At 52.1% G+C, this 135,381-nt stretch overlaps 4 protein-coding genes and 1 long non-coding RNA gene across 8 annotated transcripts; 1 reads left to right on the top strand and 4 right to left on the bottom strand.

Annotated features, from left to right (window-relative positions):
* Positions 1-4,660: 4,660 nt before the first annotated feature.
* Positions 4,661-13,123, bottom strand: PURB (purine rich element binding protein B). The gene has a single exon (XM_082846945.1). The coding sequence runs from the start codon at positions 13,103-13,105 to the stop codon at positions 12,188-12,190; it is 918 nt and encodes a 305-aa protein (XP_082703071.1). The 5' UTR covers positions 13,106-13,123; the 3' UTR covers positions 4,661-12,187.
* A 21,209-nt stretch (positions 13,124-34,332) lies between these two features.
* Positions 34,333-49,117, bottom strand: MYO1G (myosin IG). Its single transcript, XM_082846946.1, has 22 exons — positions 48,985-49,117; positions 47,323-47,531; positions 47,056-47,149; positions 46,121-46,286; positions 45,792-45,845; positions 44,972-45,067; positions 44,597-44,716; positions 43,752-43,976; positions 43,512-43,657; positions 42,942-43,056; positions 42,610-42,780; positions 42,330-42,400; positions 41,202-41,276; positions 40,869-41,001; positions 39,994-40,160; positions 39,578-39,785; positions 37,580-37,803; positions 36,863-37,007; positions 36,054-36,158; positions 35,733-35,846; positions 34,620-34,774; positions 34,333-34,544 (listed from the first exon to the last, which is right to left on the bottom strand). Exons 1-22 carry the CDS (start codon positions 49,074-49,076, stop codon positions 34,388-34,390), a joined length of 3,042 nt encoding a protein of 1,013 aa, XP_082703072.1. The 5' UTR covers positions 49,077-49,117; the 3' UTR covers positions 34,333-34,387.
* A 3,361-nt stretch (positions 49,118-52,478) lies between these two features.
* LOC309966070 lies at positions 52,479-55,947 on the bottom strand. 2 transcript variants are annotated; one of them, XR_014326427.1, is made up of 6 exons: positions 55,827-55,947; positions 55,444-55,492; positions 54,105-54,198; positions 53,555-53,778; positions 52,723-52,826; positions 52,479-52,604 (listed from the first exon to the last, which is right to left on the bottom strand). It is a non-coding gene; the product is annotated as an uncharacterized lncRNA (long non-coding RNA). The 2 variants fall into 2 exon arrangements; XR_014326428.1 differs by lacking the exon at positions 52,723-52,826.
* Positions 55,948-62,360: 6,413 nt separating this feature from the next.
* Positions 62,361-121,656, top strand: CCM2 (CCM2 scaffold protein). Of its 3 annotated transcripts, XM_082846942.1 has the most exons (13): positions 62,361-62,536; positions 63,700-63,757; positions 64,990-66,403; positions 80,112-80,267; positions 86,363-86,536; positions 110,430-110,513; positions 111,216-111,399; positions 114,810-114,946; positions 115,848-115,983; positions 118,881-118,938; positions 119,286-119,424; positions 120,130-120,268; positions 121,224-121,656. In XM_082846942.1, the coding sequence occupies exons 4-13, from the start codon at positions 80,169-80,171 to the stop codon at positions 121,502-121,504; spliced, it is 1,431 nt and encodes a 476-aa protein (XP_082703068.1). In that variant the 5' UTR covers positions 62,361-62,536; positions 63,700-63,757; positions 64,990-66,403; positions 80,112-80,168; the 3' UTR covers positions 121,505-121,656. The 3 variants fall into 3 exon arrangements, with proteins under 3 accessions (XP_082703068.1, XP_082703069.1, XP_082703070.1); XM_082846943.1 differs by lacking the exons at positions 63,700-63,757; positions 64,990-66,403; positions 80,112-80,267; XM_082846944.1 differs by lacking the exons at positions 63,700-63,757; positions 64,990-66,403; positions 80,112-80,267; positions 86,363-86,536.
* Positions 121,657-121,808: 152 nt separating this feature from the next.
* On the bottom strand, positions 121,809-132,609 carry NACAD (NAC alpha domain containing; the record flags this gene model as incomplete). The annotated part of the gene is made up of 8 exons (XM_082846246.1): positions 121,809-121,862; positions 123,473-123,595; positions 123,704-123,850; positions 123,928-124,074; positions 124,459-124,533; positions 124,615-124,727; positions 124,873-130,422; positions 132,543-132,609. The coding sequence occupies 8 exons, from the start codon at positions 132,607-132,609 to the stop codon at positions 121,809-121,811; spliced, it is 6,276 nt and encodes a 2,091-aa protein (XP_082702372.1).
* Positions 132,610-135,381: the final 2,772 nt, after the last annotated feature.

Genomic DNA, 135,381 nt, shown 5'->3' with positions numbered 1-135,381 from the left:
CTTATTAAGCCTATTTAGTTAATACATTTTTTTCAATATATATCAATACATACATAAATGTGATTCGCCATTTAATACTGTTGAGATTTTTTTAAACTCAAAAAATTTCAAAAGGATGTACGCTAAATTATAACAGTAGTTACCTTTAAGAAGTGGGTTCGGAGAAAGAGAGCACATTCATTTTTATTTCTTTACAGTGATTCTCTTCTGTTCACATTTGTTAAAATAAGTATGCATTAATTTTTAAAAAAATATTTATTTATTTGACTGCGCTGGGTCGTAGTTGTGGCATATGGGATCTTTTTTTTTAGTTCCAGCATGTGGGATCTAGTTCCCTGACCAGGGACTGAACCCAGGCCCCCTGCATTGGGAGCACAGAGTCTTAACCACTGGACCACGAGGGAAGTCCCTGCATTAATTTTTATAATGAAGGAAAGTTTGGAGATTATAACTGCCAAAAACAATGCCCGTCAATTATGAGGGGTAGTGAATAAATGAGGCCAAGGACAGGGCAGTTTTGAGGGTGGGATATCTAGGGAGAGCTTCCTGGAAGAGTCTCGAAGTTGAGAAGATAGGGAAGCCTATGTGATGGTTGTGTCTTGGCCAGTCCTGTACCGATGGGCTCGAGAGCTTTAGTCCATCCTCCCCAACCTCTGTTCTATAAACTACCCATGGGAATCCTGATCTATAGTTGAGTAAATGGACCACTGCTCATTCTTACTGACTTGGCTATTTCTTGGTTTGACATCTAGGATAGGGAAAATACAAAATGACATAAAAGGAGCTATTTTCAGGTCCACATTGCTTTATGTCACTGATTTCGTATTGCGTACCTATCTGGTTCCAGTCCACTCCGGCAATGTGACTTGTGTAACCATTTGTGTTCTGGCGAGGACATGATTTTAACAGATAGAGGGTGTGCTGTTGGTACTTATGATTGAATTGGGGATCCTAAGCTGTTTGCCCTGATAGAAGACTAGCATTTTATTTTTTAATCGTTGATACAAATGAATCAAATTGGCATGTTTTTCTTTTATCTTTTTTAACTTGGGGAACTATTTTAAATTTTGTTCTCAGATACGTATCCTGAAAACGATGAGTGTGACCCACAGTTTCTACATCTGACTGCCTTCGGGCAGAAATCACATGAGGTTCTGCAGAGCTTTGTGGAATTCCTGTGGATTCATCATGTGTCATCTTAGGCTCCTAGCATAGGAGTGTTCTCCTTTCTGTGGCAGTGTGGTATAGCAGATGAGAGAACCAATTTAGATGTGTGTTCACTCTTGCCACTGACTAGTTTGGAGCCCTTTATTGGGCCCACTGAGAGGTCTACCAGAGTACTACAGAAAAGAAGTTACCTCTTGAGTGGGGAATACCTTCTTTTATGGTTTCACTGCTGCTGTCTCTTTAAGGAGTAAAGGCCTGGGCCAGGAATGATGTTGCAAATCTAATTCTTTATTTCTCAACTGCCTGGATTGAGGCTTGGTTACTAGTGAGGGAGACTGGTTTACTCCGATCTCATTAGGAACCTCTCACTTAAAAAAAATTATTTATTTATTTATTTTGGTTGTGCCGGGTCTTAGTTGTGGCACGCGGGCTCTTCGTTGTGCCATGTGGACTCCTTAGTTGCGGCATGCGGGAATCTAGCTCGCCGACCAGGGATCGAACCCGGCCGCCCTGCGTTGGGAGTGTGGAGTCTTACCCTCCTGACCACCAGGGAAGTCCCTCTTCATCTTTTTTTTTTTAGACAATTTTTAAAATATTTTATTTATTTATTTTTGCATTGGGTCTTTGCTGTTGCGCGTGAGCTTTCTCGAGTTGAGGCGAGTGGGGGCTACTCTTCATTGCAGTGTGCGGGCTTCTCATTGCCGTGGCTTCTCTTGTCGTGGAGCACGGGCTCTAGGTGTACAGGCTCAGTAGTTGTGGTGCGTGGGCTTAGTTGCTCCACGGCATGTGGGATCTTCCCGGACCAGGGCTCGAACCCGTGTCCCCTGCATTGGCAGGTGGATTCTTAACCACTGCACCAGCAGGGAAGCCCCTCTTCATCTCTTCTTGATGGAAGCACGAGCAAGGAGGAGCACCTACTGGACCCAGTCAAAGCCCAGTGCTAGTGCTCACTACCCGTGAGCCTGGAGCCCGTGCCCCGGCGACGGGACCTCGCCCCTCCCAGGTCCTGACTGTATGATGAGAACACGGACCAGGGCTCTGAGCTGATTCTCCTACTCCTTCCTTCCTCTGTCCACCTACGCTGGGCCCACTTCCTCCCTGGGGTCTGGGGAAGCGACTTCTCAGGACTTGAGATTGCACAGAGGTGTTTTACTGAGGAGGGAGATATGTCTAGTAAGTTTGAGCTGCAACCCATCCTAGCCTCCTGGAGACCCAGGGTCACGTAAACCAGGACTTTTGAACCCTAAATATACCTCAGCCCAATGTGACTTAGTTCCTTCTAGTTCTTCCTAAAAGCTTTCTATTCTTTCTCCGGACTAAACTGTAAGTTCCACTCGGACCGTGGACCATATTTTCTACACCTAGTATATAATACATGGCATATAGTAGCTACCTAATAATGAACTGAATGAATGAATTTACAAATGGTATGACCTCACAAAGGTTATTTAAAAAGGTTTCATCACTGACCACCAGGTGGCTCTCATTTTCTTGAGAACCAAAGGCTTGGCTTCTCTGGGGAAACTAGACACTGTTGTAGGACCTTAGGATTTTTAAGTGTTAAAGATACTAGCTCAGTCACGCTATTAGTTTATGACAGATTCGGGGATAGTACCTAGCTTACAACATCCACAATACCGAAACTATGAAGTAAAACCCCTATTCCTTGAGGCGCTGGCTCCAATAGAACTCCTCAGGTTATAGCCTGGCTGCATCTAGTCCTTAAATTTGTTAGGTGACAACTTCATACCAAGCTAAAAAATTCAGCGGGGCTATGGCAGAACTAATGCGTCAGGGTAAAGGCTTCCTGACCTCTGTCAGTTGGTGGCAAGTGAGGTAATTTTTACCAGAACTTTTGTGATTTCTGCAGCGAGTCTCAAAGAGTGATCCTCAACTAGCAGCATCAGCATCACCTGGGAACTTGTTAGAAATGTAGCTTCTCAGGTTCCACCCAGACCTGCGCACTCAGAAACTTGGCAGGGTGGGTGGGTGGCAGGGGTAGGTGGCTCAGTAATCAGCTCTCCAGGGGACTCCAGTGCACACTCAAGGGTCCTCTGTGCTAGTAAGAGCCCCAGATTTCCCCAGTGAGGGGGCTACCAATACAATGCTCCATGATTCCATTTGCAAACTTTTCCCATGATTAGTTATTTGGGGGTTTAAGTGGTAGTGCGGGTAACGTGGGCAACAGGAGTCACAAGGTGAAAGCCATATGTTCAGGGAATGCTCTGCCATCCTGAGTTTCTTTTATTCCCTCTAGCAGATTCCCAGCCTTTCATCCCTTTCTCTTCGTACCGCAGGCCACTGGTTCTCATCCCTGACTGACTAGACTCCCTTGGGGGAGCTCAGGAATTAAGAGGTAGAACAGAACACACAAAACACTGGGTTTATGTCCCCCAAATTCTGATCCAGTTGGTCTGGATGGTGCCTGGGCATGAGTATTCAAGGCTCTCCAAGTGGTTCTGCAGTCAGCATTGAGCACTGCCAGGTCAAAGAAGTGGACAGTCACAGGAAAATTACATACGTGTGTGGGCTGGGGTGGTGATAGGAGTAATTTATAGTAAGAGCCTCTAATACAGAGATCGATCATAGGGAGAACTAAAGGATTAAGCTATCTTAGGTCTTTTCCAACCCCACCCCTTATCTTCAGAAAAGCATGATTTACATACCAGTCTAGTTCAATGGTTCTCAAAGGGTGATCCAGAAACCTCCAGAGGCCCAAGACTTTTAGAGAGTCCAGAAGTCTAATCTACTTTCCTAACAACATTGTTAGCTGCCTTGTTCACTTTCATTCTCTCATAAGTTTTGAAGTTTTCCAGAGGCTAAATGATGCGAGGTCACTGCTCTATAGCAGATGGAACACGTAGTTATGTTGTTTTTGTCTCGAAAACAATTCAGTTTCTAATAGATAGGTATCAATTGATAAAGCCCTGAAAGATAAAAGCTCCTTGAAGGTCTTCAGTAAATTTTAAGGACGTAAAGAGGTTCGTGAAACCAAAAAATTTGCAACTACGGCCAGGATGCATGGACATAAAATTTTTATTTTTCCTTTAGCTTGGGGTATAGGAGACTGGCCTAATCTACTCTCTAAGCAGTCAGTTATGATAAATGAGTGAACACATGGGGTAGCAGTTTCTTTACAGCCTTTGGAAATGATAGGGCCTAAAAGCAGGTAGAATAGAAAGAAATTAGGGGAAGCAACAAGTAGCCCGTCTGGAATATGAACCAAAGTATGAAACTATGTGCAACTTTGATTTACTCCATAGATTGCTTACTAACTAGAAAAGGGTTTTGGGAACCCAGAGGGTCTAGAACTGGCTGTATTTCAGATGAAATGTGCAACAGCTTTTAAGTCATTTCAAGTGGGAACTCACCCAATTCCAGACCCATTTACGAACCCCAGCAGATGGTGTGTGGTATTTCCCTCCTGGTCACCACGTAATCCCTTAAATTAGAGACACCAGCACAAGATTATCATTCACTTTTTCGCATACTTTATTTGTTACAAACATACAATTTTTTAAATATAGACTGTAAAACTCCATCTGCAAAAGTCTGCTATTGTAAGGAGTGCACACCAGCAGTAAGGATTTTTTCTCTATGAGTTTTTCTGTCAGTTTTGCTAGTTAGTGGTAAATACGGGACCCGCCATTTTACAGACCTGACTGAAGCTTCTGGTTGTATTCACATTGCTCTATTGAAGCAGCCCTGCTCATCTCTAAATTGACCGGAATCTGAGCTTCAACCTCCAGGCAGTGAGATCAACAGCCCATCTACACTCTTTGAACGGTTTCCAGGAAGTATGATTACTGAATGGGTACTGCATTTCACGGATTTGTTTGAATTGCCCATGCAGCTCTGTGTTTGTTAAAGTGCATTCTTCTTTTAAAAAATAAGAGGAATAATCTTTACTCTTTAACCAAGGTACTTAAAAAAATGAACTTTTTGGTCTCTCAGCAGATATTCCCAAATTGATCCTATCACTACAAATTTTAGTGTTCTATTTACAAATATTTATAGGGTAACAGGCGTAGGGGACCTTATAAAATTAAAGGTGCATTTTCTCTTGAAGCAGAAATCAGTTCTACAAATTCATACATAGGAGTACACACTTGGTTTACAATGCACAAGCATATGGATATTTACAGAGACTGAAGACATCCTCCAAAACCCCCTTTAAAAGTAACTTCTAAACTCTACTTGTAAATCTAGATCAGGAAGCTCTGTCTCCTGCTATCAGGATTTGGTTTTAATTCATTCAAATTACTTCTATAGATTCTCTACTGGCAGGACATCAGTCCCAACTTTGGAGTGAAGAAAAATCTAGTTTAAGGAAGCCCCTGGTAGATATGACTGGCAGTGAAGGTTACTATAGAAAGTGTGTCATCTGGAAATATATATCAAGATGGATAGACTTCTAGAAATGGTCTTGGAAAAACATCTGCATGAAGGTGCAAAAGGAAGAATAAATTCCTACTAATCATTCTAGAACTTTAGAAAAAAGAAGTCCAAATACACTGATAACTTTAGTTATTATTCAAATATTGATAATCATTGGAAAAATACTCAAATTTACTTGCCTGCTACCATAACATGCAAAACTCTTTTTAAGTGTGCCCTGTACTGATTTAATATCAGTTTCTGGACTTTTCCCAATCTATTAGCTTCTAGGAATCCAGAGAGCTTTTGACACAGAGGTGACATGTGGGCTGGGAGAAAAGGGTTTAACGCCTCATATCTGAACAGTTTAAAATGAAATTCTCAAATTCCTACGATACAAACGTACCTGTTTTTCAAGTTTCTTGGGACTCTCCCTGCAGTTATATGTCCCTGAAAAAGGAATTTAAAAAGGGAAGAAATCTACTACTTGCCACTCTATTTCCAAATATGTGTAAAGATTTTTCGAGCCAGCCTGATCTTGAAACATAGGGCAAGACTGGGGATAAGAGTTTGCCTTTAAGAAATAAGAGATGATCTAAATCAATTTTCTTGAAAGGTTTACCCATTGATGTCTTCGAAATAGGGAAGAGAAAAAAAGACAAACTCCTTCTTTTGCAATATGCTAGTGGACAATGAACTTGAATAGGTCTATTGCTTTCTCTTCAATACTCTGGGCCCACATTTCATCATACTAAAGGTATGATCAGCCCTCTCTTATCCATGTCAATGGATATTTTCCATATAACAGGGAAAATGAAATATGTTCCTAGATGCAAAATCCCACGTTAATCAAAAGTAGTCATACTCTTTCATCAAATCATTTGTTAGAATCACCTATGGAAAAAAATAACATTTTTGCATCAAATAAAGCTCTGCCCTCTTGTTATTAGAAGTCCTATTGAGCAGTGACACTACCAATTTGGCATTTGCTATTGTTTTAACATGGCTTTACCTATCCCCACTGGAATGTCTAATCTGAGAGGCGTGAGTTAGATTTTCAAATGAAAAGTCAAAGATTGCAAATAAAGGTGATTACATTGATGGCATATTCTCTATTTCATTAGGAAATATAAAATACATTCATAAAGGTCTTACTTAGATCAGGGGTACAGATATCAATTGGAAATTACTAGAGTAATAAGTCTTCATGATGCAGTAGTATTTTCCAAATTTAATTTTCATACTGACAATTGGACCACATTTACTGAAATAAGAGTCTGTTAAATTCATCAGTAATGAAACTAAGTTTTAAGACTGAGGGCTGGGAACAGCAACTTTAACTAAATAGCAGACAGATACTGATATATCAAGAGAAGTCATCGTTCAGTCTATCTCTTGAAACTTCTGGGGGCTAACACTTGAAAATTAATGACTTTGCTTTTCTAGATTAAAAACAGGGAAATGAGGTTATAATTTGCCATTTCCACCTTATGTCTGGAATTTCAAATGAGGCATTGTCATGTACTTCTTTCTTCTGTGTCTATATTTTTCTTTAGGTAAATGTGGTTTTTTTTTTTCTTTTTTTCTTTTCTACAAATAATCCCCCCCTCCCCCCCGCCCTGTCCCACCCACACACCCATTATCCAGTTTATTCAATGGGAATAGTAACTGTTTAGGAAGACAGCTAATTGATTTACAGTACTCTAAAACCAACCCTGAAAACTGGTAATCTCATTCATTTACTATAACTTCAGTGCTGTTATTGACAGAAAAAAAAGTTACCTTAAGGCTCAAGGGAAAGTAACTTATTATATTGTGAATGCAGCATTATTTACTCTCCCATCCATTGGAAGCTAGCAAAATGCATTCTAGATCAATAATACAAACTTTCTAACATTAGCAAAGATTTCCACTCTTCTTACACAGTTAGAATGATATTCATAAGCAAATTACCTAGGGGAGCCTGAGAAACCATGATCCATATCACACAAAGATTCCATGTATTTCATGATCAAAAAGTGCTTTATCTTTGAGAAATATGTCAGGGTTAAAATGGAAATATACAATGTAAAATCACGCGACACTTTCTCAAGTGAAGTACAAAGTGGAAAAGGAGCAAAAAGATGGGAGGCTCTGCTCTCTGAACAGGCCTTATGCAGGTGACGTTTAGGGTGTACTAAATTAAAATTGTTTTAAGAGTTAACAGTGGAATTTTACACCACTATATATATTCTAAAACCTGAGATTGGACATCAAAGCAGTCAACTTTTTTATCACAGCAATTCTGATACTTCCTAAAAACAGAAGACAACTCAATTGAATTAATAACTCCAGGGTCAAAAACATTAACTTTCCCCAATCAACAAGGAGACTGATCACAAACGCATTAGACACTAAGAGTGCTGCAGAATGACTCTCGGCAAACGAGTCATTTTACATAAGCAAAAAGTCACTTGTTTCCTTCCCCTTCTCACCGATCAAGGCCACACTATTTTCAAATGAATATCTACTGAGAGATCAGTTGTGCATTGGACAAAGTACCATAATTGGGTTAAAAATGAAAACAAAATTTACAGTGAAGAATACCTATGTGCATGGCTTACACACTCAAGCTTCTTAATTTCATCCACCTCAAGAGCAAGGTAGACACAAATGAACAGTTACCTTTTAATACCTTGTGTAGAGCACATTCTACCCCCTGTAAAGCCAGTCAAGGTCATATTTAACAAAGCATCCTCAGCAACTATAGTGCCTGAAGTGTGCAGCCATTTACAGACCACTCAATATGAGGGCATTATTATAACCAGCCTCTTTTGCCCACAACCCTGCATTTTCAGATAAGCCAGGAAAATTGTTTTGTTTTTTGAGAAAACTGAAGCTTGAATCTCTTAAAAGACCTGCAATTTATTGCAAAGTGATTGAGAGGTAACAAAGGAAGTAGTAGGTTAATAGGCTGCCTGCACCAAAGCCTCTCAATCATTTTGCAGTAAATAATTATGGAAAGTGACTTGACAAGTAGCCATGTGTGCATCACAGCTACAGTCATTTACACCACCTACATGCCTCCCATAGTAACATAGGGTGTCTGGGTTTTTGGTTTGGTTTTCACTTTGATTTTTTGGTGCCATACAGATTTACATTTTGTACTGTGCAGCATATGCACTGAAAATGTTCTTTGCTGGCTAGAACTGCCATTCTACTTGAATGATAGGTAGGGACAATAGAAACCAGAAGGGAAGAGGAGTATCTTGACACAGATTTTTGCTCTTTTGATTCTGTTCCTGAAGTTTGATTTCTCATGTCTGTAACTGCAGTAGTTTGAGAAACAAACATTCTACCAATTATCTGAAGAGGAATTTTAGTTCCCTACTTCTCAAGAATATGACTGTTTTGAACATGTGATTAGCTGGGATGTTTGCCAAAGCTGAAAAACAGCCCTAAATCACTGTTCATAATAGTGGTTGAAAGACAAAACAAAAAAATTGGTTTCCCATAGTCTGTACAATGCCATTTTCTGACTGGAATTAACAAAGATCATTTCCTTTAATAAGCAATACTTTGAATGAGTTCTAAAAGCTAGCCTGTTACTATCACCTTGTTTAACAAACCACACACCAAGTGTAGTCTCTATGCTTTGCAGATTTCTATTGTCCCTAGTACTGGAATGAGGATCAGTGAATGCTACAATTAATCCACATCCTCCTGTAATCTTCCTGCAGTGAGAAGAGGCCGTGAACCACCCCCTGCAGGAGAAACAAACCTTTGAGATTGGTTAAGACTTAAAAACCCACCACTATGACGTTTACCACTTAATCTTACATAGGCAGGTCAAAATTTTAATATAAATTACTTTTTCCAACACATAGCTTATGCATTCTTTGCTCCTTTTTTTGGAGGATTCTCAAATTGATATCTAAAGATTTACATATGATATACTACTGTTATATGGTCTAATGACTAAGAAAATTTCTCTGGTAACCAAAGCTGATGCCATATATGGTAGTGTTCTTGGCATATACTCTATATGCCTCAGACCACTTCCACATTCTTTCTGTTCAGCTAATTATAGCTTAGTAGCCACTGGTGAAGGATTGTGAAGACCCTGTCATTTCTACAGAGTAGAAAGGGCAAGGCTAGTTACTGCAATTCAGCCAAACAAAAAGAAAAGAAAAAAGAATAAACCAACCCCTTAGAAAGGAGAGGTACTGCACCTTTGCAAAACTGAACTGGCTCACAGCAGCTGAGCAACAGAACCACCACTGAAGCAGGAAAACAAGTTGGTCTCTACAGGAATTATACATGTTTTGAAAATGAAAAAGTTACAGCTATCAACTAAGAGCTGCAACCTTAATTTTCATTGCTGCCTCAGAGTTTGAAACTTAAACAGTTTCTGCAAACCTAATAATGCTTAGTTTCTCAGCTCCTTTACTAAAACTATTTAGGGATTTGTTCTCCGCAGCAAAGAAATAAACACTCAAAACACATAGGTAAATACAGCAGGACATTATTGAAAACAGCTGCCTTGTAGTACAAAATACAGTACAAGTATACAGATGTCATTAAAACATCAAAAATACTATTGCTCCCATACAATTTAGGAAACATTCTTTGCAACGGAGAAAAATTTTTTAAAAAAAGAAATGCTTTAAAAAAAATCTGTTTAAAAAGTCTACTGTGGATGATGAGAGTAGAGAAATAGTCTGAAAAGGGCACCAATGTTTGTGGCTCTTCCACTATTTTTTAAAAATCTAAGATGAGATATTCTGAATCAAATCTAATTTTTAAAAAAGCCTAATTTTATATACACAATTATTCCCTCCCTCTCAGCCACTAATTCATGAAAACGACCTTTTTGTATATTACTCATTTCCCAATAAATACAAAAAGATTGTATAGATTGAATACCAAAATAAGATAATAAAAAGGGTATGCAATAAATTAAAAGGCAGCTCAAATAAAGGGCAGGCATGCAGTTAAAAAAAAAATACTAAGATTGTGGAAGTGGGGTTACTTGCCTCCTGGTTGAGAAGGTGTTGCACAAAGTATACCTGAAAACTTTGGAAAGAACATTAGCTCCCATTCAATTCAGTTACCTAGGTTCTGACACTTCTAGGAATACCTTTTGATGGGGTGGGATTAACTTGATTAGTAAAGATCATACTGAAAATCCATTTAAAATATAGAAGAGGCGATCCTTGAAAACCCCAACTTTTATTCTTGAAAGACAGCTGGATAAACTGGCAAAAGGCAGTTTGTTGAAATTTCAAGATGGTATAAAAATGCTTCCAGGATATAGTCAGCATATTCACGTTCACTTCAGCTCCATTCAGATGGATTTCAGCTTCCAAAGGGCACGCTGCTTGAATCACTCATCCATCGTTTGCCAACTTGATTGTGAGGTACTGATACAATGGATCAAGTTCTTAAAAATTTATTTTAAAAGAATAAACGTTGCTGGAATTCTGGACCTGAGGATCTTTAGTGTTTAAACAAATCCACAGATTAAACTGAAGGTAGATGAAGACTTCAGTTTTGGTTATTTCGAACTTTTCTCTGAGGACTTATATTCCATTAAAGCTCAGGCTTGTAGCCACTGTTCCTTTTGTAGATATCTTCAAGTTTTACGGTTTAAAATCCAGCCAACCAGTGGCTGAAACTGCCGAATTAGCCATAATTCACTGGCTCACACGGTGGAGCCACGGGGATCTGGCTCTCATTCATATCTAAGACATGACCTCCATATTTGGAGATCGGGGAAGAACTTTAGTGAGCAGCAACCAATCCACTCAAACAGTTTTCCTTGTGCTTTATGCCTGATTTCTGCTTGTGCCTACCTCAGCAACCCCCAATGTAAAACTGCTTTTATCTTTGAAAAAATTTTGCCAACTTCCAAAATATTATAATAACGGATTCTAGTTCAAGGACTGACACCTGAATCCATCTGCATCCCGGAAAATAATTCTGCAAAGACAAGACATGGACCTTGTTCCAGGTTCCATGCAAAACCATTTTAAAAAAAAATGGATCCGATTTGTTTCTGTATTCCCTGGTGGCTTCTTGAATTCTTATTTTGCCCTGTCTATGATTACTTAAAGTTGCATTCCTTTTCATAAAACTTGTACCCTCAGAACTGGGTAACTGCAAATGCCTCTCTCTTCACAAGAATTCCATGAAGATCTAGATCCAAAACGCTGATTTCAATGGAGGTGAAGGGATAAGACACTATCTTAAGACCAGGTTACCCCAGGTATAATACAAATTCAGCTGTCATCAGTGGGTCTGGGTAACTCAAGAGGTGTTCCTTGGCCAATGTGCAAGGATCTACCCCACCCAGGATTATCCTGATGGATTTAGGAACCTCAGCTGGGAAGCAACAGAAGTTGAGACTTTTGCTCAGGTGAGGAGGCGCTGTCGTCCTCTCTTTGTAGGTTGCTGTCAATTCCTTGGAACTTTACTGCTTTTCTCTAATTGTCCGTGACTGTTCTCTCTTATGGTTATTTCTCTTAATTAACTATATTATTTTAAATTTTGTCTTCTCCTTCTGGGGCCTCCCTTGCTCCCCCTCCACTAGCTCACTGGGATGAACAGGAAGGGGGGCTCTCTAGTGGTGGGGTGGGGAGGCCCGTAGGGGAAGCTAGGCGTTTCAATCCTCATCCACCTCCTCTCCCTCTGACTCGTCCCCGCCGCGTCGCTCATAAAGCTTATCCCTCTGCCGCTCCTGGATCTCTTTCATCTCATCCGCATACCGGCAAAAGGCGCCCCCGAACTTGCCCCAGGCCTTGAAAGGGACGGTAATGGCGTTGCGGTAGGACGGCTTCACCTCGCTCACGCGCAGGAACACTCCGTACTTGTTGCAGCCCACGTCGAAGAAGAAACGCTTAGAGTCCACCGTGATGGAGGTGCCTTCCGGGAGCTCCCCGTACAGGCCGCCCCCGGGGCCCCCGGCACCGCCGCCCGGGCCCCCAGCCAGCTCGTCGTCCTCGCCGCCGTAGTCGTCGATGAGCTTGGCCAGCGCGTCCCGGAACTCGATGAGGCCCTGCGCGGGCAACGCGATGGTCTGGCCGCTCTGCAGGCCGCCGGGCCCCGGGCCGCCGCCGCCGCGGTTGACCGTCTGGCGGATGCGCAGGAAGCGGCCGCGCTGGTTCTCCTTGAGGTCCAGGTAGTACTTGCGGTTCTCGCGCACCAGAAACTCGCTCTTGAGCGCGCGCCGCGGCCCACCGCCCTCCTCAGAGCCCGCTGCCGCTGCCACCTGCTCGGGGCTGCTGGGGCCCAGCTGCGCGTAGTGTTCGATGAAGTCGCCCAGGTAGTCGCGGAACTCGGCGGCCACCGCCATGGACAGCGTGAGGCGGCTCTTGGAGCCGCCCGCGCCCACCTCGGCGATCTTGAGGAAGCGGCCCTTGGCGTTCTGCTTCACGTCCAGGTAGAAGCGTTTGTTCTGGATGTCCAGCCGCTTCGAGGCCAGCTCCTGCGTCTCCTGCTCGCCGCCGCCGCGAGACGCGGGCTGGAAGCCGCCGGGCCCGCCACCGCCGCCGCGCTCGCTGCCGCTGTCGCCGTCCGCCATCTTCTCGGCCGCCGCCGCGCCCAGGCCGCCGCCCGCCGCCCGCCGCGCTCGCGCCCCCGCCCTCCGCCCTGCGGCTCGTTCTCCGGGGCCCCCCAGCCTCGCCCGCCGGCCCGCTCACGCACTCCCGCTGCTCATCGCCGGCCGCCGCCGCCACCCCCCATCGCCCCCGCGCCCCGCCCCGCCACTTCCGCCAGGCCCGCTTCCGGCGCACGCCTCCGTGACGCCACCCAGCCCCGCCCCCCACGTCCTCGCTGCCGGAAGCGCCGCGCACAGCGGCGGCGGGGCGCAGGGCAGTGACGTCACGGGCCCCGCGGGGGCCCGGGGTCAGGGCGGGCCAAGCTGGGAAGGAGCTCGGGAAGTTTATGAGCGCAGGAACAGTCTGCGTCCTGTTTGTGGTGGTGGTTTCACAAGTATGTCAAAACTCACTGAAATGTACTCTTTAAATAAGTGCGGTTTATTCTAGGGAAATGGTACAGTTATTAATTTTATATGCAGGGAGGAATTAAAGGAGGGAGGATATGGGGTCATCTGTACTCAAAACAAAACTAACCTTATAGGATTGCTGGATGATAAGCCGTGAGTGATATTTAGCGTAATACCTGAGTTATAGTGAGTGCTCAATAAATGTGCACTCTTATTTTTAGTTCGTGAAATACCGTACATAGTGCCTGGAACATGCATGATAACATCGTCACCGTCACAGCAGCATAAGAAAAAATGATGGCCTGAACTAAGCAGTGGTAGTGGGGATGGAGCGCTTAGGAAAGGAGTTAACTTTTAGCAAACACCTATGTAGAGGGACTGACAGCCATTTTACAGGAACAATACGTGTTTCATGTGTTACGTTGAAGAAACAGGAATGGATTTAAAAAGTATGTCTTTCGGTGGGAGGAGGTGTGTGCTGAGAGTCACTCTGCCTGGATCTGAATCCCATACTAGCTGTGAAGTCTTGAGCACTTCAGTTAATCTCTTAGTTGCCTCATTTTTAAAATGGGAATAATAGTACCTATTTTGTAGGGCTGCTGTAAGAATTAAATGAGATAATGCACATAAACTGGCACAGAAGAAGCATGCACCGAGGTTTTTTTTGAGGGCGGCGGTTCTTTTGGCCATGGTTCGGCCACGGTGCAGGGATCGATCCCGGGCCCCCTGAAGTGGAAGCCCAGAGTCCTAACCACTGGACCGCCAGTGAAGTCCCTCCCCAAGTATTTAATCACCCTTTCTCCTGTTTCATAAAAAAGACCCAATCAAACAAAATTATATAATAGCTATCAACCAAACACAGGAGAGTCCAGGGGAAAACATCAAATCTGGGCCTTGACCATTTCAATCCTGGAGAGGATTTGGACATTTCAAATCCCTAGGGAAGGAATGTGATGTCAGGCATCACTTGGCCTTCATAAAAGGTGTCCATGAAGCTCCTTCTCTAGTTTCTTGCTAACCAGACCACTTCCCTGCATAGGGGACGCCAACAGTCAGTTCATGGGAAGGACTCTCTACCCTTCTGTTCATTTTTTTTTTTTTGAATGAGCCTGCCCATCCATTCCTTTGTGAGCCTTTTTTTTTTAATTTATGTATTTTATTTATTTACTTTTGGCTGCGTTGGGTCCTCGTTGCTGCACATAGGCTTTCTCTAGTTGCAGCGAGCAGGGGCTACTCTTCGTTATGGTGCTCAGGCTTCTCATTGCAGTGGCTTCTCTTGTTGCAGAGCAGGGCTCTAGGCGCGTGGGCTTCAGTAGTTGTGGCAGGTGGGCTCATTAGTTGTGGCTCGCGGGCTCTAGAGCTCAGGTTCAGTAGTCGTGGCGCATGGGCTTAGTTGCTCCTTGGCATGTGGGATCTTCCTGGACCAGGGCTCGAACCCGTGTCCCCTGCTTGGCAGGTGGATTCTTAACCATCTCGCCACCAGGGAAGTCCCCCCCTCTGTTCATTTCTTATCAGTTTGGTTTTAATGAGTCTGGTTCTATTTAATGAGTTAAATCTATTGCTTTGTTTCCTTTGAAATTTCATTCTTGCTCTTTAAGCTGAGCATCTTCTCCCTTTTAATCTATTCGACAACCATACTTTTTCAGACTTTTTACAGTTCAATTTTTTTAATACATGTGATTATATCATATATTTCTATTGAATATATGATACTCGATATTTTATGTTTAAGTCTAGTTTATCTAGAATACATTTTGGTGCATAGTATGAGGTAAGGAATCTAAAAAATTTCCTCCCAGTGACCAATTGTCCCAGTACTATTTATTGAATAACGCTTCAAGGACAGATCTCGACAGGTGGAGATGAATGTAGGTTATTTTGGGCAGAGGGAACATGTGTTCCCAGATGGCGAGAAGTCTAGTTTGGCTGGAGCCCAGGGTGTGTGAGGAGGGGGTGGTGAACAAAAGAGTGGGAGGCAGCTAAACCTGGGCCCGGCAGGGAGACCTTCATTTGGGGGCAGGGGACTGGGCTGGAGTCGAGGGCGAGCCCCTGGAGCCGTGTGAACAGGAGCATGACGCCTCCCCTCTGTGCTTGGATGAGGTGACCACGGCAGAGGACAGCATGGGTGGGCTTGGTCAGGAGGCAAAGACCACATTGCCCACCCAAGCCAGAGGGGACTGGACGCAGCTGGTGGAGCGGCAAGGAGCCAGTGGGGCTTTTTGGGGCAGGAGAAGGGTCCAGATTTAAAAACCGAACGTGGGGGGACTTCCCTGGTGGTCCAGTGGTTAAGACTCCGTGCTCCCCATGCAGGGGCCCAGGTTCGATCCCTGGTCAGGGAGCTAGATCCTGCTTGCCACAGCTAAGAGCCCATGCAGCCAAATAAATAAATATTTAAAAAAATAAAACATTAAAAACCGGACGTGGGGATGTGAGAGAGGAGTGAAGAGTGGTTTCAGAGTGTGTGCTCTGAGTGACTAGAGCCGAGGCCATTGTTGGAGATGACAGGGGCACTGATGTGAGACTTCAGAGATCCAGATGCTGCAAACCTTAGGTGCTCTTCCCCTCCGTAATTCACAGTAAACAGTACCCAACAGGAAGAGCTGCTCTGATGCATTTTGGGAATATCAGATTCTTCCCCCGGAAATTTATTACTTCTTGGTGGCCTTAAGCACTTGCTGTGACTGCCTTTTGGCAAATCCAGCACGAGTGAGTGTGAATCTTAAGTACTGGCATCTTAAGTTTGAGGAACCAGCTGGGTGCCGGAGGAGGGGTGTCTAAGCAGCTGTGGGACCCAGAGAAGTGGAGTCGAGAAGAGGGGCCTCAGCGGAGACGCAGGTTTGGGAGCCGCCAGCAGACAGCGTGGACTTGACAGCAGCTCCCAGGAGGCTGCATAGAGAAAACAGGGACAGGTGAACAAGTGGGGAGGGAATGAGGCCAGGGGTCAGGTGTCACAGTTCATAGGGAACCTACACAAACACTTCCCACCGTCCTGGAAACGTGCCTAGAATCGCACAGCTCTTAAGGGGTGGAGCAGAGGCTGCAGCTCAGATCTCCAATTCTGAATTCTGTCTTTGACGCTGCCACCTTGGGGGGAGCATGGAAGCCATTTGTCACAGTTTGAGTGAGGGCAGGAGTATGGGTTGAGGGGCTGCCCCGGTGACAGAGGGGCTGGTAACTGGCAAAGAGAAGCACGAAGCTGCCTTGTTCAGAGATACCTGAGCCAGCTCCGAGGCTGCGGGAGCTTTGAGGGGGACTGGTTGTTGAGTGAGGTCCTGGAGATGGGTACGGGGTGGGGGGGAGTTGGGGGCTGGCGCTGGGAGGCGAGAAGGCATCCTTTGGCTTGTGATACCAGGGAGAGTGGAGGAGGGGCACAGGAGGTTCTGGTGGAGAGGAGAGCCGTTGGAGCCATTCCTGCGTCTGCTCCAGGGCCCAAGAGTGAGGCCACGTGCTGAGAGGGAGGCCGTGAAGACTTGGGAAGCTTGCACGGGACGAGAGTCCCTGAATAACCCAGGATCCCGCTAAGGCCGGGAAGAAGCACACTTTCTCGAGTCACTTAGAACAGCTTGGAGGCTGGGCAGGAGGCAGCAGATGGGAGCAGGCCTTGCCAGGGCTGGGGAGACCCCTGAGGCAGTGGGGGACAGGGGCCAGTGTCCTCAGATGGCCAGAGCCTTCTGGTTTCAGGCCAGGAGAAGGAGGAAGCGGTCAGACATTGTAGGGCACACGTTTGTTTTCCTGTTATTTTTCCTATTAAGCTTAAAATTGAAACTCAGAACAATTGAAGAATAATCCTGCTCACGCAGATCCCCCAAATGTTAATATTTTACCATATTTGCTTCCTCATCTCTCTGTATAGTTCTTCTTCCTCCTGAATCATTTGAGAATAAGTCGCAGACATGATGCCCCTTTACCCTTCAGCATCTTTTTCCCAAAACAAGGGCATTCTCTTGCCCAACCAGAGCACAGTGATCAAAATCAAGCAATCAACAGAGATCTGATACTCTTCTCTAATCGACAGACTTGAGTTAGATTTTGCCAAATGTCCCAATTATGTCCTTTGTAGCAACAGAAGTTCCCGTTGCATCCAGTGGGCCCTCATCCTTCTTTGCTTTACTCCGGAGCCGCTTCTCCCTCAACCTGTCTGTGTCTTTCCCAGAGCCGACGTACCCGAGGGGGGAAGGGGCACTATTTTGTAGACTGTCTCTCACTTTGGATCCGGAGAAACTTCTTGACTTCAGTCTGAAAACCCGCCCCGCCCTGGCTAGCTCAACTCCCCACGGCAAGCGAAATGCTGCCCGCCACCCCGATGAGCCTTGGCGCCAGAGCAGGGGGGAAGACGAGGTGGCAGAAGGTTCCAGAGTCAGCAAGGAAGGCAGGAGTGGCAGGCGAGACTCGGTGGGGGGTGGGGAGTCAAAGTGTGTTCGTGACCAAACCTGCAGTGGAAACTGCCCGCAAGCCTTCCTGCCGCGCGCTGCGCGGAAGCCGCATGACCCCCTCGCCTGCTCCGTCCTTTCCCATCCAGAAGGAAACTGGACTTAAGAGAGGAAGGCGGTCTGGTGGCTTAGGAGAAACTGGTATCGAGGGGTGCCGTCCCCGAGGGCACTGGCACTGGGATTCCCGGGCCGGGAACCCAGCCCTGCAGATGCATCTCAGCTTGACGCGCTGGGGGCCGGTATCCAGCTGGCGTGCGTTGAAGCCTCCAGTGACATTTTCTTGGGTTTGCTGGAAGCAAGTGTGTTCTTCTTGCACAATCTAAAGAGATTGCCTCATCTGGCCTGGGCAGAAGGCCTGCACCTGCTGTTTATTCTAGGGATTTTTGTCTTCCAAGAGGTAGAAAATCAATTCCTTGCATTGGTGTTGGGGTCCAGGGGGCACAGTTTCTCGGCCTTCGGACTTAACTCAGTAGCCCCACCTCCCTGCCCCCCGCCATAATTCATAGCTCCTCTTGGCCTTAAAAAATAAAATGCTTGGGACACTCCCAGAGGCTGGAGGCGGCTTTAAGCACACCCATCAAGCCCTCTGTACCCCACATTCGCCACCTCCCACGTGGCCCCCGATTCCCTGGAAGGGGTACGTGTTCCTTGGAACGTTCCAGGCCTCCACTGCTTCAGTCCCGTTTCCCAGCTGTGAAATGTGTGCAGCCCACTCGGTGGGTGCAGGTGGCGCGCGAGAGCCCCAGACAGCGTTGCCCCGTAGGTGTGATTCATGGGTGTGGCTGAGCTTCCTGTGGGCGTTTCCCTCAGGCTCCGTGTTCTGCAGAGGCCCAGTGTGGAGTAGAGAGAACACAAAACCCAGGAGGACTTCTGTCTTCCTTTGGGAGGCACATTTGTTGGACAAGAGAGTTGAAGCCCCAACACAACCATCTTAAAAGGAACGGGATCCCTAGAAATAGGACAGTCGGAAAATGTATCAGCTGATAATGGATAAGCAGGCCTGAGGAGGCTGTAACTCGGGTCACTAGTGTTTGAACCCACTCACGTCTTAAACAGCCGGGGGCCGGCCTCCATCCCCATGGTCTCTCCTCAGTGACAGGGGGGTGTGAGGGGCCTCCTCCCAGCTGCCCCGGCGGCGCAGTCAGAGCCAGCTGTGCCCACAAAGCCTCTAGTCAGGCCTCTCCTCCCAGCTGCCGTGGTGAACAGGTTTGCCCTTTCCAAGCGCCTTTAGGTCACTTGTGGTCTTTCCATGGAGCTGGACAACAGCCATCTGTTCTGCTTCTTATTTCGTCCAGAAAATCCCAGTGTTCTGTCCCCCGCCTCCTCCTAGGGGTTCTGTTTCAGCTCCCCTGTCCAGCCTTCCAGAAGGCTGTCTGGCTCTGAACCGGGCCCTGCTGGGTTCCTCCGTCTGCCCTTTGTCCAATTAGACAAAGACTGGTGATGCCCAAGTCCATGCTGAGCACAAGCAAGGCCATATGGTCAGGAGATGAAGGTTTCTGAGGCCAGTGGTAATGATGATGACCTGAACTGAATCTGCAGCTTTTAAAGAACCTTTACCTGGTGGAAGTTAGGAACATGGTCTGGGGAAGATGAGAACAAGCCCTATGGGACTGGATTAGAATTGGAGGTATCAACATGAGCTGGTGGTTTCATTACACAGACCTGTGTGTGTGTACATGCACACACACACAGGCAAATAAACACAGAAACACACACATACACACACATATAGATGCAGAAATATATACACACACTCAGACATATAGGTATGGGTGTATGTATTTATACACATACATTTCCTAGAAGCAATGACACCCCAGTAGCAATGAGCACACCTAGCACCCAGACCTTGGTTTCTTAATACCATTCACTACTAAAAGGAACCAGAGCTCCTTGGAGAAATGGCTGGTTTCAGGGCTGGAGGACAGAAAGCACAAGCTGAGCCTGGAATATCTTGTGTCAGAAAGTAAGTAAATGCTCAAAAAATAAGGGGAAAAAAAAATAAGGGGAACATGTCAAAAGGACGCCCCTGTTGGCCAAATCTGAGACAATTTAAGCATCAAATAAAGAATGATAGTAACAGACTATAAGCCACTGAATAAAATAAGGTTCCATGTATACATGCTGATATAAATGAGTAATTGAGGGAAAGGAAAGCTCTTCTTTTTCTTTAATATTTATTTTTTTTTATGTCATTGTGCTGGGTCTTCGTTGCGGCTGGTGGGCTCCTTAGTTGTGGCATGCAAACTCCTAGTTGCAGCATGCATGTGGGATCTAGTTCCCTGACCAGGGATCAAACCCGGGCCCCTTGCATTGGAAGCGTGCAGTCGTAACCGTGGCGCCACCAGGGAATTCCCAAGAAAAGCTCTTCTTTTCAGTAGAAAGCAAAGTGACAAGTATAGAAGAAATGATGGAATCTGACAAGCATCAATAGCAATTATCCCAGTAATAATTGATTCCGGCAAGAATCATCAATGGATATTAAAAACAGTGGGTGAAAATTTGCTGGGTAAACTGAATATTGACCTAGTCTCAAAGAATCTCACTGTAAGTACGTGTTAATTACAAAAAGAAAAACAGTGACTCTGCAGTGGAGAAACCTGGCAGCCACCACCCTAAGCCTAGTGATCGCGGGTAACATCACCAGGAATGGGACAAATCGACCTCAGGTGTCATATGATCACAGAGAGGGACACATGTCACCTCTGTAGTATTCCTACCAAAAATGCAGAACCTGCATCTAGAGTTGAGAAAACAGCCGACAAACCTACACTGAAGGAACATCCACAGAATCACAGACAACAAACTAACTTCACGAATGCCAATGCCATGAAAGACGACGACTGCAGAACCGCTTCAGATTAAGGGAGAATGAAGAGATGTGACGGCCACGTGATTTCTTCGCCATAAAGAACATTATTGGTGAGATCTGCATAAGGTCTGTAGGTCAGAAAATAATGTGGTGTTAATTTCCTGATTTTGACAATTGTACTTGTGGTTGTGTAAGAGGTTATCCTTGTTTTTAGGAAATACACCCTGAAATATTTAGAATTAAAACAGACATCATGGCTGCAATTTACACTCAAAGGATTCCGAAAAAGACGGACCTGTACAGAGAGCAACAAAGCAGATGTGGGAAAACTTTAGCAGTTGGAGGATGGGTGAAGGGTATACAGGAGTTCTTTGTGCTAGCCTTGCAGCTTTTCTATAAGTCTGAAATTATGTCCCCCAAAGTTAAAAATACATCTTCAAGTTGTCAAAATGTTTTAAAAATCATCCAAAGTAAATTGTGTTGGCCCTCCTTGTCCCATTGTACCCTTTTCATATTCACTGCCTACTTCAGCATGCAGTCCTCTGGGACTGGTCACTTGCCCATTTAGAATCTGCGTGAAGGTTTTCGAAGCCTTTCTGGGCAGCAGGGAGTCCTCGCTAGGCTGAAACACACAGCTCGCGGGGTATTCTCACAGCTCCTACATGCTCTGCCCTGTGGTCAGTTATTTCCCAAGGCTTATTTTACTGCTGGTCTGCAAACTCCTTAAGGGCAGGGACTGTGTCTTATCTTTGTGTCTCCTTTACAGTGAATACTCAGTAAATATCTAATGGAATTAAGTTGAAAGGAAGTATGCATCTTTGACTCTCCGTGTCTCGGTAAATCATGAAAATAGCACACAGTGAGCAATTACAATTGAGTTACAACTGGGCATCCTGGTGATGTTACTGTGTTTTCCCTCCTATTAGAAAATGTGTTCTTTTTTTTTTTTTTTTTTTGCGGTACGCGGGCCTCTCACTGTTGTGGCCTCTCCCGCCGCGGAGCACAGGCTCCAGATGCGCAGGCCCAGCGGCCATGGCTCACGGGCCCAGCTGCTCTGCGGCATGTGGGATCCTCCCGGACCGGGGCACGAACCCGCGTCCCCTGCATCGGCAGGCGGACTCTCAACCACTGCGCCGCCAGGGAAGCCCTAGAAAATGTGTTCTTTTAAAAAATGTCTTTATTGTAGAAAATTTGGAAAATACAGAAAAGCAAAAGTAGGAATGTAAATGATTCAGAGATGGCAGCATCAGCTCTTCCCTGATGAAGAGCCACCCACTACCCGAAGATATCAGTGTCTGTCCTTTCGAGCGTTTCCTATGCAAAGTTTTAAATGCGAACTTACACATAGGTGTGTGTATATACATATATTCATATTATGCATACTGATGTCTGACAATAAGTTTTTGTTTTTGTTTTTATTGGCCATACCACACGGCATGTGGGAATCTAGTTCCCTGACCAGGGATTGAACCTGCACCCCCTGCATTCGAAGTGTGGAGTCTTAACCACTGGACCGCCAGGGAAGTCCTGACATTAAGTTTTTATTTTATGCACAGAATTAGATTGATCAAAATCTTTGATTACCATGTATTTTTATTATTAGTCCATGCGTCACAGCTCTCTTTTATCATTCATTCATCAATTCATTCAATAATAATATTGTAATAAAACTCAAGAATTAGAACACTGACAATAATTGAAATCTACCCTATGTATTCCTCCCAGGGTTTATCCCCCCACCTCTCAGAGGTGACTGAAATCCTAAAGTATAAAAAATACATTGTTTATTTTTATTTTTTTAACTTTATAAAAAGGGAATTATACTGTAAGTTGTATAAGTCAGGGTTCTCAAGATAAACAGAACCAAAAGGATATATATATATATATATATCCCTAAAAACAAGGGGGTTAGGGGAGCCAAGCCTCCCATAGTTGAAAATCCAAGTATAATTTAGTCTGCCCTCTGTATCCGCGCGTTCAACAAATCACAGACAGTGTAGTACTGTAGTATTTACTATGGACAAAAATCTGTGTATAAGTGGATCCACGTTGTTCAAGAGCCAGTTATATATATACACGGAGAGAGAGAGAGAGATTTTAAGGAACTGGCTCACGCTACGGTGAGGCCAGCAAGTCTGAAATCTGTAGGGCAGGCAGCGGGCTGGAGAGCCAGGGAAGAGCTTGAGTCCAGAGGTCATCTGGAGGCAGAATTCCCCCTTCCTCAAGGGAATCCAGTCTTTTTTCTTAAGGCCTTCAACTGATTGGATGAGGCCCACCCGCATTATGGATGGTAATCTGCTTTATTCAAAGTTGACTGATTTAAACGTTAATCTCACCTAAATAACACCATCACAGCATTTAGACCGGTATTTGAGCAAATATCGGGTACTGTGCCCTGGCCAAGTTGGCACATAAATTAGCCATCACATAAATAGCCTCCTGGACTTGATCTTTTTCACTCCACATTATGTTATGAAGATTCCCACACTTTTTTGGGTTTGCTTGTTTAACTGGAGTTGATTCATGTTCACTGCTGTATAATATTCCATCACCCTGTTCCATCTTCTGCTGGTGGGCATCAGGGTCATGCCTGCTGTCACAAACAGCCTAGGGGACCCTCTGGCACTTGTTTTCTGGGGTAGAGGTGCAGGGCTTTGTCTTTGGTATATACCCAGGTGCGATTTCCTGAGCTGTGAGGCACGTGAATGTCCAAGTTCATAAGGAAAAGCCAGATGGTTTTCCCGAGTTGTTACACTGGTTTCACTCTCCTCGGCCGTGTTTAAGAGACCTCTGATTCACAGCCTCTCCAGACCTTGGCATTGTCAGATTCTTCATTTTTGTCATGAAATGAATGACAAACTCTTCTTTTTTGCCGCCTTGGTTTATGTTTCCCTGATTAACAAGGCCGGGCATCTCTGTGTGTGCTTCTTGGCTGTAGGCGTTTCCTCATTGGTGAAATGCCTATTCGTGGCTTTTGTCCATGCTTCTATTGGGCTAGTAGTTCTGTATATGTTTTTAACACAATTATTTGTGCTCCTGCCCTGCTTACCTCCCACTGCCACCCCTTTGGGGTCCCAGTGTTCCCTCACGCCTTGCCCTTGAGTGTTGAGGGACTCTGAGCCCTCGCTGCTTTCCAACAGGTCATGTCCTCACCACAGCCCTCGACCTTCTGTCTCCTTTGGGTTCTCTCACTCGCTCTCCATACGGGCAGCTCTAGCTGGCCATCTTGCCTGCATCCTGGACTCCATGTGGCTGAGACCAGCCCTGGCCCCGGCTGTCCCCACTGTTGGAGTCTCAGCCACACCATCTGCCTCCAAGTCACCGGCTCTAGCTGAAATTACCCTGCAAGGGAACCCGACACTGAGAGGCAGAGCCATGGGTCAGCGTCTTGACTATGCTTCTATTTGCAAAGTCTGGATCCTCCTGTTTTCAGAGTACAAAAGGGTAAACTTCAGGTCCAGGGAGGGGGTTATAACTCTCTCCCTCTTTCCAAATAATTCGTGTTTTCCTGCCTGCCTAGTGGCTTAAGCAACGAGACATCCCCTTTCTTGTCCTCGGATTGAGTTGCTTCTTTGTTTAACACAAGCTTTAGTTCAGGAGATAGAAATACTTATAAAGTATCATTTATTAAAACTTTCCTGAAATATTAAAGGAAGTTTAAAACGAAAAAAATGTCCTACATAATCCTACCAATTCCCTCCGTTTTCATTCTTCTGGTTCCCTTCTAGTTTCTATCCACATGCGTATCTATTTTTATGTTGTAATTACTGGGTGTAGTTATATATAGTATATTGAAAATGAAATAGTTTCTCCTCCCCCCCCGCACTCTATATTACTTTTACATGGCTTGAACACGTCTCCATATTTTTATTGTTATCTTAGTGATCACCAATTTAGATGAGCCGGTAGAATTACGTGTCCTGTGATGGGGGCTCTAGGTTGTTTCCAGTTTCGTGTTTGTTATAAGCAATGCTCCTATGAATAGTTATTTTTACTTGGGAAATCTGCAGGGCTGGCCCACTGGGTCAGAGGTGACGCTCGGACGTCTGCGTTTCCAAATCGGTTTCCTCCACGTAGGTGGCTCACAGTGTAGATTTCTGAAGCTGCTTCCCCACAATTTGTTTTATCGTTTTCCTCTAAATATGGATTTTAAGAGACTGGAAAGTGGGGGAGCTAAGATCCCGCAAGCTGCACAGTGCGGCCAAAAATAATAAATAAATAAATAATAGAAATCTCAAAGGACTTGAAGAATAGATGTTTCTCCAAAGAAAAAATATATATAAATGGCCAATAAGCACATGAAAAGATGCTCAAAATGACTAATCATTAGGGAAATGCAAAACAAAGCCACAAGAGATACCACTTCACACTCATTAGGATGGTTATTACAAAAAAAAAGGAAGGAAAATAAGTGTTGGCAGGATGTGGAGAAATTGGAACCCTGTTCTTTGATGGTGGGAATGTAAAATGGTGCAGCCCTTGTGGAAAAAAATCTGGTAGTTCCTCAAAAAACTAAACCATAGGGCTTCCCTGGTGGCACAGCGGTTGAGAGTCCGCCTGCCGATGCAGGGGACACGGGTTCGTGCCCCGGTCCGGGAAGATCCCACATGCCGCAGAGCGGCTGGGCCCGTGAGCCATGGCCGCTGAGCCTGCGCGTCCGGAGCCTGTGCTCCGCAACAGGAGAGGCCACAACAGTGAGAGGCCCGCGTACCGCAAAAAACAAAAACAAAAACTAAACCATAGAGTTACCATATGACCCAACAATTCCACTCCTAGGTATATCCCCAAAAGAATTGAACACAAGGTCATGCAGAGATATTTGTACACCTATGTTCATAGCATCATTATTCACAATAGCCAAGAGGTAGAACCAACCCAAGTGTCCATCGACAGATGAATGGATAAACAAAATGTGGTATATACACACAATGGGATATTATTCAGCCTTAAAAAAGAAAGGAAATTTTGCTATATTCTACAACGTGGATGAAATGTGAAGATATTATACTGAGTGAAATAAGCCAGTTACGAGTATAAGTAAGGACAAATACTGAGTGTTTCCACTTACATGGGGTCCCTAGAGAAGTCAGACTCATAGAGATGAAAAGTAGTATGGTGGGTGCCAAGGGCTGGGGGAGGAAGGATGGGGAATTAGTGTTTAATGGGTAGAGTTTCAGTTTGGTAAGATGAAAAAGTTCTAGAGATGAATGGTGGTAATGGCCGCACAACAACGTGAGTGTATTTAACGCCACTGAACTGTGTACTTAAAAATGATCGAAATGGTAAATTTTATGTTATTTGTATTTTACCATAGTTAAAAAATATTTTATAAAAAGAGGAAAAAGAAAGAGAGAGAAGAGCCCATGAGCTGTGCTGGTGAGACCACGTGTATGTGTTGGTTGGACAGAGCCCCGAGGCCACATTTTCAATGGTTTAGTGACAGGTAAACCCTTGAAGAAGCCTGATGAGGCTGGAGAAGGGCCTAGAACTTTGGAGGAGCTAGGTTAGGAGTTTTGGCCCAAATTTGGAGCTGGGTAGCTGTGGGAGGGTGGAGAGGATGACCGGCCAAGGTAGTCCCAGACATGGAAGGACAAACAGAAAGGGGCTTCTGTGTTGGGTGAGGTGTGCATTAGCCCAAGAAAGGCTGATTTCAGCTTAGTAGGAAGGAAGACTTCTCACAGTCTTGAGCTCTGAGTCATGAGAGAGTTGCTTTGTGGCACAATGACCCGCCTGATGTGGTCTAAGTAGGACCCGGTGACCAGCTGAAAGTCCCACCGCACCAGAGAGTAACCCCCTGCCAACCACGAATACCTCTGCGGGGCCTGCCAGACGAGACGCACCTCCAGTCCCTGCAGGGCTCTTGTTCAGCAGTGCTAGGATTCCTTTAGTGATCCCAGGGCCTCGGCACCTCTCAGAGGCTGAACTACAGCCAAGCAGCTGTTTTCACCAGGCCCTGTGTTTGTTTTTTTCTGACATCAACCAATTCTCCGACACCAGGTGGGTGTCAAAGGATTCAATTCATTTCTCACATTCACCTCCCGAGTGAGCACAGACCCCACAGGGGGAGGGCCAGTCCCACAAGGATACCCACACCCCGAAAGCAGTTGGTACAGGCTGCCCACACTTCTGCCTAGCTGACTACAAATTCAGGGGCTCCTACGACCCTTTCTTTCATGTTCCACACATGGCTAGAATGACTCACAGAACTAGGAAAGCACTGTACTTGCAGTTGTAAAGGAAATAAATGAACAGCCGTATGAAGAAGAACAAAGGCAGGTTTGGATCCTCTGGGTGGGGCGGCAGAGTGCACCACCCTCCCAGCACACGGGAGCGTTCACCCACCCGGAAGCCAGCCCCTCACTGTCCAAGAGCGCTACGGACATTTCATTACGTGGGCCTCAGTGATGAAGCCACTGCCACAGACGGAACTCCAGCTCCAGCCCCCGTGCCCCCGGGTGGGAGCTGATGGTTCTGGGTCTTTCTGGTGACCAGCCCCCCATCCTGAGGCGAAGTGAATAACAAGAGACACTCCCACCACTCAGGCAATTCCAAGGGTCTTAGGAGCTCCAGGCTGGGACAGAAAGTATACACCAAGTACATATTTCTACTATGTTACACCATGGGTTCAGATCCACTGAGAGCACCTGGTGGAAAGTGCATTGAGGCAGGCCGGTGGTCTCAGAGGGGTGGCTCATCTCCCTTCCTGTCTCCCCAGGGTCCGCAGGCAGACAGATCCCCATTTCCCTCAGTTGAGAAATGAAGGCATTCACTTTAAGGTTAGTTGTGAAGATCAAATGAGGTGTGTGTCAGAGTGCTTTAGAAATGTCAGAACTAGTGTCTGAGTCTGCCTTTGGGCCATTTCTGCACTGGTGCTCAAATACTGAGATTGGGCTTAATGGCAGATGTGGAAATCATTCATTCATCCCACCAGAGCCTTTGGTGAGAATCATTCATTCATCCCACCAGAGCCTTTGGTGAGAACCATTCTTTCATCCCCTGTGGCCTCCCACTGAGCCTGGCCTTCTGTTAGGTTATGAATACCCGCCCACCACCTGCTGAGTGTGGCCTTCTGGAAGGGTCCTCAACTTTAAGAAGGGGAGTTCAGAGGGGGCAGACCACCTCCAGATGTCTGGGAGTTTTTCTTCGGGTGGAGATGCCACCAGGGTATTTGCATAAGAGCTCCCCAGCCCGGGCCAGAGCTGCACTGCAGAATCCAGTGAGGGTTGAGCAGAAAGGCGAGAAACCGGGCAGCCGGCAGAGCGCCCGCGCCCCCTGGTGGCTGCCGGCTGCACCTCGCTCCTTCCCGGACAGGATCTGCGGCCCGGCAGTCTGGCTCTGGGTTCCCTGGTCCATTCACTGGTTGCTCTTGAATGGCTTGCGAGTGCCTGCGGGCCTCCAGAACTCTCGGGCTGTGCTGTGCGCCACCAGCCACAGGGCTCTGAGCACTTGCAGCGGGGCGAGTCCAAAGTGAGGTGTGCAGCCAGTGGCAAACACACCCTGGGTGTCAAAGACAGTACTCCCAGAAGTAAAACGTGATGTTGATAATTTTATATTGGATGCCTGTTGAAATAATAATATTTTCAATAAGTTATGTTAAATAAAATATGATTTAAATGTATTGTGGCTGTTAGAAAGCTTAAAATTCCATATGTGGGGTGAATCCCATTTCTTTAGGTTGGATAGTGCTGTTCTAGACCCTTGGTTCCCAGGCTTTGGGATTTCACAGGTGAGCAAAAGCCCGCCCCCCCCCCCCCCCCGCCCCGCCCCAGGTCTGACTACCAGTTTGATACTTTGCTAAGTGACGGTGTTTTAAAAAGTACTACCACCGCCATTCCCGTGAGGATGGGCGTTCTGTTATCAGAGATGCAGGATGCCACGGTCAGAGTAGAGAGCCCGCTGAACTGCCCACTCATGGCCCATTGATTCGTTTTCTCATTGAGTGGGGAGAGCTCTGTCAGGCCCAGAGTGCAGGGCGGCTCTCCGAGGGGCCTCTCTTGTGAATGTGCACACGGTCTTGCCCTCTCCCTTCTCCGCGTCCACGCCTTCTGCAACCCGATACTTGCAGGAGCCCTGCGAGGCGCGGGGACCGGGAAAGGTGAGGAGGCAGAGGACTGCCCAGCCTTGGTCTGTGGGTGTCACCTGGTCCTTAGAGCCACGACCACTGTGTGAAGCTGAGCGAGACCCGGGCAGCTGCGATCAATCCCGAGAAGAAAGGGCAGGCTCAGTCCCTAGACCTGGCCCTTGGAATCCCATCACTGTCCCCTGATCCCTGCTGCCCACCCTGCTCTGCTCAGGGACGGAGAGAAATATGCTAGGGAAGGCCACATTCCAGGCCCACATCCATAGGCTCATTGGCGTAGTTCCTTGTCAAGGGTGTGATTTGGGCTCAAAATATTTTTTTTCTTACTGCAACATAAAATACGTTCAGAGCATAAACTTCAGAAGATAGAGTTGACTAAAAGGAGATAGACACACAATGACATCATACAAAAGATAGCACCGTTAGCAGTAAGATCTCTCCTGTCCTGCCCCCTCTAATACACACCCATATATTTTTCAAAACTGTAATTAGGGACTTCCCTGGTGTCACAGTGGTTAAGAATCCGCCTGCCAGTGCAGGGGACACGGGTTCAAGCCCTGGTCTGGGAAGATCCCACATTCCACGCAGCAACTAAGCCCGTGCGTCACAACTACTGAGCCCATGTGCCACAACTACTGAAGCCTGCATGTCTAGAGCCTGTGCTCCACAACAAGAGAAGCCACTGCAATGAGAAGCCTGCACACAAAAACGAAGAGTAGCCCCTGGCCGCAACTAGAGAAAGCCCGCACGCAACAACGAAGACCCAATGCAGCCAAAAATAAATAAAATTTTAAGATAAAACAAAAATAAAAATAAAAAAATTAATCAGCAATCATATTAGGTACAATTGTATTTTTTTAAAAAAAGGGGAAAAAAAAAAAAAAGGGGAAAAAGGGACTTTCCTGGCAGTTCACTGGTTAAGACTTCACGCTTCCATTGCAGGTGGCGCGGGTTCAATCCCCAGTTGGGGAACTAAGATCCAACATGCCTTACGGTACGTCCAAAAAAAAAAAAAAAAAGGGGCAAAATACTTGAATAAACATTTCTCCAGAGAAGAGACACGAATGGCCAATGAGCACATGAAAAGTTGCCCAATGTCATCAGTCATCAGGGAAATGCAAATCAAAACCTCAATGAGATACCACTTCACACTCTTTATGAAGGCTATTTTAAAAAAAAGAAATAGGGCTTCCCTGGCGGCGCAGTGGTTGAGAGTCCGCCTGCCGATACAGGGGACGCGTGTTTGTGCCCCGGTCCGGGAAGATCCCACATGCCGCGGAGCGGCTGGGCCCGTGAGCCATGGCCGCTGAGCCTGCGCGTCCGGAGCCTGTGCTCCGCAATGGGAGAGGCCACAACAGTGAGAGGCCCGCGTACCGCAAAAAAAAAAAAAAAAAAATCAAAAAACAGAAAATAACAAAAGATTGGCAAGGATGAGGAGAAACTGGAACACTTATACACTGGTAGTGGGAATGTAAACTGGTGCAGCCACTTTGGAACCATCTGGTGGTTCCTCTAGAAAGTTAAACTTAGAGTTACCATTTGACCCAGCAATTCCACTCCTAGGTATATATGAAGAGAATCGAAAACTTACATCCACGCAAAAACTTGTGCACAAACGTTCACAGCACCATTATTTATAATAGTCCACCAAATGTCCATCAACTGATTAATGGATAAACAAAATGTGGTATATGCAAACAATAGATTATTTGTCCATAAAAGAATGAAGTACTGACATGTGCTACCATATGGTTGAACTCTGAAGACATTATGCTAAGTGAAAGAAGCCAGACGAATGAGATCACACATTGTATGATTCCATTTATGCCAGGGGTCCCCAGGCTGCGGACTGCTGGTGGTCCGCGGCCTGTTAGGAACTGGGCTGCACAGCAGGAGGTGAGCCACGGGCTAGCGAGTGAAGCTTCATCCGATGCTCCTGATCGCTCCCCATCACTCCCCACCGCTCCCCATCGCTCCCCACCGCTCCCCACGGCTCCCCATCACTCCCCACCGCTCCCCATCGCTCCCCACTGCTCCCCATCACTCCCCATCGTTTGCATTATCACCTGAACCATTCCCCCCACCCCTGTGCATGGAAAAATTGTCTTCCATGAAACTGGTCCCTGGTGCCAGAAAGGTTGGGGACCGCTGCTTTATGTGAACTGTCGGAATAGGCAAATCCGTAGACACAGAAAGTAGGTTAGTGGCTGCCAGAGGCTGGGGAGAGGGGAATGGGCATGACTGCTAGTGGGTGCCAGCTTCTCTCTGGGGCGATGAAAAGTTCTAATATTAGATAATGGTGCTGGCTGGTTGCACAACCTTGTTAATATACTAAAAACTACCGAATTGCTCATGTTAAAATGGTGAATTTTGGGGACTTCCCTGGTGGCGCGGTGGTTAAGACTCCGCGCTCCCAATGCAGGAGGCCTGGGTTCAATCCTTGGTCGGAGAACTAGATCTCATATGCCACAACTAAGGAGCCCACCTGCCACAACTAAGACACAGTGCTACCAACTAAATAGTGTTTTAAAAAAATGTTACTTTCTTCTTTAAAAAAAGTGGTGAACCTTGTGTTGTGTGAATTATACCTCAATAAAAAGTGGCAGGAGTGTACGCAAGGATAATTGAAAGAATTAAGTCTACGCATTTTTTGAGGGGAGACCAGTATAACTTTACATTTTAAAAAAAAGGTAAAAAGGCCACCTTTAGGGTTGTTTCCTCATCTGCTAAATGGAGACGGCCTTTCCTGCTCCTGTGGTTCTGGAGGGACCAGACACGCTGAGGGAGCCACCGACTGAGCCACACATGGACTTTTCACATCCCTGCATCTGGATAAGGCTCACCCCGGCATGCTAGACATCTTCCCTAGGGCCTCATGTAGTCCTCGAAACAACTTTAGAAGAATGTTCTAGCAGACTTGTTCTGTTGATAGGAAGCTGAGAGGAGGGCCCATGTCTGGGTTACCCGATTCTAACAGGAAGAGCTGGAATTTTTGTTTTTGTTTTTTAGAAATAGACCCCACATATACAGTCAATTGATTTTTAATAATTAATTAATTAGTTTTTGGCTGTGTTGGGTCTTCGTTGCTGCGCGCAGGCTTTTCTCTGGTTGCGGCAAGCGGGGGCTACTCTTCGTTGCGGTGCGCGGGCTACTCATTGCAGTGGCTTCTCTTGTTGCGGAGCACGGGCTCTACGCACGCGGGCTTCAGTAGTTGTGGCACACGGGATCAGTAGTTGCGACTCGCGGGCTCTAGAGCGCAGGCTCAGTAGTTGTGGTGCACAGGCTTAGTTGCTCTGCGGCATGTGGGATCTTCCTGGGCCAGGGCTGGAACCCGTGTCCCCTGCATTGGCAGGCGGATGCTTAACCACTGCGCCACCAGGGAAGTCCAGAAGAGCTGGACTTGAACCCAGTCTGTGGAGCTTCGGGGTGGGTGCCCAAACCCTCAGCTCAGCTTCATTGTAGGGAACGGCCACAGTCTGACATGCCCAGAGCTGGCAGGTTTGTTTTGTGGGTACATGGCCCTTCTGGGGGGAGTGTGTACTTTTGGCATGGAAACTCTATGTGGACAGTTCCCATCCTCAGTGGGAAACCTCAGCAGGTCAAGACACAAGACTGCAAAAGGGGCCCCTTCTGTGGAAGGCGGCCCTCCTGAGAGACAAACCCTTGACAAACCCTCTCTAGACCCAAGCCTGTTTGCTTTCGTTTTCTCACTGATGGGAGCCTTCTCTGCCAAGCCGCCACTCAGCAAACACCTCCTGTCGTTGGTCAGTGAGTGGTCCGTGTGTGTCCACCAGGGCCAGCCCCGCACTGGAGCCAGCAGCTGTGGCGGTGAGCAGCGCGGCACCCATCAGGGCCACCGTGACTGGCGGTGAGGACTGACACAAACAAACGATGACAGAAAGCAATGAAATGTCTGCAGGTGACCTGCGTGCTTCAAGAGAGAAGCACTGTGTGTCTCACTAGCTCAGGACAGGGTGCTCCGCAGAAGGGGGCCGTGAGGGTGGGGTGGGAGGGGAATTCAAGGAATAAAGAGCATGCAGGAGAGGACCCGAGGAAGGAGGCTCAAGCAGGTGAAGAGGGGCAACAGGGACACTCCTCCCAGAGGTAGAAGCATGTGCAAAGGTCCTGAGGATGGAAGGGGCTGGGGTCCTGTCACCTGAAAGCGCTCTGCGCTTGTGTGTGGGGATGATTCTGGAAGGCCAGCAGGCCCATCTGATTAGGATGCTGCCGTCTTCCTAAGTGCAGTGAGAAGGGGGCGTTAAGCCGGGTGGCATTCTCCACGGACAACTGGTAGCCACAGGGAATTAGGCCGCAGCAGGCTAGGATTCGAGAGAAGGCGCAAGCCCAGGGTGAGAAGCGCGCTGACCCACAGTTACTCAGGGGCGGGGCCCGCTGACCCCACAGTTACTCAGGGGCGGGGCCCGCTGACCCCACAGTTCCTCAGGGGTGGAGCGCGCTGACCCACAGTTACTCAGGGGCGGGGCCCGCTTGCCTCGGCAGCGGCCCCACATAACGGGCGGGGGCGAAGGGAGGCAGCAGGGTTGCTGGTGTGAGCAGCAGGGACGGGAACACCGGGAGGAAGGGCTTGTCCCAAAGCCACCGGAGTCACCAGAGCTGGGGAGAAATGCCGGAGTAGGCCATCTGGGGGCCTCAAGGCCTCTTCCAGGGCAGGAGCAGCCAGACACAGACCTGCATGGCAGGAGGTGACCCCCCCCCCACCCCCCAGGAGAGGAGAGGTGACAGTGACAAGGGGAAGCCTCAGTAAGTTCTCAGCCCTTCCATGACACACCCAAAGGCCACGGCAAACAGCGACCTCTCTCCACACCAACAGGGCACAATCAAACAAGGACGCCCCCAAATTTAGGGTGCCCCAGGAAGAGGAAGAGCTTAGCGTTGGGGCCAGAGAAGCTACCTACTGAGAGAGGAGGGGAGAGGGCCTGGGGCTGGAGGGGGCTGGGGCAGGGGCAGGGGCTAGGGAGAGGCTCTGCTAGCCTGAGCGGGGGCGGGTGTGCTCAATCTGGCCTTCCTTGGGTTGGCTTCCTGGAGAAACCCCAGGCATGGGGACGGGCTCCCAGAGTCTGGGGGGTCCTGGCTACCGGTGTCCCAGAGGTAGGGTTCCCAGGCCGTGGGATGCCCATACCCAGCACCGACACAGACAGCAGCTGGGACAGTGTGTGCCCCCAGTGTGTGCTCTGCCCAAGCCCCGTCCCAAGACGGCCCTGGGACCCCCAAGCTTCCCCAATGGCCCAATAGGAACAATGGAGTCCTACGGGAGAGGAGGAGAGAGAAAGAGACCAAGGCGCTGGGGACATTCGGAAACCCAAGAGGGGCAGGCTTGGATTCAGGGGTCAGCAGAGGACACTGGGGTGACATTTGCCAAATCGGTGGTGGCTGGAGACTGTCCGCCCCCCGACACAAGCCTACGCCCATCACAGACTCAGCGTCCTTTATTGCACAGCGAGACTGCGATCCTTCCCCGGTGTGGGCGTGGGTGGAGAACCCCTCGGCCAGGCCGTGGTGCGGGCGGGTAGGCCGGCTCAGCAGTCCGGCCACAGGAGGGTGAAGGCACCGCGGCTGCAGCGGAAATCCGGCTCTGGCTGCCCCGTCTTGGGCTCCACGGAGACCAGGCGCCGAGCCCCGCGCTGGGTCAGCGGGATGCAGTCGGAGACGCGGACCTCCAGGGCCCGGCCCTCCCTGAAGGACGGAGGTCAGGGTCAGGACGGGCAGGGCTCCGCAGCCCCGCAGCCGCCCCCGCGCCCCGAGACTCACCCCTGGCAGTGCGCGGCCAGCACGCCCACCAGCTCCCCGACGCGGTTATCCAGTGGCGGCCGGGAGCGGTGCAGACACACCACCAGGTCGTCGTAGCCCCGCGCGTGCAGCACCACCAGCTGGTCCCGCCCGCTGGTCACGCTCAGCCCGGTCACCTGAAGGGGGCGGGGTCTCAGGGTCAGGGGCGCGGCAGGCCCTCCTCCCCAAACCTGCACCTCCACCCCACAGCCCAGCAGCACAGGCCCGCCCCCCGCACGCATCTTCCCCTCCCCAGCACCCCGCCCGCTCCCCTCGGCCTCTCCTGAGCTCCCCTCCTCTCCCCCAGGCCCCACAACCCTGCTGTCCCCTCTAGGTCCCCTTCCTCCCTCTCTGGTTCTGCCCATAAAGGCGAGGGTCGGGCAGGGCGCACCGCACACGAGGGCTTTTTGCCCTAATGGAATGTTCTAGATCTGCACAGTCTAACGTGGCACCACTGCTCACCTGTGGCTCTCCAGCACCTGAATGTGCTGGTGCCACTGAGGAGCTGAACTTTTACTTTTCTTTCCTTTTCATTGCATTTAAATAACCACACGGGTCGTGGCCACCATACCAGATGGTCCTCCAGCCTGACAGTTACACGGACCCCCAGCCTCAGTCCCTGCCCTGGGTTGCCCCTTGGCCTGTGGGAATATGAGCTGCGACTCCAGGGAGCAAGTGGGTCACAGAACTGGACAGAGGGGTGAAAGGCGGGGACAGGGTCCCAGGGGTGGCAGCCACACACTGCAGCCAGCTCCACGCGGTCCAGTGGCGGAGACCCCCGGGCAGGCACTGGCACAGATGTGGGGAAGAGGGGCCATTTGGCATTTCGTTCTGCCAAAGAGTGGAGCAGGAGGGGGGCGAGGAGGCTGAGGATGGGGCTCTGGGCCCCCCACCCGTGGGGCAACCGGAAGCCTCTGCAGGCTGTTCAGCAGGGGCGCATGGGGCGGGGGAGGAGTTGCCGTCCTGAGCTGATGCTGAGTTCTAGAAAGCTCCGGCCATCCCAGGTAGGCATGAGGGGAGGGGCCCGGCAGTGCCCAGCAGGACACCAGGCCAGCTAGGGCCTCACGGATGCCCCCGCCCCCGCACAGGGCTCACCACGTCCAGGGGCACGGCCCGCATCACCCGGTACTGCCGGCCCGGCTCCAGCTTGTAGAGGTGCCGGTCTGTGAGCAGAAGCGCCCGGTCCCGGCTTTTGTTGAAGCGATTCACCTGCGGGACAGGTGCTCTCAGGGTCACTTGCCTGCCCCAGGGGGCTCCCCAGCAGGTGTGGCCAGTGGCCTCGCCTCCCTGAGGCCACTCTCTCACTGACGGGGCTGGAGCTGACGACTTTTGAAGTTTCAGGGTCATCTGTGAAACCTCTAAGCTAGGCCTGGGCCAGGGCTGCCACGGGCCTGCAGCCCTGTATCCACTGCTCACCTTTCGGACATGGCTGGAGAAGAGCACGGCCCCGAAGCCGTCCTTTTCCCGAAGCGTCTTCAGTCGCTGAGCAAACAGGCCTGAGGCTGTGGGGTTGTCTGTGGCCTGAGGACAGATGGGGGCTGCTTGGGATGGGGTCTTGGGACCATGCTTGACTGACAGCAACTCTCAGGGAATTGGCACAGTTATCCTTGACCTCAGAGAACCTCGTCAGGCCATGCGCCAGCCTCCTGGTGGGTCCACCTGCCAAGCTGGCTTCCCTAAGGCCCACCGCACAGACCCCCTGCAGCCCTGAGGTTCTAGGCACACATGTCTGTGCCGTCCACACCACCCACCAGCCCAGCTCCCCACGCCAGGCCCGGGCAGACTGAGAGATGGAAGGGGCTGGGTGGGACCTCGCTCCTCCATGCCAAGCAACCCACCTGGGCAAACCTCTCGCCCCTGAGCCTTCATCCCCTGCAGAATGGGGCCAGGGGGCGGCTCACAGCACCCGTGTGGGCCAAGGGGGGCCATGGCATGGAGTCAGGGGGCTGTGCCTAAGAAGGGGGATCTGTGCCGGAGAATGGGGGGGCTGACCTGAAAACACAGGAAGGCAAGTGGGAGTAGGGCAGAGGGGGAGGTGCTGAGTAAAGCCCAGGCTAGCTGGTTCTGGGTGAAAACCCTTGAACTTCAGAGGCCAGGGGCAGGAACAGAGGGGTACAGCCCACAGGACAGCCAGGCTCAGGGAGAAGACAGCTGAGGCGGACATGGGCAAGGTTTCAGCCTTGAGCCTCTCCTTGGCACCCAGACCCCACAGCCCTGACACTTACGGAGGACAAGTAGTCCCGGGCCCAGGCCCGCCGGCAGCCCCAGTCCTGTCGCAGCTCCTGCAGGGCCGCCATGGCGGCCACCTTGGCCTTGATCTGAGCCATGTCTGAAGGGGGGATGTTCTTCACCAGCTGCCGGGCCCGCCACCTGGAGAGGGCCAGGTGGTCAGACAGACCCCTGTGCAGGCCTCACCCTTCCCTACTCCTGGTTCTGCCCCTTTTCCTGAGAACACACGTTAGTGCCTTTTCCTGTCCCTTCCCCCACAGGATAAGGCCAGGCCCCTCAGCCAGGCACTAGCCACCCTCTGTGTCCCAGCCTCCCTGGTCTCAGTGGAAGGTGGCCTCTCCTGCTCTGAGCGCGCTGGTTGCCCTTCACACCTCTCCTAAAGAACTCCTACTCAGCTTTCAAAGCCCTGCTCAGTTGCAGAGTTTCCCCCACTTCTAGCTCTGACCTACCACCCTCCCTGCAAGCCTCTAGCAAGGAGATGGAGGCCTGCATCCCCTCCAGATGTCCAGAATGGTGCTGGGGACATTAGGAATCTTCCACCAGCTGTGGGGTGTGGGCAGCCAGCTGATGTGCACAGCCCCCTGTTTTCTGCTTATCCAGTGGGACCACCTGTCTCCTGGCTAGCACCAAGGGGTTCAGATGGCCCGGTCCGGGTGTTCAGTGGGCTCTAGCTGAGTGGAAATGAGTGAGGGGCGGTGGCAGAGGGCGAGTACCTGCAGAAGAGCGCCTGGCAGATGTCCTGGAAAGGCTGCAGCACAGCAGGGGGCAGCGGCCACACAAGGTCACGGCCGTAGAGCGGGGGCTGCCGTGCAGCCTGGAATCGCCGCTGCATCTCTGCCAGGTGAGCGCGCACCTTGTGCCTCCGGAACCAGCGCATGATGGTGTAGACGGCCCTCAGTCGCCGGAAGTGCCGCCTGGCCAGCGTGCCCCGCCATGCCTGGGGGGCCAGTGGGAGGTGGTGCTCCATTAGGCCCTGCCAGGCCCCACCTCCCTCACCTTAGGAGACCCCAAAATGGAGGGGCACCCGAGAATGTAACCATCAAAACCCAGACTGAAGATCCTACAAGGCAAGCGGCCCAGCGAACCCACAGATTAAAAGAGACTTAAGCAACGTATAGACCCTGAGTTGAACAGACTGAGGACACGACTGGGGACGTGTGGTTATTGACTGGACAGGACAGCAGCAAGTCAGTGTGAACATTCTAAATCCTGTTTCTGTGATGCTATTAGGTCATGTTCTTAAAAAAAAAACCCTGTGTGTTATAGGAGATAACAGAGGTAACAATGAAATGCAGTGTGTCGTCCTTAGTTGGATTCTGGGTTTTTAAAAGATGTAATGGGGGACTTCCCTGGTGGCGCAGGGGTTAAGAATCCGCCTGCCAATGCAGGGGACACGGGTTCGATCCCTGGGTCAAGGAGGTCCACATTCTGCGGAGCAACTAAGCCTGCGTGCCACACCTACTGAAGCCCGCGCACCTAGAGCCCGTGCTCCGCAACAAGAGAAGCCACCGCGGTGAGAAGCTCACGCACCGCAACGAAGAGTAGCCCCCGTTCGCCGCAACTAGAGAAAGCCCGTGTGCAGCAGCAAAGACCCAACATAGCCAAAAAAAAAAGATTGCTCTACCATACCATTTAAAAATTAAAAAATAAAAGATGTAATGGGTCATAGTGGGACCCTTTCAGAAATTTAAATATGGCCTACATATTAGACATTCAGATGTGTAGAATACATTTTATCAGTGTTAGGTTTCTTTTTTTTTTTTTGGCCATGCCCTGCAGCATGCGGGATCTTAGTTCCCCCACCAGAGATGGAACCCGTGCCCCCTGCAGTGGAAGCGCAGGGCCCTAACCACTGCACCGCCAGGGAACTCCCAGTGTTAGGCTTCTTGAATGTGCTAATGTCAGTGTGGTTGTAACGGTGGATGACCTTGTTCTTAGGATATGTGTGCTGAAGGATTTAGGGGTGTCATTACTTTATATGGTTTGGGAAAAAATACAAATATATGCATATGTGAGTATCTGTATGTGCGTATGGAGAAAGAAAGAGACAGAGACAGAGACGGGGGGGAGGGGAGAACATAATTGGAGCAATCCAGGTGAATAGTAATCATTGTACAAATCTTTCCACTTTTCTGTAGGTTTGAAATGTTAAAAATAAAAAGTTATGGGGAGAGGTGGGAGAATCCTTATCCTTTGGGAAGACATACTGAAATGATTATAAATGAAATGATTTGCTTCCGAATAACTGGGATAGAGGTGCGATGTCTACCCAAAACCACGTTGGTCATGTGACGTGGTTGACACAGGGCAGTAGCGTGTGGGAATAGAGCACACCATTCTGCACGCTTTTCTCCAGGTCTGAAATCTTTGAGAATAAATGGAAGAAAAGAAGGAAAAAAGAAAGGAAGGAAGGAAGCCAGATTCCTGAGTGTCTTGTTTTGAGCACCTGGGCCTGAGGCTGGTGGCCACGGAACAGAGGGGATCCGAACAACAGCCCCTTTTGCTTAAGTCAGTTTCAGTGTCGGTTTGTCACCGGCGAGCGGGGGCTCCCCCGGTACTTGGAAGTGTGCCTGTGCTCCCCCCAGGTAACGCACATCCCCCCAACTCCGGGTGGTACACATCCATCTCTCCCCTCCCCCCAGGTAACGCACACAGCTCTCTCCTGCCCATCCTCCCACGCCCTCCCTGGGGGCCGTCCAGCCCCGCCGCACCTTCTGTAGCAGCAGCACGATGATGGGGATGAGACACGCGCGGCTCTGCTCCAGCGTGACCAGCGTCCGGGGCGAACGGATGAAGAGTTTGCTGTGGCCAAAGGCCACGTCCCCCTGCAGCCCGTGCTGCTCCAGGAGGGCGCTCACGGCCGCCCTATCGGAGCCCAGCAGGTGGTTTGGCCACGTGTACTCACAGGTCATCTTGTACCTGTCACAGAACGACCGGGCAGTGGGCGCCAGACCCTGTGGAGGAGTGCGGATTCGCCCCACCTTGACTCGCCCCGCCCCCATTACCCCCCCCCCCCCCATGCATGCAGGCTCCCGCCTTGAAGTCTGAAAAGCGCCCGCTGCTTTGGGCACCCGCGCCCCGCTGCTGGAACCCCTCAAGGACACGCCCCTGGGGGAGGGGGCCGTACCTGAGCAGGAATCGCGAATAGGGCTGGCGGGAAGCGAAGCCAGCCCTGCGGACCCTCACGTTCTCCAGCAGCCCCAGGTATGCGACCTGGTGCCGACAGTGGCCCTCGTCCAGCTTCGCGGCCACCTTGTCCTCATTGGGCTTGATGCAGCGGATGTAGAAGGGCTCCTGTGGGGACAAAGGACACTCGGAGAGGCCAGTGTCACGGCCCTACAGTCACCTGGCAGGGGCAGCAAGTGAGCTGTCTCCATCCTGCCGTCTCCATCCTCCCACGCTGCCGTCTGTCCGCGTGGGGAAGAGGCTCTCAGGGGAAGGGGAGGCTGAGGGCCCAAGGGCAGGCCGAAGGCTGAGGCCAGGAGGAGACTGGGGATGAGGGGTGGCGGGCAGCATGGGACCTGGGAGCCCAGTGCTGGGTGCGGGCAGGAGGCTGGCCCAGAGCCAGGTTCCGACCGGGCAGCAAAGCCCCTTAGCCCTTCCTTTCGCTTCCCAGAGGCCCTGCTGAGTCTCTGGATATTCTGCTGTCCTTCCACTGCCCCCTCTGACTTTGGGCCCCAAGCTCTGTAAGGTGCTCGTGCCACTTTCCTGTCCCTGTGACCCCAGCTTCCAGAAGCTAACCTGTATCTGGGCAGCACCAGGGCTGGGCCAACCCAAGCTCTGAGCAAGGTCTCCCCCAGCCCATCCCCAAGAGGCAATGAGGTCACGGGAAGGCTGCTGGGACCCCGCATTTACTCAAGCCTCGGCCTGGTCCAGGGCATCTTAACCTGTGCAGTGGCCGGTCCCTCCCTGCTGGAGGGGTTGTGGCTTGCAGCAGAGAGGAAACAGAAGGATCCGGAAGGATCCAGACTCAGGGAGGGGTTGCGGGGGGGGGGGGCGTACCTTGGAGGCCAGGTTTTCCACCAGGGCCACCATGGAGTTCTTGAAGAGCGTGCCAGCCGTCAGGGGGCGCTTGGTCACCTCCGTGATGTCCTGCTGCCCATCTGGCCACATGGCCCGCAGGGTGGGGTCCATGCTGTGGACACAGGTTGCATGGCCAGCCGCCCTCCAGGACAGCCCACACCCCAGCCTGGCCATTTGTAAGCTTCACGGCCTCAGCTTTGACCCTCAGGCTGTCTGTGAGGGTCAGACCGGAGTGTCTGAAGGCCCTTCCAGCCAAAGCCCCTGGGCCCTCGCCCTCTGGTGCCCACACGCATGCCCACAGAGCCTGCTCACCTGTTGTACAGCAGCCGCTTGAAGTCCTGGAAGAGGGAGTCTCTGTTCTTGTCAATGAAGCCCTCCACCGAGTACCTGTTCGGGGGGGACAGGGCCACTGAGGAGATGGGGCCCTCGGACGGCCCCCCAGCATGCCCCTCCCCTCCCCCCACCTGGTCAGCCTCTCTTCCTTCCTCCTCACGTGCTCGTCTTCCTTTCCCTGTCCTTTCTGTCTTCCCTCTCATCACAGAAGCCCTCCTCCCTCCAAAGCTTCTCTCCTGAGAGAGGCCAAGTGTCGCATCACTGAACCCTGGCCCTAGCACATACATGCGGTGTGACCTGACCTAGGACAAGTTACTTAAACTCTCTGTGCCTCAACAGAGACCACGAGCTCAGAACAGTGCCTACTGAGTTTCCAAAAATATCGGCGATTGCAATTACAACCAGGAACTCCTGAGTCATTGGTCTATTTTGTTCCAGTGGCACCGAGAGCCTCAGATTCATCGTCTCATCCTTTGACTGTTAGAAAGCTCAGTACTAAAACCTTGGCTTCACTTGCAGCTCCTAGAAAGGCTCAAGGCCATGGGATCTGACTTCTGGTGGCTTCGTCTTTTGGACTCTTATTTCTTCTCCTTGCGAAGGACACGTTGGACACTTGTGCCTCTCTCTGTGTCACCTCAGATCCACTTCCAGGTGAGGTGAGTGACAGGGAAATTAATAATAATCACGGCCACTCCTGGAAGACACCTGGGGCCTCGGTACTCAGTGTGTGGCCTGAGGACCCGCAGTGTCCATCTGGCCTGGGAGCTTGTTAGAGACACAGCCTCTCGCCCCTCTGCTCCTCCTTGCTGGCCTGCACCTTGATGTGCAGGCTTTGCTCAAAGCGTGACGAGAACTGGCCCTGGCCTAGGAGCAGAGGTCCACCCTGGCTGCACCTCGGAATCTCCAGCCCCTCTCCCAGAAATGGGCATTTTTTAAAAAGCTTCCCAGAAGATTCTATGATGCAGCCAGGACTGAGAATCGCTATCTTAAAAGCCCCATTGTATGTATGCTTTTTACTTGTGAATCTGGTGAAGGGAATATTTTCAGTGCCTTAAAAAGGGGAAGGGGCAGAGGAGGGGGACCAGACGCTCAGTGGGGGGCCCTTACATGACATCCCCTGCATAGTGCTTGATCCGGAAGTCTCGGCCAAACTCCATGGTCTTGTCTGTGGGGCAGAGCTACGGGGGGGGAGGCAGGCCAGGTCAAGGCACAGAAGGTGTGGGGGGATCTGGGGGAGTGGGGGCAGTCCTTCAGAGAAGGCTGACCCACCGCCAAGGACCCCACCCCCACCCCAAGACAGGCAGCATGGCACCTGTGGCGCCCTTTCCAGTGCTGGGACCAGCCGGGGGTGCACAGGGCAGGGGAGACCACAGGGGCGGAGGGGCACCTGGCGGCTGGTGTAGTGCGGGTGGTGGCGGTGGTGCGTGTCCAGGGTCTGCAGGAAGATCCGGTCGGTGATGGGGCCCGCGCTGCCGCAGGCCTCATCCAGCACAGCCAGGATGCCCCGGTGGGGCCGCTCCACCAGGTCCACGATGGTGGCGTTGTTGAAGTACTCCACCTGCGGGAGGGCAAACAGGGCAGCTCCTGAGCCCCGTCGCCGGCCTCGAGTTCCTGCCCGGCGCCCGCTCCCCCACCCCGCCCTCCTCTGCACACACCCGCCCGCCCAGCGCCGTGCCTCTCCCTCCGGGCCCGAGCTGTGCAGGACGGCCCGGCACTCACGCTCTGCCAGGCGATGCCCTCCCGCTCGTACTCTTCCTGCTCCTGCTTCAGGATGAGCTGGATGAAGAGCTGCTGCAGCTTCTCGTTGCAGTAATTGATGCAGAACTGCTCGAAGCTGGGGGCGGAGGGGCCGCTGAGAGTCATGCCTCGACCGCCCACCTCAGGGCTTTGGCTCCACGGGGAGCGAGCGCAACAAATGGCAGGTTTCCCCGCGAACAGATCCCCAGAAGTCTGCCTGAGGGCGCTGGTGCCAGGCGTCCCAAGTGGCCTCTCTGTCGGGGAGCATCTCCCGCTCCGGGCCGCTCTTTTACCCGCCTGCCCCCAAGTCCAGCACGCACGCCCTGGAGTGGATCTGGGAGTCCCAGCGAGGCGAAGTGAGCCGAGATATCGCCTTCCCAGGCACCAGTGGACGGCGGCACAGCTGAGGCCGGCTTGAAGGCACGAGCCTGGGGCCAGGGACCGACCGGCACTGACGCCGGACCCCCTGCTCCCCAGCCCAGCCGAGCTCCCCAGGACTAAGGCGGCCTTAGAGGGTGGGCGGGGTCAGGGTGTGGTGGCAGGGCTACCCACCTGTTGACAGGGAACACCTCGAAGCCGTAGATGTCCAGCACGCCGATGACTGTGTCCTTGCCATCGCGTCGGGGGTCCCGGTCCCGGGGTTCCATGACACGGTTGATCCGGTCCACCACCCACTCAAACAGCCGCTGGTACACTGCCTGGGAAGAGGCCAGGAGCCAGCTGCCTCTGACTGCCTCTGGCCTCGTCTCCTCCGGGAAGGCCTCCAGGTTGCCCCCCCCACCTCCAGAGCACCTTGGCACAGGCGTCCCGGGCATAGCTGGCCTCGGCCGCAGTGTGGCCCTTCTCGATGAGTTCCCTGCCTCCCGAGGCCACGGTGCGAGCCAGCAGGCAGCGCAGCACCATCTCCCGGGGTGTGGCCGTCAGCTCAGCCACGTGGTCCACCAGCACCTCATCAGTCACCGCCAGGCCCCTCTGCTCCAGACTGCCCTCCTCCGGCTCCACAAACTTGATGTTTCCCTGGTGATGCGGGAACCATGAAGTCAGGCTCTGCGCCTCAGAGGAGGCTGCTGCACCCCTCTGCCCCTGGGGGGGCGGGGGGAGGCAGGGACGCGGGGTACAGTAGAGCTTGGCTTCTACCACATACACAGCCAGAGAGAGAGAGGGGAGCGCTTCCTGGAGCATGCCAGAGCCTTCCCCAAGGCTTCCCACCCGAACGTCATGTGAATGGTCCCACTGCATCCTTCTGCAGCTGGCTATGTGCTACCCATTCCTCATGCTTCCTCAGAGAGAACTAAGGCTCAGAGGCGCTGAGTAACCTGCCCAAGGCCACACAGCTCTTAGGTGACGGAAGCAAAAGGCCAGTGTGCATGTGTTCAGCTTTACTGAGCCCAGACTGCCCTTGCCTGCTAAGTCCGGGCTGATCTGCCAGACAAGGACCAGGCCCATTCTAGGCACGCAGGGCCCACGGCTCAGGCCCGGCCTGTGGGAACCCACAGCCAAAGCAACTCAGTTTCAGCAGAGGGAGAAGTGGGCCAGTTACATGGCTGGTTGTCAGAGGCCAGTCTGCTCCTCCAGGGGAGGCACCCGGCCAGGGCACCGCATGGGGAAATGGCCGCAGAGCCCACAGCCAGGCTCACCAGGTGCAGAATGGCGGCCAGGATCCGGTGCACGGAGGCCACCTCCTCAGGACTGAAGCCGATCACCCGCATGGCCTCCGTCACCGCCTGGTGGTGGCTCTTCTCGTCGCTGTCCAAGACCTGGGGGAGAAAGGTCCCAGCACCCAGTGCCACGCTGAGCCTCGACTCCTCTGTCCCAGGGAGCATGCTCACCCACTGCACCCCCATCCCGGCACTGAGCCCCGATTCCTCCAACTGAAAGCCTGCCGAGTCAGGGCCCTCCCAGTCCCTCTGAACCATGCACACAGCCCTGGCCCCTGCTGAAGCCACTGGCCACTAGCACCAGGGTCCTGGGACTAAGCGTGATTAGAGCCTCGGCTCCCTGCCCCCACTCACACTGAGCCCCGCCCCCTGGCGGGTGAAATTATATAGCGCGGGGTTTCTCTGCAGGTGCAGTTCTTGCAGCTCTTTGTCCTCACAGCCCCGCAGCACCTGGAGGACCCGACACCCCTCCGTTAGGCCCCTGAGCTCCAAAGACCCCACCCACGTACGCAGGACAAACAGACGCGTCCTTCAACCACCGCTGACCCAACAAATTCATGGTGTGGGTCAGCACAGTGATGGTGTGGACACCGCCTGAGCCCAGGGAGAACCTACTTCTAGGTCAGATACTGTGTAGACACCACACCTATCCAGGGAAAGACCACTTCAGTGGTCACAGAGAGTGACCACAGAGACCCACTTCAGAGGTCAGACACATTGCAGACATTGCCTGTGTCCTGGGAGGACCTACTTCAGTGATCAGACACCATGTAGACGCTGCCAATGTCCAGGCAGACGCACTTCGGTGAGTCAGAAAGAATGTAGATACCACCCAAGTCCAAGGAGACCCCGCCTCAGTGGGCCAAACATGGTGTAACCACCTGAGTCCAGGGAGACACCACCTCAGTGGGTCTAACCCAGTGTAGACACTATCAGTGTCCAGAATCCACCTCAGTGTCAGACATGGTGTGGACACTGCCCTGCCCGCGTCCAGGGGGACCCCACGTCAGAGTCAGATGAATGAGGTGTACACACAGCCACGTCCAGGGAGCTCCCACTGCAGTAGGGGTGGGGCTGGGGCGATGGCACGGAGGGAGAGGGGAAGGAAAGGGACTGTGGGTGGGGCAATCAGAAGGCCTTCCCTGCAGGTCTCCCCCTGCCTGCTTTGGCTCACCTGGTAGAAGGCATGGAAGTTCCTCTCGCCCACGTGCTGCTTGAGGACCCGAGACTGAGGAGAGAGGAGCAGCTGGACAGAGGCCTGGATGTTGGCCCCACCCCAGGGGACCTGTCCCAGAGCCCCTGGGGCAGTGCAGGTGGGGGTGGTGGCTGACCTGGCTTCAGGGGGAGCCCCGCCCAGTGAAGCTGGGACACCTGAGAAGGTAGGTTCCTGTCCCCAGGATGCCAGGCCTGGGGGGCTCGGCGTGGTGGGGCAGCTCTGCCTGGTCCCCCCAAGGGAGGCCTTTGTGCGGCCCACCTGCCCAGGGTCTCAGTGTTAAGGCCCACCTTCTCCAGCAGGTAGCTGTGGATGTGTCCCCCCACGGGGTCTCCTTTGAAGTCAAAGTTGATATCCATGTACTTGCCGAAGCGGCTGGAGTTGTGGTTGCGGTTGGTGCGAGCGTTGCCGAAGGCCTCCAGCACGCAGGTGGACTTGAGCAGCACGTCCTTGACCCTGCGGGAGGCAGAGGGGCCGAGGGGCTGTAGCGCAAAGACCTCGCGCTGGGGGCCGTGCCCAGGTCCAGCATCCCCGTCTGAGGCTTCCCCATCACAGGAGGAGAGGGAGCCTGAGGGCCTGGCCTCACCCTGCGCTGCCCCTTGCAGGCCTTTGACTCTGAGATGCTGGGAAAGGCACCTGCAGGGGGCTCACGTCGGTTGTCCTGTAAAGCCTTGAGCCTTGAAAGGCATTGGCCCTGTCTTTCCAGACCAAAGCTGCAGCCCGGTGAGGAGCTGGGTCTGCACGCTCGGCGCTGCCAACCTTGTGTGTGCTTGGGAACTTCCATCGCTGTTCCCACCCCACTCCTGCCCCGAACCCCACCTTACCCCACCTCAACAGGAAGAGCCGGGGCTCCCACACAGCTGCTACAAATGCCCGCTGGTGAGCAGCTGGCAGGCAGGTGGGCCCTGGGTTCCTGACCCAAACCCTGACACCCGGCCTGGCATCCTGGGCCTTCCTGACGGGCCAGCCAACCTCTCCACTTCCACCAGGTCCCCGTGAGGGCTCAGCACCCGTCTGTCGGCCCTCTGCACCTCACTCCCTTCCTGTCCCTAGAGGAAGGGCACCCACGTGCTGGGCCTCGCCTCTCCTTGGGTCGAGAGGTCCGGGCTGCGGCTCACCTGGAGGCTTGCTGACAGCCACTGAACTGGGCCTGAGCCGGGCTCCATTGTGTCTCTTGCCCCCCCACCAGGCAGGAGGCCGCTCCCCACCCCCTCCCCAGCCTCACCTCTCCACCTCGGCCCTCTGGCTCGGGTTGGTGACAGCAGCGATGTACTGCATGATGTGCCTGCTGGCTTCCGTCTTCCCTGCCCCACTCTCCCCTGCCGGAAGGAAGGACAGTCAGACAATTTCTGGCTGCTCCCCCTTAACCAGCTCCCGGTGCCCATCCCCACTCCCAGGTGCTCCAGTCACCTCCCCATCATTGACAGATGAAAACACCGGGGCGCAGGGAGGCTGTGAGCCAGAGCCTGGGCCCTGGCTGCAGGGCAGGTACCTGAGATAACAATGCAGGTATCCCTGGACCGGCGCTTCATCGCCCTGTAGGCAGCGTTGGCCACAGCGTACAGGTGGGGCGGCCGCTCATAGAGCTCGCGTCCCTGGTACCTGGCGATGGCCTCGGGCCCGTACAGGGGCAGCTCCTGGTAGGGGTTCACGGACACCAGCACTTCACCGATGTACGTGTAGATGTGGCCCTTCTCGAACCTGGCACAGGCAGGGCCAGTCCTCAGTGCTCGGGGCCTCGGGGACACACACCTAGGTCCCGGGGCATTGGGCCCAGGCGGGAAGCCTTGGGGCCCTGGCCCACGCGCAGGGCTGAGAGTAGACGAGGGAGTCGGGGGGAGAGGGGGTGCCGGCTGACTTGAGCCTTCCTGGTGCCGTTTGCCGGGAGTCGCACCCCACACGAGGTGGTGGTGGGATCCAGGCTGCTCTCCACGGGGATCCTGATGTCACGGGAATCATGACTACCCACTTTATTAAGGGACTGACTTGCCCCAGGCCTCGCTGGCCAAGGCAGAGCTGGCAGTGTGGGAAGCTGGGTTGAGGACCAGAGCAGATGGGGGTGGGAGGCGGAGGGAGGGGCCTCCAGCTGTTTCCGCCTCAAGACCTGGGCGGGGACCCAGAAGCAGAAGCGACCCAGCCCAGCCCCACCCAGACAGCAGGGACTGGGAGGGGTGCCACCACCCTCCCCCCGGGCCCCTCCTCAGAGCTCTGGGCGCTTCCCTGCAGGAGCCTAGTCACCCGGAAGGGTGCCTGTGTGCATCATCCCTCCCTCGACTCTTCTGCCCTGGGAGGAGCCTGCTGCCCTGACGGACCTGCCCTGCCCCTGACAGCCGGTCCCGGGTTCCTCTTCCTCAGCTGCCTCAGACGGACGCGGGAGTTCCCTGGCTTGGCTCCCTGCACACCCGGGACCTGCTGGAGACAGACTCTCCCATCTGCAAGCTGTGTGGCCCCAGGCTCGGGGTTCCATCGTTAATACGGAGATGGTAATACCTGTCTCAGAAGCTAGTTTATAGGAATGAAGTGAAATCATGCTTAGCTCTCTGCCCCCAAAAGAGCAGCTCATTTCCTGTCTGACTCTCCATCCCACAGCCCTGACCTTGGCTCAGGGCCCGCCTGTGCCTGACTTCAGCAATCGGGGGTCAGTGGGACCTGTCCCCAAGCTCTGCACAGTCACCTTCTGCTCCCCCCGGCTGTCCAGGGATGAAGCCAGCTCCTGGTGCCACGACCAACTCCTCCCTGCCCTCTGCCCCCTGGCAAATAGGGCCCCGTGTCACTTCTACCGGCCATGCCCTGAAGCACCCCACATGCCCCCCGAGAGTGTCATCTCAGCTTGTCCACCTGCACCCCCCAGGGTGGGCCCTGACCACTTCCCTTGGAGCCCACAGGGCCCAGCACAGCCCCACTAGGGGGACGGAGCATCCACCCGGTCCGGGGGGCTGGCACCTGCCAGGAGGAGGGGTCAGGAGGCACCTGGGCTGTGTGGGAGGCCCGGGTCTGGGAAGCCTGCTCTAGCACTGGCTGGTTGCCCTGGCCCTGAGGCGACAGTCCTTCCTGTCCCAACGTCCCCCTGCAGTCACGCAGACAGCGGGCTGGGGCTGGCGGAGACCAGCGGGAGTGAGGATGGGGAGAAGGGGAGCCCCTGCCCTAGGTCTACCTGAGCTTCAGGTTCTCCATGAAGTCTTCCATGGTCACTTGGTCCAAAAGCACAAAGTCGGGCTTGCCGCACTCAGGGCCTTCGTCCTCCATCCTGCCGGCGGGAGGCACCCAGGCCAGGTTGCCCCGACCTTCCTGTGCAGAGCAGCTCAAGGGAGGGGTGCTCTCGCACAGGCCCAGCCCTCCCTCCCGCAGCCAGTGTGGTGAAGTAGGAAGTGGGTTCTTGTGGCCCCAGGGAGGGTTTGCCCTCCCTGCCTGCCGTCCCCTCCCAAGGGGCTCTGAGCCGTGCTTCCTGGTTCCCCTCAGGGCGTGCCTCACGGTGGAAACTCCGACCCTCTATGATCTCACCCTCGCCCCAAGCAGCCGCGTCTCTGCGGTCCCCAGCCCTGCTGCACCCAAGCCACGGGTGGGCCCCTGAGCAGGGTTTTCTTGACGTGGCGGTGGCTGCAAAAGCCGTCAGCTCTCAGACCTCAGCACTAGGCGGATTTTCGGGTAGGTACATTGCACCTCGACAAAAGGTGAACAAATGCCGATACCCAGGCCTTTGGGGCAGGAGCCTAGGCAGTACTCCTTCCAAGTGTGACCACACTGCGATGTGAACCACAAAGCCAGCTTCCAGGCTTAGCCCGCCACAGCCACGGGGCTGGTGGTCTGGGTTCGTCATGCCGAGACCCAGTCTTGCCACTGGTTCAGGCTTCCGGATGTTTCCCAAAAGGGTCCTTTGTGTCCTCGGGGCCCGCCTGCCTGTCTCTCTAGTAGTGAGACCCAGGAGCTGCGCCAGGAGCCCTCCTGTCCCACCTTGGTCCTCACCTCCCAGAGGTGTGGCCTCACTCCTCTCCGTGGAGCAGGCGGGCCCTTGACAAGTGGCCAGACGGGCCAGCTCAGACTTCGACCACACGGCGTCCGGGTTGGGGACACGAGGCAGTTCTCTCTCATCCCTCCCCTCGCACAGGGAAGACAGCGCATTTCCCAAGTTTGAGTCATCCGTGTACTACCTTTGGGATTCTCTACTCAAAAAGCTAGTTTATTTAAGAACTGTCTTTCAGTCAAGTCACTTTTTTTTTTTTTAACCTGAATGAATAAAAGAATTTATTCTATGACATTTAGAGTCTAGACTAGAATACAATTTGGGGTTCATTTTAACTCGAGACTAGAATAAAATTTCTAACCAAGCGTGATCAAAAGTCTCTTTTTTTAAATCAAGTTTTATTGGAGTATAGCTGCTTTCTAATGTGTTAGTTTCTACTGTACAGCAAAGTGAATCAGCTACACGTATACATATATCCCCTTTTTTGGATTTCCTTCCCATTTAGGTCACCACAGAGCATTGAGTGGAGTTCCCTGTGCTATACAGCAGGTCCTCATCAATCAACTCACTTTTTAAACTCTGAAACATTATTTGATATGCAAGGGTTTTTTTCCTTCAGAGACTTTAAAACGAATACATATCTAATGAAATTGTAAAGTGCTTATTTTCAAACGCCTGATAAAGCCAAGCCTCACAGCACTGCGCCCATTGTTCTGAGGGGACCCTCCCGTCCGGACCAGGCTTTGGCTCCACCCTGCGCCAGGCCTGGGGCTTCTCGTGAGCAAGTTCTGGTCAAGTTTCATCCTCCCAGTCTCTGAAGACTCCCTTCGCACCCCCTGCCTCTTTGGCTGGTGCTTTTGAAGGGTTTTCCAAACCAAAGCTCAAGAGTACCTGGGGAGTTCTCACAGAGCCTCAAGGTTTCACTTCCCCAATCTCTGGGCCTGGGGTTTGCATTAAATTAACAAGTGAAAAGAATGATGCGGCTGTTCCAGTGAAACTTGAGACACAAACCTGAACTCAATAAAATTTTCATGTCATGGGACTTCCCTGGTGGTGCAGTGGTTAAGAATCCGCCTGCAGGGAACACGGGTTCCAGCCCTGGTCCGGGAAGATCCCACATGTGACGGAGCAACTAAGCCTGTGCACCACAACTACTGAGCCTGCGCTCTAGAGCCTGTGAGCCACAGCTACTGAAGCTCACAAGCCTAGAAACCGTGCTCCGCAACGAGAAACCACCGCAGTGAGAAGCCCGCGCACCACAACGAAGAGAAGTCCCCACTCGCCACAACTAGAGAGAAAGCCTGCATGCAGCAATGCAAAAACCCAACACAGCCAAAGCCAAAAAAAAAAAAAAAAGCTTAAAAAAAAATGTTCATGTCACAAAATAGTTTTCTTTAGGTTTTTTTTTCCATGTAAAGATGTCAAGACTATTCTTAGGTTGGCGGTTGGCCCGTGGGTTAACCAGTCCCAGCTTTAGACCCTGCTGCTGTGGCCCTGCACTTAACTGCGATCAGGACTATGCTCTCCACTGACAGCTTGCACAAAAGATTTGCCACCCAGTGCCTTATTTATCTGAGGCCAATGACAGCTCACCAGAAATCCTTCCCCGTCCTGGGTCTGGCTGGACCTCTGGGTCCGCTGGTCTCAGGCAGGACAAAGGGTGGCCCTCTATGCAGCTTCCCCGGGGTAGGGTCTGACAAGCTGGGGCACAGTGACAGGTGGAACAAACAGGTGGTCAAGTGAGGATGGAAGGACGGCAGGGAGGTGGCCCTGGGGGCTGAGGGCGGCAGTTTCACCCTCATTTTCCGACCTAGGTCGATTTCCAGATGCCGCCCTCTGTCCAGCCCCTTCGATGGCCCCTCACTCTGGCTCCCCTTGCTGGTGCCACTGCCCTCTGCAGCAGGTCCCCAGTCCCTTTGCTTCTCAGTTCCCCTACACAACTGTATCCACTTTAGGATTTGCTTTTACTTCCACCTCATCTCAGAGCACACATACTGTTGGGTAGTTGCAGGGAAGGGCCCTGCCAAGGTGCCCTGCAGCGGCATGTACCCACAGAGGCCACACAGCTCACCCTCTGACGGTGCTCGGGAGGAGCCGCCATCTCTCACTCTTCCTCGTCTGCTCGGGAGGCTGTCAGAAGCCGTTCCCCTGGTACGCGGCTCGGAGCTGTGAGGCTTTATGCCCCCGCCCCCTCAGGGTGTAGCTGCAGTGACTTGCGGTGGAGGGACCTTTGGTTACTTTTCCATTCACAACATCACTGACAAACTGAATGTAACCGCGGCTCACTGAATCTTTTCTAGCTCAGTCGGCCTTGGCCTAACCTACTGACATTCCTTGAAAAGGTCACAACGTTGAGCTAAATGGGCTTCCACTGTGAAGTTATTTATCAAATGAAATAGATCGTGAGGGTGCATCACTCATCCTAAAAGTATCAATCCACACACCGTGGACTCAACACTTTGCTGTGTAACCGAGTCTGACCCACACTGGTGAAGAGGACAAAAGACAGAGAACGCCATCAAGCCAGTGGAAGCTACTCCAGGAGTGGTGCCCTACCACCCACTCTGCAGTCTCAAAAGCAATGAGAGTGGGAGACACCCCAGGGGCCCCCTCAAACTTGGCTGAAACTCCTTCAAGGAGGGGAGGGCCCTCCTCCTCTTTGTACCTAACAGAAACAGAGGCTGGACTGAACTACAAATTTTACACCGTTTTATTAAATCCCTTGTTTCTCATTCAGGAGATGTCAGAGGGGCCTGGGTCCTGATGTACAGTGAAGATCCTTGTTCTGGAAGCAGACAACGCGGCACCGAAACCTGAGGTCAGAGAAGGTCAGTCAGACATGCACACCTGGCCCTGAGCCACCCACACCTCAGCTGGGCCAAGAACCAGAAACTCCTGACTCCTGGAAGGGGAGCAAGTGAGGATTTGAACCTGCTCAGAGAACTGTGGTGCAAAGGCCTGGGTTCAAATTCTGCTTCACCTTCACCAGGTACATCAGTGTGGGCAGGCCACCACCTCAGTTCCCACTTCCTCTTCTATAAAAAACAAGGAAACAGGGGTTTCCCTGGTGGCGCAGTGGTTGAGAGTCCGCCTGCCGATGCAGGGGACACGGGTTCGTGCCCCGGTCCGGGAGGATCCCACGTGCCACGGAGTGGCTGGGCCCGTGAGCCATGGCCGCTGAGCCTGCGCGTCCGGAGCCTGTGCTCCGCAACCGGAGAGGCCACAACAGTGAGAGGCCCGCGTACCGCAAAAAAACAAAAAAAAACAAAACAAGGAAACAACTTGGAGGCCTGCTGTTAAAATAAAGTGACGTGAGGATATGGCCAGGGATTGTTGTAATTGCCAACTGCTACTGAGTGGCAATAAACAGAAATGAACCTGAGTTCCCACTCCTGACTCCACCATGTGCCAAGAGGCCTCTGTGACAGAGACTGAGTAGCAGCCCACCCTTTCCAGGCTGACACACCACTGACCTAGGAGATTCTTGGGGAAAAGGCTGCAGGTTGAATCCAAAACCACAAAGGCAATCAAAATGCCATGCCAAAGAATCAGACCTCCACGAGTCTAGATAGTAGACAACTATCTGTCCACAAAACAGTCTCGGGAGCTTAAAGACAATTCATCTGAGACTCAATCACCCGACTTACAATATGGGAAGGTAAGAATAAATGTATGGTTTTGAACCTCTTGACAAGGGGACTTATGGAAAATTAACATATAAAATGGAAGTGAAGTGATTTGCTAGGCCAGACCCTGCACTCACCACTGCAGAGTCCCCAGAAGAACCTGTCGTCCTTGGAAGGGATCATCTCTCAGGTGTCTTCTAGCTCTCACATCCTGGGATTTCTGCTGCTGAAGCTGGAGCAGGAACACAGGGCAGAGTCTGTTGGGGGTTGGGAGGCTGTGCTTTCAGGAACTGTGAAGGGTCTGACATACCCCCCCCCCAGCAATGGCACGTGACAAGGTAGCCCATCAGTTACATGGAAGCTGGTAGGAGACACAAAGCAAAGACAGTTGATTATTCACCACAGCAGTAGGTAGACAGAGCACCAGCGTTCTCCACCAGCCCCATTTCCCTTCGGGTGACACAAGGGGAGCCAGAAGGCACTCGCAATGCAGTGCGCTGCACCACAGAAAAGGCACCCTGAGCACAGGAAAGCCAAATCTTTTACAGTCGACAGTGGGCAGGCCTGCTCTCTGCTCTGGAAGTACTAGCTCGTACATACCCAGGCTGTCTATTTGAACATCTTTGAAAAGAAAGTCAAAGGGCAGCCAGTGCCTTGCTCCTAGGACTGCAGAACCATGAGACTCACCGACAGTGTCCCGACGGCAGCCCCAGGAGACTGGTGTGTTCAGCACTTGCACTTGGACTGAAGAGAGAGATCCGAATCTGCTAGAAGCCTTGACCTTCAAGGGAGAAGGTGTGGTGTGACCCCCGCCGTGCAGGAGCATAGGAGCTGTGCTGCCCTGCTATGACCATGCTGGCCATATCCCTGCCTGTACCCAACAGCCCTCGCCCCAAGGCAAGGCCCAGTGGCATTTCCCTAGAACCAAAACTTCCTACCCACTTCTGGATTCCATTCCTCCCTCCCTCCCTCCATTCCACCACTGCAGAATTTAGCCTTTGCTTCTCTTTGGTTTACCCGCAAATGGTAATGTCCCAAAGGGCAGGGCCCATCCCTATCATTCCTTTCTACTCTTTATTCCCTGCTGCGGGTCTAACTTCACCTTTACCACTCTCTCTGAGCTTCACTTTCAACTTCTGTAAGGCTTCTGTTTGAAGGATATAATAAAATAATACAATAAAATTGACCACAAGCCCGGAACAGAGCAAACACCCGAAATCCAAAACGACTTTGGCAAAGACATCAACGTTCTCTAATCTGCCTGGTGCAATATAGTAGCCACTTGCCAAATGTGGCTACTGAGCATCTAAAAATGTAGGTAGGGGGAATGAAAAACTGAGTTTTAAATTTAACCATATGTGTCAAGTGGTCACCACATCAGACAGTACAGGTCTGTATGCTGCCCAGCACACCAGATAGGGAAAGCAGCAGGGAAGTGTCTGAAATTTCTATAACCTTGCTCTGGATGGAGCAGGGCAAGGCCTCAAACCGTTTCAAAATTTTTCTTGCAAGCACTGTAGGAATGCACAGGGCCACTGCAGACCCAAGCACGCTGGAGGCTTGCAGTCCACATTCCTTCCAGCACCTAAAGCTCTGGACAGACAGCCGTACTCCTACTGAGCACCAGCCGGGACCAGAAACTGGGACAAGAGATCACGGGTTGAATTAGGCCTACTTGGGTTTACCCACTGGACACAGATAACTGACCAATAGTAGGAAGGGAAGGACTCCGGACAGCAATCCCTTCTGGCTCAGGGAGTAAGGGAAGGAGCCTTGGGAGAGGCAGCGTTGTCAAGCAGTTGAAAGGACAGGAGTTAACTTTAACTTCATTCCTTACGACCCTGTAAATATCCTTATCACCACCTCATTACACAAAATCGCCTTTTCTTCCACAGTCTTCGCAGAACTGTAGACCATGACACAAAAGTTGACTCTATCCTCATTTTACCCCATGAAATAATGGTGGAGAAGAACTGCGGGCCCAGTTCCGGGAATGGGGAGCTGGGGCCGGAGCAGTGTCACTTACCAGGCCATCTTACAGATCATCTGCTGCGGAGCAGTCGAGGGCCGTCCACCTGGAGGGGGCACGGGGTCAGCTCAAGCAAGGTCTTGTGTCGCCTTCCTAGTTCTCGCCCCTTGGGAGGCTATACCCACGAGCCCATTCCTCCCGGCGCTGCCTGCCAAGGCCGCATGTGTACTCCGAACGGGACCCTCAGAAGCTCGGTTAGAACCACCCTCGCGTTTCCCCTCCAACCGCAGGGCGGAACGGCCCAGGCCGAGCACCCGCAACGATCACCGGACCGACGGAGCCAAGCGCGGAATAACTTGGAGACGGTACGCCCGCTCCAACTGGGCCCGGCGCCCCGCACCTCGCATCCCAGCAAGGCCCGCACGCCCTACGACCCTCACCTGGCCTCAGTAGATGGCAGACACCGCCTGGGACCCTTGATGGCACTGGATGGCCACGACCCCAAGGAGGAGCCTCACCCCAACTGCCACCCATGGGTGCAGCCGCGCACGCTCCCGCCTTCCGCTGGCAGACGCACGTGGCGTCACGTGACCCGCGCGGCCCTGGGAGATGACGTCACGAGGGGCGCCAGGGCGAGGCTGGGTGTGCGTTAGCTGCGCCCTTCGGTAGTCCCTTGTGAGGCCGAGAGCGGAAGTCTAGTAAACCGGTGGAGGCGGGGCGCGCCGCGTGCCTGTTACCCCCGGGAGGAACTGGGGGACCCAGGAAGGCGGGGAAGCGGACCTCGTAAAGGAACAGGAGGACGGCAGCCAGCGGGGAGCTGGGCGCGGCAGGCTGGTGGAGGCGGAAGGTCGCACAAGTGAGAAGCTGGACGCTTGGTCCCTGTTCAGAATAGGGGAAGACACACCCTTTGCTTTTAGAATTGAATTCTCTGCCCTTTTCAAAGGAATGTCAATCCCTAATGGCTAAATATGCCCACGGCTAGTCTCACGACTCAGGATTGTTTCCCAAGGGCCTGGGAACACTCTTTCTGAAATGTTATTGTCAAGGGGGAGAAACTCTGATCTCCCAGTGTCCTGCGAGGCTAAGGGCCCACTTGTCACCTGACTCCAAATTGCCCTTAACTATACGGAAGAGTGGGGTTTCTTTCTGTGTTTGCGTCCCTTTTAACTGTGATGTGCATCACATTCTGTCTTTGTGGAGAGGTTCTCTGGGTTGCGAGGAAATTTGGGGTTTAAATATATTTCTTCCACGCAGGCAGAGGAAAGCGCATTGGAAGGTACTTAGACTGGAAAGGGCGTGGCTTGTTGGAAATACAGCTAAGCATTAACAGGATTGTAGAGTCTTCTCCATGACGAGCAATGGATAAGAACTACATATTCAAAGGTCTTGAATATAAGGCTACGAAAGCAAGAACTTGGTTCTGTAAAGAAAAGCTGAGTAATACTTGAAACTCATATTTTATGTATAGCACCTAGTAAATACATTCAAGCAGTTTATAGTATACAAATCCCATTATTTTGTTAAATGTCATGAGACAGATAGGGTGGGAACAGATTGCTCACATGGAGACTAACATTCACCCAAAGAGGTTAAGTGGCTTGCTCAAGGTCTCATAGACGGCTAGGGCTTGTTTTATCTCAGATCACTGCTCTGTCCATTCTGTCACTCTGCCATGATGTAATCGAGAGAACCAGGAAGGTAACTGGTTATGGAGGGTCAGAACATGGGTGACAGTGTGGGTGTCTATGTGTGACCAAAAAAGGTGGGCTTGCCAAGGACTAAAAGAGGACAGCTTCTTTTCTGAGATGATAACCAACAAAATTCACTAGAAAGGGGAAGATGTTCCATGGAAACTTTTATCCAGGTAATAAAAAAGGATGCCAAAACATTAAAAACCACATAATCAAAGCTCAATTGCCTTATACTAGGAGGCTGCATGAGACTGGCACAAACAGAGACAGACCTGTCAGCAATTTCTTAAGTACTTATCAGAATATTGAAAAGAACTTTTTCTAAAACCACATCTCCAAAGAGTAACTCCATTATTCTTCTAAGCCAAGTGGGATGTATGCCTGGAAAGAAAATCAGAGATTTGGCTCTGAAAGAATACACAGAAAGCAATAGGAGATTCCCCAGTGGCTCAGCGGTTGAGAATCCGCCTGCCAATAGAGGGGACACGAGTTCGATCCCTGGTCCAGGAAGATCCCACATGCTATGGAGCAACTAAGCCTGTGCACCGCAACTACTGAGCCTGCGCTCTAGAGCCTGCAAGCCACAACTACTGAGCCCACGTGCCACAACTACTGAAGCCCGTGCAGCTACAGCTCCGCAACAAGAGAAGCCACCGCAGTGAGAAGCCCATGCACCACAATGAAGAGGAGCCCCTGATCGCTGCAACTAGAGAAAGCCTGCGCGCAGCAACAAAGACCCAACGCAGCCATAAATAAATTTTAAAAAAACAGAAGGTAATAAGCAAGGAGGTATCAAAGTAGGGCTTACAAGGTTTCTTTCACCGGAGGCACACAGGGTGGCTCTACTTCTAAGGGGTCATTAGGATTTAGCGTTGGTTTGGTCCTTTATCATTTACAGGCCTGGAAACTGGATGTTATAAATGCATTGAGAATTCACTTGAATCAACTCTAAAGAAATTCTTTTCTTCACTAATTAAGTCAATACTGGATTTGTCACATGCACAGCATGGTATGAAGTATTGCATGGCATATGTCGAAGAACAACTCAGAGACATCTAGGTAGTTATTTGCTAGCTATTTAGTTCTCGACGAGTGAGAGGGACAAAAAGGAAAAAGCTGCAGTCAGCCTTGGAAACAGTGAAAAGATTCACTTAAAAAAAATAAAGAGCTGGAATCTTGTAAAGATGTGAGTCCAGGAAACTGTCTTTGAACAGGTCAACTGAGGGTAAATTTTCAGTTGTTCAGGGATTTTTCGAAAACTCTAGCTAGGAAGCATCTGGACAAAGGTGTCTCCAGGTGATGTCAGTGCCTTTCCATCTTAGTCTGGCCTGGTGCACATCATTCCTTTCATTAGAACTCTCAGATACAACGAGGAATCCCACACAGTCCCTATCTTTACAGGAACTTAACGATCTAGTACAGGAATGTCCTAACATGGTTAACATCAGAGACATATGAATAAAGTGCTTTGGGAGCGGGGGAGGAAAAAATTTCATCCAAAGATTTAGTGGAAGAGGTGATACTTGAGCTGGGTGATAAAATCTAACAGGTAAGTCCACCAGGGACAAACCAGGTGTCCAACGAAGTTTGTTTTATTAATCTCCTGCAACAAGGGAGAATCCCAGGGAATTCTGGGCTGCCTCTCGTTACAAGAGTAGAAAAGGGGTTTTGTAAGGTTTGGGATTGCCCTGAATAATTGAGGAGAGGAGAGGGGAAGTGAGGATCAGCTCTAGATTGCGGCTTTCATGAAGTGCAGGCAGTTCAATAACTGGGTCCCAGTCATTTTTGTTCACGGGATGGGGCCACAGAGCAGGCTAGGGAAGTAAGTGGTAAGAAAGCAGTAATCATGAAAAAGAAGGAGGTTGTTGGGACACTTTACAGTCGAGGTGTGACCTTGGCAGAAATATTGTTCTCAATTAACACTGCAGCTAGCCTTATGTCTGTTACGAGAGACTGACTACACAGACAATGGTCTGACCGTTTATAAAAATAGCATTCTGACCCACAAAGCGCAGCAACCAGCCCAGGGAACCCACCCCTTCTCTACAGTAGCCAGCCCAGGAAGCTGGCTGTTGTTAAGTCAGACCTGGGGGGAGTCAGACTGCTATCTCTAGTGACAATCCAGGAAAGCAAATGATAACCTCCAAGCAAGCCAAATGGCCAGAACTTGGTCAATAATTTACAGCTTCCCTAATTTTTGTTCCCACTTCTAAATTAGGACCAACCAGAGAAAGCCCTACACAGTCCTCCAATCAATCGCATGGATACCCCACTTCTAGGTAGCCCACCTCCAGCCTCCCCAGGCCACACCCCCGACTTTTTCACCAGGAAGCTCTGCCACTCCTCTGCCTGCCTTTGGGTCTCTGCCAGATGCACGTGATGGTGGCTGACTCCTTCACTATAGCCAGCTCTGAACAAATAGCCTTTGCCTGTTCTCATTTAGTTGGTCCTCCTTCATTTCCAAAATTATCACCATCTGATTATTAGTAGGCAAAATTTTACTTGAAGCCTGGACTTGTGTGTGTGGAAATGAGGCAAAGGCGTTCTAATGGGTAGGAGCAGCCTGAGGAGGGTCAGCCTGGGATCAGGTTGTGAAAAAATAGGGAATACATATATTAGTCTCTACCCCCGGTTCCTAGCACAGAGCTCCCACATCGCTTGAAATTTCCTGGGTGATAGGAATGTCTTTGTTCTAATGAGGCAACTCTGGGTGGGCTCCTGGATGGTTACTGGATGGGAGCTGGTCACCAGAAAGACCATGATTAGGAGCTTGAAATTTTCAGCCCCACCTCCCCATCCTCCAGAGACAAAATAGAGTTAATAATTGATCATGCCTATATGATGAAGTCTCCATAAAATTCCAGTAGTGTGGGGTTCGGAGATCTTCTAGGTTGCCGATCACGTGGGGGGTGGCTGGGAGAATGGTGTGTTCAGAAGACAGCTATACCCCTTCCCACATACCTTACCCTAAGCATCTTTTTTTTTTTTTTTTTTTTTTTTTTTTTTTTTGCGGTACGCGGGCCTCTCACTGTTGTGGCCTCTCCCTTTGCGGAGCACAGGCTCCGGACGCGCAGGCCCAGCGGCCATGGCTCACGGGCCCAGCCGCTCCGCGGCATGTGGGATCTTCCCGGACCGGGGCACGAACCCGCGTCCCCTGCATCGTCAGGCGGACTCTCAACCACTGCGCCACCAGGGAAACCCTTAAGCATCTCTTTTATTTGTATGTTTATCTGTATCTTTATCATATCCTTTTATAATAAACTGGTAAACAGTAAGTAAAGTGTTTTCCTGAGTTCTGTGATTCATTCTAGCATATTAATTGCACCCAAGGAGGGGGTCCTGGGAACCTCCAATTTATAGCTGGTCAGAAGCACAGGTAACAACCTGGACTTTCAATTGTCATCTTAAGTGGGGGGCAGGGCAGTCTTATGGGACTGAGCCCTGAGATGTTTTGCTCTCTCCAGGTAGATATTGTCAGAATTGATTTAAAATGTAGGACGGGACTTCCCTGGTGGTGCAGTGGTTAAGAATCCGCCTGCCAATTCAGGGGACACGGGTTCGATCCCTGGTCCGGGGAGGTCCCACATGCCGTGGAGCAACTAAGCCCGCACACCACAACTACTGAAGCCCGTGTGCCTAGAGCCCATGCTCCGCAATAAGAGAAGCCACCACAATGAGAAGCCCAAGCACCGCAACTAGGGAAAGCCCACGTGCAGCAATGAAGGCCCGATGTAGCCTAAATAAATAAATAAATAAAATAAAAACAAACAGTAGGTATAAGGAGCAGCTACTGTTCTGAGGGCTGTCTAGGGAAGACCCCCTCCCCCTCCTCCCAGGGCTGAGGGCCAGACTTTGTTGGAGAGAGAACAGCTTCAGCTCACCGAATGGCAAAGAAGTGCTGGCAGAACTGGCTGAAGTCCACCCTCTGGAAAACTGTTGATGGAGGTGTCTTGATGACCACTCGGATATAAAACTTCCCAGCGTGGGTGCTGGAGGAATCTGCCAGCTGCTGGGTACTGGGTACTGCTGGCAGCCCCGCACTGCAGAGCCAGGTGCTTCGCAGAACCCAGAGCTGGAGAAGCTACCCTTGATGCAGGGAGGTAGGCGCTTCAGAGGCCTCTTTCTGCAGGTGCCTGCCAAGAAAGCTCACCGGAACCAGGTGGCAAAGCCCCTTCCTCCTGCACTGCCTCCCAGCAGTTTCTCCTGGCAAAGCTTCACACTGGGCCACCTGGCAAAGCAGGAATGCTCAAAGGGCCCAGCTCCATGCCGCGAAGAGAAATGAGAGTGAATGTGGAGCTGAGAGACAATATATTGACCACTGGCACAGGAGACAGTACTCTTAAAAAAAAAATCAATTGAGACAAATACTGGTTTGGTGTCAGTTTACATTCTAGCTGTGCTGCGAGGTTCTTACTGCCAGCTTAGCCTAGTGGCAAAATAGTGGGACTGCTGCTGCAGACTCCAGTTTGCAGTGTGCTTTTGGGCAAACCAACCCATTGGGACCTCATCCGTAAAAGGTGGCAGTTATTTCTAAGTGACTGTTAAGGTTCCACCTTTTATTCTGATAGGGTCCGGACGGGCTCGCTGTTGTATTTAAACTTTCCTGACGGGTTTGCCTAAGGAAGTCTGACATTGGAACAGACGAAGACTTAGAAAAAAGCTTCACTGTGGCCGCAGGAATGGAAACGAGAAAAGAAAAGGGAGTGGGTCTTACGCCCCTTCCCCAAGGCCTGGCTCCTCCAGGAGGCCCCGCCTTCGGTTTTCTCGCCGGCCACTCCCATCCGCGGCCCCGCCCCTTTTGTCAGCCCCGCCTTCCCCTTCCACAGGCCCCCTCCTATAGCCCCCACACCCCACCCTCTTCCCGTCCTCCCCTTCCCCACAGGTTCCACCCCTCCCACCGGCCCCGTCCTCTGCTTCCTGTTGGCCCGAGCTCCCTCTCCCTGAGCGCCAGGCAGGCGGGGAAGTTGGCTGCCGTAAAGATGGCGGCAGAATTGAAAAGCTGGAGCAGCTCCCTTGGCCCTGAGGGGCCGGGAGGGTGGGCTGAAGGCGGGGCAGGCGCGCTCGGGCCCTCCCTGAAGGAAGTGCGGCGGGATAGGGGCGCGATAGGCGCGCTCCCGCGGCCCTGAAGGGGTGGGGAGGGCAGGCGCGTTCTCGGCCACTCACAAGGGTTGGGGGCGGGGCGTGTGGGCCGAAGGGGCGTGCGCACGCGGGGAGGGCGTGCTCGCGGGGGCGGGGCCGCGCCCTCGGCCCGGAAGTGCGGGGTGCGGGGTGCAGGGCGCGGACGGCCCCTGGCGGCCGCGGGCGGAGACTGCGGCCAGGCAAGCGGCGCAGGAGCGGCAGCAGCCGCGGGGCCCGGGCGAGCATGTAGCGGCAGCGGGCGGCGCGGGGCTCCCGGGGCGGGCCGGGCCGCGGGGGCCGCTCGCGGCGACATGGAGGAAGAGGGCAAGAAGGGCAAGAAGGTGAGCATGCGGGGCGCGTCCTCCCGAAGGCCGGGTGGGGGGCGGGCTGGACCCCAGACCGAGGCAGGCGGAAGGCGGAGGGGCTGGGGTTCGGGAGGCGAGGGGAACACGGGAGGGTCCCTCGGGGCCGCCCGTCGGTCTGCCAGTGCGGGGCGTGGGAAAGTCTGGCTTGGGGATGTCCGTGGAGGGGAGTTCTGATTTGGGAGGTTCGGCGTGGGGAGGCTAGGCGTGGGGAGGTGCGGGACAGGAGTCTGGTGGGACTCCAGCGTGGAGAGGTCCCGGGCGGGAGTCCGGCGTAGGGAGGCCCGGCAAGGGAAGTTCCGAGGTGGGAGTCCGGCGTGGGGAGGCCCCAGGTTGGAAGTCCGGCGTGGGGAGGCCCGGGGGCGCACACTGTTGGAGGTGAGAGTGGCGGGCAGGCCGGGGACCCCGGGTGGACGGCGCACGGTCAGGCCCGGGACAGGGTCGCGGGAGTCGGTCTCCGCGCGATGGAGTAGGAGGCGAGCCCCTGGACAATGGGGTTAGGTGGTCCTTTGCCGGCCGGGCGCGCGGGGGAGGAAGGAGCCACGCCTTTCCGCCCCTTCCGGTCAGTGACTCTCCCCCAAACCCAGGCTCTGCACATGGCCTTGCCCGCGGGTCAGTGACCAGGGGCTGCAGAGGAGCTGGACCCCATTATGGGCCAGAAAGTTTTCCAGGGTTAGCATCTTGAGAAAATGGGGTGTAAGGTTAATGTAGAAACATTTGCTGCTTAGTTGACTTCAGTATTGGGGTACCAAGTAAAAGCAAAAACTTCTTCATGGTACAGCCCGTTCACGGTCCGGTCCGGCCGGCGCGGGTTGAGTTTTGCTCTACCTAATACCAGCTGAGTGATTTCAGTGACGTTACATTTGGCAGTTGGATTTAGGACACAGTTCAAGAGGTTCCTTAGTCTTTGTAATTTTTAAAATGTGGCTTTAATTACAAGCTAGAGTAATTAGACAAATAACCATGTGAGATAAGCTATCATTAAAATGTAAAATGGATTTCAATGAAATGTATCTTTTTCAAATACAGGCTTTATAATCGAAGTGTCTTACCTGTTATTTTCGTTTTAATAAATGTGTGTGCACTTTTATGTGCAAGTTTAAAACAGACCTTGATAAATCCTCTGATCTTCTGCTCTTCAGAGCCAGCTGTGTCCTTCAGTTGGCGATTACTCATCACAAGGTGTCCCATTTTAAAAAGGTATTTGAAATGAAGTGTAGCCAGGTGGTCTTCGGGGAATTGTGCAGTGCTTCTCCTCTCACTTTCTTCATTCATTGTTTTGTTAGGTTATTAATACACATGTGTAATTTAAGTGCAGTATCAGTTGCAGTTACCTACAAAGATGGTTTAAGTCTGGAAAACAGCCCAAGAAAGTGATTCAGCCTGCAAGCATTAGACCACAGAGGGATGCTGCCCACCAAAAAGGGGGAAAGCTGAGTTTATTTAGTGTTTCTACCAAAGCTGGTAGATGCCTTCACAAGAAATGTAGTCAGTTGCATCCTTTCCTGTCACAGGTAGGCAGGTGGGCCAGGGCCCTTATAGGAGAAGGCCTGTCACCAGTGCTCATGGCTGCCAGCATTCTGTAGATAAGCTGGCTCAGTCCTAGCAGAGGACCAATCCTGGCCACACGGTATCTTCCACAATCAGTCCAAATGGTGCCTGACAAGGAGAGTTATTCTCTTCATGTGGGTACTAGCCTATCTGATGGGGAAGGATGAGAATGAACTTTTCCCAGAACTTTCAACCAGCTCTGGAAGAAACATTTGAACATTCAGCATATTGAGAGAGACAGAGAAGTGATAAGACATTCCTGAGCTTTTGGAATAGAATCAGTAAATCTCAAGAATTTTATAGTGGCGGCAATGGAAAGATTCAGGCATAGAGAAGATTAATACATTTCATTGTCTCTATTAGAGGAGATAACCGGTTATTACACAGTTGCCTAAGCCAGGAGGTTAGTGTTTTCTGTGTACTCTGCCACTGCCGTATCTCATTTTCCTACAGGCAGGCTAGACAGAGAGCTCTGGGGCATAGATTTCTATCCAGGCCACGACTTAGCACACTTTACCTCTTGCTCTCAGCCAATCACAAGCCAGTAGAACCTTCCTGCTCTGCTCCCCCATTCAATGTGAGGTCACCTCCAACTCAGTCAATTTGATGCTTAAGTGGTTCTCATTATTGTAAATTAACTAGAGCTATCGATTTTAAAACTTATACACAAATTCAAGCAGAAGCAGCGGGTAATGACTTAATAGTTTTATGAAAGTACCATTTGGACATTTAAATTCTCTTTCCAAGTTAGCTTCCTCAAAAAGTTCAGATTTAAGCCTTTAAAAATGTGGATTGATAGGCTCTTCAGGTCTTCAGATGCTTGTCTTGGTGTTCTGTCAAGCAGTTATTCAGGCTTGTTCTAACGTGGCCTGTTTCCTCAGGACAGGACTCATCGAGCTGCCAGAGAACCAGTAGACCAGAGTGGATTTCATATAAAGTGCACAGGTACAGCCCTGTCCTTACTCAGGCTACCTTGGCACACACGATGATGGTGACTGGAGCCAGTAATGTCCCGTGGAAGGTGCTGGGTGATGGGGTGTGGGAGGAGCTGATGAGAAGATGGGGAGGTCTGGGGTATGGACGTGTGGACAGAGAAGTCCACTAGCTGCCAGAGGCGTGGGACCTGGGGAGTAGGAATGACCATGGAGGTCACTGTCCTGCCTGAACGTCCCCAGAGTGACTGGTACCTTTCAGGCCACCATTCCTGCTTGGGGGTTTGGAGAATGAGGCTTCCTCCTTGCAGAGCAGACCCAAGTTCCATGCATTTTGATACTCTTCTGTTAGGATGTAATTCCTTTTTGTAGGAAGCTTAGGTGTACACTTGAGTTGGATTATGTGCATTTTTATAAAAACACTTGACTCAGATGCGGATCACAGCCTTTGGGAAGACACAGTTGTGGGAAGTCACCCTTGGCCCTCAACCTTGTTCAGGTCCCGGTTTCTGCTGCTTCTGCTGCTGTCGGGGCATAGGTCGCACCACAGGTAGCCATGATTTCAGCCTGAACAAAGTTAAATAGTTTTACATTGGTCTGTTTTATTTGTATTCTTTAAATGAAAAAAAACAAAGGTTATAAAGTACCCTAGAAATGTAGGACTTGGTGTAAATGATAATGAGGCATTATTATTAATTTTGTTGGGTGTAATATTTGTAATGTTTTGTCAAGTTCTGATCTGATAGACATATACGCTGGGGTATTTATAGGTGAAACAATATGATTTCGGAGATTTGCTTTACTCAGACTAGAAAAAAAAGAGGGGAGACAGCTGAATGTTTTGGCAGTGGTTATTCATTATTCGTTATTCTGCTTACTTTTGTGAATTTTTGAAGTTTCCATAAGAAAAGTGGGGAGAAAAATATTCCTCTAGGTTATGGGTCCCCAGTTATCAGCCCACGTACTTGCCAAATCATCCCTTAGCTAGTGTCTGTGAGGAAGTGGGAGTTTGAGCTAGACCAGCCCTCAGGCAGCCATACCTTCTCTACAGGTATGTGTGCATATGTGTAAGTATTTGTATAGCTGAAATGAAAGTTTAAAGAAATAATTCTTACTACAAGCAGGGCACTCTGTTTTTTTCCTTCTGTTCTTGTTTTTTGGTTTTTTTAAACTGCTGGTCATGACCTACTAAATTGCTTTTATAACTGTATTGATTCTGTAGGTGTCACAGCCATAATATGGGTTAACAGAGTGAATTTGGGCCTCTCTACCATTTTTATTTCCTCTCGGATAGTTGTCACAGTGATTCTTCGATGGCAGTGTTGCACCCTGGGGTGAGGAGGCCGGAAGACCACTGCAGGAGGTATCTGGTGAAGACCAGACGTCAGGCCGTCAGTAGATGAGTCCAGAATAACTGGCAAACATGAGGCTCATTCCTCTTCTGGTTTGGAGAATTACCGTTTACATAGTATCATGTATTTATTAATTTTCTGCATTAGGAACTGTAAATTCCCTGGTCTTCTTCAGTCAGATTGATAACCCACTGATCATGATAATTTAGGTTCAGAAAGCACATCAGAATCTTCTAGTACTTTTCTGTTTCTGCTCTGAGCATCGTTTGAGAGGAAGACATTTTTATGACCAATAGTACTGCAATAGGGGGCTGCTCTGGAATGGGAAGGGCTGTCAGTGTTCTGCCCTATGAGGTCAAGGACAAGTGCCTTCTGTACCCAGTAGGTTTGGTCACTGCAGTTACTGTTAGTCTTTTATTTCTTCATTTCTGTCAGCAATAATAACCCACCTGCTCCATCCTCATCACCACTCTGTGGTGTGATGCAGTTAAGTACTGTAGATTTAGCTGATTGGTGTGAAATCATCCTATTTATTTATTTGGGTGCCTATTACATGCTCAGTACAGTGAGAAGGGCTGAGGCCATCTCATTTTATTTGGAGAGTAAGCTGCTCACACCATATTAGAGAATGAGAGAGGGCCAGTGCCCTCATATCAGGAGAGACAGGCAGGGATCAGCTAATTCCACCCGGGAGACCATGCATGTGATGTACAGAAGCAGGCAAGGTGGGGACTGAGGCCCTGAAGTGCTGGGAGGGCTTGGAGCCCAGGGTGTTTGTGTGTAGGGTTGGTTTTGGTCCCGGGTGCAGCTGAAGCCATTGGAGGTTTTCATTCATTGCTTTAAGAATTGTTCATTGTCACTGTGCGCCAGGTGCAGATGCTGGGGAGACAGATGAGGTCAGTGGCCACAGAGCTTGAAGCGGAGCTCAGAGGACAGATGAGGATGGATATTAGGAAGTGTGATTTGATAAGAGTGAATAAGGAAACCTTTTTGTTATGAAGACATCAAGTACAAGTGTAGAGAAAATCTTCTAATGCAGATTCAAATGCCACAATGTCAGATATCATCAATGCATGAGCAGGTTGTTTCAGGTACACTTTTTCCTCATCCACTCCTGCTCCCCAGGTGTTATGGGCTAAACTATGCCCTGCGCCCCCAACTCATATTGTTGAAGCCCTGACCCCCCCAGCACCTCAGAATGCGTCTGCATTTGGAGATAGGGCGTTTAAAGAGGTGATTAAGGATAAGTGAGGTTGGGCTTCCCTGGTGGCACAGTGGTTGAGAATCCGCCTGCCAGTGCAAGGGACACGGGTTCGAGCCCTGGCCTGGGAAGATCCTACATGCCGTGGAGCAACTAAGCCCGTGCGCCACAACAACTGAGCCCGCATGCCACAGCTGCTGAGCCTGCGTGTCACAACTACTGAAGCCCGTGCGCCTAGAGCCCGTGCTCCGCAACGAGAGAAGCCACTGCAATGAGAAGCCTGTGCACTGCAACAAAGAGTAGCCCCCCGCTCGCTGCAACTAGAGAAAGCCTGCGTGCAGCAACGAAGACCCAACACAGCCAAAAATAAATAAATAAATTTTTTTTAAAAAAAGGGTAAGTGAGGTCACTAGGGTGGGCCCTAATCCCATATGACTGATGTCCTTATAAGAAGAGGAAATTTGGACAAAGAGGCACCGGGGATGTGCATCCAGTAGAGGGATGTTGTGGAGATCAGGGAGAAGATGGCTGTTTCCAAACTGAGGAAGCGGCCTCGGGAGAAACCAGCCCTGCCGACCCCTTGGTCTCGGACACCCAGCCTCCGGGACTGCGAGACAATAAGTAACTGTTGTTGAAGCTGCCAGGTCTGTGGTGCTTTTTCAGGCAGACTAAGTGGGTTATTTTGAAGCATACCCTAGACATCATGCTGGTGTGACAAGAGTCTAGTGCAGTCAGTCCTCTGCTAGGACTGGTTCGGTGGGACCTGATCTCATTCTAGCCTGGAGGTTCTGAGGACCTGGTCTCCACTGTCGCCTTAGACGTGGACGAGCAACTCAGAGTGGCGGGACCACCTGCATGTGCTCCGTGTGGGCCGCAAACCGCACACTCGCTGTGGTCATGTGACCTAGGGTCTGTAGCAGGGGGTTGGGCTGAGCCACATTTGCCCAGCCTCCGTGCCATTGTCCTGCCCCGTGTTCTTTGTGGGCACTTTCACTGCTCCGTTTGCTCTTTCTTATCCCTCAGTCCAAGGCCAGTGGCCGTTCTTCAAATGTGACACTCAGTATTAATGGTTATGCAATTGCGACAGAGTTTAGATTTGGATTTGTCGATTTAGTAGAAATAAAAAGGACATTTCTTCTTAGCTGTGTGCTGGTGCCAAAAATGTTACAGGTTTTCCTCCGAAGTGTGCCTGAACAGTAGCAGTTTTCTGCTGGATTGCGTTAAGAATCAGGGCATTTGATCACAGGCATTAGATGTGTTCAGTGCCATGAAAAGAAATCCTCTTTAATGAGTGCAGTAGGAAGTTGGAATTTGGGCTTTTGTTCAAGGCTTAGGATGGTGAACTGCAGTGTGTATCTTGTAACCCAGGAGGCGGAAAGAATAGTTGAATTCGGAAAGTGAGAAAAATGGTCAGTCTGACCCTGTTGTGTTACCTGGTGTGGGAGATGCTGGCTCACCTGTGTTGTTACTTGTGACTCTGAGAAGAAGAAACTTTTATTTGTTTGAATCTTTATTATTCATTCTATAGTTTGAAACGACATGCAGTTTTTTCCCCAGATCTCTAATATGCTTCCTGTGTGTCGTTACCATTAACTCTACAGTCAGGTGTGGTTTAGAATATTCCATTTTCCCCTTGCCGTTTACATGGTGGGGATACAGTTTTATTAGTTTAAGGCCTTGGACAGAGCTACGTGTCAGGTATGTTATCCTACTTGTCAATGTCAGGAAACGTTTTGGGTCTGACTGTGTCTAAGTGTTTTATTACTGCCGGTAGAGGTGTTGCTCTAAATAGCTCTTACATTTTATGTTCTGAAATATGCATAGTAGATGAAGGCAGGTACGTCCAATGTCAGGCCTATTTTAGGCTGTGTTCTAAGCCTCCACATAAAACATGTGCATCTTCAGCGCCACTTCTCAGAAGAGGAGTCTACAGCCACAGTCTGCTTCCTCCGCCCCCCACGCCCCAAGCATTTTATTATGAAAAGTTTTGAATACACCAAAGTTGGAAGAATTTTATGGCAAATACCCATATACCCACTGCCTAGATTCTACCATTAACATTTGGTATATTTGTTTTATCTCATGTCTGCCCATCTCTTCATCCTTCTACCTGTCCATCGACCCATTTTATTTTTCTGATGCATTTCAAAGTAAATTGCAGACATCAGTTCACTTTGATCTAAACACTTCAGCATGCGTATCATTAACTAGAGTTCAGTATTTGTTTACAGTTTTCTTTCTCTGTAAAATTTATGGTGAAATGGACACAAATGTACATTAGCTAAATTTTGGCAAAAGCATACACCTGTGTAACCCAAACCCCTGCCAAGAAATAGACCATAATCCTCGATCAGAAAGTTCCCTTCCTACCTCTTAGGAAGTCCCTTTCCCAGGCAACCATTGTTCTGTATTTCCACTATAGATTATTGCTGTTTGGATTAATTTCCAATATACATTAGTATTGTCTGAATTAGTTTTATCTGCTCTAGAACTTGATACAAATGGATTCATACAACATACTTGTGTGCAAGAACCTCTACTCAGCATAATGTTTTTGAGATTCATCCATAATGTTGTGTGTATGTTATTGCTGAGTGGTAGTCTGTGGTATGTATATACCACAGTTTGTTTCTCCGTCACCTTTTGTCGGACATTAGGGTTCTTTTTAGTTTTGTATTATAATGAAAAGCTGCTGTGAACATCTGTGAATGACCCATTGTGTGGACATATGTTATCATTTCTTTTGGACAATAACTACTAATGGAATTGCCCAGTTATATAGGAACTATATATTTAACTTTGTAAAACACTGCCAAACTGTTTCCTACTGAATTTTTGTATGCTAATTCTGTCAGTTATTGAGAAGGGGGGTGTTCAAGTCTCCAGTTATTGTTTTAGGTTTGCTTGTTTCTCCCTGTAGTTCAGTTCATTTTGGCTTCGTGTATTTATTTTTTGATAAATTTATTTATTTTTTAAATTTATTTTCGGCTGCGTTGGGTCTTTGTTGCTGCACGCGGGCTTTCTCTAGTTGCGTTGAGTGGGGGCTGCTCTTCGTTCCGGTGCGCGGGCTTCTCACTGCGGTGGCTTCTCTTGTTGCGGAGCACGGGCTCTAGGCTTGCTGGCTTCAGTAGTTGTGGCTCACGGACTCTAGAGCGCAGGCTCAGTAGTTGTAGCACGTGGGCTCAGTAGTTGTGGCTCGTGGGCTCTAGAGCGCAGGCTCAGTAGTTGTGGCACGTGGGCTCAGTAGTTGTGGCTTGTGGGCTCTAGAGCACAGGCTCAGTAGTTGTGGCACGTGGGCTCCGTAGTTGTGGCTCGCGGGCTCTAGAGTGCAGGCTCAGTAGTTGTGGTGCATGGGCTTAGTTGCTCCGTGGCATGTGGGATCTTCCCAGACCAGGTCTCGAACCCGTGTCCCCTGCACTGGCAGGCGGATTCTTAACCGCTGTGCCACCAGGGAAGCCCCCCAGTACTCTCTGAGTTCTTGCTTACGTTTGCCACAAGATGCTCCAGGTTCATCTCATACTTTCTTGTCCAGCCCTGAGCTTGACATTTGTCCAAGGAGCACTGGTTGCTCTCGGTGGAAATGATATTTAGAAACCAAGATCTGGTCAGTAGATGTGCTTATTGCTACTGGGGTGTTATTAATTCTAGATCCTAGAGTGCATAACCCTGATTTGTGAGAAACTTACTCTGATACAATCTACTCCTCTCTTTTGCAAATAGGAACCTCTTTGGTGTTATTTTTTCTTGACAGTATTTTCTGGAGCTCTTTCATTATGGGTATGTAGATTCTTTATTCTTTTTTAGAGCTGAATGGCATTTTCTCCTGTGGATTAATATAATTCATTTAAACAGTAGCCTGTTTATGGACTTTTAGGTTGTCATTTTGCTCTAACAAAAAAATGCAGATATTAGCTTTCTACCAACCTTTCACATGTGTGTAAATGTATTTATAGGATTAATTCCTGAAAATGCAATTATCAGGAAAGCATATGTACATTTGTAATTTTATAGATATTGACACATTGTTCCCCATAGTGATTGTTCCAGTTTTTCTTCTTCCATTTTTAAAAAAAATATATTTGTTTATTTGGCTACTCGGGGTCTTAGTTGTGGCATGCGGGATCTTTAGTTGTGGCATGTGGGATCTAGTTCCTTGACCAGGGATCGAACCCAGGCCCCCTGCATTGGGAGTGTGGAGGAGTCTTAGACACTGGACCACTAGGGAAGTTCCTAGTTTTTATTCTTAACAGCAATTTATGATGAGAGTGCTTGTTTTTTAATATCTTTGCCCACATGGCATATTTCCAAGCTGTTGAATATTTGCCAAGCTAGTAGATGAAAATGGCATTTGCTAATAATTTTGGATTTTATTTTCCAAAGTGCACTTAAAAGCTGGTTTTTTAAAATAATTAATTAATTAATTTTTGGCTGCATTGGGTCTTTGTTGCTGCGGGGCTTTCTCTAGTTGTGGTGAGTGGGGGCTACTCTTCGTTGCAGTGCGCAGGCTTCTCATTGTCGTGGCTTTTCTTGTTGCGGAGCATGGGCTCTAGGCATGCAGGCTTCAGTAGTTGTGGCATGTGGGCTCAATAGTTGTGGCGCACAGGCTTAGTTGCTCTGCGGCATGTGGGATCTTCCCAGACCAGGGCTCGAACCCGTGTCCCCTGCATTGGCAGGCGGATTCTTAACCACTGCGCCACCAGGGAAGTCCTGGTGCTTTCTGTTGGTTTTATTTATTCACTTATCCATTTTCTTTGATTCCCCAGTCCTCACTCCTCTTTCATGCCCCTCCTTCATTGGCAACCATCCTTACCTGTTTGATGCAGGTCCTTTGGTTTGTGTACCCTTGTAAAATGTTTATTATTTTGATGTGTGGTTTTTTTGTTTTTGTTTTTGTTTTGCGGTACACAGGCCTCTCACTCTTGTGGCCTCTTCTGTTGCGGAGCACAGGCTCCGGATGCGCAGGCTCAGCGGCCACGACTCACAGGCCCAGCTGCTCCGCGGCATGTGGGATCTTCCCGGACCGGGGCACGAACCCGTGTCCCCTGCATCGTCAGGCGGACTCTCAACCACTGCGCCACCAGAGAAGCCCAGATGTGTGTTTTTAAGAATCTTTTTATTTTGAAATAATTTCAAACTTAAGAAAAATTGCAAAACTGGCCCAGGAATTCCCCCTAATTCCTTAGCAGAATTAGCGCTGAGGTGGTGACCTCTATGGAGGCGGAGTTGCATGTGCACTGCCCATCCCTTACGCTCAGCAGGTGCTCGGCGTCCGTGTACGCATCTCCTGTGTTGCTTCCATCACATTCCTGATGACGTGCTCACCAGGGATGCGGATAGGTTTCCAAAGGCCGTCCTCTTGGCTGCACTAGTCTCTTCTGGTCGCCCATCACCAGGGGGTCAGGCTCTAGTAGAGATGCTCGTTGACTTTGCCCATGGCAGCGCTTCCTTTGTGGGTGCTTACACGGGCTCCATGAAGATTCGACGCGTGGATAGGTTGTCACATCTGTCCTGCAGCAGGGAACCTGGATGTTTGGCCCTTGGTCAGTGTGTCCAGTGCGTTGGACTGTGGGACACTCATGATCGGTCATGCAGGCAGCTGCAGCCTTCCATGGGTCATGCACCTCAGAAGTGAGGCAAGCTTTACCATCCGTGACCTGGGTCCGGTCTGGTGGGCGAGGCTCTACCTGAGTCAGCAGTGTGGGTAAGGTAGTGGACCTTGCTTCCTCTGGGGCCAGACCACGTGCAGCCTCCTGTTTATGGAAGTGCATGGGTTTTACCTTTAAGTGGAGCTGTTCTTTCTGTTGGGCGTTTCTGGGGCGGGTCTCACCTTATGAGAATGCAGTTGGGAGAGAACTTGTTCGAATTGTGGTCGAGCTGTCATCGTTTTGCCTTCGGTGAGCGTTCCTCCCCCTCATCCCATTCCCACCTCGGGTGCTCCTGTCCTTACGGGAGAAGCGCCTTCTGTATCCCAAGGGGCCATCAGGGATTGGCATCCTCTCTGTTAGTGGCTGTGGGGTCAGAGTGTGACATGCTGTCCGTGATGCTGTCCAGATGGCCCACAGGTGACCCGGGGAAGCCAGGCCTTGGACTTTGCTCTCCTCATGACCTGCCCCTTTAGACAGAGGTGGGTGGGTGGCACGTAACCCTCGCAGGTGGTTCTCTCTGGGAGCCATCAGTCTGCTACGACTCCCACAAGAATGAAGTCCCACCGTCACTCGGCACGTGCCGGCCGGGCAGCCGATGGAGGGTTCAGGCAGTAAAGGTCAGCTGTTCACTTTGCCAGGTGTAGGCAGACTGACCTGTTTTCTTGCCAGACGACACAGCGTTCTTTCAGAGGGCACTGGTGGTGTCTGAGGTGGCACATCGGGAGCCATCAGTGGCAGCAACACATTCAGGCCTGGTTGCCATGCCAGGTGGCATGGGGACAGTGGCCCTGCTGTTTGAGGGCTCCGTGCACCAGTGGCTTCTATTACGCTGACTGGGTGGAACCTCGGGCCCAGACATCCGTTCAGTAGTGCGTCACGGCAACTCTTGCCGTGCATTTGTCAAGGCTTGCCATGCAGGGTCACCTACACCAGCCTCCAGGCCCTCCCATCAGTGCCTCGTAGCTTCTCTCCCAGTTACACGGGCCGATGAAAACAGCTAGTGCAGCTCAAATGCAGAAACCACAGTCAGTGTTCAAGTCAACAACACAGGAATATGTGGGGCCTGGGGGTCCTCGCCCTCCTCCCCACGTACCCCAGCCCCCCAGTTCCCGCACCCCAGGCTGGGCTCTTGTATCCGTTGCTGTCTCCTCCCGTCCTGTTGCTCTACAGCCCCGACAGCCAGCTTGGCTTTTCCCTTCGTCCTGTTGGAACGCCAGCGTATAATAGAAGATCTGTTTATGATTACAAGTACATACTTTAGGGTTAAAATGAACAGAAGCATCCAAAATCTCTATAAGAAAATCTCCTGAAACACACAAACATGGACTTGAAGAAGTGGAAGACACCTATGTTCGAGTGGGATAGTGGCATCGTGACTGTGTCTGCTCTCCCTGAATTAATTTTTAACATGATCGCAATAACAATACCATGGGGCTTGTTAATGGAATGAGACCGCTTGACTTAAAGCTCATTTTTTGTTACGCACAAGCAAGAACAATCTCTGAAGAAGAAAAATGAGGGAACAACCCCAGATTGGGTTGTGCTGTCTCGCCCCCGATTGAAGCTGTGGGGTTGTCCTGGGATAAGCTGCAGGAACAGAGGAGAAAATACAGAAACAGACCCCCCTCCTTGGGGAAACTTGAGTGCCCAGTAAAATGGTGTTTCATAGCAGTGGGGACAACTGAGTAATGGGTGATATTGGGGTAACTGGACAAACGTGTGGAAAAGGATGAGATCAGATCCATCCTTCCTAGTGTACACAAGGGTGAACAACAGGTGGTTCAGAGATTTAAATGAAAGCAAAAATAATTAAGCCATAGAGGTACTAGGCAAAAACATGGGTGAATTCTTCAGTGATCTGGGAGATGAGGAAACTTTTTTTTGGCTGTATCGTGTGGCTCGTGGGATCTTAGTTTCCTGACTGGGGATCAAACCTGGGCCCTCAGCAGTGAAAGCGTGGAGTTTTTAACCACTGGACCGCCAGGGAATTCCCGAGGAAAGTTTTCTTAACTATTATTCAAAATTCAGAGCAAGGAGGGGAAAGACCAGATCTGATAACATAAACATAAGCAAAGTAAAAAGACAACAAATCGAGAAAAAATATTTACAACTTATAAAACAAAAAGCAAATATCCCACATCTAAGGTGCTTCTAAAAATAGAGACAACAAAGGCTGAGGACCTGAGAGGAAAAAACAAGTCAAGAGATGGGAACAGACAGTTCACTGAAAAAGAAACTCAAATGGCTTTTAAATGTGTGAAAAGGCAACTCAGACTCTTGCATAATAAGAGACATGCAAATTAAGAGCACACTGAGTTACCTTTTCTCACCTTTCAGGCCAGCAGACATCCCTGCTTGGTCAGGCATGAGGAACTGGCCAGCAAAGCTCCTGACAGGGCATAAGGGGCTATGTCTGGCTGAACTCTGGGGCCGCGACTGACCCAGCATCCCACTTCGGAAACCTCCCCCAAGGAAACATGGGCAAAAACACGAGGCAGTTTGCGCACCAGGCTGTTCATTTTGGCCTCATTCCACCCCTGGGGTGCAGGCTCGCTAAACCATGCTGCAGCCTCACAGCGGGCCGGGGTGGGAGGGTGCAGCGTGGAGCCCTATCTTCGATGATTATCTGGAGGGGAGGGGCTGACCTCTCAGCGTGGGCCTTGTGAGTTTGGACCATGTAACAACTTAAAGGATTACAATTGAATCCAAACATTAAAAAAAAAATTACTTAAAAAAATCAAAAGCAAAGTATTAGTAAAAATGGCAAAAACAAACAAAAGACATAACCCCACAGAAAAGAGTTATTTCAAGTAATTAAATCATAGAAATTCGACAGCAGGCTGACAGTGGGACATACACCAAGGACAAGAAAAGCAACGAAAAAACTTTAAGCAAATTGTTTTCAGTAATCATTTTATTAGTAATAATACTGGTATTATTGCCACTGTTCCATATGTTTTAGGATAAAGTGGAACTATAGTTACATTAACAACATTACACACTGGCTTTCACCATAGGGGGAGTGGGTGGGTGCAGATAATACCAAAGAATGTGATCAATAACCCTGTAATCCTACTTTGGGTTGGAAATACTGTGAATTCATGAGGTTTTTCTCTTAAACACAAGGTGCTTATTTCCTCACTCTCTCTGGTGCCAAGTCCCAGGCGCAGTGAACACCCTCGGTGAGTGGTAGTGGGCCTGAAACAGCACTTTCCTCTAGAAGCAGCAGTGGCCACTTCTAGGTCTGAGGAGCCCTCAGCAGCTGCCAGGGTCCACTTCGAAGAGGCCGCCGCTGGCCGGGGCGGGACAATTGGATCGTCCATAAGATGATGACTAATGGATTGTTTAGCTCCAGCGATTCCAAGGAAGCAGCATTGCTGAAGAGAAAGGATGATGCATTTAACTTGACTTTTCTGAAGGATCTGTACCTCAGGGTGACCAAGTAGTCGAGGAGGGAAAAGGGCTCTTTATGTAAATGTTTCCACTAATAAATGATGAAGGGATTGTGGAACCAGACTGTTGAAAAATATCCAACTATGAGACAAAGGGGCCAGGCCATAGCCATCAGTGGCAGGTCACTGCCCAATATTACGTGCCCTCTGATGGAAGCGTTCTTGAAAAAACATCTCACTTGAGTGAAATAAAGCCTCACGATCTAACCACCGGTCTACAAGAAATACAGGGGCTGAGAAGCATCTTCAAAGTTCTGACAGAGATACAGCCTGCAGGAGCCAGAAAGTGGGATATTCTACAGGACGACCTGCCCTGGCTATTTAACAAATGCATCAAGAGACTTAAGAATTGTGTCGGCTCAGGGCAGTCTATTGATGGACCTATTTTGCATCTTGATTCGAACAAACTGTTAAAAAAAAAATGTGAGTCTGTTGGTGAAAAATTTGAACACCAATTGGGTAGTTGAAGATTTAAAAAAATTCCTGTCAAGTTTTAAAGCAAAATAATGCTACTGTGGCTGTTTTTTAATTTTTAAATTTTTTTATAAATTTATTTATTTTGGGCTGCATGGGGTCTTTGTTGCTGCACGTGGGCTTTGTCTAGTTGTGGCGAGCAGGGGCTACTTTTCGTTGCGGTGCACGGGCTTCTTGTTGCGGTGGCCTCTCTTGTTGCAGAGCATGGGCTCTAGGCGGTGGGCTTCAGTAGTTGTGGCACATGAGCTCAGTAGTTGTGGCTCGCGGGCTCTAGAGCGCAGGCTCAGTAGTCGTGGCGCACGGGCTTAGTTGCTCCGCAGCATGTGGGATCTTCCCGGATCAGGGCTGGAACCCGTGTCCCCTGCATTGGCAGGCGGATTCTTAACCACTGCACCACCAGGGAAGTCCCAATATTTTCTTATTTTTCATCTTTCGCTTTATGTTCTAGGATAGAGTTGGCAAGCTTTTCATGTAAAGGACCAGATAGTAAATATTTTAGGCTTTATGGGCCAAGAGGTAACATTGAGGGTTTTAAGTAGTTATCACATCAGAAGAGAGAAAGCAAATTTCCACATTTTCATTAGTGAAATTCAAAGTATGATAATCACTGAGTACAGTTTTTTTGTGACTCAATCCTAATAGGAATGGAATTCTTTTGCGGGGGGCTAACGTTTTGCTTAATTGGGGTTCAGAGTTAGTGCTGTCGATCATCAAGATGATTGGAACGTTCGTTTGTAACAGTGCCACCATATTCCGGGTCACTAATTGGGCTTTCAGTTACACCCGTTTTATTATTCAGCGATCATGTATGTAATTTCTAAGCTACCTTTCTTGTTTGCTCTGTCTGTCTCTGTCTCTCTCTCCTGGCTGTGTTTAATGGATGCTGTTCTCCTCAAATGCCTCTAAACCCTCTAGAATTTAAGCCCCAATCCAGTCTGTCCTTTGCCCCCTGTGCTCCCTGCCCTTTCTCTTCCATGCTGACCCTGGTGATCACTGTATCTGTGAAAGCAGGACAGGTTGGCTTGTATGTGCAGCTGGTGGGCTTCCTTTAGTTTCCTGTGTTTCCCCGGGAGGGGCAGCTCCGGGACTTTGGAAGGGTGGGCTGTGTGTCGCATGCAGGGGGACCTCATGGGGAGAAGGCAGTGGACTCAGGCCCCACAGTCACCAAGTTACGTCCTGGGGGCTGCTCCACCTCCTGAGGTCTCTGAATCTCACTCCTGGTTCCCTTTCCCTCAGGGCTACCTGTTTCTGCTCTGCAGGGGCATCTTTTAGAAAGAAGGAGAAAGCGGAGTCCAGACAGTACCCATGGTGCCCTGTGTGTCTAAAGAGATAAAGGGATATAGTCCAGTCAATACCAGATGTTTATTCAAACAAATCTAGTGCAGTACTCCTTACCCGGTTTACTGTGCTTTCTACATCTGCGGCATGTGTAGTGGTAACTGAGGCATGAAATTATTGTTCTGAACCAGTCTTTTCAGAATCAGGAAATACTAAACTTTGTTACAGTTTAAATTGAACCATATGAAATAGCCATTTTTATGGGCAGAAAACTGTTGAAAATTAGCACTTTGATCAAATCAAATCTAATTTTAATCTAATATTAATAAATCTAATGTCAGTAAAATTGTATTATATCTGTCATGTTTTGAGCTGTGAATATGGTCACTCTAAATCATCACGCTAATTAACCAGAGCAGTTAATTAAGTAGCCTCTCCTATTTGCAGCCCTTCTGGAACATCTAGAGAGTGTAAGGGTCTTCAGCATCAACAAACCCAACTTCTCCTTTTCAGGATCAGATTTGACCCTGAAGGAGTTAAAGTGAGCTTGCTCAAGGACGTACTCTTTAGTTTCAGAGTTGCATCTCAAACGCAAGAGTCCTGGAGGCAGGTAGAGGCTTTTGTAGGCTGACGGTCATGGAGAAGGTGTGCTCTGCACAGGCCCCCTGGACTACAGTGCCCTGAAGCAGGCAACAGCCGGCCAGAAACAGCCAGGTCGGCGGGTCCCACCACATAGGTGACAACGCACGTCAGGAGGGGGAGCCCCAGCAGTGCTCTCAGCTTCCTTGCTTACTCTTTTTAACTTTGTCGTTTGGATTTGCAGAATGGTCGGACTTGCAAAATAATGTCCTTCAACTGACTACACGGTATAGGCTAGAAATGTAGGGAGGCCACCCGTGGACTCTGCGTGTTAGAGGTAGTAAGGAAGATGCGCTGGTTTAGTAAGAGGATGGGCTGGTTTAGTAAGAAGATGCACTGGTTTAATAAGTCTGTGCACTGGTTTAGTAAGAAGATGCGCTGGTTTAGTAAGAAGATGCACTGGTTTAATAAGTCTGTGCACTGGTTTAGTAAGAAGATGGGCTGGTTTGGTAAGAAGATGCACTGGTTTAGTAAGAAGATGGGCTGGTTTAGTAAGAAGATCTGCTGATTTGGTAAGAAGGTGGGCTGGTTTAGTAAGAAGATGGGCTGGCTTAGTAAGAATATGGGCTGGTTTAGTAAGAAGATGTGCTGATTTAATTAGAAGATGGGCTGGTTCAATAAGAAGATGGGCTGGTTTGCTAAGAAGATCTGCTGACTTGGTAAGAAGATGGGCTGGTTTAGTAAGAAGACGTGTTGGTTTAATTAGAAGATGTGCTGGTTCAGTAAAGAGGTGTGCTGTTTTAGTTAGAAGATGTGCTGGTTCAGTAAGGAGATGTGCAAGCTTAATTAGAAGAGGGGCTGGTTCAGTAAGGAGATGTGGAGGTTTAGGTAGAAGACGTGCTGGTTTAGTATGAAGATGTGTGGGTTTACTTTATGTCTTTTCGTGCATGCAGCCTGTTTGGATTTTGCCAGCAGTTTTAGGGTGTTGCCTGCCTCAAACTTTTTTAAAAAACTGTAAACAGCTTCAGTGGGGTTTGCAGAAGGAAGCTGTGGTTTCTGGTCTTCCTGTTCATTCACATGTTTTTTTCAGAGGGAGGGCTAACATCTGACCATATTTTTCAACAAGCTCAGAAGTGAACAGAGGAGAATGCACAGTAACTATCGGCAGAGGGGGAGGAACCAGAATTCCTCCAGAGAAATTCCTCCTCACACAGACTTTCCAGCGGGGTGTTCCATGGAGAACGAGGTAGGTGCAAACCCAGCGTGGAAAGAGCCGTATAGAATGATTATTTGGGTCTTGTGGCCTTTACTTTGGGAAGGTGGGGTGGAGGGTTCCTGCTGACTTCCGGGTCTGAGAACTGGCAGCCCCAGTGGCGAGCGAAGTGAGCAAGGTGAGCTGGTTGTAGGTTGTTGGGTGCGTCCATCTTCACTTAAGGAGTAAGAGACTGTGGATGTCAGGTCTGCTGAGGAAGAGTGACGTTCATGTAGATGTGTAGTCAGTTAGGACCCAAGATCTGAGTTGGAAAATGATTTAGGGAAGAGGTCAAGAAAGAGCACATTCACAGTGCAGACTCGCGCCTGGAATTTCACCCGTGACGCCTGAGGGAGGAGGAGTGCCCGGCAGGAGTGGCCTCGGCCGCCGCGTGGACGGTCAGGCGCAGTGTGTGTCACCAGAGCAAACGGCTGCAGTGGGGGAGGTCAGGTTCATGCCTAGTCCTGAGATAGGGAACTCGAGGTCTGTAGGAGGTCCTGGGGCACGGGCTGTGTCGTACTCCTTATTTGGGCCTCTGCGGCACCTAAGAAAGGCTCTTTTTCTGTTGGTAGGTGCTTAAGTGCTTAACTTCCTTTTTAAAAAGATAGTGAATCTGTTGACTTGCTTTACAGGGAGTTGGAGTTAAGATAGGCAACGTTGAGATACAGTTTTAAACAGTGGTGCTTATGGGAGAGGTTTTTTCGGGGTGCTTCATGCACTTGGGCGGGGGTGAATCTGGGGAGTAGCCGCTGCCTTGCCCAGCTGGACAGTTGGACAGTGGCTCTGCCCGGCCCACGCGCTGGCCTGGGTGTCTCTCCCTGGTGTTGTCCCGCAGCCCTGCGGAGCCTGATCCCCGCTGAGCAGTCCCCCTCTCTCTCCCTCAGCAGAAGGGGCCCTGGGGCAGGGAAGGGGGTCCCTTGAGGTGCAGCCCCAGTGCCGGGCACATGCCAAGTGCCCATTAGACGTTTGCTGAATGCCGAACTGAAGGACCCCAGGGCATTGCACTTGAAGCCTTTGTTCTGGGGCGGTTTTGTGTTACTAACTAAAGGAGTAGGTAAGGGTGCGTGAACACCGTACTGAGGCATTCGAGGTGCCCAGTGCGGGTTTCCTTCCTTCACTGCCACACGCTTTCCCTAGAACGCGCTGGGCTGAGCACTGTGCACATGGAGTGACTTGGTGTATGTCACCTTACTATTCACTTTGGTCTGCAAGTAGAGGCCACTGTCCCATGAGCAGTTGTGCTGGTTCCTTCAGCACACGCATTTCATACTATAAATTAATAAACAGACAGTCTGACGGAGAAGTTAGCCTCTGAGAATTTGTTCAGGAGATGCAGTTACTCGGAGCCTGGTCACCCGAAGTGAGATGCTAAGTCAGGCTTTAATCTAACAATACCCAAGGCCAGCCTGGCCCCTGGTCCCTCCTCTAGGAACGCGCTAAGTGGGCCAGAGTTTGTGTGTGTGTGTGTGTGTGTGTGTGTGTGTGTGTGTGTTGAAGAGCTACATTTGAGGTTTCCAACTTCAAAAGTTGTTTCAGGCATAAGATGGAAAATATATTGTAAGAATACTGTAAGCATCTAGGTATCACTTCTGAGCCAGTTCAGAAGTTCTGCACAGTTCTAGGAAGCAGCGTGTGTTCCATGTGAGAAGTCTGCAGATGCCTGACAGGGCCACTGAAGCCCCACATCCCCTCCCTGGATCTGTGCCTCGGACCCTCGGTTGGTTCCTTCAACACTCAGGGCCCCCGTTTCTTCACGAGAGATTCGGGCACAGATGGACGCCGGGTGGCACTCGGTGCCAGGGCTCCATTCACGAAGAGAACCCGTGCTTGGCGTTGTGCTCCTTCCAGGGGCTAAATTGTTCCTTTTGTCTTTTGGGGTCAGAGATGGCAAGATCATTTCAGTGATGATGAACATGGGCGCTCAGTGAAAATACCTGTTGAGTGAAGGATGAACAATTACACGGGCTAAAACCACTTTTTAAAACTCTGTATTGATTTGGAGGCTATTCCAGTGAATTAAAGAATCCACAGTCGTTTAATGGAATCCTGATTCTGTGCATCGGAATATTCTTTTTCTAAAATTAATTTATTTATTTTTGTTGCTGCACGTGGGCTTTCTCTAGTTGTGGCGACTGGGGGCTACTCTTCTTGCGGTGCGCAGGCTTCTCACTGTGGTGGCTTCTCTTGCTGCGGAGCACGGGCTCTAGGCGCATGGGCTTCAGTAGTTGTGGCACATGGGCTCAGTAATTGTGGCTCGTGGGCTCTAGAGCACAGGCTCAGTAGTTGTGGCGCACGGGCTTAGTTGCTCTGCGGCATGTGGTATCTTCCTGGACCAGGGCTCGAACCCGTGTCCCCTGCATTGGCAGGTATATTCTTAACCCCGCTGCGCCACCAGGGAAGTCCCAGAATATTCTTAATTGTTCTCAGTTTATTTTTTTCAAGCAGAACTTTCTTTTACATTTTCATGTTTAAAAGCAACATAGGCTCCAAAATCCTGAGGTGCCCTCTTGTTCACTGTGTTTCTGGAGAAGCTGAGGGGCCCCCACTGTGCCTGCCATCCCCCAGCTCCCAGCCGTGTCTACTTTCCAGCTCCTGCAGCGGGAGCGGGGCGCGCACCTCCTGTGTCACACACCTGCTGTCCTTGGGTGGGGCAGCCGCCCCCGTTCTGTGCTGAAACAGGGTGAGGCGGCAGAGGAAAGCTGCAGGTTTGCTGGGTGCATTTCTTTACATAATGGTTTCAATATTCCACTTTCTAGGGAGGCTTATCCACTGGTTGAACGTATTTGGGATGTTAAAAAAAAAAAGCACATGATGCCTGGGGTATGCAGCACTGAGGACTGAGTTAGGGAAGCTGTGTCTGATTCCAAATCAGTCATGCCAAGTTCATGCTTGGCCAAGTGGCCTTGTGTGCAGCCTGGGTTCCGGGGCGGCTCCCCTCGCCTCCGCCAGCCTGTGAGCAGTGGAGGGCACGCGCCATTATTCGTCACGGGGCCTCACGGGGCCTCACGGGCCGTGCCTCGTTGCCAGGGTAGCTCCTTTAAAAACAGGGCATTTGGGCCCTAAAGTACACCTTCGAGGCACCTGGCTGGCAGTTCTCATCATGGATTCAGTCCCTGTTCTTCTGCTTCGGGCTTATCTCCCCCGGCTTGACAGTGACCACCTTGAGGGTGGGAATTCCGTCTCATCCCCCCACGGGGCCTTCCTGATGCTGGCTGGCACAGGCATCAGACACATTACTGCTCCCCTGTAGGGTGCTGGCTCCCAAGAGGTAAAGGCAGCAGAAGACGGAGTGGGGCTCAGCGTAGGGTAAGCTGATCCTTGAGCAGTAGGAGGCGTCTGCAGTGGGCGTCCTGGTTTCCTTGGCCTGCAGGGGCCAGACAGATGAGGCGTATGGGCTGGCAGAGGGTCTCTCCTTAAGGAGGGTTGTAGGACTCGGGCTCTGGGTCCTTGCCACACACTGATTCTGTGTGCGGACTGTGACTTTATGACCCGTCCCTCAACATTAAAATAACAGCATGGTTTGCATGTGGCCTGTGGACCTGGCGATTTGGTAAGAGGCTGACCTTGGCAAACCCCTCGTCTCAGAACTGGTTTCCTGTTGCTTCCCGGTGTAGAGGAGTAGCGAGGTAGAGCAGCAAACAGGTCGAGCTGAGCTGTTCTCGTGCGCCATCAGGCTCAGAATCAACCGTGGGCTGTGCCCGTGCTGGTTATGATTTGGGAGAGTGAACTTGGTGAGGTTACCAGGTAGAAATGGTGTAGGGACAGATGTTTACTGCGGCCACTTTGGGATATAGGTCGTCTGTGTAACATTGTGCCGGGTGTCTCGGTACTTCCACAGCCCTAGGGCAGTGCCTTGCGCGTCACAGGAGCTAGGAGGCTCTCAGTGCAGATAACAGTCAAGCAGAACAGGATCGAAGAGTCATGCGTGTGCCGCTGATCGCCTCGGATGCCAGCCAGAGTGGCAGTTACGGTTCAGGGCCTGGCCTGACCTGCCCGCAGTCAGGCTGGTGAAACGTGATGTTTACATTACTCAGCTCTCAGTGTCGCTTGCTTTCAGTGTAAACTTTACCATCGGTCTGGCAAATTGTGGGTGACAAACGGTGTCCCACCGTTTCCACGTGAGCCCTACATCACGGTCACCTGGTCCAGACCCCGCCCGCCCCTGATTTCACCTGAAGTGCTTCACCCTCTCCCCCACTCGCGGAATTTGTGCTGGGGCTGACAACTCCTGTGGGATCGAGGAGAAAGAAGCCTGAGCGGCCCCGGGGGCGGGCTGTCTGAGGGCTGCGATCAGCCGTCTCCGGCTCCTCCGAGGAGCCCCCTCGCAGCCGCCTCGCTCCTCTGTAGTTCGTCTGAGACTGTGGAGGTGATGCTCTCCCTATGATGATGGGATTGGTTATCTTGCCGCCCTTAACCTTTTGTGCTTTTATCTTGTCTCAGCTTAAGTGTAAGCAGTTGTAGGCAGGAACTGTACTCATCCTTTAAAAACAAAATCTTATGGACGATTTCAAATGTAAACAAGAGCAGAGAGAAGTCAATGAAGCCGCACACAGCGCAAGTCTCGTCTAGCTTTGATCCTCCCCAGCCCTGAGGGCCTCACATCAGCATCATTCCCCCAGCCCCCCACGCAGCACGAAGCGCTGAGGGGCTGCATTGGGATGGGCAGTGGGAACTCGGTGGGTATCCAGTGCGAGGAGGGGCGCTCCAGTGTTAGTTGCGGTGGATCAGTGGGGTAGAAGGCAGCTATCCAAGGGCCAAGTGCTCAGGGGTAAGGAGTGCAGGCCAAGGAGCAGAGGAGGAGAGCCGGGCTCCGGGTGTAGAAGGAGCAGGAAGAATGCTGGGGTCCACTTGGCTGAGGCCGTGTTCTGTGTGGGGCGGGCCCTGCAGGACCTCCTGGAGACCCCCGAGGCCTCACCTGCCTTTGTAGGGGAGTCAAGGCCCCTCTCCATCCTCCATCTGTGAGATTGACAGGCTGCCGAGGCGCCCCACAGGCCTTGTTTTGGGTGGGATATGGCATGTGGCTGAATTTCCCCCTTGCAGAGGAGAGACAGGAACGAGAGCTTTTGGTACATGGTTGGTGACATAGCCATTTGTTTCTTGTAAGTGTTGGTCAGAGCTAGGCCTGCCCTAGGTCCCGGCCGCTGTCTGGCGTTGGGTCCTGCCCAGGCAGGCGAGCTGCAGAATCACAGACAAGACAATGGAAGGTGACTTCTCCGTCTGGTGTGGGTCACCACCTTTGGGTTTCGCTGCTGTGTTCGGTGATGTTTCCCTGCCGAGGCTGCACATTGGCGTCTTGTGTTCTCTGGTTTTACGTTCCTTTGCGTGACTGGAAGCGGTCACCTTTGGCCTCTGTGTGCAGGTGCCCAGTGCCCATGCCTGACTCTCTGAACATCTGTGCCCGTGGAGGGCCTGGAGGGCTCTTACAGAGCTGCAGGGAGGGAATCCTGGGCCTTTTCCTGGGGCCCGCAGGCGAGGTTGACTTTATTCTCCCCGCTGTCCCTGGCTCTCCCTCTGCAGGTTTACTTTGATCGCAGGGTTGGCCTCCAGGCCCCTCTAGACACTGACCACGGGGTGAGGTCACCCAGGTGCTGGTCAGCGCCCTGAGCCCCCGAGGCCCCGGCGGAGGGAGGGGACAGCAGAGCGCGTGCTGCGTTCCTGCGGGAGAGGGAAGAGGCGGGCCTTGCGGCTGTTGAGCTGAGTTTCCTGTTGATGCCACAGTCCTGGCCACACCTCCCCGCCTTCTCCAAGACCCTGCAGTGAAGTGACCCAGTGGAGCCGGGAGGTCACTTCAGAGCAATGCTGCATTTTTGTCTTCTGAGGGAATCTCCCCCTTCATGCCCCTTCTCGGCTCCTGAGTTTACTCACCTTGAGAATTGGCCCTTGACCTTGTAAGTGTCCATGAACAGGTGAGGGACCAGCCCCTCGGTGCCCGAGGCGGCACTGGGCCCAGCCCACCCTGGCTGGCAGTAGCCGGCCCGTCTGCACGGGGACCATGGTGGTGCTTCTGGCCGCTTCCGCTTGTTAGCCATGGGTACAGCGCAAAGCCTTTGTGAATAATGAACTCCAATCATTGCCGTTTCTGCCTGCAGCCTGGAATTGTGTCGCCGTTTAAACGAGTATTCCTAAAAGGTGAAAAGAGTAGAGATAAGAAAGCCCATGAGAAGGTGACAGAGAGGCGCCCTCTGCACACTGTGGTGCTGTCCCTGCCTGAGCGCGTCGAGCCCGACAGACTGCTGAGCGACTATATCGAGAAGGAGGTGAAGGTAAGTCCGCGGCCGCAGGACCCGCCTGCCCGTCGCCAGCAAAGGCCCCCTGATGCACCAAACGCTGCGGTTCTGGGACCCGTCCCCACTCACACCTCGGGTGACTCCCACCCGGCGGTGCCCCTGCGGTGGTGTGTCTGACAACCGGGTGCCCAAACCACAGGTCTCTGTCTTCCGGCCCCATTTCTGGCATTCTCTCCAGTAGCAAGCTGCCTCCTTTCTCGTAAAGGCTGGCCGTGTGTTTCGGTTCCTTGGTCAAGGCTAAGAGCTATTCCGTGTGCCATTGTCACAGCCTAGGACACGGGCTCCTGAATCCTGTCAAAGCCCGCACCCACTTGTGGGTAAACATGACGCGCACTAGTGTATTGTCAGTGCTTCCCCTAAACACTACATGAAAAGAAATCAGAGAGAAATCAGAGAGAATGGGAAAGGGGACCGTGGTGATGAGAGGCCCATACACGTGCAGAGGGAGCTGACAAAGGTGGGGTGACAAGTTCACAGAGCCCACGAAGCTGGACCTGCGTCCCTCAGAGGACGCGGAGCTGTCCAGCTGGACCCGGGGGCTGGGGGCGCGTGGAGCGCGGTGTGGACTTGGGGGAGGGGTTTGCTCTCACCTGCCACAGGGGGAGGTGGGAGGTCTCCCTGGTAGAAACATGACACTAGGGGGGCTTTAGACGTGGGGACACCTGGCCCGGAGGAGGGTGGGGAGAGACCCAGTGTGAAGATGAGCAGGTTAAGTCAAAGCCTCTGTCCAGAATGGTGAGAATTGCCACCCCCTTTCCCTCGAGCTTCCAGAGAGGCCTGCAACCAGGCCTCTCCCACAAGGGGATCCTCGGAGGAGTGCTTTCATGTGGAAGCCACACAACCCGCAGAAGTGCTGCCTCGAATGACCCTGGGCTGACCACCCAGCCAGCCTGAGAGAAGCCGACAGTCTGCACCTCTGCCCGTGCACACGGCTTCTTTCGTGGGCCGTCAAGGAGAAGTACACGTTTGAGGAAGACGTTTCATCTAAAGATAGAGCCCAGGACAAACGCAAGACGTAAACATGAATGTGACAGCAGCAGTGCAGAAACTAGGGGAAAAATAAAAATACATAATGTTGTCAGCAAGATAAGAGGAAATACTGTTAACTGTGAGACAACAGGATAACAGGCGGAGACAAGAGCTTTTGGAATGGAAGGATCTTAACTATATGTCGTAAAAATTCATTAGAGGGGTCAAAAGATAAAGTCAGGGCAGTCACCCGGAAAGAAAAACCAAGAGACAAGGAGGTCCAAAATCAGTAAACAGAAGATGAGAGAGGGAAAAAATTATAGGAGCCATCCAGAAGGTTCAGCCTCTGACTCATGAGAAGAAAGAATGGAGGAGAGCGGGAAGAAGTTGTTAAGACAGTAATGGAAGGACATTTTGCAGAAAATTCACCAACAGACATGATTCTCAGGTTGAGAGGGTCCCTTTCTGGTCATGATGACCAGACAGTCAGGTTTCTAAAATGTGACCCCTCAGAGCCCGTTCTGACGAGGTTCTTGGGAGATGTGCTGCCTCAGAGCACAAGGACGCACCAGGAAGGTGGGAGATGCAGGTCCAGAACCGGGGCTCTAAGCACGGAAAAGAACAGAGCGAATTCCCAAGATGGGAATCTAAGGAACAGGCTAGGGCAGCTCTGGGAGAAGAGAACACGGATGGTTTTATATGTTGGAGTAGAGGCTGCTGAAGAATTGGGAAGATAGAATTGTACATTGAAAACAAAGCAAGTGGAGGGAAGGGTAGGCCCATATTACACCATGAAAATTTAAAGTTTGGGGACTTCCGCATCCAGGAAGAGGGAGTCGACATATTTTTCCCTATTCCTCCCACTAAGTACACCTAAAAATCCTGGACGTTACATATGCAACAACCGTAAGAAGACTCTGAAAGGTAGAGTGACGGCAGACCAGCCAGGGACCTTGGGACCCAAGGGGGGACCCCTTTGGTGAGTGCCCCGGTTCTCTTTTTCCTCATGTATCCCAAGCTTGGAACTGAAGAAGCTGGCGACCCAGAACAGCCAACAGGTGCACACAAAATCCCAACAAAATTCTCTCTCTCTGGCCAAAGGACCAGGAAAGGGATAGCTTAGCAGGACAGAAAAATGTTTTACAATACCTGCTCAGTTCCAACCAAATGTGACTGAAAAACCTGTGGCCCCGCTGCTGCCTCTACCAGCAAAGACTGTGTAGGGGCCAGCACCCACCCCAGAGAAGGCTGAGTAGGGAGCTGGGGCTTTATCCCTGATGAACCCCTAGTGGAACTGCGGTGTCAGTGGAGACCATGTGGGGAGCCTGGAATTCTGCCCTCAGACAGCAGCAGTGTGACACACACCACGCCTCATGTCATTGGGCCACTTGGGGAGCCAGAACGCCAGCCATGTCCATCAGGGAAGAGGAGCCCCCCACTCAGGTGGCAGAGGAGGCCAGTGGGGAGTCAGCCCCTCCCCCCTGGTAACAGTGTGCTCCCCTCCCGCTGTGGGACTAGAGCAGATTTCTGACACTTGTGTCCTCAGAGTCCTGGAGGGAGAAGAGACGGGGTGAGGTGGGGCTGAAAAGCTGATCAAAGGAATCGTGGCTGAAACTGCTGTGATTTGTTAAAAGACAGACTCAGAGATTCAAGAAGCTCACCACAGACAGGATGAACCCAAAGCAGTCCACACCAAGACACGTCGTAGTGAAACTTCCGAAAAGTAAAGACAAAGACAGAGTCTTGAAAGCAGTGAGAAAGAACTTTACCTGTAGGGAAAACGGAAATGATAGATTTCACGTCAGAAACCACGGAGCCAGAAGGAAGTGACGACATCCTTCAAGAAGACCTTCAAGACCCTGAAGAATCAGAGGCTGATGAAAGCACCACAGGCGACTCTGCACCCTCAGACAGCAGCCAGCAAACGGACCAGTTTCTTGAAGAGCACAGACTGCCACGGGTCACCAGTAAATAGATCATTTGAATAGTCCTGCAACTATTAAAGAAATTAAATATCTAATTTGAAAACTCCCATAAAAAAGTCTCCAGGCCCAGGTGGTTTCTGGAAAATTCTATCATATGTTTAAAGAGTTAACACTAATTCTACATAGTCTCTTCCAGAAAAACAGAAGGGGAGGGAACACGTTTTAACTCATTTGTGCGGTTAGTATTTCCCTGATACCAAAATCAGTTAGTACGAAGCAAAACTAAATTACAGACATGAATACAGATGCTTAGGTATAAATGTAACAAAGCGTATAGGATTTGTACGCTGAAAACTACACAACACGGATGAAAGGATCAAAGATCTGAATAAGTGGAGAGACATACCACGTATGTGGATTGGAAGATTCAACCTAGTTAACATGTCAGTCTTCCCCAAATTGATATACAGGTTTGATGCATTTCCTATCAAAATCCCAGCAGGATATTTTGTAGATATAGACAAGTGTTCTAAAAGTTATATGGAAAGGCACAAGAAGTAGAATAGCTGGAACGGTTTGAAAAAGAAGAGTTAAAAGAGAGGAATCAGTCCGCCTGGTTTCAAGATGTACTTTAGAGCTACAGCAGTGAAGACGGTGAGGCAGCAGTAGAGGGACTGACGCAGTAATCAGTGGAACATCATGAACCCAGAAACAGACCCAAACAAATACACCCAACGGATTTTTGACGGAGGTGCAAAAAGCAAGTCAGGGGAAGGACCGTCTTCTTAGCAAATGGCGCTGGAGCCGTTGGGCACCCATTGAGAGAAAAGTGAACCTCATGCCGAATCTCACACCTTACACAAAAATTAACTCAGAATGGATCATGGTATTAAAGGGAAAAGGTAAAACTATAACACTTTTAGAAAAACACCTAAGAGAAAATCTCCAGGACCCAGGGTAGGCAGAGACCTTAGACTTGACATCAAAAAGGGAATGATTGGTAAACTGAATATCAAATTTAAAAGCTTTTGTTCTGCAGAGGACTCCATTAGGAGGATGAAAACACAAGCTACAGACTGGGAGAAGATATTTGCAAACCACCTACCTGCCAAAGGTCTTTCATCTAGAATATATAAAGAACCGTCAAAGCCCAATAGCAGAAAAGCCAACAGTCTGATTAGAACATGGTCAGAAGTCATGAAGAGACATTTATTTTGCCAACGAAGACAGTCAGATGGGAATAAGCACATGAAGATGTTCAGCATCACTAGCCGTTAGGGAAGTGCAAATTACAACCACCGGGAGACATCACTACACACCAAACAGAATGACTGAAGTTAAATAAGTAGTGAGAACAGCAAATGCTGGCAAGGATGCAGAGGGTCACTCATGCATGGCTGGTGGACATGTAGAATGTGCAGCCGCTGTGGAAAACAAGTGGGCAGTTTCTTAAAAACTAAACATGCAACTACCGTCTGACCTGGCAGTTGCACTCTGAGTATTTATCCCAGGGAAATGAAAATCTGTGTTGCCACAAAAGCCTATACATGAATATTAAAAGCAGCTTTATTCATAATGGGCAAAAACTGGAAATACCCCAGATGTCCTTCAGTGGGTAGATGGTTAAACAAATGATGTGCATCCGTACTGTGGAACCCTACTCAGCTGTAAAAAGGCATGATTTACTGATTGCTTCAACACCCTCCAGGAATCTGCAGAGAATTATGCTGAGTGAAAAAAAACCAATCCCCAAAGCTACATACTGTACGATTCCCTGTGCATAACATTCTTGATATGACAGAATTATTGAAATGCAGAACAGATAGGGCTTGCTAGGGGTTAAGGAGGAGACCAGGTGGGTGGGAAGTGGGTGCGCCTTGTAAAAGAGAAGCGGGAGGGACCGTGTGATGGAATGTTCTGTAACCTGACCTTCTAGTCACTATCCTGGTTGTGATGCTGGGTGATCACGAGATGTTACCTTAGGTATAACAGGGTGCGGGGTACAGTGGACCTCTGTGTATTATTTCTTACAACTGCCTGCCATTTACAATTATCTTAGAATTAAAGGTTAAAAAAAATTAAAGACTCTGCATAAACAAAACTGTGATTTCACTACCTCTTGGCACAGTGGTGAAATAGAATGTACCTAACAGGAGGATATAAGCACCAAGTAATGATTAAGTAATAAATTATCTAAATTGTAAGAAAAGAAAAAAGGAAGGAGAGATGGGGGTGGTGATATAAGGGAATTAACTCTTTCTCTGCCGTAACTGGAAATCAACAGCTAATGTCTTAGATTGATGAATCAGGCAGTAGCAATGTAAAATCGTTACTTAGAAAGTTGGCCCTAGATCCAGAAGACCCTGGAGTTGCTGCCTCTGGGAAGCAGTTTATAGGGTTGCCTGGGTTGGGACCAGATGGTTGTTTTTTGTTATACACTTCTGGGGACTATTTACGTTTTTAAACTTCCTACATGTATCACTTTGATAAAAATAAAAACAGCGACGACAACACAATGCACTAGTGGTGAGGAGACTTTTCCTCCCGCATACTCGAGTGTAGTTCTTTATGGAAAGTATTTTGTATTCGGAATGAACATTACTAACATGAAGGTGAGGGGCACTAACAGTTGCTCCTCACTTCTGAATGCTTACCTATACGGCAACACTATTTAACATTTTAAATACATTTTCTCATTGAATCCTCACCCGGCTTTTTTAAAGCAGAAGCATCCTTCCCAGGGTTTCGACCCCATGAGGCCCAGGGTGGTGCAGGGGTGCAGGCTCGGAACCTGTGAACCGACATTCTGGCTTTTAATTCGGGGGGCAGCAGCAGGTAATTAATCACATGTGTGATACCAAACCCAAGATGCTTCTTGATAAGATTTGTTATTTCTTATTTATTGTATTTTTAAAAGTTGAATAGGTAAGTTATGGACATGGTACAAAATTCAGATGGTAAGGCGATGCCTGGTGAGGAGAGGTCCCCAGTCCCCCCGCCCCCCCGCCCCTGGCAAGAACCATTGGCATCAGTTTCTCGCGTGTCCCTGCACGGGCGGTCTGTCCGTATCCGAGCACACACGTGCATTTGTTCCCAAATGATTACCTAGTGCACACTTTGCACCTTGCTGTTTGCACGCAACAGTATATCTCGACATATCTTGGTGGGTTGGGGCACATAAAGCTGCCTCGTCCATTTCCCTCCCGTTATAATGGCTGTACCACATTTTATGTAACCAGTGATCTAGTCATACATATTTAATTTGTCTCTGTTACACATTTTACTAACCCTCTAGGATAAATCGCAGAAGTAGAATTGCTGGGTGTAGGGCTCGGTTATTTTTATCTTGACAGACGTTTCCAGTTGCCCTTCATGCGGGATTTAAGCTGGTGCACACCATGGGCAGTCAGGGCGAATGCCTGTTCATCCACACTCTAAGGGGCCACATAGTGTACCCGCGGGCTTCTTGATCTTTGCCAGCCTGACGGTCATAATCTGTTACATTGCAGTTTGTACTTACGAGTGAGGTTGTGTATCTTCTCATATGGTCAAGTCAGATCTCTTAAGTGTCTTTCTACAGCCGTTTTTCTGTTGGGTGGTTGGTGGTTTTCCCATACGTTTTCCCTAGCGCTCAGTGTGGTAGGTGAGTTTGCCCTTCGCGGTGAAGTTAGTTTTAAGGTTTTCCCTGTTTGTCGCTTGTCTTTGTTCAGAGATGTCTCGGTTCTCTAGAAGCAGGGCCTGCAACTGGAGATTGTGTTTGATGATTCAGGCTGTGTTCTCAGGAGAAGGGGAGGGAAGGAAGCAGGATGGGGCAGAGGAAAAAGATGTGTATCTGCCCACTTACGGGCATGTAAGGGGCCCCTAAAGGCCACACAGGCGCCTCTTTGTCCCCAGTGCGTAGCAGCTTCCTCACCTCCTCATCACGATCTGGGCCGGTTGCCCCTGCAGAACAGTGCCACCTTTCTCTGCTTGCTTGTCTGCCGGCATCAGGAGGGGACTGCGGTTTTAAGTTTAGATCCCTTTTGTGTCCCCTGGTAGAAGCCTTTGACCCCTAGAGCCAGGCTCTCAAAACAGACGGAGCCAAAAGTCTCAGGGCTGGGAGCACGCGCTGCCCAAGCGGGCCTCCTGGATTGATGGTGATCAGAGCCACTCCTGCTGCCGTACCTTGGACCCCAGACCCATCCGTTCTGTCCACTGGGGACCAGGCGTGGTGTAATGACCGTTGGTTCCAGATGTGCCCTGCATTCTGAGGAGATGTGGCATCCTTTCAGATGTCCCCTCCTGGATGTGCCCCGACCCTGTAGAGGACCTTGACGGTGGTCCGGGCCCCTGAGTTTCAGCATTTTCTCAGACCCTCTTTTCCAAGCCTTGAACAGTTTCCTTCCCCTGTGTACTGTTACTCAAGTGAGTGACTGTGAGTCCCTTCGGAGGGCACTGGGGGCGTTGCTGCAGCGCACACTTGTCTCGGTGTGTTACAGAGTCTTCCTGGGGCTTGGCCTTTCCCTCAGGCACTTCCTGGGACTGGAAACCGGGTCAGAGAGCGCCACTTTGCGTTGGAGCAGCACACTCAGTGGTGGTGTCCTTGTTTGTATACATGAGGCGGGACCGTGGTTGGCTCCCAGCAGCTCTCTTGCCCCTGGGAACGCTTCTCCTCTAGTTGCATCTCTGTGGGGCCTGCATACCAGCTCCCCCGCCCCGCCATTTGACCATTTACAGTCACTGCCCACTGCAGTGAGCACGCCTGCCTGCCCTGCTCCTGGTGGCTGAGTGCTGCCACCTGGCTTCTGCTCTTGCAGGGTCCTGCTGTCCCCCTCGCTCCAGGAAGCCTAGCGCTAAAGCATCTCCGCCATTAGCTCTCCCCCTGAGAACAGCCACCACAGAGCTGCTGGGCGGTGCCAGCGCCCCTGCCAGCCCATTCGTTCCAGCTCACCCTTGAGAGTGGGGTGTCTTCCCAGCCCTCCCAAGTAGCAGGGGCAGTCGTGGGGTTCCAGGTCTTACATGGTAGGCCCCGTCCAGCGGGCCCACTTCTCTGCATCTTTTGGAACCTTTACCCACAGTTTGCTTGGCAGTTCTGCAATCTCCACTGAGTTTAACATGGGCCTTGTGTTTGCTGAGCTTCTAAGCTGTGCTAGCAGTGCATGAGGGCCGTGTCCGGGCCCCTGACCAGGGTTAAGTGCAGAGCCCCGTAGACACGCTCATCCAGCTGGGGGTCCATCCACCTCCATCCGGCACCTGCTGCTCCATCAGTGTTCAGTCTCTCTTCCCAGCGGGTCCCAATCGTGCTATGTTGAGATTTGATCCCAGGAACAGGTCTTATGGCCAGGAGGGGCGGAAGGGGCAGACCCTGAGGAGAACAGCATTGTCATGAAAGGTGCCCATCCCAGTGAGGCCCGTGTGTCGTTTTTGAGCAAGGGGTGTGTGTGTGCGCGTATGTGTGTATGGGGGTCCTGTGGCTTCTAACACGTGGGATTGGGCCACTTCTGCAGGCCTAGAGTGTTGAGAAGAGTATGAGATGAGGTTCTCAAGTGCATCTACCTAGGTATCCCCACCCCACGTCTCATAGAGTCCTGCCCTTCCATCAGGGCAACTTGTTGATCGAGGTCAAATAGGTGGATGTTATAGGGAGGCTGACTTCAGCTCAGTATAAAAATGGACTTCTCTTGTATCTCATCAGCAATTATTTTTGGAAATACTTTCTGCTGTTTAGAGCTGAAGTGACGAGCTCACCAGCACATTCCTGTGTTGGCTGCAGTCTCTATAAGGGCGGCAGGAACGGCAGTGGGGTTAGTGGGTGCCCAAGACAGTCCGGCTTTTGCTGCCAGGGCTGATGGAGCTGATGTGACCGGCAGTCAGATGTCCCCTTGGTCTGTGTTGTTCCATCACGTTCATCCCTCTGCAGCTGTGTCCTGAATGTGCTATGATCAGTTAATTGGCACAGCACCCCGCGCCATGTCCTCTCACGGCGGGTGTGGGCTGGTCCCTGACATCGCTGAAGGAGGCGCTGCACATTGGTCAGGACCGGCAGGGCACTGCCCAGGACGGTGGGGAAGGCTTTTGTAAGAACTGCCCAGGAGGCACACTTTGTCCCATCTGGAGTTACAGCAGGAATGAGAGCTGCAATTTTCCTTTTTGACAAAACATGTTTTACTAATACATATTTTGCAGCAAAACAAGTCTCAAATGAGTGAGGACTCACCTCTGTGAAGAAAGTAGAATCCTTCTCGGTGATCTGTGAGCCTGAATTTGAAGTGTGGTGGCACTTTGAGAAAGGCAAGATGGTGGTGGTGACATTGTGTCCCCCAGGCCACGTGGAGGCGGGGCAGTCCTTGTACAGTCCTGCAGACATGATAACACCAGGGCACTTTTATATGACCCCAACGTAGGCAATATTTTTTTAATTACTATTTGAATTTAAGCAAAATTAATAATTTGGGATGATACATATCTAGAAGTGGTAACTAATATACAGTATAATACTGATTATGATTCAAAAGGTTTTTAGCAAATGCAGTTATTGAGTGAAGCTAGGATACGGTTTTTTTATTGTGGTGAAATATGCATAACATAAAATTAACTGTGTTTAAGTGTATATTTCATGGTATTAAGTACACTCACGTAGTTGTGCAGCCATCACCACCATCCATTTCCAGAACTTTTTCTTCTCAGAACTTTTCAGTACAATATATATATACACACACCACATATTATTTGTCCATTCATCTATCAATGGGCATTGGGTTGTTTCCAACTTTTGACTACTGTGAATAATGCTGTTATGAACATGGGTATACAAATATCTGTTTGGGTCTCTGCTTTCAGTTTTTTTTCTTTTTTTAATTGTGTTAAAATGTAGCATAAAATGTACCATCTTAAACATTTTTAAGGACGCAGTTCAGTAGTATGAGATACATTCACGTGGTTGTGCAGCCATCACCACCATCCATTACCTTAACTCTTTTCATCTTGTAAATCTGAAACTATACCTATTAAACAAAAACTCCGCATTCTTTCCTCCCCACAGCCCCTGGCAACCATAGTTCTGTCTCTGTGAATTTGACTTCTCTAGGAAGTTCACATGAGTGGAATCATACACTGTTAGTCTTTTTGTGACTGGCTTGTTTCACTTAGCATAGTATTCTCAAGTTTTACCCGTGTTGTAATGTACTGCAGAGTTTCCTTCCTTTTTAAGGCTGAACAATATACTATTGTATGGATACACCACATCTCGCTTATCCGTTCGTCCATCAGTGGACACTTGGGTTGCTTCCATGTTGTAGTTATTGTGAATGATGCTGCTATGAACATGGGTATACAAAAATCTCTTTGAGACCCTGCTTTTAATTCTTTTGGGTCTATCTATACCCAGAAGTGGAATTGCTGGGTCATATGGTAATTCTATTTTTAATTTTTTGAGGAACCTCCATACTGTTTTCCACAGCAGCTGTGCCATTTTATATTCCCACCAACAGTACACAGGCGTTCCAGCGTCTCTACATCCTCGCTAGCACTTGTTATTTTCTCTGTTTGTGTTTTTCACTAGCCATCCTAATGAGTTTGAGGTGGTATCTCATTGTAGTTTTGATTGTATTTCTCTAATGGTTAGTGATCTCAAGCATCTTTTCATGTTCTTATTGGACATTTGTGTATCTTCTTTGGAGAAAAGTCTGTTCAAATCTTGTGCCCATTTTGGCATCAGGCGTTTTTTGTTGAGTTTTAGGAGTTCTCAGTATATTCTAGGTATTAATCCCTTGTCAAATATATGATTTGTAAATATTTTCTCCCATTCCGTGGGTTGCTCTTTTACTCTGTGGATAGTGTCTCTTAATGTACAAAATTTTTTTTTTTTTTTTTTTTTTTTTTTGGCGGTACGCGGGCCTCTCGCTGTTGTGGCCTCTCCCGTTGCGGAGCACAGGCTCCGGACGCGCAGGCTCAGCGGCCATGGCTCACGGGCCCAGCCGCTCTGTGGCATGTGGGATCTTCCCGGACCAGGGCACGAACCCATGTCCCCTGCATCGGCAGGCGGACTCTCAACCACTGCGCCACCAGGGAAGCCCTGTACAAAATTTTAAAATCTTGTTGAACTCCAGTTTGTCTGTTTTTTTGCCTTTGTCGCCTGTGCCTTTGGTGTCATATCCAAGAAATCATTGCCAAGTCCAATATCATGAAGCTTTTGTCCTATGTTTTCTTCTAAGAGTTTTATTGTCTGCTTGCAGTTCTTTTACATAGATATCCAGAAGTGGACTTGCTGGATCATATGGTAATTCTATGTTTTATTTCTTAAGGAATGACCATTCTGTTCTCCACAGTGGCTGTACCATTTTACAGTCACACCAGCAGTGCACAAGGGTTCCAGGTTCTCCATGTCCTCACCAACACATTATTTTCTGTTTTGATAGTAGCCATCCAGATGGGTGTGAAGTAGTATCTCACTGTGGTTTTGGTTTGCATTTCGCTAGTTACTAGTGATATTGAGAATCTTTTCATGTGCTTATTGGCCATCTGTACACCTTCTTTGGAGAAATATCTATTTAAGTCCTTTGCATATTTCTTAATCAGGTTGTCTGGTTTTTTGTTGTGGAGTTATAGGAGTTCTTTATGTATTCTGGGTATTAACTTCTTGTCAGGTATATGATTGCAAATATTTTCTTCCATGGGGTAGGTTGTCTTTGCACTCTATTGATGGTGTCCTTTGATGTACAAAGTTTTAAATTTTGATGAAGTCCAGTTTGTCATTTTTTTCTCTTATTGCCTGTGTTTTTTTTCCCCACATTAAAGGTTTTTAAAATTGTGTTAAAATACACATAACATAAAATTTACCATCTTAACCATGTTTAAGTGTACAGTTTAAGTGTTCTAACATTCACGTTGCTGTGCAACCATTACCACCATTCACCTCCAGGATTGTTTTCACCTTGCCAGACTGACACTCTGTACCTATTAAACAATAACCCTGTTTCTCCCTCATCCCAGCCTCTGACAGCCACCATTCCACTTTCTGTCTCTCTGAATTTGACTACTCTGGGATACCTCATATAAGTGGAATCATATAGTATTTACCTTTTTGTGCCTGGGCTTATCCATGTTGTAGCATGTATCAGAATTTCCTTCCTTTTCTTTTTTTTTGGCGGTACGCGGGCCTCTCACTGTTGTGGCCTCTCCCGTTGCGGAGCACAGGCTCCGGACGCGCAGGCTCAGTGGCCATGGCTCACGGGCCTAGCCGCTCCGCGGCATGTGGGATCTTCCCGGACCGGGTCACGAACCTGTGTCCCCTGCGTCGGCAGGCGGACTCTCAACCACTGTGCCACCAGGGAAACCCTCCTTCCTTTATAACGATGAATAATATCCCACTGTTTATAACACATTTTGTTTATCCAATTCTTCTGTCAAGAATTGAGTTGCTTTCACCTTTTGTTATTGCCTGTGCTTTTGGTATCATATCCAATAAATCATTACCACATCCAATGTCATGAAGCTTTTCCTCTATGTGTTCTTCTAAGAGTCTTATAGTTTTAGGTCTTAAATTTAGGTGTTTGATCCACTTGAGTTAATTTTTGTGTATGGTGTTAGCTAAGGGTCAAACTTGATTCTTTTGTGTGTGGAGTCTTGTTTTCCCAGTACCACTTGTTGAAAAGATTGTCCTTTCCCCATTGAATGGTCTTGGCACCCTTATCAAAAATCAACTGATGCTGTATATGAGGGTTTATTTCTGAGCTCTCTATTCTATTTCATTGCTCTGAGTGTCTGTCTTGATGCCAATACCACACTGTTGGTTATTGTAGCTTTGTAGTAAGTTTTGAAATCAGGAAGTGTGAGAATAGATGAAAGGTAATATTGATAAATTTAAGGAAGGGTTTGCATTTGGTTTACATGAGCACATAAGAAGAGGATAGGGCTTCCCTGGTGGTGCAGTGGTTGAGAGTCTGCCTGCCGATGCAGGGGACACGGTTCGTGCCCCGATCCAGGAAGATCCCACATGCCGTGGAGCAGCTAGTCCCATGAGCCATGACCACTGAGCCTGCGTGTCCGGAGCCTGTGTTCCGCAACAGGAGAGGCCACAACAGTGAGAGGCCCGCGTATCGCAAAAAAAAAAAAAAAGAGGATAGAAAGGCCTCTGCTAGCTGCACATCTGTGACAACGTTCTGGAATGTTCATTTGTAACAACCTTAAGTATGAGCCAGTAATTAGATGTGCTGCTTATTTATTTCTAAACTGTTCTGTCAGAGGGGTGGATTCTCACCCCTGTAGAGAGTGGGGAAACTAATACACAGTTTAGTTTTATTCTCTCCCCCTCACCCCCATCTTAGGATAAAATCTAAAACTTTTTAGAATGAGTATTCATTTCCCTTTGGAGCTACCCAGCACACACTGAACAGCTTTTGAATGCAGCTGTTCTGAAGTTTAGGATTCCCATGTGACTGTGCCTAGACTCAGCCTATATCTGCCACTGTGCCCTGTGTGAGCTTCTGCCAGTCCCTCTCATTTCTGTGCCAGTTTTCTTCTCTGTGGGCAGATGGTTGCCTGGCACAGCAGTAGGTGAACTGGCTCAGGCCTCTGTGTTTACTTTGCTTGCATTTGATAATCCCCAGAGTAACCTGCCTGCTTGGTTCCCCAGTCAGAGAGGGCATCTGCAAACAAAGACAGTTTGATTTCTTCCCTCCCAATCTTTACCTCCTATTTCCTTTTCTTGTCTTACTGCATTATCTAGGACCTCCAATACAGTATTGAAAAGCAGTGGTGAGAGGGGACATCCTTTCCTTGTTCCTGGTCTTAGGCAATCTTAGAGCTTCTTACCATTAAGTATTGATTTTAGCTGTAGGTTTTTTATACATGTTCCTTATCAAGTTGAGGAAGTTCCCCTCTATTTCTACTTTGCTGAGAGTTTTTGTTATGAATATTAGAGATTGTCAAATGCTTTTTCTGCATCTATTGATGCCATATGACTTTTCTCTTTAGCCTGTTAAAGTGGTGGATCACATTAAATAATTTTTGAATGTAGAGTCAACTTTGCATACCTGGGATAAATCCCACTTGCTTTTGGTTTATAATTCTTTTTATACGTTGTTGGATTTGATTTGCTAATATTTTGTTGAGGATTTTTGTATCTATGTTTATGAGAAATATTGGTCTTTCCTTTCTTGTAGTATCTTTGGTTTTGATACTAAGGTAATGCTGCCTCAAAAAATGGGTTAGGAAGTGTTTTTCTCTTTTCATTTTCTGGAAGAGATTATAGAGAATTGATATAGTTTCTTCATTAAATGTTGAGTAGAATTAACCAGTGAATCTGTCTGGGCCTGATACTTTCTGTTTTAGAAAGTTATTACTGATACAATTTCTTTAATAGCTTATATGCCTATTCACATTATCAATTTCTCCTTATGTGAATTTTGGTAGATTGTGTCTTTCAAGGAATTCCACTGGTGGTCCAGTGGTTAGGACTCTGCGCTTCCACTGCAGGGGCCCTGGGTTCGATCCCTGGTCAGGGAACTAAGATCCTGCAAGCTGCACAGCGTGGCCAAAAAAGAAAGAATTCCGTTGGGATCTGAGAACATACTTTGTATGGTTTCTGTTCTTTTAAATTTGTTAAGGTGTGTTTTATGGCCCAGAATGTGCTCTGTCGTGGTGAATGTTCATGTGAGCTTAAGAAGAATGTGTATTCTGTTGAATGCTGTTGTTGGATGAAGTAGCCTGTTGATGTTAGTTATATGCAGTTGGTGGAAGATGTTGAGTTCACCTTTCTCCTTAATCATTTTCTGCCTGCTGGATCTGTCATTTTCTGTCCATTTCTGAGAGGGGGGTGTTGAAGTCTTCAGCTGTAATAGTGGATTCATCTGTTTCTCCCTGTAGTTCTATCTTTAAAGTCGGTTTCTTGTAGACAGCATATACTTGTGCCTTGAATTTTTTATCCAGTCTGACAGTTTTTGTCTTTTAATTGGTATATTCAAACGATTCACATTTAAAGTGATTATTGACATAGTTGGATTAATATTTACCGTATTTGTAATTGTTTTCTATTTGTTGCTCTTGTTCTTTGTTTTGTCTTCTACTCTATTTCTGCTTTATCTGGTTTTATTTGAGCATTTTTATAATGCCGTTGTTTCTCCTTTCTTAACATATTAATGATACTTCTTGTTATTTTGTTTTTTATTATTTTATTTATTTTATTTTTGGCTCCTTTGGGTCTTTGTTGCTGCCTACGGGCTTTTCTTTAGTTGGGGCGAGCAGGGGATACTCTTTGTTGCGGTGCGTGGGCGTCTCATTATGGTGGCTTCTCTTTTATTTATTTATTTATTATACAGTAGGTTTTATTAGTTCTCTGTTTTATACATATTAGTGCATATATGTCAATCCCAATCTTCCAGTTCATCCTACCACCACCACCACCACCATCCATGCCCCCGCTTTCCCCACTTGGTGTCTATATGTTTGTTCTCTACACCTGTGTCTATTTCTGCCTTGCAAACTCGTTCATCTGTACCATTTTTCTAGATTCCACATATTTGTATATGCGTTAATGTATGATATTTGTTTTTCTCTTTCTGACTTATTTCACTCTGTATGACAGTCTCTAGGTCCATCCACGTCTCTGCAGATGACCCAATTTCGTTCCTTTTTATGGCTGAGTAATATTCCTTTGTGTTTGTGTGTATATATATATATATATATATACCACATCTTCTTTACCCATTCGTCTGTTGATGGGCATTTAGGTTGTTTCCATGACCTGGCTATTGTAAATAGTGCTGCAATGAACAGTGGGGTGCATATTTTTTTTTTTAGTTATGTTTTTCTCTGGGTATATGCCCAGTAGTGGGATTGCTGGGTCATATGGTAGTTCTATTTGTAGTTTTTTAAGGAACCTCCATACTGTTCTCCATAGTGGCTGTATCAATTTACATTCCCACCAGCAGTGCAAGAGGGTTCCCTGTTCTCCACACCCTCTTCAGCATTTGTTGTTTGTAGATGTTCTGATGATGCCCATTCTAACTGGTGTGAGGTGATACCTTATTGTAGTTTTGATTTGCATTTCTCTAATGATTAGTGATGTTGAGCATCTTTTCATGTGTTTGTTGGCCATCTGTATGTCTTCTTTGGAGAAATGTCTACTTAGGTCTTCTGTCCACTTTTTTTTTTTTTTTTTTTTTTTGGTGGTATGCAGGCCTCTCACTGTTGTGGCCTCTCCTGTTGCGGAGCACGGGCTCCGGACGCGCAGGCTCAGCGGCCATGGCTCACGGGCCTAGCTGCTCCGCAGCATGTGGGATCTTCCCGGACCGGGGCACAAACCTGTGTCCCCTGCATCGGCAGGCGGACTCTCAACCACTGTGCCACCAGGGAAGCCCCTGCCCACTTTTTGATTGGGTTGTTTGTTTTTTTAATATTGAGCTGCATGAGCTGTTTATATATTTTGGAGATTAAGCCTTTGTCAGTTGAGTTGTTTGTAAATATTTTCTCCCATTCTGAGGATTGTCTTTTCGTCTTGTTTACAGTTTCCTTGGCTGTGCAAAAGCTTTTAAGGTTCATTAGGTCCCATTTGTTTATTTTTGTTTTTATTTCCATTACTCCAGGAGGTGGGTCAAAAAAGATCTTGCTGTGATTTATGTCACAGAGTGTTCTTCCTATGTTTTCCTCTAAGAGTTTTATAGTGCCCAGTCTTACATTTAGGTCTGTAATCCATTTTGAGTTTATTTTTGTGTATGGTGTTAGGGAGTGTTCTGATTTCATTTTTTTTACATGTAGCTGTCCAGTTTTCCCCACACCACTTATTGAAGATACTGTCTTTTCTCCATTGTATATCCTTGCCTCCTTTGTCGTAGATTAGTTGACCATAGGTGCGTGGGTTTATCTCTGGGCTTTCTATCCCGTTTCATTGTTCTATATTTCTGTTTTTGTGCCAGTACCATATTGTCTTGATGTCTGTAGCTTTGTAGTATAGTCTGACGTCAGGGAGTCTGATTCCTCCAGCTCCATTTTTTTTCCTCGAGACTGCTTTGGCTATTCGGGGTCTTTCGTGTCTCCATACAAATTTTAAGATTTTTTGTTCTAGTTCTGTAAAAAATGCCGTTGGTAATTTGCTAGGGATTGCATTGAATCTGTAGATGGCTTTGGGTAGTATGGTCATTTTCACAATGTTGATTCTTCCAATCCATGAACATGGTATATCTTCCCATCTGTTTGTGTCATCTTTGATTTCTTTCATCAGTGTCTTATAGTTTTCCGAGTACAGGTCTCTTACCTCTTTAGGTAGGTTTATTCCTAGGTATTTTATTCTTTTTGTTGCAGTGGTGAATGGGATTCTTTCCTTAATTTCTCTTTCTGATCTTTCGTTGTTAGTGTATAGGAATGCAAGAGATTTCTGTGCATTAATTTTGTATCCTGCAGCTTTACCAGATTCATTGATTAGCTCTAGTAGTTTTCTGATGGCATCTTCGGGATTATCTATGTATAATATCATGGCATTTGCAAACAGTGACAGTTTTCCTTCTTCTTTTCCAATTAGTATTCCTTCCTTTTATTTCTTTTTTTTCTCTGATTGCCGTGACTAGGACTTCCAAACCATGTTGAATAATAGTGGCGAGAGTGGACATCCTTGTCTTGTCCCTGATCTTAGAGGAAATGCTTTTAGTTTTTCACCATTGAGAATGATGTTTGCTGTGGGTTTGTTGTATGTGGCCTTTATTATGTTGAGGTAGGTTCCCTCTGTGCCCACTTTCTGGAGAGTTTTTATCATGAATGGGTGTTGAATTTTGTCAAAAGCTTTTCTGCATCTATTGAGATGATCATATGGTTTTTATTCTTCAATTTGTTAATATGGTGTATCACATTGATTGATTTGCATATATTGAAGAATCCTTGCATCTCTGGGATAAATCTCAGTAGATCATGGTGTATGAGGCTTTTAATGTGTTGTTGGATTCTGTTTGCTAGTATTTTTTTGAGAATTTTTGCATCTATATTCGTCAGTGATATTGGTCTGTAATTTTCTTTTTTTGTAGTATCTTTGTCTGGTTTTGGTATCAGGGTGATGGTGGCCTTGTAGAATGAGTTTGGGAGTATTCCTTCTTCTGTAATTTTTTGGGAGAGTTTGAGAAGGATGGGTGTTAGCTCTTCTCTAAATGTTTGATAGAATTCACCTCTGAAGCCATCTGGTCCAGAACTTCTGTTTGTTGGAAGATTTTTAATCACAGTTCCAACTCTGTAACTTGTGATTGGTCTGTTCATACTTTTTGTTTCTTCTGGTTCAGTCTTGGAAGGTTATACCTTTCTAAGAATTTGTCCATTTCTTCCAGGCTGTCCGTTTTATTGGTGTAGAGCTGCTTGTAGTAGTCTCTTAAGATCCTTTGTATTTCTGCAGTGTCCATGGTAACTTTTCTGTTTTCATTGCTAATTTTATTGATTTGAGTCCTTCCCTCTTTTTCTTGATGAGTCTGGCTAAAGGTTTATCAATTTTGTTTATCTTCTCAAAGAACCAGCTTTTAGTTTTATTGATCTTTGCTGTTTTCTTTGTTTCTATTTCATTTATTTCTGCTCTGATCTTTATGGTTTCTTTCCTTCTAATAACTTTGGGTTTTGTTTGTTCTTCTTTCTCTAGTTCCTTTAGGTGTAAGTTTAGATTGTTTGAGATTTTTCTTGTTTCCTGAGGGAGGCTTGTATTGCTATAAACTTCCCTCTTAGAACCGCTTTTGCTGCATCCCATAGGTTTTGGATTGTCATGTTTTCATTGTAATTTGTCTCTAGGTATTTTTTGGTTTCCTCTTTGATTTCTTCAGTGATGTCTTGGTTATTTAATAATGTATTGTTTAGCCTCCATGTGTTTGTGTTCTTTACGTTTTTTCCCCTGTAATTGATTTCTAATCTCATAGCGTTGTGGTTGGAAAAGATGCTGGATATGATTTCAATTTTCCTAAATTTACTGAGGCTTGATTTGTGACCCAAGATGTGATCTGTCCTGGAGAATGTTCCATGTGCACTTGAGAAGAAAGTGTAATCTACTGTTTTTGGATGGAATGTCCTATAAATATCAATTAAGTCTATCTGGTCTACTGTGTCATTTAAAGCTTGTGTTTCCTTATTAATTTTCTGTGTGGATGATCTTTCCATTGGCGTAAGTGAGGTGTTAAAGTCCCCCATTATTATTGTTTACTGTCGATTTCCTCTTATAGCTGTTAGCATTTGACTTATGTATTGAGGTGCTCCTGTGTTGGGTGCATATATATTTATAATTGTTATATCTTCTTCTTGGATTGATCCCTTGATCATTATATAGTGTCCGTCCTTGTCTCTTTTTTTTTTTTTGCAGTACGCGGGCCTCTCACTGTTGTGGCCTCTCCTGTTGCGGAGCACAGGCTCTGGATGCGCAGACTCCAGATGCGCAGGCCCAGTGGCCATGGCTCACGGGCCCAGCCGCTCCGCGGCATGTGGGATTCTCCCAGACTGGGGCACGAACCCACGTCCCCTGCATCGGCAGGTGGACTCCCAACCACTGCACCACCAGGGAAGCCCCTTCCTTGTCTCTTGTAACATTCTTTATTTTAAAGTCTATTTTATCTGATATGAGCATTGCTACTCCAGCTTTTTTTAAATTTCCATTTGCATGGAATATCTTTTTCCATCCCCTCACTTTCAGTCTGTATGTATCCCTAGGTCTGAAGTGGGTCTCTGGTAGACAGCATATATATGGGTTTTGTGTTGGTATCCATTCAGCGAGCCTGTGTCTTTTGGTTGGAGCATTTAATCCATTCACATTTAAGGTAATTATTGATATGTATGTTCCTATTACCATTTTCTTAATTGTTATGAGTTTATTTTTCTAGGTCCTTTTCTTCCCTTGTGTTTCCCACTCAGAGAAGTTTCTTTAGCATTTGTTGTAGAGCTGGTTTGGTGGTGCTGAATTCTCTTAGCTTTTGCTTGTCTGTAAAGCTTTTGATTTCTCCGTTGAATCTGAATGAGATCCTTGCTGGGTAGAGTAATATTGGTTGTAGGTTCTTCCCTTTCATCACTTTAAATATATCATGCCACTTCCCTTCTGGCTTGTAGAGTTTCTGCTGAGAAATCAGCTGTTAAACTTATGGGAGTTCCCTTGTACGTTATTCGTTGTTTTTCCCTTGTTGTTTTTAATAAATTTTCTTTGTCTTTAATTTTTGTCAACTTGATTACTATGTATTTCGGCATGTTTGTCCTTGGGTTTATCCTGCCTGGGACTCTCTGTGCTTCCTGGACTTGGGTGACTATTTCCTTTCCCATGTTAGGGAAGTTTTCGACTATAATCTCTTCAAATATTTTCTCGGGTCCTTACTTTCTCTCTCCTTCTCCTGGGACCCTATAATGCGAATGTTGGTGCGTTTAATGTTGTCTCAGAGGTCTCTTAGGCTGTCTTCATTTCTTTTCATTCTTTTTTCTTTGTTATCTTCCATGGCAGTGAATTCCACCATTCTGTCTTCCAGGTCACTTATCTGTTCTTCCGCCTCAGTTATTCTGCTATTGATTCCTTCTAGTGTATTTTTCATTTCAGTTATTGTGTTCTTCATATCTGTTTGTTTGTTCTTTAATTCTTCTAGGTCTTTGTTAAACATTTTTTGCATCTTCTTGATCTTTGCCTCCATTCTTTTTCTGAGGTCCTGGATCATCTTCACTATCATTATTCTGAATTCTTTTTCTGGAAGGTTGCCTATCTCCACTTCATTTAGTTGTTTTTCTGGGGTTTTATCTTGTTCCTTTGTCTGGTACGTAGCCCTCTACCTTTTTCATTTTGTCTATCTTTCTGTGAATGTGGTTTTTGTTCCACAGGCTGCAGGATTGTAGTTCTTCTTGCTTCTGCTGTCTGCCCTCTGGTGGATGAGGCTATCTAAGAGGCTTGTGCAAGTTTCCTGATGCGAGGGGCTGGTGGTGGGTAGAGCTGGGTGTTGCTCTGGTGGGCAGAGCTCAGTAAACTTTAATCTGCTTGTCTGCTGATAGGCGGGTCTGAGTTCCCTCCCTGTTGGTTGTTTGTCCTGAGGTGACCCAGCACTGGTGCCTACAGACTCTTTGGTGGGGCTAATGGCAGACTCTGGGAGGGCTCATGCCAAGGAGTACTTCCCAGAACTTCTGCTGCCAGTGTCCTTGTCCCTGCAGTAAGCCACAGCTACCCCCTGCCTTCTGCAGGAGACCCTCCAACACTGGCAGGTAGGTCTGGTTCAGTCTCCTATGGGGTCACTGCTCCTTCCCCTGGGTCCCAGTGCACACACTACTTTGTGTGTGCCCTCCAAGAGTGGAGTCTCTGTTTCCCCCAGTCCTGTCGAAGTCCTGCAATCAAATTCTGCTAGCCTTCAAAGTCTGATTCTCTGGGAATTCCACCTCCCATTGCTGGATCCCCAGGTTGGGAAGCCTGACGTGGAGCTCAGAACCTTCACTCCAGTGGGTGGTCTTCTGTGGCATAAGTGTTCTCCAGTTTGTGAGTCACCCACCCAGCGGTTATGGGATTTGATTTTATTGTGATTACGCCCCTCCTACCATCTCATTGCAGCTTCTCCTTCGTCTTTGGATGTGGGGTATCTTGTTTGGTGAGTTCCAGTGTCTTCCTGTCGATGATTTTTCAGCAGTTAGTTGTGATTCCGGTGCTCTCACAAGAGGGAGTGAGCGCATGTCCTTCTACTCCACCATCTTGAACCCTGTGGCCCTCAATTATACTTCTTTATGAATACTTTTAGTGGTTGCCCTAGGGTTTGCAATTTACATTTACAGCTAATCTTAATCCGTTTTCCAATAACGCTACATTGCTTCACAGGTAGTGCATGCACCTTATAACCAAATTAATTACCCAGTACATCTTGCTACTTTTCTTTTGAACAGACTGTTATCTGTTAGATCAATTACAATAAGTAAAGTAGAAGGTATTATTTTACCTTCATTTATTTCGTCTCTCATGTTTTTTCCTTGATGTAGATCAATTTCTGACCAAATCATTTTCCTTCTGTCTGAATAAATTCTCTTAACATTTCCTGCCTGGTAATCATGAAATCTCCCAAGTTTTGTTTGCCTGAGAAAGACTTTATTTCTCCTTCACTTTTGAAGGACAGTTCCACCAGATGTAGCATTGTAGGTTGGTGGGTTTTTCTTTCAGCACTGAGTGTTTCACTCTTCTCGTGTTTGCGTGGTTTCTGAAGAGAAGTTTGATATCGTCATCACCCCGGCTTCTCTGTAGGTAAGGTGCTATTTGGTGTTTTCCTGTTGCTTACTTCAGGGTTTTCTCTTGGTCTTTGATTTTTTTGCAATTTGAATATGATTTGTCTAGGTGTAGTTTTTGGTTTTGTTTTTTGTTTTGCTGTTTGTCCTGCTTGATGTCCTCTGAGCTTCCTGGGTCTGTGGTTTGGTGTCTGACATTGAGGAAGTTCTTAGCCATTATTGCTTCAAGTATTTCTTGTGTTTCTTTCTCCCCTTCTTTTCCTGGTATCCCACTACACATTTGTTATACCTTTCGTAATTTTCTATTGTTGGATATTCTATTCCTTTTTTTTGGTTTGTTTTTTCCCTTCTTTTCTTTTTTCTATTTCCTTTTCAGTTTGGGGAGTTTTTACTGACATATCTCCAAGCTGTGTCCATCTACTGGTGAACGAATCAAAAGCATTCTTCATTTCTGTTGTAATGTTTTTGGTTTTTAACATTTCCCATTGATTTTTTTCCCTTAGAATATCCATCTCTTTGCGGACATCACCGATCAGTTCTTGCATCATGTTCACTTTATTAGAGCCCTTAGCATGTTAATCATAGTTGTTTTAAATTCCTGGTCTGATAATTCCAAAATCTCTGCCATATCTGAGTCTGGTTCTGATGCTTGCCCTGTGTGTTCAGTGTTCTTTGCCTATTACCATGCCTTATAATTTTTTGTTGAAAGCTGGGTATGGTGATTCAGGTAAAAGGAGCTGAGGTAAAGAGGCCTTCCTGCCTGGCCCCCAGAGTTTTGTCTCAAGCTTGTCCATGCCCATGTCCAGCCCTTGGTCAGTCGCCTTCCGGTGCGCCTCCCAGGCCGGCTCCTGTGGCTTCTCCCTGGGGGCTGTGATTCTCTGTCCCCCGTTGCTCTCTCCAGTTTTGGGGGCAGCAGTTTGCCCTGTGACCTTGTCCTCTAATGGATCCGAGAAGACATGTTGATTTTTCAGTTTGTTCAGCTCTTTTCTTGTGAGGACAGGAGTGATGACGTCGAACTGGAGACAGGAAGTCTGTTGTCACCCCGTTAACAGCGACGTTAAACATTCGAGTTAGTGAGAGGATGAGAAATGTTGGCTGTAAGAGAAATCAGTAACCCATTAAATCACATTTAAAAACTGTGTTAATTGGTGGAGATGTGACGTGAACACAGCTGACACAGCACTGCGACTGCACCACACTCGGGGAGGTTTGTTAGCCAGGTGCTTCATGGCCTCGTGTCACTTCATTTCTCTGTGCTCATCACTCAGCTGCCTGGCCCTTTGTGACTTAACACGTTTACTTCTAGCAGGTTGTGCAGAACCATTGTTTTCAGTTTCCGACCATGACCCGGAAACACAAGCCATCCTTGTCTGTCCTTTTATTTATTTTTCATTTTTATTTTTATCTTTTGGTCACACCATGCGCCTTGTGGGATCTTAGTTCCCCTATCAGAGATTGAACCAGGGCCCCCTGCAGTGGGAGCCTGGAGTCTTAACCACTGGCCCACCAGGGAAGTCCCTTGTCTGTCCTTTTAGAATCCAGAGTCCACCAAACTAATCTTGAGGTGTCCTTTACAGGACTTTGATGACAACACTGATGCAGTCTGGTGGGAAGTGTGGGAGTGTTCTCCTCAGCCGGTAGAGATTTTGATAAAAACTTGGAGCACGCCGCCTTGAGGAGGCCCCCACCGCGAGCCGGGGTGGCGGCCAGGGGGCCTGGTGGTGGGGATGCGTGAGGCTCTCGCACTGCTCTGCTGGCGCGTGGTGGTGTTGGCTCATCTTCCCCTTCTCATGGCACGTTCTCTCTCCACTTTCTCTCAGTACTTAGGTCAGTTAACATCCATCCCAGGATACCTGAATCCCTCCAGTAGGACTGAAATCCTGCATTACATAGACAATGCAAAGGTAACCCCATCTGCCGGACTCTGTCCTCCTAACCCTCAGCCCGCTCCACCTCCCAGCCCTGACCTCTGACCCTCAGCCTGCTCCACCTCCCAGCCCTGACCTCTGACCCTCAGCCCGCTCCACCTCCCAACCCTGACCTCTGACCCTCAGCCTGCTCCACCTCCCAGCCCTGACTTCTGAGCCTCAGCCTGCCCCACCTCCCAGCCCTGACCTCTGACCCTCAATTTGCTCCACCTCCCAGCCCTGACCTCTGACCCTCAATTTGCTCCACCTCCTAACCCCAAGCTCTGACCCTTGTTCTCTGACACCAGCTCTTGGCCCTCTGACCTTGGGCCTTCATGGCCGTGAGGGATGACCCAGTCCCATCATGTTAAGGGTGCACTTGGCCCTTGGCTATCAAGACTGTTCCTCAGTCTGAACATGAACTTTATTCTCCAGACTTGCTCCTGGTGGTTCTGGGCTGTTTCACAATTCACGTTTTCGAGATATCCAAACCACATGCCACAGGTCTGAGTCTAAGGGTGGTTCCAGAAGGACCCCCCACGTGGTTTGAACACAGCAGTGCCCTGGGGGCGAACATGGCTGCACGGTGCTCATGAGTCAGCACTGGCTGTGTGGGCTGCGTGTGCCACACACGGTGCGGGGTCCCAGGGGAGCCCGTGGCCCGGCCCTGTGTTTCTGATGCCGTGTGGTTTCTTCCAGAGAGCCCACCAGCTCCCCGGACACCTGACCCAGGAGCATGACGCTGTGATCAGCCTGTCTGCCTACAACGTCAAGCTGGCCTGGAGGGACGGGGAGGACACCATCCTCAGGGTCCCTATCCATGACATCGCCGCCGTGTCCTACGTGCGGGATGACGCCTCACACCTGGTGGTCCTAAAGACAGGTATGGACCTGGGGAGCGGGGTCAGGAGGGTCCTTGACAGGTGCCGACCACACCTCTGTCCTGAGGAGTGAGTCCGTGGATTTCACGGAGCTCTGGAGACAGTTTCTACAGCGCTGGGTCAGCCACTGCTGCCCGCTGTGCCTGAGAGAAGCCCTCTGTCCAGAGAAGGGCAGTGACCCAGGAGGCTGTGAGGAACAGGTGCTGAGCTCAGCCACTGTCACTCAGCGCGGCCCCCGTCCGGGATGCTGACGTGGCCTCTGACACCCAGGCCTGGTAGAGCCCTGGGCGCAGGTGGCCCCACAGGGTGAGGGTGGGCCTCAGCTCAGCCCAGCCAACATTCGGCCCCTGCCTTTGGCCAGGCAGTCTTCCCAAAGTGGGGGAAGCAAAGATGAGACCAGACCAGCAAGGAGCTGTCTGCAAGACGTTCTCAGTGTGTCCGTGTAGGAGAATCAGAGAGAACCTTAAACCAGCCATCAGCTCCCCTCGCCCAGCCCACTCCTCTCACCTGGCGATGAGGGTGCAGCGCCGCCTTACTTGGCACTGCCGGACAGGCTGCCCGGCAGGTCCAGAGCCCCGGCCTAAGTCCCCGAGAAATGAGGAGAGAAATCACAGTTTCACACATGCCGTGCCCTTCCCGGCGGGCAGTTCTCAGGTTGTCGCTGCAGCACGGACGCCGTCCTGGGCGCCTTTAGGCACTGGCGGCGGCTGGGTTGAGCCCCGGAGCTGCTCATTTCCAAAGGGCCGGTGGTGGGGCGTGAGGGTGGCCCGCTGGACCGGCCTGGGTCGCACGCTGTGCTTCCGGCAGTGCAGAGTTGTATTTCTGCTTGAGGTCGTTAGTTCACGGGGATCCGAGGGCTTTTTAAAAGCCAGGGCCCTGGTGAGCTTTTTCATTACTGACTCCTCGAGCTTCAAGGAGGTTCCCGTGCAAGGGCCCGTGAATCCGGTGGGGATGCTGCGGGTCCGTGTGCACAGGTAACTGGAGCGGTTTGTGCAGGTGGCTGCCGGGATTCCTACAGCCCCTCTCCTCTGTGTGGCTGTGGCTTAGCGTCCCCTCCGCAGCGTCACGCACAGCACACACACACTCCCCACACATGCTTGTAACACCCATGTACATCCTCGCACTCACTCGCATGCACTCACGGGTCCCACACACTCACACACTCTCACTCATACTCGCTAGTTCACACGCACACGCACACACACCGCTGCTCTGTCATGATGCACTGTGGAGCGAGGTCCCCTCTGTGCTCTGCTTGTTCCTCATTTCCCCGTATTGCGTTCAGTGAGCAGCTACCGTTTAATGACAGGCATTATTTTAGGTTGAACAACATGAAGCTGCATTTTAATCTACAAAAATGACAATTGAAGGTGGCTCAAACTAGTAGAAAGCATGTGACATGAACGATCTCGTTTAATCTCCACAGTAAACCTGTCAGGAGGATTCTGTTTACTTCCACTGCTGCTGCTGGACTAACTGGGAGCAGATGGTCACCCGGTGGGTGGGTGGTGGCTGGCTGGTTGAGGAACTGGCTGTGTAACTGCTTCCACCAGCGCTGCCCAGCGCCGTGGTAGCTGCCGTGCCCTGCCAGGGGACTGTCCCCGCAGGAGGCCCGAGGTCTGGGGCCTCCCTAGGGACCGAGCAGTGAGGAGCGCACTCGGGCTGCGGGCCTACGGGTGTTTGGGCCGGTAGGAGGGGAGCCGGCCCCTGGGTTTCTTGTGTCCAGGACATTTCTCAGCATTAACCATAGAGCAGAGTGCTAGGAAAACAGGTAACCGAGTTATTTCTAAGACAGGGGATGAGCTCCATAGGAGAAACTTCCCAAAAGATGAAAACCAGGGCCCTGGGCTTTGAGAGCTTTCAAGTTAAAGGAAGAGAATGAATTCCGTGTCCTGGAGCGGCCTCCTCATTCTAGCAGATGGCCCGGAAGGGAAGCCTCCAGACTGGGGGCCTCCTGGTCTCTCAGAGGCTCCTGTGTCCGTCAGGCGCGCTGTGTGTGAAGTGATGCACGTGGCTGTCCTCAGCACAGGTGCCGGCAGTGGTAGCTAACACTAAGCGCCTACTGCCCACAGGCTGGCTGTGTGCCTCCTTCAGCCTGGGCTCTGCTGGCATTTGGGACAACATGGGGTCAGGTGTAGGGGTCAGGTCTGGCTGCAGGAGGTTCCGTGTGGCAGGCAGAGCTCCGAGGACATGGAGACATCTCGTTAAAGGATGTTTCTGTGGATGTAGGAGAGTGGACAGTGGATCTGAACCGGGACCTGTGGGGACAGCCTGTAGGACTGTGGCTGGATGCAGCCGGGGGGCTGGAAGTGGGCTTGCTTTGCGTGGCTTTGGAGCCACATGCCTGCTTCCTTGAGAGCAGCCATGGGTGCGAGCCACAAAGCTACTAAAAATGTTCTAAAAAAGTAGAACGGAACAAGTGAAATCAACGTTACTAACGTATTTCATTTAGCTCTTTATGTCCAGACATCATGTCAGCGAGGTCAGGGTAACAGTCGCTAGTGAGCGCTCACGCAGTCTTTTTTGTCCTGAGACCTTGTGGGTAGTTTCCACTTCGGGTAGTGCTCAGCACCTGTGGCCCGTGGGTCTGTGGGACGGTGCAGTCCGGGGTCTAACCGTGGGATTCATGGGGCTCAGCCTCCACACAGGGTGCGGCCAGCCCTGCCCCTCAGAGCCCTGGTCTTTGCAGGCCCATCCACCCCAAGCATGGCTGTTCCTGGTTGGGTTCCCGTCTCTCAGCTGTGTCTGAGCTTCGGGTGGTCTCCCTCCTGGGTGGGCTTGCGCTGAGCTACCCCGGCATCAGGGGAGCTCAAGCCTTCACCTCCACTTCCTGCTCCCAGGTGTGTCTGAGCATCTGCTCAGACAGACCTGGAGCCCTGTTCCTGTAGAAGGGGGGCCCCAGGCCCCCCTTCCCACTAAAGGAATTCCCCCTCGCGTCCCACAAGACCTTATGTGTGAGGAGGCGGTGTGTAGTGTTAGGAACACAGGTGGGGGCTCTCACGTCTAGATCCCTACCTGGCTTCTGCCCCTCACGCACCCTCGGGCCGGGCGCTCTGCCCCCTGTGCCTCGTTTCCCCATCTCTTGTCAGGATTGTGTATTAACCTTGTCACTAGAACCCTGTGAATGCTTTCTTTTGTGTAGATCAAAAGCAGCTGAATATTAGCAGTTTCATATCTCAGCCTAAGATACTCGCACTGTCTTTGGCAAAGATGCTGGAAGGTCATGTGAGGTGATGGCTTTGAGTGGGCAGTGGCAGGGGAGTGAGGATGGGAGGGTGCTCTTGTGAAGGGAAGGTGACGATGGGGGTGTGCCTGGCTCGGCCTGTTCCCACCTGAGTCAGGTAGGGGCTGCCCGGAGCCTGCTGTTGAGCTCCCACACCTGCCCTAACCTGCCACGGTGTTGACTTTCCAGCCCAGGACCCCGGCATCTCCCCCAGCCAGAGTTTGTGTGCAGAAAGTTCCAGAGGCCTCACCGCAGGCTCCCTGTCAGAGAGTGGAGTGGGGCCTGTGGAGGCATGCTGCCTGGTGATCCTGGCCGTGGAGAGCAAGGTGAGCAGGGTTGGCAGCTGGTACCCAGGCCCTGCCATGGCCTGCCCATCCCCCCCATATCCTGACCCAGCCCCACCTACAGCTTGCCCAGGCTCCACCCATACCAGAGCCAGCCCCGCCTATATCCTGATCCAGCCCCGCATACCACCTGACCCAGGTCCCACCCCAGGTCCCACTGGCTCCCAGTCTGCTGGTTTGTTCTTCTCTTGGTGGGCCTCACCGCCCCCTTCCTCCATGCTGATGGGGGCCGTGGTCTGTACCCCAAGCTGTGCCCTTGGGGAAGATGCTTGGGAGTGGGGAGTTGGGGCTTGGGGCCCCACCTTGGCCACCCAAGAGCCACCAGCCTCGGGGAGCCCCTTGATACCCTTCTGTTAAGCTTTCGCATTTGTGAGCCCAAAGCAGGGCCGCCCCACCTTAGGGAGCCTCTGATCAGCATCCCTCCTCCCCAGCCCTGCCCACCTGCCAGCTGGGAAGTTCTTCCTCATGGGGCCGCCTCACTGGCCTGTCCCCACTGGAAGCTCCTGCAGACACTGTCCCGTGTCCCAGGGGCAGAGCCGCCCCAGATGGGACGCTGCGTTAACGGCACGCGCGTGAAACACTTGTGCGGTGTCAGGAGTGCCGTCCGTGTGACCTGGCACGGGTGCTGTTCCCTCCCTGCCCCTTTCCCGTGGCTGGGACAGGAGTGGGGAAACGGTGCTGGCTGGAAGGGCAGTGGAGGAGGAGGGCCAGCAGCTGACGCACTTGCGGGTCCAGCCAGCTTCCTGGGTGTGGGCTGGTGTCCTTGCGGCGCCATTGGGCAGTGGGAGGCGTCAGGCCCTCGGTGCAGGTGTTTGTCCTGCATCTGAGGTGTCGAACGCCCGGAAGCGGCCCAGGAAGCCTCCGCATTGTCCTCCGTTGGCAGGTCGCCGCAGAAGAGCTGTGCTCCCTGCTCGGCCAGGTCTTCCAGATCGTGTACACGGAGTCCACCATCGACTTCCTGGACAGAGCCATATTTGACGGGGCCTCGACACCCACCCACCACCTGTCCCTTCACAGTGGTACGTGAGCAGGAGGGCCCCGCTGCCCCTTCCCACCGGGGCTCACTCTGCCGCGAGCTCTTCCCAGGACAACACCTGGGCAGCCTTGTTGTGCGGTGGCCCCGTGGCCACCGTCCCGGGGGGTTTGAGCCGACGCCCTTTGTTCCCAGACTTCACTGTTCGTGTTAATCTGCAAGTTTAATCAAGGCACACGTGTTCCCCCCGCTCCCTGCTTTAGGCCACCTGGTGGCTTCCTGCGTAACTCTGGGGGCCAGGAACACTTTTTCTGGAACCACGCCTGGCCAAAGTCACTTTACCAAACTTAGAACCCAGGGCCGGGCAGGGCTCCCAGTGCTGGGGCTGAGAGTGGGTATGGGGCCCCTTCCAAGACGAGGCCTTCCCGGGGCAGGGTGGGGGCAGTGGCAGGAACAGCAAGGGGCCCGAAGGCGGTGTAGCCGGACCAGCGCTCAGAGCCGCTTCCTCCGTGTGGGCACCTGGGGAGCGTTTTCCGGAATCTGTGAGCACGCACAAGATGCGTCATTTGCGTGGGAGCCCACTTGAGCTAAGTCTTCTAAACACCAAGAGCATCCACTTTTCAAATGCTTAGTATACCGAGGACCCGTGGCTTCTGTCAGTCAGGTGAACAGAGAGAAAGGTATTGGAGGCAGCGCAGCGGTAGCCTCCGTGGCAGGCAGCCTCTGGTCTTTCTGTGGAGAGTCCAGCCCTGCGTGCCCCCGGCGGCTCACGTGTCTCCACGAACAGCGCAGAACCCTTTGCGTGCTGACGAAGCTGAGGGCGCTTTCTGAGGAAGGGCTGGCTCTCTCACCTTCTCCTTGTCTCGCCGTTCATGCTGGAGCTGCCCCAGCACTGCAGAGACAGCCCGGCGAGGCCGGCAGCCTGTCCTCACGGGCAGGTGGGGAGGTTGAGGCCCAGAGGCCCGCGGCTTCCGCAGTGGGTAGCAGGTGGTTTATTGAGCTCTATTTAAACGTTCAGCATTGAGATTTCCAGTAGTGGTTTTTTTTGAATAAGCTTTTTTACTAAAAAGTACACAGATCGTAATTATACCATTAAATGAGTTTTCACGAAGTAAACACAGGATGTTCAGCCTGCCCGCGTGGGCTTCCTTCCTGCCGGCCTCCTCTCTGCGTGGGTGTCCTTTGTCCCCCAGCCCTCAGGTCTCCCTTTGGGGTCCAGGCACACCCGCACTCACACCATGTGTGCCCATGCACCCATCACATACATCACACACACAGCACACGTACGTACGTCACGTCACACGCGTGCACACACTCCACACGGCACACACGCTCCCATCCTCACAGACACCTCACGCACACGAGCGTGCACACTAGATGCTCACAGCACACGCACTCCCCACGCGCGCACACTCAGACACGCGTCCTCTGCTGGTTTCTGCCTCAGGGCCTCCTTGCCGGGTCAGTTCTCGCCTGCCTGCCGCTGCGGCAGGCCAGCACGGCTGAGCGGGTCAGTCCTCGCCTGCCTGCCGCTGCGGCAGGCCAGCACGGCTGAGCGGGTCAGTCCTCGCCTGCCTGCCGCTGCGGCAGGCCAGCACGGCTGAGCGGGTCAGTCCTCGCCTGCCTGCCGCTGCGGCAGGCCAGCACGGCTGAGCGGGTCAGTCCTCGCCTGCCTGCCGCTGCGGCAGGCCAGCACGGCTGAGCGGGTCAGTCCTCGCCTGCCTGCCGCTGCGGCAGGCCAGCACGGCTGAGCAGCTTCAGCCGCACAGACTTACTGTCTCTCGCGGTTCTGTAGGTTCGAGTCCACCGTGGGCCTCACTGGCTCAAATCAGGGTGCGGGCCGGCAGCCTTCCTCCTGAGGCTCCGGGGAGAAGCTGCTTCCTGCCTTTTCCAGCTTCCCGCGGCCTTCCTCCCTCCACGGTCACAGCCATGGTGGCATCTCTGACCTCCTGTTGTTGCGGCTCCGTCCGGCCCCTCCCCGTCCACACCAGAGGGCCCAGGGCACACGTCGAGCCCCCTCAGATAGCCCAGGGCGTCTTCCTGTCTCAGGGTCAGCTGCCCAGCAACCTCCAGCCCCGTTGCCACGTCACCTGGCACGTGCACCTGGGCTTTGGATGGGGGCATCTTGGGGCCATTATTGTGCTCACTGCACACTCCCCTCCTACTGCCAGAAACGTCCTCTTTCTCTCCCTGTCCCCTCCCCACTCCCACGTTTTCTGATGCCTTTTCTCTTAAAGCTTCGCTTGCTGGGTGTGATGGTGCCTCGGCGTCCCTTCTCGTCTGTGTCACACAGACCTTAGGTCATCTCTTTGATGTTGCCCAAGTAGCTGCTGTGTACCAGGTCCTTTGCTGGTCTGAGGGTCTCAGGCACCCTGAGGCCCCGTGTCTGTCCTCGGGGAGCCGCCGTCCACGTGTGGAGCCTGGCTGGGTCCAGGCTGGGGCTCAGACCTGCCAGCTCTGATCGTGGCTTCTGCCCTCACCAGCTGTGTGGCATGGGGCAAGTCGCATAGCCTCTCTGGCTCAGTTGCTCATCTAAAAGTTGGAGCAGTGGTGATGCCTGCTGGGATCAGAGAAGACAGAGTAGCCCAGCCCCTAGGACGCTGCCGGACGTGGCACCACATCTACCAGTGGTGCTTCTCTTGTCCTGGCCATTGGGGGCCCTCTCCAGCCCTGCCACGTGCCACATCCTCCGAGGACCAGAGCATTGTCCCGCCTCCTGCCCAGCCCTGCAGCAGATGGTGCATCTCACAGGACCCCCAGGAGGAGCAGGCATGGGTGCAGCCCGAGGGGTGCACCCCAGAGGCCTGGCCGGCTCTGCCCATGAAGCCCTGCAGGCTCCCCACCGCCAGGGCTCTGCGTCTCCTGCTTAGAGCTTGGACACTGGACTCAGTGCCCCCTCCCTCACGTAACCAGAAGCTTCTGTGTTCTGCACTTTCTGCACAGACGACTCTTCCACAAAGGTGGACATGAAGGAGTCCTACGAGACGGAAGCCAGCACTTTGTGAGTACCCCGCCCTGGTGGTGCCAGTATGGCTGCCTGGCTCCACCCTCCTCGTCGGTATCCCTCCCCCTGCCCCCGCCCCCTTCAGGAGCCTTCCAGTGAGTGGGCTCCCCAGGGTCACACCAGTGACATCATCACTCCACTGAGACCCTGCTAGGCTGAGGGCCCCTTCTGGGTCCTTCCCTGCACGTGTCTTTCTCTGTCCGGCCCGAGCCCCTCCCTCCATGACAGGCCCCCTCCTCCTCTCAGACCCTGGCCCTAACTGGGCCCCCATGGGGGGTCGAGGGTGCAGGCACGGGGCAGGGCTGGGGGGCCGCCCACCCACGGCTCGGCTCGCGTCCTTGCAGCTCCTTCCCCGAGTGTGCGCATGCAGGCGGCGTGTCGCCCTTGTCCTTCTGCACGCAGACGGCGCCCCACGCCAAGACGGTCAGTGAGAGCGAGCTGAGCGCCACGGCCGCCGAGCTGCTGCAGGACTACATGCTCACGGTACGCTGCCCGCCGCCGCTGCCGCCGCCGTCAGAAGACCCCGGCCCCAGAGAGCCCACGTGCTCTAGCAGGCCTGTGCTGGGGCCGGCGGCGCCTTGGGGTTAGAACCTCCTTGTGGGGGTGGGGCAGGGCCGGGGAGGGGAGGGTGAAGGCGTGCTTCTCTGTGGGTGGGGCTGGGTGTGAGCGTGGGCGCCTTGCTTGCAACTGGGCCTCACTGCCTTTCCCACCAGGTCAGTCTTTGGGGAGGGCGTGAGTTGGCCAGGGCCTGAGCATGGGGGCTGCTCTGGCCTCCGGGGCTGGACCACAGGCCTGTCCCTGGGTCTCTAGTGGTGGACGGTAGCAGAGGACCGGGTCTCTCCCTGGAAGGGCCAGATGGGCCTTGTCATCACTCAGCAGATTCTTTTACCCCCATCCCCCGACCTCACGTGACGTTCTCATTAGAACCTCGGTCAGCTGGCTGAGCATCACTGTGGGCTCCAGGGCGCTGGTCGCTGCCCCCCAGCAGTGGTGTGCAGACGCGCCCTCTGCCCGCTTGCGGGCAGCCTGGTCAAGCCGCGCCTGCAGCCTAGGGCGGACGGTGCGGGCTCCTCTCTCCCCTGCCAGCCGGAGCCGTGGAGCTGCAGGCCCTCTGGGGTCACGTGGGGTGTGGGCAGGGGGGCGGCAGCGCCGGTCACCACCCCACCCCGGGCCCGGCTCTCTCGGCAGCTGCGCACCAAGCTGTCATCGCAGGAGATCCAGCAGTTCGCGGCGCTGCTGCATGAGTACCGCGACGGAGCCTCGGTGCACGAGTTCTGCATCAACCTGCGGCAGCTCTACGGGGACAGCCGCAAGTTCCTGCTGCTTGGTGAGCGCGCGACGGACGGGGGCGCCGTTAGGAATGGGGCCAGCCAGCGAGGCCTGAGTGATGCGGCTGGGAGGGGCCTGTCCCAGTGACGGGTGGGGACCTTCCCCCGGGGAAGCGGGAGGGGCCCCACGGGAGCCAGGCTGAGGGTGAGGTGGGCGCCGCGCTGCCTGGCGAGGGCCGGGGGAGGCTCTGCAAGGAGGTGGCGCCTGTGCAGGTTTGGGAGGCGGGGCAGGTGCTTGCTGGGCGGGGGAGTGAAGACGCCATTCCCGGTGAAGGGCAGCCTTAGCCGCGGCCCGAGAGCTCAGCACGCGGAGTCAGCACGGCGGGCGGGTGCTCAGGGCCTGCCACGGACAGGGCCCTGGACGGTTGCCCAGGCGTGCGAGGCCGGTAGCGCCTCTGCTTTCCCCATGCTGACCCCGGGGAACACGGCTGGTTGACGGTGGCTGGTGGAGGCTCCTGGGTCCTGGGCTCTGCCCCCAACGGTCCGATGAGGGCGCACTGCTCATGGGGATGAAGGGCTAGAGGTGGACCTGCTGCATCCAGTCCGAGCTCTTGCTGACCCCACTGCCCCCTGGAGTCAGTCGCCACCCGACGCTGGGGTCCATAGCCCCTGTTCGTACTGTCCTCACATAGGAGGGGGTCTCTGTCCAGGAAGTGGGTGGGCAGCCGGGCGCCGGGAGCACAGCTGGGCGGCAGGGCCCAGTGCTCGGAGCCCTGCGTCAGCCTCCCCTCCCCTCCGCTCTCTCCTCTCCTCTCCTCTCCTCCATCTGGAAACCTGTGCAGTGGGGCTTCTGTGAGGACTGAGGGGAGTGACGCGAGGGTGTGGCTCCCGGCCCACGCCTGCCCCGCTGCAGAGGCAGGGCCGGGCCAGACTCAGGCGGGTGGTGGGGTGGCCCCCCCGGGCTGTGGGCTTTTGTGCAGGAGCCGCAGGGTCAGGTGTGCCATGTGTGTGCAGGTCTGCGGCCCTTCATCCCCGAGAAGGACAGCCAGCACTTCGAGAACTTCCTGGAGACCATCGGGGTGAAGGATGGCCGCGGGATCATCACCGACAGCTTCGGCAGGTACCGCCGGGCCATGAGCTCCACCTCCACCTCCACCTCCAACGGGAACAGGGCCGCGGGCAGCTCTGACGACCAGTCCGCGCCCTCGGAGGGGGACGAGTGGGACCGCATGATCTCGGACATCAGCAACGACATCGAGGCGCTGGGCTGCAGCATGGACCAGGACTCGGCCTGATGGCGCCGGGACCCCGCCAGCCGCCCTCCCCGCGTGAGGCCCCAGGCGCAGGTGGCTCTACTGTGAAGGAGGCACCCTGGTGCTGGGGCGGAAGGCCGCACTGCGCCCCCCTGCATGCCACCCTGCCTCGGGAGGGGGTCTTGTCAGCCAGACCCCGGACAGCTGTCATTTTGCACATGACGTTTCTATTGAAACTCTCAGAGACCTTAAAAGAAGTTTACCGCAATGTGAATAATTTATCTCTGCTTGCTAGCGTGTTCCTGCTCCAGTGGGGTAGGAGCCGGGGTGCGCTCTGGCCTCTGTCTCAGACCCGCATGCCCAGGCTGGGCACAGCGGGCTGGGCGCTCATGCCCGCTGCCTAAAGGGAGGGCCTGATGTGGGGTTGTGGACACAGGGCAGAGAGCAGGTGTCCTAAGCACATGTGGACGTGAACATCAGGCCCCCGCTGGCGGGACCTGGGCACTGGGCTGTCTGAGGGGCGCTGGCTGTCCTCCTCCCTCCCCCAGGCCCCAGTCCCCGGCTCTCATCCACAGTCATAGTGGTCTCCATAGCAGACCTGCACACCACCGCTTTGCCTGAAGCGCCGTCCCCACCCTGAGAGTGCGTCGTCTTGGAGCCCAGGGTCGCCGGTCGTCAGGAAGGCCAGTGGGGGCACTGTGCCTGCCCCTTCAAGGCCCTTTGCCTCGTTCCCCCGGGCTCAGCCCCTCCTGTGCGCTTAGGACATGGGGAGGCAGTGGCGGTGACCCCAGGGCAGGGCCGTGGGTTGCAGGCTGGGGCCTGGGCACTGCCGTGTGGGCGCGGGAGGGCCCAGCTCCAGGACTGCTTGCTCGCCCGCGAGACGCCTGCGCGTTGCTGCGAGGCCCCTGACCGCGTGTGCGGGAAGCGCCAGGCTCAGCAGGGTGGGCACTTGAGCCCGCAGGAGGGAGGGCAGGGCCGTGGGCTCGCGGTGAGGCCGTGTGGGGACCCGGCAGGGGTCTGCAGCCCGCTAGGCTCCCCCGCTTCTGAGGGGCGGGGCAGGATGGGAGGAGGGGTCTCACACTTGGCTCTGGCCCTGGCTCTCCTGGAGCTGGTTGTGGGCCTGGGTTGGGCAAAGCTAAGGGAGACCGTTGGTAGGTGTTGTCTCTAGGCATGTGTGCAAATCGACCTGCCCTGGAAGCATCTGGAACAGCTAAAGATAGCCACCTAGTCCAGGGGCCGGCACCTCCACAGCCCCCCTGGGCTTGCGCGCAGAGGGGACCTAGTGTCCCAGCAGTGTCCTGTGGCCAGTCAGGAACTGCTCCTCCTCTCCGGGGGCTCCACCCACACATGGCCTCCCACTTGGTGGTCTCCCTCTTCTGTCCTGGAGCGTGGCTCCCACCCTGCGGATCCCTGGCCTTTGTAGGAGAGAGGAGAGGACACGGGGAGGACGGTGACTCCTAGAGCTGGGCCGTGCTGAGGGGCCAGGAACTCTGGGGCATGAACTGCTGAGTCCCTGAGCAAACGCTGCCTTCCTGCAGCTGCTGTGGCTCAGGGCCCCTGCAGAAAACCCTGAGCCCCTGCGTCTGGGGAGTTCCTTCTGGAAACTGCAGTCCCCAGGCCCACACCTGGGGCCGCAGCCGGGTGACCGGACTGCCCGCAATCTCTGGGCAAGTTGGGCGCCCTGGGACGTGGGGGAGGGACCACCACCCTCTGGGACTTGGGGGAAGGACCGCCACCCTCCTCGGGGCCTGCGTGGCTTCAGGAAGCATCTTCACGCTTCCTCCAACCCGTTTAGCCAGAGCCTGCGCCGGGGGAGCCTTTGGAGGAGCAGAGGCGACGAGGGGACACCGGTTTATTGAGCAGCAGAGCTTGGGGGCAGGGGTGGAGCCAGGTCTCTGGTCAGCAGCTACATTGTCAGCTCCTGCAGGAAGCGCACAAAGAGAGGGTCACGTTGTGTGAGGCCACAGCGGAGACGGCAGCAAGGCGCCTGCGAAGGGGCCGGCCACTCACCATGATGGCGTTGACGATATCGCTCTGGTTGTCCCTCAGGGCCCGCACGGCCTTGGCCCTTGACACGTTGGCCTGCGCCATCACTAGCTCAATGTCGCGAAGCTCCAGCCCCGTCTCGTCCACCTGGAGCGGGGCAAGCAGGGAGGTGCTGTAGCGGTCCCCTCCCCCGGGAAGAGGCCCCCAGCAAAGCTGCCCCCTCGCGGGGCTGGGCCCTGTGCCCCTGGGCCTCACCTCCTCGTCGTCGTCCTCTTCCTCCTCCTTGCACTCTGGCCTCACCCTCGGCCCCGGCGCTGACTCGGGGACCAGGGCGGAGGGCTCCGAGGGTACCTTGAACTTCTCAGCCGCAGCTCTGTGCACCTGCTGGGACAGGTCCTCGATCTGCAGCACAGAGCACAGCTGTCAGCCGAGCCCACGCCCCCAGCCCCCGCCCCGCGCCCACGGCCGGCCGGGTGGACCTTGGCCTCGCCGAAGACCACGTAGGTGTCCGAGGCCGGGCTCTTGAAGACGTCAGGCTTGGCGATGACAAAGAGGATGTTCTTGGACTTCTGGATGGTGATCCTGGTGACCCCCTGGATCTGTCGTAAGCCCAGCTTGGACATCGCCTGGGGGCACAGCGGTCTCAGGCCCGGGCAGCAGCCCCAGAGGTCCCCGGTGGGGGCTGGGGGAGGGGGAGGCGGCGCACTGCCAGGATCACGAGGGCTCTGCCACCGACTCCCGGGGACCCTCTGTGGACCCCCCCAGCTGGCCCCCCGTGTGTACAAGAGGGCATTGGCCCCGGGCTGAGAGGCCACGTCAGTTGACAGCCCAGGCCCAGTTACTTGCACGAGGTGTCCCGTTACTGCCTTTACCCAACGGGCCCCTGCCAATGGACTTCATCGGCCGTGGGGTGCGAAGGGGTCCCCTTAACGCAGCCAGCCCCAGTCCTGGGTGCTTGGGTTGCTGGTCAGCCTGGTCCCTCCCGGGGTCCCAGCAGGGCCCCAGCCCACCTTTCGGGCCTTCTTCTCACTGCGGCTCTGCTTGACTTTGGTGACGGTCTCCTCGCTCCCGCCGCCTGCCGGGGCCTGAGGAACAGAGGGGTCTGAGCACCCGAGGGTGGGGTGTGGAGCCCTCCCAGGGCTGTACGTGCCCCCGCGGTTGGGCACCTGGGCTGGGCACTGCGCGGTCCGTGGTCCCGAGAGGTCCTGTTCCTCCAGCTCGGCCGACGACTCCCCGTGGCTGTCCGAGTGCTGTCCGGAGCCCGGAGCCTGCGGCGAGTCTGAGGACAGGGCAGGTGTGAGGGTGGCCTCCGCCTCTGGACAGGGGCCTGGGGGCGAGCAGCGCTGGCTCTGCACCAGGGGCTGGCGTCCCCGCCCCGTGCAGCCCCCAGCTCAGGACACTGCTCCAGCCTGGATCCCCCTCACCTTCTTCCAAACTGTCCTGGTCATCCTGCTGCTTGGTGGCTGGGAGCCCTCGAGGTCCGGCTGGGCTCCGGAGCCCAGAGCCAGGAGGCACTTGGCAGGGGGGCGAGATCCTCGAGGCCAGGTCTTTGGCATGGGTAGCCCCCTTGGGGGCCGCCTTGGGGCTGAGGAGTGGGGAGTGGGGCGGGAGGCTGGCCTGCCCAGCCCCGGGGGGATTCTTGGTCCCTGAGAGGGCAGCCACCGCCCGCTGGGCTCTTGCCCGTGGTGGTGGGAGTCCCAGAGAGCCCAGGGGCTCCGCGCCCTCCCCCAGGTCTTCCCCGGGGACCTGGCAAGGGCAGGGGGCAGGGGGTGCCGCGGGGGGTGGGACTGTCTGCATGAGGACACCAGGAGCAGAGGACTCAGCGCCCTGGATGCTGGCTTGGGGTGCACCGGGCAGGCCCCCTAGGGGGCTTTGTGGAGGCTGCGGCGGGGAGGAGCTGAGGACTCCTGGGGCTGCCCGGGCCTGCTGTCCGCTGTGCAGGCCCCTCACGGGCTCTGGCTGCCTTGAGGGCAGTGGAAGTGCCTGGGCAGGATCTTTGGGACAGCTCCCTCCCAGCCTGGGTACAGCCCCTGATGGAGACCCTGGGCAGGAGCCCAGCCCAGCCTCTGCGGCCACAGCCACGGGAAGCCTGGGCCCCAGGGCGGCCCTTCCCTCCTCCACTGGGCTTGGGGGCCCCACCTGGCCAACCTCCAGGCTGGCAGCAGGACATGGCTCTGGGCTGCAGATGACTGCCTTTAGAACTCCACGCCCCTGGTTCTCAGCCCCCGGGGCCTCCTTTAGGGGCGAGCTGGGCTCAGCTCCATCACCCCCATGCCCACGGGCATCAGGACAGGCTCCCTGCTCAGGTGCCAAAAGGCCCTTGGCTACTTCCTCCCCACTGGAGTCAGGCTCTGGGGGACATGGGGCCTCCGTGGCAGGCTCAGGTGTGTCTGGGGCCTCCGTGGCAGGCTCAGGTGTGTCTGGGGCCTCCGTGGCAGGCTCAGGTGTGTCTGGGGCCTCCGTGGCAGGCTCAGGTGTGTCTGGGGCCTCCGTGGCAGGCTCAGGTGTGTCTGGGGCCTCCGTGGCAGGCTCAGGTGTGTCTGGGGCCTCCGTGGCAGGCTCAGGTGTGTCTGGGGCCTCCGTGGCAGGCTCAGGTGTGTCTGGGGCCTCCGTGGCAGGCTCAGGTGTGTCTGGGGCCTCCGTGGCAGGCTCAGGTGTGTCTGGGGCCTCCGTGGCAGGCTCAGGTGTGTCTGGGGCCTCCGTGGCAGGCTTGGAAGGGCATGCATCTCCGTCCAAGGGTATCCGAGCATCTGCAGCTGGCTCCAGGCCACCCAGATGGATCTGATCCAAGGCCAGAGAGTCTGATCCTCCAGTGTGGTCTGGGTCCCTTTTCTCAGGCGCTGGCCTCAGTTCCAAAGTCTTGCCTCCTTTCTGTTGGGCTGTGGTGGCCATGGGCTCTGTCCCTAGGGTGTAGCCTGTGTCAGCCTGCAAGGCCTGAGGGCTGGCCTCGGGGGCAGATCCTTGGCTAGAGGGGAGGCCTGCATCCTGCAGGGGCAGGGATGCCGTCAGGTCCACTTCTTCCGACTGGGGTTCAGGGCTGGCCTCGGAGGCCAATCCCTGGCCCGAAGGAAGGCCTGCATCCTGCAGGGGTGGGGCTGCAGTCAGGTCCACTTCTTCCGACTGGAACTCAGGGCTGGTCTCGGGGGCAGATCCCTGGATTGAAGGAAGGCCTGCATCCTGCAGGGGCGGGAATGCTGTCAGGTCCACTTCTTCTGGCTGGGGCTCAGGGCTGGCCTCAGAGGCAGATCCCTGGCCAGAGGGGAGGCCTGCATCCTGCAGGGACAAGGATGCCGTCAGGTCCACTTCTTCTGACTGGGGTTCAGGGCTGGCCTCAGAGGCCAATTCCTGGCCCGAATGAAGGCCTGCATCCTGCAGGGGTGGGGATGCAGTCAGGTCCACTTCTTCCGACTGGGGCTCAGGGCTGGGTTCGGAGGCAGATCCCTGGACCGAGGGGAGGCCTGCATCCTGCAGGGACAGGAATGCTGTCAGGTCCACTTCTTCCAGCTGGGGCTCAGGGCTGGCCTTGGAGGAAGATCTCTGGACCAAAGGGAGGTCTGCATCCTGCAGGGGCTGGAATGCTGTCAGGTCCACTTCTTCTGGCTGGGGCTCAGGGCTGGGTTCGGAGGCAGATCCCTGGACTGAGGGGAGGCCTGCATCCTGCAGGGGCAAGGATGCCGTCAGGTCCACTTCTGGCTGGGGCTCAGAGCTGGCCTCGGAGGCAGATCCCTGGACCGAGGGGAGGCCTGCATCCTGCAGGGACAAGGATGCCGTCAGGTCCACTTCTTCCAGCTGGGGCTCAGGACTGGCCTCGGAGGCAGATCCGTGGCCAGAGGGGAGGCTTGCATCCTGCAGGGGCTGGGATGCCATCAGGTCCACTTCTTCCGGCTGGGGCTCAGGGCTGGCCTCGGGGGCAGATCCCTGGACTGAGGGGAGGCCTGCATCCTGCAGGGGCAAGGATGCCGTCAGGTCCACTTCTTCCGACTGGGGTTCAGGGCTCGTCTCGGAGGCCAATTCCTGGCCCGAAGGAAGGCCTGCATCTTGCAGGGGCGGGGATGCAGTCAGGCCCACTTCTTCCGACTGGGGCTCAGGGCTGGCCTCGGGGGCAGATCCCTGGACCAAAGAGAGGCAGGATGCCGTCAGGTCCACTTCTTCCGGCTGGGGCTCAGGGCCGGCCTCAGAGGTAGATCCCTGGCCAGAGGGGAGGCCTGCATCCTGCAGGGGGAGGGATGCCATCAGGTCCACTTCTTCCGGCTGGGGCTCAGGGCTGGTCTCGGAGGCAGATCCCTGGACCAAAGAGACGCCTGCATCCTGCAGGGGCAGGGATGCCATCAGGTCCACTTCTTCCAGTTGGGTCTCAGGGCTGTCCTGGGGGGCAGATCCCTGGCCAGAGGGGAGGCCTGCATCCTGCAGGGGCAGGGATGCCATCAGGTCCACTTCTTCCAGTTGGGTCTCAGGGCTGTCCTGGGGGGAAGATCCCTGGACTGAGAGAAGGCCTGCATCCTGCAGGGGCAAGGATGCCGTCAGGTCCACTTCTTCCGGCTGGGGCTCAGGGCCAGCCTCGGGGGCAGATCCCTGGACTGAGAGAAGGCCTGCATCCTGCAGGGGCAAGGATGCCATCAGGTCCACTTCTTCCGGCTGGCGCTCAGGGCTGGTTTCGGGGGCAGATCCCTGGCCAGAGGGAAGGCCTGCATCCTGCAGGGGCAAGGATGCCATCAGGTCCACTTCTTCCGGCTGGGACTCAGGGCTGGCCTCGGGGGCAGATCCCTGGCCAGAGGGAAGGCCTGCATCCTGCAGGGGCAAGGATGCCATCAGGTCCACTTCTTCCAGCTGGCGCTCAGGGCTGGTCTCGGTGGCAGATCCCTGGCCAGAGGGAAGGCCTGCATCCTGCAGGGGCAAGGATGCCATCAGGTCCACTTCTTCTGGCTGGGACTCAGGGCTGGTCTCAGAGGCAGATCCCTGGCCAGAGGGGAGGCCTGCATCCTGCAGGGGCAAGGATGCCGTCAGGTCCACTTCTTCCGGCTTGGGTTCAGGGCCGGCCTCGGGGGCAGATCCCTGGCCAGAGGGGAGGCCTGCATCCTGCAGTGGCAAGGATGCCGTCAGGTCCACTTCTTCCGGCTGGGGCTCAGGGCCGGCCTCGGGGGCAGATCCCTGGCCAGAGGGGAGGCCTGCATCCTGCAATGGCATGGATGCCGTCAGGTCCACTTCTTCCGGCTTGGGCTCAGGGCCGGCCTCGGGGGCAGATCCCTGGCCAGAGGGAAGGCCTGCATCCTGCAGTGGCAAGGATGCCGTTAGGTCCACTTCTTCTGGCTGGGGCTCAGGGCTGGCCTGGGGCTCAGATCCCTGGCCAGTGGGGAGGCCTGCATCCTGCAGGGGCAGGAATACTGCCGGTTCCACTTCTCCTGGCTGGGGCTCAGGGCTGCCTGCAGCGGCAAACCCCTGGCCTGTTTCTTCCTTCAGGTTCTGCAGAGAGTCGAGGCCCGCCTCTCCCTTCGAAGTCGGGCGCTCTAAGCCTAAGGCAGCACCGTCTCCCTCCTCCAGGGACTGAGGTGTGATTGTGGCAACAGGTGCTGGTCCCGTGGTGGAGCCTGCCTCTGCTGCCCAGGCCCGAGGGGTCACCGCAGTGAGGCCTGGGGCTTTCTGTGGGACGTGAGGGGCCATAGCAGCAGCGGACACCTGGCCTGGAGCGGGGCCCACCCCCGTTATATCAGAGATGGGTTCCTGGCTCTTGGCAGCCCGGCCAACCTCTCCCTCGGACACCCCAAGAGTGGGCTCGGGGCCCCAGGAGGCGGCCTCACCAGGGCTGTCCTGGAGCAGGGTGGTGGGCTGTGCGTGGGGCTCCCCGCTGTACAGTCTTTCATCGTCACCCCCTGCGTAGGAGGCCGAGTCGGGGTCAGAAGAGGCGGCCGAGGTGTCATCTCGGAAGGCGAAGGCCTCGTCCATGCCCTCAGTGATGGACAGGTCGGACAGCGACTGCAGCGAGGATGCGAACGTGCTGTCGTCCTCGCCCTGCCCGGCCAGGTCCCGGCTGGGGCTGGGGGCCTCCTCCTCGCCCTCCTCCGCCTGCTCCTCCTGTTCTTCCTCGGGGGGCAGCGGGGTCACCTCGACAGCCTCCACCTGGAAGATTAGGCTGCCCTGGAAGGGCAGGAGGGAAGCAGGGATCATCGGGTCGTTGGCCAGGAAGTCCAGCTCGAAGAAGTGGCCCTCCTGGCCCCAGGAAGAGCTGCTGTCTGCCGAGAGGCTGGACTCTGGGGACGAGGTGTCCGGGGTCCCGGCAGGGGGCAGCTCCCTCTCATCGGCCACAGACCCAGGTGGGGAGAAGCCCCAGCCTGAGGGCACATCCAGCCCTTCAGCCGGGGCCTGCAGGCTCACGGAGCAGGATGGAGACGAGGCCCAGCTGTCCCCGTCCGCCGTGATGTAGGAGCCCGAGGGCGAGGCTGGCGGCGAGTTCCCCAGCTCAGCCTGGGCATCCTGGGCCTCCCTGTGGGGCCCGGGGCCAGGGAGCAGGGTGGAGGCTGTCTCGGTCGGGGTGGAGGGAGGGGTGAAGTAGGAATCGGAGTCGGGGGCAGGGAAAGGCACAGGAGGGTCACCCTGAGAACACAACTCGGGGGGTGGGTTCAGGCTGGCGTGCCCACCCTCCCAGTCCCTGAGCTCTGGCAGGGTTGCCCTGGGCAGAGGGGATGCCCGGCACGTCTCCTCGCCCATCACAATCCGGGGCTCCAGGGAGGCTGGGAGAGGACTTTCAGCAGGCCGAACCTCGGGGGGCCCTGGGCTGGGGTCGCCCTCTGCCTGGACTGCCCAGGCCGAGGGGGCGCGTCCCGGCCCTGCATCCCAGCTGGCTCCGTCAGGCGGGGGCCGGGCACCCGGCTTGCTGGGCAGGAACGTGAGAGCTAGGGCACTGGGCTTAGGGGTCAGGACACAGTGCTCCAGCTGGTCCCCCCTCGGGGTGGTAGCCGCAGCCGCATCGCAGGACAGATCTGTGGAGAGAGAAGGGCAGGCATCTTCCCTGAGAAGCAGCTCCCAGGTTGCAGCCGTCCCTCCCTCAGACGGGAGTTGAGCACAGGCCTGGGGGCCCGCGGGGGTGGGTGTCCGCTGAAAAGAGAGGTCACGAGAGGGAAAGGTGATTGCTGTGCCTGGGGGAGGATTTCCAAGAGTTCTGACCACGGTGAGCAGCTTGAGGTCTGGCTCTTCTCCGAGGTGCTCAGTAAAGATGAGACCAGCTCCCGTCGCCTCAGACACTAGCCTGCTGACTCCTTGCCCGTAATCTGCGCTGCCTCGGCTGGGCTTGCCAGGAGACGCCTGCTTGTGACCCCCCAGGTCAGTGGGCCCCCAGGGAGTAGGAGGCCTGCACTCCACTCAGCTCTGGAACATTCCAGATCTCACGCCTGCTGTGAAGTGGGGCTCTTGCTTCTCTGCCTCATCTCTCCCCTTTCCTCGCTGCCCGCACCCGAGGCCAAGCTGTGGGGGTCTCCCTGGGCTCCACCCCACCCCTGTTCCCAGAGCTGCCACGTGCATGAGGGGAAGCAGAGGCCACGGCGTGTGGTCCTCAGGCAGGACGTCCCAGCTCAGCCAGAGGCCGTGCTGGCAGTGGTGCTGGCCCTCCGGGGAAGCAGAGGCGGCCCTGCCCTGCCCTGTGTGCAGCTGTGGGGGCCTGAGAGAGCGTCCAGCTGAGTCTCCACCCCGCAGGGCTGGCAGGCCTGGCTCCCTCTGCCAGGGACATCTGTGGGGCGTCCCACGGCAGTGGACAGGGGCTACCCAGCCCCGGCCACATTTTCTGGAGGGTTCCTGTTCTACCGTGCTCACCCAAGACCTCCCACAAGTACATCTCCTGTGCCTCAGCTTCCAGTATGCAAAGGGGAGAGTGTCTGCCAGGATTAGAGGGGAGCTTACGCAGGGGCAGCCCCTCCCCAGGCTGCCCGTTGGCTGCAGCAGTGGTAGAACCCGGGCCCTTGGGCCACACTGCTTGGGGTGCTGGCGTGGCCAGGGGGTCCTGAGAAGGGGGTCCTTTGGGTCCATTGCAGTGTGATGAATACCTAACCCCAGGAGGTGGGTGTGGCAGGCAGGGCTGGGTGCTGGAGATCAGGCTCTTGGCACTGAGCCTGGCGTGGTATCCCTGTGCACCGCACTAGACTCCAGGGCCCCAAGGCAGCCAGAGGGTGAAGCTGGGCCAAGGGGGCAGAGGAAGGGAAGCCAAAGGTCAAAGGCTTTTGTGCCTCATTCAAGGTCGCCAAACAGTCCAAGCAGAGCCAAGCAGAGCCAGCCCCACTGGACCCAGAGGGAGGCCAGGCCCCTGGACCCAGCCCTGGTTTCATCCCCAGGGGACTTCTCACCCACAGTCAGGTGCCCTTGGCCCTCCCGGAGCCTCACATGGCTGACCTCCTGCCCGGTGGCCATCCCTGGCTGGTTTTCCCAGGCCCAGGCAGATTCCCTCCCATACTTGCTGACTGAGTCTCTCCAAGGATTCGGGCCTGCACTCCAGGGCTACTGCTGTCCAGGCCATGCTCCCCCAGGGCCTCCCACGTTCCAGACCTCAGCCGGCACCTCCAGCTTCCCCAGGCTCCAGCTCCAGCCCTGTTCCTTCCTCCTGAGCCAGCACCAGTCGCCAGCCCTGAGGCGGCTCTCAAGCATCTGGAGGGGCGGGTGCCCGGTGCATCCCCAGTGGCCGGGGTGCAGTTGACAACCCGCAGCCTCCAGTCCAGAGCTGCAGGGACCGCGAGGCCCCTTGCTCCCCCAGACAATGGGGCGCGGCAGGGGACCCTGGCGGGGAGCATACGGAGCCCTGGACGCTCGAAGGCCTTCAAGTCGCTTCTGGCTCCTGGAGAACATCCCTGCTCCACCCCGCCCTTCCCTGCAGTCCTGAGTGGGGGCCAGAGCTAGGCTAGGATTCCGGTGCGGTGCCCGGAGGGGCAGGGGACCAAGGAAGGGGACGGAGCGGGGATGGAGAGAGAGAGGGACGGAGAGAGGGCGGGGAGCGGGGAGGAAACGGGGACGGATATGGTATGGGGACAGGGACGGAGAGAGAGGGGTGGAGAAGGGACGGGGACGACGGGAGGGGTTGGCGGAGACACACGCAGGCGGGAGAGCCCCGCGGCCTCACCTGTGCGGGGCCCTGTTCCGCCCGCCTCCGGCAGCAGCAGCTCGGCGCGGGCAGCTTCTCCCGGCATGGCCTGGCCGTACGCCCGTTCCTCCGTCCCCTGTCTGTCCGTGAGTCCGTCCCGCGGAGCCTGCGCGGCCACCGCCCCTCGGCCGGGGGGTGAAGGGGGTCAGTGGATGACGTCAGCGCCGCCCCGCCCGCCCAGCGCTCTGAGTGAGCGTGCGCGGGCGCGCCAGGCACTGCGGTGCGCCGGGAGCGGAGGGGGTGGGACAGCCTCCTTCCCTCCCCATACCCCACCCCGGCTGCACTCTCCACCCGCGGTCCGCGGCCCCGCCTTTCCCGCAGCATCACCCCTCCGCCCCCACTAACGGGAGCGGGGTTCAGGGCCAGTCGGAGGCGTCAGCCCTTAGCCGGGTCGGGAAGAGTCAGAGGGGCTCCAGAATTCGGGGTGCGGGGCCGGGGGGGGTGTTGGAGGTTCTGGGGGGCCGAGCGCTTTGGGGGAGGCGGCGGCGTAGTACCCTTGCTCGACCTCCCGGCCCCCAGCTACCCGGGCAGGACTCCCCAGCCTAACCCAACGCCTCCATCCAAGAGGAGAGCTGGCGCCGCAGCTCCTCACTGATTGGCTGGTCCTCGCACGTCGGTCTCCGTGGCAACCGCCTCCCGGCTCCATGGCAACCAGAGCTGGCTGGCGGGAGCGCAGCAGGGAAGGTAGGCCCAGCGGAGCTCTGGGCTGACTGGTCCCCGGGGCTCCCCGCGGCTCAGCGCTGTCCCACCCTTCAGCTCTCGGGCAATGGAAAGAAGATGGAGAAACACGCCTTCCTCCATTCTCAGCAACCGCCCCTGCCACACCCCCGAGGACGCAAACCCTCCCCGAGCTTTCCGGAGATGCGCCCTTGCTTCCACGCAGGCCCGCCTGCACTCAGATTCGCCGAGCATCCGCCCTGTGCCAGGCTCCGGGAGACAGATGAACATTGTCACCACCCCAGAGATAGACGAGGGCGGGGGCAGGCAATCAGAGCGGCCATTGTTGCGGAGGGAGTCTCCTCCATCCTCAATCTTCTGTTGGCTCTACCCCAGAGCCCACGGAGCCAGGGGCTGCCTGCTGGGCATCTCCCCGGTGCACCAGGCACCAGACACATCATGTCCCAATCTAAGCCCTGCATCTTGCATCCCTCTCTGTCGCTGGAAATCTGTCCGTCTATCCCACTGGTGGGGGACTCCTCTTCCTCCCTTTCCTCCACACCCATCTTCACCCTCTTGGGTCTTGGAAACATCCAAGAGTTTCTAAGTTGCTCCTTCAGGGAACTCCCTGGCGGTCCAGTGGTTAGGACTCGGCGCTTTCACTGCTGGGTCCCGGGTTCAAGCCCTGGTAGGGGAACTAAGATTCCACAAGCCGCGGCACAGGCGGGGGGGGGGGCAGGGGGGGCTGGGAAAGTTGCGTCCTCCTACGGCCCCTTCTCATCGCCTCAGCGGAGTCCTTCCTAAGTCTCACTTCTCTGCCAGCCCCTGTGGCGTGAGCTTGTCTCCCTGCTCCTCCTGACTAAGCCAAGAAAAATGCAGGAAATCAGAGACCACCAAAACTGAACTCTCAAAGATGAAAAGAGGAAGGTGAGCTGGTGAGGGACCCCAGGACTGGAGGAGCAGCAGAGCAGCCCGCCCAACAGAAGGGGACCCAAGCCCGGCATTTCCTCACCCACCCCTCCTCCCCACACACAGCTGCTACCAGGAGGACGGCCAGTGGACGGGAGTCTGTCACAATTCTAGGGAGTCTGGCAGAACTGGTACGAAGATCAAGGGAAGTCTCCTGATATGGGGTCAAGGGAAGCACATTCCTCCCCACACCGTGCCCTGCCTCACTCAGGCTCCTGCCCACCCCCCCACCAGAGGCTCTGGCGGATGGGGGCACTGGCAAGGGAAACCCCACCACGGCAGGCTTTCAGCCCAGCAAGCAGGGCTTCGTCCCCCAGGAAAATACCCCCTCCCCGACCCAAGGCACAGGATGGTCCAGCCTAGGAAGTGCCTCCCACCCACTGGAGAGCACCAGCAGAGCCCAGCGGCATGAGACCAACACAGTGCAAGAAAGCCCCTGAATGTTATACTGTCCTTAGATCCACAGGCCGTGAAAGCAGCCCAGGACCCGCATCTTGAACCCAAACAGGATGACTGCCTGCTAAAATTAAAAATTTGAACATAATAGCCTGTCTGGGATACAATTAAAAAAAAAAAAAAAACCACCCATCATACCGCGGAAATCAGGGAAGAACCCAACAACCAGGAAAACCACATCTAGAAGAAGAAAATTTTTAAGAAACACAGAACTGAACTGAATGAAGATAAAAATACAAAATCAGATTATGTGGTCTGCAGGTAACAGTGCTAAGAGGGATATTTACAGCACATCAGAAAAGGGGAAAGGTCTCAAATCAATCATCTAAGTTTCTACCTCAGGCAACTAGGAAGAAAAGGGCAAAATAAACCAAAACAAGCAGAAAGAAGGAAAGAGCAGAAATCAATGAAACTGAAAACAGGAAAACAACAGAGGAAATCAATGAAACAAAAAAGAATAGTTCTTTGGAAAATTGATAAACTTGCAAGATGGACAAAAATAGAGAAGACACAAATGACCAGTATGCAATGGGGGCTATAATGGTTAATTTTATGTGTTAACTGGACTGGGCTTAGGGATGCCCAGTTAGCCAGTTAAATGCTATTTCTGGGTGTGTATGTGAGGGCATCTCTGGAGATTAGCATCTGATTCAGTAGACTGAGTAGAGATCCTCCCTCACCAATGTGGGTGGGCATCAGCCCATCCGCTGCGGTGGGGTCAGAGAGAAACAAAAAA

This window comes from Leucopleurus acutus (assembly GCF_964270905.1).
Source record: "Leucopleurus acutus genome assembly, chromosome: 9".
Lineage (NCBI taxonomy): Eukaryota > Metazoa > Chordata > Mammalia > Artiodactyla > Delphinidae > Leucopleurus > Leucopleurus acutus.
This window is presented reverse-complemented; position numbering and strand designations above follow the sequence as displayed.

Bases quoted from the DNA above. Each gene is read 5' to 3' on its own strand.
- PURB (XM_082846945.1), bottom strand. From the start codon at position 13,105: ATGGCGGACGGCGACAGCGGCAGCGAGCGCGGCGGCGGTGGCGGGCCC.
- MYO1G (XM_082846946.1), bottom strand. From the start codon at position 49,076: ATGGAGGACGAAGGCCCTGAGTGCGGCAAGCCCGACTTTGTGCTTTTG. The intron at 43,977-44,596 runs GTGAGCCTGGCT...CCGCATCACCAG, and splicing joins TGGCCGCCATTCTGCACCTG to GGAAACATCAAGTTTGTGGA. The intron at 37,008-37,579 runs GTACTCGCCCTC...GGCCCTCTCCAG, and splicing joins TGCCAGGCGCTCTTCTGCAG to GTGGCGGGCCCGGCAGCTGG.
- CCM2 (XM_082846942.1), top strand. From the start codon at position 80,169: ATGCACAGTAACTATCGGCAGAGGGGGAGGAACCAGAATTCCTCCAGA. The intron at 80,268-86,362 runs GTAGGTGCAAAC...TTCTGCCTGCAG, and splicing joins GGTGTTCCATGGAGAACGAG to CCTGGAATTGTGTCGCCGTT. The intron at 86,537-110,429 runs GTAAGTCCGCGG...ACTTTCTCTCAG, and splicing joins ATATCGAGAAGGAGGTGAAG to TACTTAGGTCAGTTAACATC.